The sequence below is a fragment of the Syngnathus acus genome, chromosome 15, assembly GCF_901709675.1.
Source record: "Syngnathus acus chromosome 15, fSynAcu1.2, whole genome shotgun sequence".
In the NCBI taxonomy this organism is placed as follows: Eukaryota; Metazoa; Chordata; class Actinopteri; order Syngnathiformes; family Syngnathidae; genus Syngnathus; species Syngnathus acus.
The window spans coordinates 12,354,610-12,482,388 of record NC_051100.1 but is presented as its reverse complement, the minus strand read 5'-3'; the positions used below and the strand labels follow the sequence as shown (position 1 = coordinate 12,482,388).

The following is a 127,779-nucleotide window of genomic DNA, read 5'->3' as shown; positions in this document are numbered from 1 at the left end:
CTGGTTCTCGAACAAATCGGAATTCGAACAGAAAATTCGAGATTTTTTGCTTCGGTTGTCGAACAAAATTCGGAGGTCGAACCTCGCGAAATGAGCCGGGAGGACCCGAGAAAACCCGACCGCGCGGCCCGGATGCCGACTGACTCCGTTGTTATTGTATTTTCGTTACTTTGAGGATTGTATAAACCCCTAATCATGCCTCCAAAGAAAGCAAGTGGGAGCAGTAAAGCCATCCTAAAACAGAAAGACGCTCTTAAAGCAATACGACAGTGAGCGCCCTGCGGTTGCGCGATTGGACCAAATTAAGCTCCCTGCGCACTGAGGTCCACTTAAATCTTGGAAAGTACATCAGGACTTTAAAAGTATTTTCTAAATTTTAGCGACGGCTCTGTCACAATAATGCGACCAGCGCAGTGCAGTTGCGCGGTCGTCGACGGTTTGACTGTATTTTTGCTATTCTTGTTAAAATCACACTTACATGTGAACTAGAAATGACAATAATAACAGTGAAAGCCAAATTGAGCAAATTGGCTATTTCAGAAGTCTGGGTCAAACTGGTAGCCCTTTGCCTTAATCAGTACCCAGGAAGTAGCTCTCGGTCTATCACTGGACTCTCAATTGACTAATTCTGAGATGGGAGACTGAGTTTTCGGTTCCAGAAAAGCTGATCTGAGTTAGTTCACTCAACTCTGAGTATGTTCACCTGGAGTTACGCTCGTGCACAACACCTATAAAAAGCCATTATCAATCGAGCCCCGATAACACGAGTCACCATGACAACTGCGGAAAAACAGATCACCATATTTTACTTTATTGGTCCTTATGCAGGCCTACGGCGAGCACGAACGTATATTTTGCCGCAAATCTAATACAGCTGCAGCAGCGAAGAAGAAAGAGACGTCATGGGAGGAAGTTGCTGCTCAATGCGCAAGTTTGAATGTACTATTTCATTGATTAACATCTAACCATAAAATCATAGCATAGCCTATAGTATGAATATAAGTAATATAGGAATTAAATCTTATTTTCATTTAGGTGCAATTCAACAAGAGAAAGAAATTACTTGGAAGCAGCTCAAAATAAAACATTAGTCAAAAAGGTAAGGCATGTTTAGCTAGGCTGTAATTGCACCTCACTTTGATTTTAATCTTATTATTTTAAATGGACTCACGCTATTAAACAAGGTCAGTATTAATTTAAATCGATGGATGGATGGATGGATGGATGGATGGATGGATGGATGGATGGATGGATGGATGGATGGATGGATGGATGGATGGATGGATGGACGGACGGCAGATGGATGGATACTGAAGCAATTACAGGAAAAAGAAAGGCTCACTTGGAGTTAGTTAAGCGTTTAGAACACCATTATATGGCGTCATGAATTTGCGATTAATCATCAGTTAACTATGGAAATCATGCAATTAATCGTGATTACCATTTCTAATCGACTACCACATCTCTCTCTCTGTCTCTCTGTCTCTCTCGCTCTTGTAGTCAACACAGTCTAAATAAAGACAAGCGGCTCCATCCATTGTTCCCGGCACGTCTTTGATAAGGAAATCCAAAATAACCAGTTGTCTAGGGGCCTCAGGCATGCGACACCTGTTGCAAGACCTCCCAGAGAAACACACGCACACACATGCACGTGCAAACATACTCACGCCCCTCCCCTCGATCTTGGTGACAGCACATAGGGCATGTGGTGCGATCGTGTAGGAGACAACATGCCAGGCCTTACGCTGCTCCGCCCAACAGTCCCAGTGCACATTGCCGCTGAAGATAAAGGAAGGCCCGCTGCTGCTATATTAAGTGGTGTTATGGCTCTTTGAAGGACACTCGCCTACTTGTTGTGTCCTCTTCGCTCATGTTGATGCTTCCGCTAATAAGTGCCAAGAGGGCACAAATATGACATTTGACGTGTTGTTGCCAGATGCTCGGTTTTTGCTCCATGTTAACATTTTTGCTGTCTTCTCAGATGAACTGGAAAGCTACAATTGGGTCAACACGCAAAACCGTTTTTTCCCCTTTCGTTTTCCAGTTCGTGTCTTGACCATTTTTAATCAAATTTGATGAAAATGACTCATCCGAAAGCTGTGGGTCCTCATCCGAATGCTGTGGGTCCTCATCCGAATGCTGTGGGTCCTATATTTACATACATACATACATACATACATACATACAATACATACATACATACATACCCTGCGAGCATTTTGACGTCTAATAGACGTCTATATGCTAACCAGACGTCTCGTACATACATACAAACATACTGTACAGAAATAAAATAAAGTAATTGTACTGTAATTTAAACATGCAATACATTCTCTGTTCTTCTCAGATGCACTATTCAATTTTTCCTTCTGTTGGAAAGCCTGCGGTGAAACGCTGCACAGCATGCTGCAGTTTGTTTCACTGCCCCCTCTGTCCCAAAGACATCTATAAACCAAGCCTGCCATCAAGACTTCAGCAGCATTTGGATGTGCACATAAAATGCACATCGCATTTGGAGGTAATGTCATCAAATTTTAAAGATTCAAGCACATGCATTTAATTGTGTCATATAACTAATTTGTCCTCGAATCCAAAACGTTTCTTGGCTTCCGTTTAGAGAAAAAGATCTGCCACTGCAACTAGAATTTTAGACGTGAAGGACATTTTCATTGTCCTATGTGACAAAACCTGTCACGTCTCGTCCCCAGCCGTTTTACTATGTGTCTGTTGTCATGGTTTCTGTCTGTGTGCTCGCCCCTCCCCTCCTGTGTGCCCATGATTAGTGTGATCATTCTCACCTGCCTCTTGTTACCTGTCGTGTATTTAAGTCCTGTCTGCCCCTTACTCCCCGTCGGATCATTAATGTCTTCACGTCCTTTGTTTCAAGTCCCTCTCGGTTAGTCCTCTTGTTGTTTTGTTAAGTCATGTCAGTTTGCCGAGTCTGTTAGTTTGTTTTGCTGAATAAACCCTGGTCTAAGCTGCACTTGGTTGCCCTGCTCCATCCGTTCTGTGACAAAACCATTATTAGAAAGACACATGGATGGTCACTTGAAGGCTTGTTCCATGCAAAAAAAAACAACACCCACCTCATCTACTGCGAAGCCCGCAATGACTCTGCAGCAAATTACAATATCCCCATCTTCAGCCCTGACTGTTCTTGTGCAACAACTCTGTGAATTCAAACACCTACCTGCCAATCCTCTGGAGACTCACACATACTGTTTCCGATGGAGTTTTATTCTGATACTGCCCAAGAGAATAAAGGTCAAAAAGTAACATCCTCTGTGTTGTTACTTGTTGGAAGAGAAACTTGGCCAGACACATCCACTCCACCAAATCAAAGGAACTAACAGAAAGTGATTATTTAAAACTTATCACTGTAGACCCCACAAATGGAATTTCTGCTGTCCAAAAAGGAAGACATGGCTTTTCAATTACCGTACATGTCCAAAACAAAAACTGGGGTGAAGTGCAAGATGTTCAATGTGAGTTGGAGCAGTGTTTCCCAACATTTTCTCATCCACGGCACACCTTTTCTTTGGAAAAAATCTCGAGGCACACCACCACCAAAAATGTTTTAAGTGTTACACCAGCTTCTGTATTAAAATTAGTTACGTTATGATGAAAGACGTTGTGAACGTGCTATACAGTGCCTTGCGAAAGTATTCGGCCCCCTTGAACCTTTCAACATTTCGCCACATTTCAGGCTTCAAACATAAAGATATAAAATTTAAATTTTTTGTCAAGAATCAACAAGTGGGACACAATCGTGAAATGGAACGAAATTTATTGGATAATTTAAACTTTTTTAACAAATAAAAAACTGAAAAGTGGGGCGTGCAATATTATTCGGCCCCCTTGCGCTAATACTTTGTAGCGCCACCTTTTGCTGCAATTACAGCTGCAAGTCGCTTGGGGTATGTCTCTATCAGTTTTGCACATCGAGAGACTGGAATTCTTGCCCATTCTTCCTTGCAAAACAGCTCGAGCTCAGTGAGGTTGGATGAAGAGCGTTTGTGAACAGCAGTCTTCAGCTCTTTCCACAGATTCTCGATTGGATTCAGGTCTGGACTTTGACTTGGCCATTCTAACACCTGGATAAGTCTATTTGTGAACCATTCCATTGTAGATTTGGCTTTATGTTTTGGATCATTGTCCTGTTGAAAGATAAATCTCCGTCCCAGTCTCAGGTCTTTTGCAGACTCCAACAGGTTTTCTTCCAGAATGGTCCTGTATTTGGCTCTATCCATCTTCCCATCAATTTTAGCCATCTTCCCTGTCCCTGCTGAAGAAAAGCAGGCCCAAACCATGATGCTGCCACCACCATGTTTGACAGTGGGGATGGTGTGTTCAGGGTGATGAGCTGTGTTGCTTTTACGCCAAACATATCGTTTTGCATTGTGGCCAAAAAGTTCGATTTTGGTTTCGTCTGACCAGAGCACCTTCTTCCACATGTTTGGTGTGTCTCCCAGGTGGCTTGTGGCAAACTTTAAACGAGACCTTTTATGGATATCTTTGAGAAATGGCTTTCTTCTTGCCACTCTTCCATGAAGGCCAGATTTGTGCAGTGCACGACTGATTGTTGTCCTATGGACAGACTCTCCCACCTCAGCTGTAGTTATCTGCAGTTCATCCAGAGTGATCATGGGCCTCTTGGCTGCATCTCTGATCAGTCTTCTCCTTGTTTGAGATGAAAGTTTGGAGGGACGGCCGGGTCTTGGTAGATTTGCAGTGGTCTGATACTCCTTCCATTTCAATATAATTGCTTGCACAGTGCTCCTTGAGATGTTTAAAGCTTGGGAAATCTTTTTGTATCCAAATCCGGCTTTAAACTTCTCCACAACAGTATCTCGGACCTGCCTGGTGTGTTCCTTTGTCTTCATGGTTCTCTCTGCGCTTTAAACAGAACCCTGAGACTATCAAAGAGCAGGTGCATTTATACGGAGACTTGATTACACACAGGTGCATTCTATTTATCATCAGTCATTTAGGACAACATTGGATCATTCAAAGATCCTCACTGAACTTCTGGAGTGAGTTTGCTGCACTGAAAGTAAAGGGGCCGAATAATATTGCACGCCCCACTTTTCAGTTTTTTATTTGTTAAAAAAGTTTAAATTATCCAATAAATTTCGTTCCACTTCACGATTGTGTCCCACTTGTTGATTCTTGACAAAAAATTTAAATTTTATATATCTTTATGTTTGAAGCCTGAAATGTGGCGAAATGTTGAAAGGTTCAAGGGGGCCGAATACTTTCGCAAGGCACTGTATATGTAAATAAAGTCCTATATGTAGAGAGAAAGAGTAGAATAATTAAATAAAACATTTTTTTTATTGTATTTCTTTTTTTAATAAAAGTGACAGCTATAGACAGTGTAAGTAATAAACTATTGAAAGTGACTGTGATTAAAATCCAGAATGAACATGACTGTGTTTACTGTTTTAGACTAGCTCTATACCTATCTTTACCAGCTCAGTGGCCTTGTGGTATGAGTGTCCGCCCTGAAACTGGGAGGTCGTGGGTTCGATCCCCGGCCAAGTCATACCAAAAAGACTATAAAAAATGGAACCCGATGCCTCCCTGCTTGACACTCAGCATTAAGGGTTGGATTGGGGATGCTGAGAGTCATTACTAAAATATCGTTACTAATATACTAAAATGTTTAGCTTCCACTATGGAAGCTCGTCTGAGGACGACCACTATATATAAATGTTGCGGCAAAGAACAAAGTCACGTTTAAAGATGCCCTGCTGTTCTGGCAGCAGCTGAGTGGTTATGACAGTGAAGGTGTTACGACTTGACTGTGTGCTTAGTGCTGGTGAAAAATGCACAATCCAGGTTCTTTGGTCAAACTATGTATTGGGATTTCCGTCAGTCCATAAACGCACCACGGTTATCACATTGGTTGGGTACCACTGAGTTGGAGGAATGCATTTAGTACAGAAAAATTGGATCACGAAGTAGGTTAGCATACACGCAGTGCAAACACTTGCGCTCTTTACTGATTGGTACTGATACTACTGCTAAAGAAGAAAAACTAAAAGAAGTGTTGTCTGAAATGGTGCAGTTAAAATACTTTGGCGAGTCAAAGACGGCATTGCAACCTGCTTTAAAAGGCAAAGTAATGCTCAGGCATGTCCAACTCTCATTTCAGGCACATGCGAAGTACATCTGTTTTTCAGTCCATGACCCAGATTTACATTACTACAGTCGCCTTGGAAGGTTATTTGTGTTGTATAATTCCATAGCAATCAAATGGCATTGCCCTTGGTCCAAAGCAAGGATGTGCACACAAAAAAAAACAAAAAAAGGGAAATGGTGTTTGTTTCAAAGAAACCGGGATGCTTTCAGAACTGAGAAAACCTTTTTTCTTTTACTTTTTTTCTTTATACAATTCTCTCTTTTGTATAAGACCCGGATGGAGAGCGTGGTCTGTGTGATTGCAGACATGCAGCAGAGTGGGTTGAGGCAAACAAGATCCTCTTCTCTGCCAAAGTGGACCTGCCCAATGTTCTTTGCATGGGGGAGGAGAAAGAGGCGAGAGACAATTCAGCAATATATAAGACTTTGAGTCGAAGACATGAGTGACGAAATAAAATAAGAATTTCTGAAAAGTTTCCATTTTAAATTCACAACATTCAGGACCTCACTGTATTCTGGGAGAAAGCAGTTTATAAAAACAATTATTTAACATATTGTGAGTGTCCCAGAAAATAATAAAGAAATGTAACAGTCTTTGATCATGTTACGTTTTCTATCAACTTCAGTACTGTCAAACCTCGGTTTACGAACGTCCCGGTTCTCGAACAAATCGGAATTCGAACAAAAAATTCGAGATTTTTTGCTTCAATTGCCGAACAAATATTCGGAGGTCGAACCTCGTGAGATGAGCCGAGAGGACCCGAGAAAACCCGACCGCGCGACCCGGATGCCGACTGATTCCGTTTGTTGTTATTGTATTTTCGCTACTTTGAGGATTGTATTAACCCCTAATCATGCCTCCAAAGAAAGCAAGTGGGAGCAGTAAAGCCATCCGAAAACACAAAGACGCTCTTAAAGCAATACAACAGTGAGCGCCCGGCGCGCTGCAGTTGCGCGATCGGACCAAATTAATTAATATTTTCTAAATTTCAGCGGCTCTGTCACAATAATTCGACCAGCGCGGTGCAGTTGCGCGGTGGGCGGCGCGCTACGGTTGCGCGTTCGGCGGTGCGCTGCAGTTGCGCGATCGGACAAAAATTATTTTGTTTATAAAACTATTTAACTTAAATTATGTTGATAACAAGTTATTGAAGTATGCTAGTGTTGGAATAATTGTATAGTGGAGCACTGGCCACCCTTGGCAGATACCCTCATAATTTACAAGCAGAAACCCCTTGTTCCGGCAAAATTCTCTGTCTAGCTTCAGAGAATTCCATTAACTCCCAGTTGCCACACCTGTGGCTCTTATCCGATACCTCCCTTCCTCTCATAGATTATTGTTGACAAGGCCTATCTTTCTTTATTATATGCGAGTAGTATAGCAAAACCTATCTGTTGAAGTAATTGTATGAGTTATCCCATTTTTACTCAATAGTCAAAGTCAAAAGTCAAAGTATTGTCAATTTCTTCACATGCCAAGACACACAAAGAAACCGAAATTGCGTTCCCACTATCCCACGGTGACAAGACATAGTACACAATATACATACAAGTAAACAACACAAAAAGATAAATACAAGAAGGCAAAACAATGAATAAATAAGAGTGTTGAATAAATAATACATAATATTTATTATAAATATATTAAATATTAAATATATTAATATTATTTATATTATATAATAATATTACTGTGTGTTGTGTTAGTTTGATAAGAAAAGAAACTTCGCAATAGAAAGTCTAGTTGCATTGTTCCCAGTGCCGGCTCTACGCAGGGGCAAGAGGGGGCAACGCCCCCTCCCTCAAACAGATGTCCTGCCCCCTCGAATCAAACTTTTAGAAGTGAAAAATCCGCTGATAGAAACACACGTTAATCAGCCCCCTCTCTTCTCTCATGTCGGTGCAGTGTGTGTCCTCCCTCACACAGCCTGCTGTCAGGACTCCGCGCCCCTCCGTAAACATCCAATCACTGTGAGTATGCAAATAAGGCAAGACGCAGCCAGAGAGTGTCAAGTTACAGTCAGCGCGGTAGGAGTTGGAAGAAGCAGTAAAAACTCCACCAAACTCGTCGTAATGACCCGTGATATAACTAATGATTAACGACAACTCAAATAATAGTTAATATAACATTCATATTATATGTTCCCCCCCCCCCCTGAGAGATTGCCACCTTATTGTGGTCAGGGGGTTTGCGTGCCTCAGTGACCCTAAGAGCAATACCAGCAGAAGCTTTAATCTTCAAGTGGGACACCCAAGCTGGACAGGTCTTAGTGTAGAGGCCTGACAGAGTGCAATCCACTTCTCCAGGTTGAGATCTGGACACACAGCTAACAACTGCCGTGAAGAAAACACTAACAGTGTTAAAAATGTGTAAAAAAAAAAAAAAAAAAAAGAACAGGCCCCCTTCACATTTCTGACTGCCCCCTCTCATGTGCATTCCTAGAACCGGCCCTGATTGTTCCACAGGAAAACGGCACTCAGCAGCTTCGCGATATCTCACTAACCGCGGCTTAGGAGATGTCAACCTGCGGAGGAGGAACGAGACAGGAACCAGACCCCAACTGTCGGGGACACGGATGGGGTGACACGGCCCCTGTCTGCCTGAACAACAATCCATTTATTACAGATTACAGTGATCGCAAACAACAACAAAACTATGGATTATTATTTTGTGATTACGAAGTAATTTGTTGCGTATGAAGTTGAAATAAAAAAGATTAAATGGAGAATGATTTATTTTGGATTAAACATCTGACATGATGCAACCTGGCCTGTTTACTGCAGTCGAAACACCAATATCACCCTTCTCATTAATACAACAATAACAATAATAAAACAAACTTAATACAGCTAATAAGAAAATCATTCAGCTTTCATATAATTGTTCATTTGTATTTAATGTATTATTATTTTAATCTTTAACCTTTCTGGTAGTGCTATTGACAATAGATTCTCATTTGCAATCTGCAGACAGGAAAGAATATAGTTACATATTTACAAGTTCATTTACAATGGTAATGGGTCGAGGAATGTCGGTGCGAATGGTCGGCCCCTATACATTTTCGTCTAACCAAATCTGGCCCGCTTTGCAAAAAGTTTGAACACCCTTGCCCTACATGGAAGCGCAATGTGTTGTGTTGGGTTCTTTTACAAATAAAGACTGCCGCTTTGAGTTCACGGGGAGCCAGGCTCTTTATTCACTGTACATAGCCTGCCCTCTAGCGGTAATAAATGTGATCTACAATGCTTTGGGTGACACCACACAATATAGGTTTTAAACTCGGGTCATTATTTCAAGGTCGGAGTTGAAACTAGTGTTCTGCATTCAGAATCGTTTTCTTGATGTTAGAATTGTTTTCTTAATGTTAGAAAGGTAAGTGTACTTAAACTAATTTATTGAATGTATACGTTATGCTAAGAAACGTTTTCTATGTAAAGAAACATACACAAGCAGTTATTTGTCCTTCAGAAGCGAACTGGAACTTTATTTTGAAATGCACCGGAGGTTGTGCATATCTTCGTTAAAGTGACTAGACAACTAATGAGCTTGAGAGACGTCATAACTCGCGTCATCCAGGTGAATCTTTCTCCTCTCATGCTCACGGAAGCAATGGCTGTAAATTATCATCGTTTTGTAGGATAACTTTATTACTGTTTATAAGAAGAATACTGTGGAGGAAACTAAGTGTTTTTGTTGTTTTCATTTGCAGTTTCACTCGTTGTGTTTTACACTGGAATGCGGAAATAAAGGGAGCAAGACGCTCTGAATTATGGCTCAGGTGCTTGATACATGAGTTTGGCTTGCTGATGAACTGTGATAACGTACACGAAGTACATAACGCACAGGGAGATCAGTACAACTAGCTTGCAGTTTCCGAATGCCATACGTGATGAGTGTTGTGAAAATCTGCTTTAATGATTGAAGTGCAAAAAAAAAAAAAAAAAAATGCTTACAGCACCTGGTTTTCCCAGGGGGTCTCCAGCTCAGCTTCCGAGATCGGGCGTTCACAGGGTAGTATAGCCATAATTGGTCTCAAAATTTTGCATTTTATAGACACAATCCCCCCTGAAACCCATGCCAAGCTTCAACGGTACTTGATGGCTGTTGTAAAGCTTTCAGCACCTGGTATTCCCTGACGGTCTCCCATCCATGTCACAACCAGGTCCGAAACAGGCTTTCTTCCAAGACTTTTGGTGTTTCATGGAAACATGGCTGTCATGAAAAGTTATTGACGTTTTTTTATGCGGTAGCACGAATTTGTCGTTGCGACCTGCATTTTGCTGTATCAAAGTAAATGTCATGAAAAGGGGGAAAACACTACACGGAAGCGCAATGTGTTGTGTTGGGTATACATTTTCGTCTAACCAAATCTGGCCCGCTTTGTAAAATGTTTGAACACCCTTGCCCTACATGGAAGCTTAATGTGTTGTGTTGGGTTCTTTTACAAATAAAGTCTGCTGCTTTGAGTTCACAGGGAGCCAGCCTCTTTATTTACTGGACATAGTCTGCTCTCTAGCGGTTAGAAATATGAACTACAATGCTATGGGTGACGCCACACAATATAGGTTTCAAACTCGGTGTAACTGCCGAAGTCTACATGCAATTCTATTTTTCGCCACTAAGTCCATGTAGTGATTTGTGACTCCAGATTTAGCTCTAGGAGTGGCACGTGAAAAGGTCGGCTTTTATCTTCTGATGTCATTAAAATGTGCATCTAATTTATTAAAATTGTGTTGTGTCATGTGATTAACAGCGGTTAATGGGTGAGTTGTCAAATAAGACATGTTCTTTTTCCCCTTTAACAACAAAGACTCCAAGCCTGGAGAATAGAGGAGCATCTGTATAAAAAACTGACTGAACTCCACAAGGTACAGATTGATTCTAGACTTATTCTTGATTGTTGAAGTAATCACAACTGTCTTGCGTTATATTTGGTAATTGGTGGTTTGAAGATACAGTAATCCCTCGCTACATCGCGGTACGTTTATTGCGGTTTCACTACATCGCAGATTTTTTTTCCAAATTAAAAAAAATTATAATTCAAAATAAAACTTCTAATTTGGGGAATTATGGCACGAAAGTTGCCCACACGCCATCAGAAGCCAGGGAGTGCCCACACAATTGCAGTGCGTACACTTGTACCGTTTTATAAAAAAAATTGTTATAATAATAAGAGTTTTAAAAACATATGTACAGCACCCATCTTCACTCCGGTGAACATCCAGGGATTGGACATTGAGGTAGTGGAGAACTACAAATTCCTGGTTGTTCGCCTTAACAACAAACTGGACTGGACTGATCACACCCACGCCCTATACAAAAAGGGCCAGAGTCGCCTCCACCTGCTGAGGAGACTGAGGTCCTTCGGTGTGTGTGCAGGGCTCTCCTCCGGACCTTCTATGACTCTGTGGTGGCCTCAGCCATCCTCTACGCAGTGGTCTGCTGGGGTGGGGGCAGTACTGACCCGTGAGACTGAATAAAATGGTCAGAAGAGCGAGCTCTGTCCTGGGCTGTCCCCTGGACTCCATTGAGGTTGTGGGTGAGAGGAGGATGTTGATTAAGCTTAAATCCGTCATGGACAACACCTCTCACTCCCTCCGTGAGATTGTGCGGTCCCTGAGCAGCTCCTTTAGCGGCAGACTTTTGCACCCTTGGTGTAGGAAGGAACGGTTCCGCAGGTCCTTCATTCCCTCTGCTGTCAGACTTTACAACATGCGTGGCACCTGATAAAATGAATGTGTTTCGTCTCTACTCGCGGCACTTGTGTTTGTCCTTGTCTGTTATTTACCCTTTTTTGAAATGTTGGCACTTGTTTTATTCTTGCACTCGTATTATTCTTGCACTCATATGCGCTGCTGTGACAAGTGAATTTCCCTGCTGTGGGATGAATAAAGTTCTATCATCATCAATCATCATCATCATCATCATCACCTTGTTATAAAAAGAAATTATAATAATAAAAGCTGTTCTAAAAACGTATTTACACTATGTGTTAAGAATTCTCCATGTTATGTTATTCAGTCGTGCTTTGATTTGAGGTAGGGTGTCACGACTCGTCCCCGATCGTTTCCATATTGTCATAGTTTCTGTCCGTGTGTCTGTGTGCTCGCCCCTCCTCTCCTGTGTGCCCATGATCAGTGTGATCTTCCTCACCTGCCTCTTGTTACCTGTCGCGTATTTAAGTCCTGTCCGAGTGTCACAACCTTGTCGGATTATTTCTTGTCTCTTGTCGTTCCTGTCCTTCGGTTTTTGCCTCGGTTGTTTTCTGTTTGCCATCCCTGTGGGTCAGTCAGTCCTGTTGGTGTTTTGTGATGCTGTTAAATTAGTTTGCCAGTTCCTGTCTGTTTCCTTTCACGCTTCATTCCAATTCCCTTTTCCCTCAATAAACCCTGGTCCAAGCTGCATTTGGTCGCCCTGCTCAATTCCGATCCGCGACTTAGGGTGCTGTTGCGTGTTGTGCGCGATGTCCGTTGATGAGCCAGGAAAAACCAAAATGTGGAGTATGGAGTTGGTTCTTTATTGGCAAGATCTTGGGTTGTTTAATGGCGGTCAGTACACAGGGCACAACAGCAGATGAAACAACAATTTCCTTCTACAGGTCAGCTTGTTTTATACTGTCCAGAAAAGGCGGGACTGGGTGCGTGGGTGTATGTGTTTATACAGTTCTCTGTGTTGTATTCGTGTTCTGATTGAGCAGTTATGTTTATATAAAATAATTAGAAGATTTGCACACATATGAACATTAAAACGTATATGATATTGTCGAACCCAGTACTTCTCAAATAGTGGGGCGCGCCCCCGAGCGATGCCAGGGGGGGCGTGTGACCTCGGGGAACATACTTTGTGTAATTGCACATCCACTCGCAGGGAGCTACGGTATTTTTGCACCAAACAAGAGCACACAGCACAGAGCAGGAGATGTAAAAGTTCAACGAACAAACTCTTCAGCAACACAATGGAAAAATATTTGACAGGAATGAAAAGAAAGGCGGAGAGGGACGCAGATAATGAGACAAACGTAAGTCTCCCGAAAGCCAAAACGAGGAAATATGACGAAGCGTATGTAGCGCTTGGCTTCACTGTTACTACGGTGGGAGACGAGGAAAGACCGGTATGTTTACTGTGTCTAGAAATGTTGGCAGCAGACAGCATGAAGGAGAGAAAATTAAGGCGGCACTTACAGACATTACACCCCAATCACGCTGATAAGCCGCTTGAGTTTTTTCAGTGAAAACGTGCCGAATCTTTCCAACAATCGTCCCGCTTTATCAGTGCTACTTGAGTAAACCTGCGAGGACTGTTAGCATCGTATAAAGTGGCATACCAAATTGCTCAGTGCAAAAAAACCCACACCATAGCAGAGGAGCTCATATTGCCTGCAGCATTAGACATGGTCTCTGTCATGCTGGACGACGTAAGCCCTGCAAAATTAAAAACTGTCCCTCTGTCCAATGATACAGTCGCCAGACGTATAAATGACGTTGCCAACGATCTCAAAGAACAGCTGGGAGAGAAACTCAAAGACAAACGTTTTGCCTTACAGTTTCATGAAGCAAGTGACAGCAACAAAGACTGTTTATTCATTGCTTATGTACGTTTTGACATGACAAACTCCCTGGCGAGGATCTACTTTTTTGTAAATATGTCAGGGACAGAGCCACAGCTGAAGAGCTATTCAAAATGCTGGACTGCTTTCTGGCTGAGAATGGGCTTAAGTGGGAGAACTGCATTGGTGTTTGCAGTGATGGTGCACAGACCATGGCAGGGATGAAAAAAGGACTTCGGGCACTCATCAAGAAGGCATCACCTAATGTTGAGTGGACATACTGTGTTAGACACAGAGAAGCTCTGGCATCAAGGAAACTTTCCTCTGAATTAAGTGAGGTCATGAGTGACATTGTAGGTGTTGCCAATTTTATAAAGACTAGACCACTAAAAACGAGAGTCTTCTCTGCTATCTGTGAGATGGGATCTGAACATCAAGCTGTGCTGTTTCACAGTGAAGCAAGGTGGCTGTCACGGGGAAAAGTCTTGTCCAGAGTTTTTGAGCTCAGAGAGCAGATAAGAATGTTTTTGGAACAGGAGCATGTTATATCCTTACTATTCTCCAGGTTCTTAGATAGCAAGAATAGGTCGGACAACGACGTGAAGGATAACTGCTTTATTCTTCAATCACAGTGCGTTCACAGGGCGTACTTCCACAACACAGAATGCCACTCGAAGTCCCATCCCACTTCCGGGGTTTTTCTACTACGGAACTTAAGTTAGCCCAAAATACACAACAGAGCACAAGCATGAAGTCGCAGAAAAATTTAGTGATGAGAACTTCCTTGCAAAACTGGCCTACCTGAGTGACATATTTGGAAAGCTAAATGAACTAAATCTACAGCTTCAAGGGAAAGATAAACACCTCCCTAAGGTCACAGACAAGATCAGCTCTTTCACTCGAAACCTAGCAATGTGGGGCAGGCGACTTGATGAGGAAGATACTGATTCATTCAAGAACCTGCATGAATCTATTGGCACGACTGACTATGATGCCACCTCAGTGATTCTCCATACATATTAAGGAGCATATTTCTTCACTGATGGGATTCTTTAAAAAGTATTTCCCGAAAACAGTTCCCAATATGATTGGGTGAGAGATCCATTCAACGCATCAGCTCCAACTGGTTTCAGCTCGGCAGAAGAGGACCAGTTCATTGATATGACGTCTGACTCCACATTGAGACTGAGGTTCACATCACAGACACTGAGTGAATTCTGGCTGAATGTAGAGAGGCAGTATCCACTCTTAGGCCAGAGGGCTATGGGCATTCTTCTTCCTTTTGCAACATCTTATCTTTGTGAGACTGGCTTCTCTGCTGTTGCTGCTCTAAAGAGCAAGTACAGGTCCCAGCTAAACATTCCAGCTCAAACATAATTGAGAAGCACTGGTCTAACCTAACAAAATATGTACACATAGCTGTTGCTCTCTCTTCGCTCTACATGTTGAACAGAGGCTGTGATGTACTGAAGTCAAATTCTTTGTTTGGCACGCTCAAACATGATGAATAAAAACTCTTGAATCTTCAGTGCGTTATTTTGAAGGCCGTTTTCAGGCGATACCACTTCCTGTTTCACGTTCATGTACATACATGTTACAGTGGTACAGCAGTCATTGACGATGTAAATGGGTCTCCTAACAAGAGAAATGAACGATCACATATGTCTAACCTTAAGGACAATGTAGTATTGCTCCAAATGTTGGTTTTCGAGTGTTAGCACGATCGCGAATTAGCATCTTTCCGCTAACTCGTTAGCCTGCCCAGTACTTCTACTGTTACACGCACACACGTACAATATTTACATTTTCAATATTTATACAAAGAAATCTGTATGTTATTTATACTATTAATGGGTGTCAAACACCTCATATTATATACAGTAAAAGCTACAAAACAAACTGACAAATAACTCGTTTTCAAATCAGACGAGTAAAAACTGGTCAAATATTTTAAAAAAAGATATCATTAAAAGTGAAGACCATTTGCAATTCTAGGAATGACACACGAATGTGATGCACAATTTGTCTTCGCGGGCCACATAAAATGATGTGGCGTGCCGTATCTGCCCCCCGGGCCTTGAGTTTGACACCTGGGAGTTACATGTTTGAAACAATTATTTAATGTTCAAATAATAAAATATGCACTTAAATGGTTTCATATACATTTATTGACACACAATAAATGTACAGATGAGCGAGTGACCCTTCTTCGCGGATTTCACTTATCGCGGGTGGTTTTTGGAACCAATTATCCGCGATAAACGAGGGGTTGCTGTACTTATGTATGCTTAGCTACTGTTAAAGTTAAGTTAAAGTCCCAATGATCATCACACACACATCTGGGTGTGGTGAAATTTGTCCTCTGCATTTAACCCATCCCCATGTGATTTTGATCCATCCCCTGGGGGAGAGGGGAGCAGTGAGCAGCAGCAGTGCCGCGCTCGGGAATCATTTGTTGATCTAACCCCCCAATTCCAACCCTTAATGCTGAGTGCCAAGCAGGGAGGCAATGGGTCCCATTTTTATAGTCTTTGGTATGACCCGGCCAGGGTTTGAACCCACAACCTTCCAGTCTCAGGGCGGACACTCTACCACTAGGCCACTGAGCTGGTATGCTGTCGAGCATATGCAAAAAGCGTATGTTGTAATTGCAATCTTCAATTTCTAACTTGCCTTTATGACATCCCTGCGAGCATTTTGACGTCTAATAGACGTCTATTAGACGTCTATATGCTACCCAGACGTCTCGGCTAAAACACGTCTAAAAATGGTCTAAAAGTGTAATAAATATAGACGTCTATGCGTAGACGCCTATGCGTAGACCGGTACCGGTCCGTGGGTCACTTGGTACTGGGCCGCCAAGCCGCACAGAGATTGTTTTTTTTTTTTATCGACGATCAATTAATTCAGGTCAAGACGCTCGTCCTGGTCACGTAACATGTTTCCCCAGTCGAGCCCGCAAAGCTAGCAAAAATGGGTAAAAATTTATTTTGAAAAATATAAAAAAAATTGTCGAGTCTCTCCCAATTACATCCGTCGGTTCAGGTCAAAACGCTCGTCTGGATCACGTGACATGTCACCTCAGTCGAGCCCGCGAAGCAAGCAAATATGAGCAAGAAACAGAGATGTTTGCAAAGCTTCTTCTGAAAGGGAAAAAAGCCCAATGAAGAAGAGGCTACGACTTCTAAGAAAAGGAAAGCTGCATTTAAAAGAAAATTTCTGGAGTCCTCCTTAAAATATGAATTTATCGCCACAGGTGACTCTGACCTGCCGAGCCCACTCTGCATAATATGTGGCGACATGCTAGCTAACGAGGCAATAAAGCCTTCAAAACTGCTTCGGCACATGGAGACCAAGCATCCTGCATTAAAAGACAAACCTTAACCACTTCGGCTGTCATTGTCTCCGATTACGCCTACATGGGACCGGCTAGTTTCTGAGAAACAAGCTCAGTGCTTGAGTTTTATTTTTATGTCGTTTATACTTGTTTTATGCCAGTCATATCATTTTATTTCATCGGATTTATATAAATTATAAATTCATTATTTATTTATTTAAATGTATTACCGTAATTTTCCATGTAAAATACGCCCCGTGCATAATACGCACCCTAAAAATGGCATGTCGATGCTGGAAAAAAGCATGTACCCATGTATAATACGCACCCAAATTTTGACTCTTACTTAAAGTCAAGTCAAGTCAAAGTCAAAGTCAGCTTTATTGTCAATCCCTTCATATGTCAAGACACACAAAGAAACCGAAATTCCGTTTCCTCCATCCCACGGTGACGAGACATACAAGTAGGCGACACAAAACAAAAACAAGAAGGCACAAACCATAAATAATAAATAATAAATAAAATAAAATGAGCGATGAATAAAAACAGACCAATAACCCATTGAATATGAGGGGCAAAACCGAGCCAGTGAGCATACAGCAAGAACAGGACGCTACGCTGAAAGGGGGAGCGAGTTCAGGATCCTAACAGCCTGGAGTACGAAGCTGTTGGAAAGTCTGGTGGTGCGGGAGCGCAGGCTCCTGTACCGCCTCCCAGAGGGCAGAAGTTCAAACAAAGAGTGAGCGGGGTGACTCACATCACTCACAATCTTGGTCGCCTTGCGGGTGAGATGGGAGGTGTAAATGTCCTTCAAGGAGGGGAGAGAAGCACCAATAGTCTTACTAGCCGTTTTCACAATGCGCTGCAGGGCCTTCAAGTCTTGGTCAGTGCAGCTGCCACCCCAGACAGCAATACAGCTGGAGAGGACGCTCTCAATGGTGCCGCGGTAAAAAGTAGTCATGACGGCCGGAGGTGTCCCCGCTCGCCTGAGTTTCCGAAGGAAGTACAGGCGGCGCTGGGCCTTCTTCGCCAGCGACGCGGTGTTGGTGGACCAGGAGAGATCCTCACTGATGTGCACCCCCAGGAACCTGGCGCTGCTCACTCTCTCCACCACAGCACCGTCGATGGTCAGCGGCAGGTGTTGGGCGTGACCCTTCCGGAAGTCAACGACAATCTCCTTGGTCTTGTCGACGTTCAGCAGGAGGTTGTTGTCCCTGCACCACGCGGTCAGAAGGTCAACCTCCAGCCTGTATTGAGTCTCGTCTCCCTTGGTGATGAGACCCACCAGAGTCGTGTCGTCAGCAAACTTCACTATGCGGTTGCCGCTGCAGGTGGCAGCGCAGTCATGCGTCAGGAGGGTGAAGAGCAGCGGACTGAGCACGCAGCCTTGGGGGGCCCCTGTGCTCAGCGTGATGCTGGCGGAGATCTTGTCGCCAACACGTACCACCTGTGGCCTCTGACAGAGGAAGTCCAGTAGCCAGTTGCAGAGGCCGGTACTGAGGCCCAGCTTGTCAAGTTTGCTGATGAGACGCTGCGGCACAATGGTGTTGAAGGCAGAACTGAAGTCCACAAACAGCAACCTCACATACGAGTCCTTCCCCTCCAGGTGGGTGAGGGCCGAGTGGAGGGCAGAGCAGATGGCATCCTCAGAGGACCGTTTGGCTCGGTACGCAAACTGGAAGGGGTCAATGGTGGGGGGGAGAACTGACCGGATGTGCTCCAAGACAAGCCGCTCAAAGCACTTCATGACGATGGGCGTAAGTCCGTAAACGTAAAATTATTTCAGAAAAAAGATCATCTTCGGGAACAACCGGATGTTATTCTGCCGGTCAGTATCACTGCGCATGCGCTAGCAAACTCGATAGCGAAGAAATGTTTCGGATTTGTGTAGGGTACATTGTGACAGCAAACGAGCAGGTGATCGAGCAAGCGTCTGATACGAGAGCATTGTATTCGTATGGAGCGTGTTTGAAGTGAACAGCAAAGAGGAAAGGAACAAGGCAAAGTGTTGTGAAATAAAATATTACCTTTAATACGCATTTTGTTATTTGCTGATTGAAACTGCTAATTAAACTGTGAATTGAAACTAATAGGTATAGAACTGAACTCTCGCTCTTTATATAGCTGACGTGTCTTGCGCATCCGTTCAGCGCATACTGTCATGGCGGCCTCCGTATGATATCCGGTCTGCGATGGAGATTAAAAAACAAACAATATTTGACAATAACACACCATCAAGGATTGCACCATCGCATCAAACGATGTGTCGTCAATTATGAATTTTACTGACTAAGTGTGTTGGGCAGGATGGCTGAATGCGATGCGCGATTGACAACAAACAAGAAGAAAGGTGATTTCAAGTTTTATTTCGAGGGAGATTTTCTTCAAAAAGTGTTGTACCCATGCATAATGCGCACCCCAGATTTTAGGATAATAAATTAGTTAAATTTTGCGCATTATGCATGGAAAATCACGGTATGTTATAGTTATTTGATATATTTTATTTTGTGTAGCAACTTGTATATGTTTTTATCGTTACAGTTCAGTAGTTGTTTGCTTGTTGAACTCTTGTTTTGTTAAATAAAGAGCCGTTTACCAAACCCACGTCTTTCCTGGTACTTTGTTAACGCTACAATATTGTTATATACTACGTAGATCTGTGGAATAACGACGAGGCTGACGTCAGCGGCGCACGCACGGCGTTGTTGACAAAGGACGAGGAATTTGATCGATGGATTTAATGATTTGGAGTGACAGATGGTTTGATATTGTTGTTTATATGATAGTTATTTGATATATTTTATTTTGTGTAGCAACTTGTATATGTTTTTATCGTTACAGTTCAGTAGTTGTTGGCGCGTTGAACTCTTGTTTTGTTAGATAAAGAGCCGTTTACCAAACCCACGTCTTTCCTGGTACTTTGTTAACGCTACAATATAGTTATATACTAATCTGTGGAATAACGACGAGGCTGACGTCAGCGGCGCACGCGCGGCTTTGTTGACAAAGGACGAGGAATTTGATGGATGGATTTAATGATTTGGAGTGACACAGATGGTTTGATAATACTGTTGTTTATATGATAGTTATTTGATATATACTTTATATATCGTTATATGGGTCTGTGGAATATTTTGAATATTTAGACGTCAGCGGTGCATACGCGGCATCGTTTCCATAAAGGACGATGGATGGATTCAATGAATTGGAGTGACACAGATAGTTTGATAAACGTGTTATTTATGTAATAGTTATTTGAATAACTCTGAATGTTACGTCAGGCCCGTTCTCAGCTCTTCGTTTGTGTTTATGTCATGTTAACATACCTATCGTTTAGCCTGTTGTTGCTCGTTCATGTCTGTTCTTGGTGTTGGATTTTGTCGAATAAATTTCCCCCAAAATGCGACTTAAACTGCGGTGCAACTTATGTTTTTTTCTTCTTTATTGTGCATTTTATGGCTAATGCGACGTATATTCCGGAGCGACTTTTAGTCCAAAAATACGGTACTCCTTGCGCACACTCTTCCAGTGATACCGCCACTCCCACCTACTGCAGTGGATGTCTAATTACCTTTTAATCTAGTACAACCAAAAGAAAAGCATGTTCCCTGGTGTCACACGCGCCCCCCTTGGTATCGCCCCACTATTTGAGAAGGACTGGGTTACAGAAATAACCAATTCACATGTGTGGATCAATGTGCTTGTTAAACACAAATCCAAACAACGTCTGTACATTATTTATACAACTTACAACTGGTTGAGACTTTGAAATTTCGAAATATGATCATATTTGATGTTTTTAATTTAGACGTCTATTTTAGGTCTATACCGAGACCAATTTTAGACATCTAAATTAGGTCTATACATAGACCAGACGTCTACTAGACGTATATGGCTGACAGGGATGTCATTGCCTTGACTGTCACACTCCGGAAACCGGGGCGGATGTCAAAGTGCAAAATAAAACCCAGGGTTTACCCTGTACATTTTCATCATTTGGATAACAACTTGTAGAACAAGCAATTTCATATCTACACTATTTTAAAATAACGTTATTGGATATGTACAAGGCGGCTCGGTGGCGCACTGGCTAGCACGTCCGCCTCACAGTACGGAGGGTGCGGGTTCGATTCCACCTCCGGCCCTCCCTGTGTGGAGTTTGCATGTTCTCCCCGTGTCCGCGTGGGTTTTCTCCGGGCCCTCCGGTTTCCTCCCACATCCCCAAAAACATGCTTGGTAGGCTGATTGAGCGCTCCAAATTGCCCCTAGGTGTGAGTGCATGTACGGATGGTTGTTCGTCTCTGTGTGCCCTGCGATTGGCTGGCAACTGGTTCAGGGTGTCCCCCGCCTACTGCCCGATGACAGCTGGGACTGGCTCCAGCAAGCCCGCGACCCCCGTGGGGATACAGCGGTACAGAAAATGGATGGATGGATGGATATGTACAACAGCCAAATTAAACGGCACCACATTCAAAGGCACAGACAGAATGCCATCATTTTTTTCAAACAGGCCAAAGTTGGTTGGCAAAATGGTTCATTTGAATCTTGCAGCTAACATTTGCTTCATTCTTCAACAACTAGAAAGTGAGTGTGAAATGCCCATAACAGGGAAAAGTAAGAGTTTTTCTTTTTTGTAGGCATTCGTTGTTTAAAAAGGTCGTAGCTGCAGTAATTTAAGTGGGTATTTTATTTCTATTTCTCTTTATTCTCAGAGTTTCTGAAGGTCATCGTGGAGACCAGAGGCGTAGCCAGGAATTTTTCCAGTAGGGGCGCACGCCCACAGGAAAAAAAATCGAACATCACCCACGCCGTTCGCTGATCGCTAAAACAACATCCGGGAGGCAAACGGTGAATGGATAACATCGCGCACATAGAATAGCGCAAGCACATTCGCGCAAGACCGAAAGAAAAAAACGGCATGAAAATGAAGAATCGAAAAAAGCTCGATTTTTTTTTCAACCGGGGCGCAGGGAGTCCTAACCGGGGCGCCGCCCCGGCTCGCCCCAGCTTGGCTACGCCTCTGGTGGAGACCCTCAACTCTTGTTCATAATGTGACGCAGAGGGTGGACAGTTGCCCAAGACTGATCTGGAGACCGTTGACATGATGTCCAAGGAAATAAATGAAAAACAGGATGCAAGACTAAATGACAACTAGAGTAGCAGAGGGGGCTATCAAAAGCCCACATGAGGCGCGTCTATAGCATAGCGGTCGAAAAGAGGTCCAACCCGTAGACGTCTATGGGGTAGATGAAACTTTCACTTTGAGACCTTTTTTAGCTGAGTTATAGCGTAGACGTCTGGCAGCATAAAGCGGTCTAAAAGCATTCTATTATATGAGGAAATTCTCAGTGGGTATTATAGTAATACTTGTTCATTGACTATCTGTCTGACAGTGCCCATCACAAGTATTATCCTTGTAAAATTAGAATTGTTTGTTTGGCTGTACCTAATGTAGTGTCCCGTTTGCGTCCAGCATGTTCAAGTATAAAATGAAAGCGTGACTTGGAGGCCAACGGTAACCATGGAAATCCTCCTAACGGGGGATGAAGTCATCTCATCTTCATCTTCCAGAAGGTTCCTCTGCTTTCAGCTCAAATCGAATCTTGCAGGAGGAGGACTTAAAAGGCTTCTTGCTCGTCTCTGTCCTGACGGAAGAGGGTCTGTAGAGCACTTATTTAATAATCGGCCATTAAACGTCCTACGCCCTCATAGCCCCCACCGCCTGCCCACGCTCCTGTCCACCGTGAATTAACATGGATCGATATTGGCAGGTCCAGCTTTTAAGTGGTTGGGGTTGCCATGTTGTCATAGTAACAGTGTATGGACAGCGGTAGTGGGAAGGGATGCGAAATCACAAAACGGCCTTGACAGTGGAGAGAGAGGGGGCAAGTTCCAGTGCCACTCGAATTTGTATGCCTCTCCTAATTTGAATGTATGCGCGGACCTGGCATTTAACTGCTTTTAACTAGAAATTCGTGCAAGGATGCAGGTGGATGGAAAGATGCAGAGCCAGGAAAAAGCTCAGAGCGACACAAGCTCAAGTCACCTAAATCATCCGTATTTAAGCTGGGTGCGCTGAGCGAGCGGCAACGCAAGATGGCTGCCGGTGGGTTCCTAACCACGCGCGCACGCGCAACCAGCCAGACAGCGAGCGAACGAAAAGAAGGAGAAGCAGAAGGAGGAGGAGAAACAACAACAGCAGCAGCAGTAGCTGCTTCAGTCACTCGCTTTTTGCTGTAATAGCGCAGAAAAGACAGGAAATTCACGCCTCGTCCTTCTTCGGTTCTCTTTGGAATTTTGGACTTTGGATCCACTGATAGAAAAATCACCCCAAAAAGAGAAAGCGAGCGAATCAGTCGTCGATGACATGCGACGAAAAAGGTAAAGGCAATAATCGTCAAGTCCCCCCCCCTTTCTGCGCTTCGACTTGTCGAAGTCTATTTGTTGGAGCAGAATTGGGAGACGCGCTTTCGTGTTTACAACCAATCTGGTTACCAAATATGTTTCTTCTGTTCAAGTCCCACAAGTTAGCGTGTTAAACACAGTATCTGTCCATTCTTAATGTTTGCTGGACTAATGGGCGTTTGATTTAGCAAAGAAACCACAAAGTCACTCGAAACCTCGCGCAACTTAGAGTTTCCTGGGTGTTGTTGCCAGGTGATAGACGGATCCCTACTGTTGCCGTCGGAGAAAAAAAGTTACCTTAAACTTTCCTCTTCTGAACAGCTAAAATGGTTTTCTGTCTTATATTGTAATCTCACGAAAATCTCTTTACTAGATATCATGAACACGTCAACGAACAAATTGGATGTTAATCCAGCATTTAACTCACTCCCCAGTTGTCTAATTCTTCACCCGCATTCCTCTGCTAGCTTACGTTTAGCTCAACTTTTGGTCTTCATTTTCTCCAAACACAAAGTCTTTGTCATCGACGCGATAATTAATAACATCTTCACCACGGAACTCAGGCAGTATAATATTGTGCAATGCTAGCTCGTGCGCTAACAGAAGACAATTGACAAATGATGCGTTTTTTATTGGTAAAATGTCCCAAATCGAATGGCTAAATTGGACCCGAAAGCCTATTATTAACTTTGATTTTTACACGGAAAAAAAAATTGAAGAGCATGTACCCAAACAAGAATTCAAAACAGGATAGTGTATTTCGTCATTGTTTTACCCTCAACTACTAAATTGTAATCATGAAATTTTTAAATCTAAAAAAGGCTTGTAAGGGGTTAAATAATGTGAACGGGCCTTTTTAATCTGTCTTGAGTGCCTGGTCACCCATCAAATATCAAATTGTGCCAAGTAAATCTTAAATTATCTGACCATTTGTGGAAACGTGTCTGAGCGAGCCATTAGGAATTATGCCCACCTGACAACGCAGTGGGGCGAGTTTAGACAACCAAAAGCCACACTTTGATTCTAAGACAGTGATGAGGTCAGGTAGGCTTAGACAATGTTAAAGCTAAGAGGTAAGCGGAGTTGTAGTTATGTTGGCACAGATTACCATTAGCTAACAGTGTTGCGCGCATTGGTTTCCGATTCAAAGGTTCAAAATTTTGTGGGTCTGCAGAAAGCCATTATTCTAATAATCATTTAATGCGTCAATTAGTTCTCCTGTAAATTGTTGATTGGATAAATAAACACATTTTCATTTATCATACAGGACATTATTTCAAGTTGACATAAATGGATGATGATTCTGTTACCGTAGTATTGGTCATAAAATTGCAGTCTGCTTTCTTGGCGGGAAACAGAAATTGTACAACACTTACCGTTGAGTGACTGAAAGCCCAACATGTTTATGTCCAACAAGATCTCTAAATGATGCAATGATCATCCAAATAGTTGTCCATTAATTTGATGATCATAGTTGGTTCCATGTACATTTTAGAGTCTAAGATGATTTTATTTATTTTGAAACATGACTGATGCACTGACTGGATTCTTGATCTCATCCATTGGCAGAAAAGACTAAAACAAGAGTGCCGTTTGAGAAAGGACTGCCATAATAACTCGTATTTCAAGGGCGACATACCTTGAGTTAAGGATTGCGACAGCTCCATTAAGGTCGCTTCATTCGGAGCACGACTAAGCGAGGGAATTGTCGTTGCGGCGGTGTGTCAGACAGCTGCGCATTCCATACAGAGCGTTCATACATAAGTATTTATATCGCACTCCGAAAGGAAAGAATCTCCGCGCATGAGCGCATGTGCGGTGCTACAAGCTGACTTTTATGTTGTGCCATAAGCAAGACTCGAGCTAATGAATCATTATAAAAAGGAGGCTGGGACAGACGGATAAACAGTTGCACCGTCGTTCCAGTGTGGTCACTTGCTCTCGTTCTTGACTTTAATGGATAGTTTTTGCTTTGCCAGTTGTGTTTTACTTTGCTGCCTACGTTTGGGTGATCCCAAAACTGGGCCACTGTTGCCAAGCAACACTTTACGTTTTCCATGTGCATTGCCGTAGTTTTCCCTGCATTAAGCCCTCCTCCTCCTCTTCTGTCTTTTCTACTCCTTGTCGGGGTCATTCCTGCTTCCCGTTTTCTTTGCTCTTTTTGCTGCTTCTTTTCTGGGCCGCCTTTTCTTGGAGAGCATCCAATGCCGCGGGCTGCAGGATCGCATTACTCACCAGTCTGGAGGCGCTCCGGCAAGCTGGCGTAGCAGAGGGAGGAGGAGGAGAAGGGAGATCGGGTTTCACATCTCCAGCACTCTGTCTGCTTTCTTCCCTATTTCCTCCCCCATCCCAGAGGAGCGTGGAGACAGAGTGGCTGGGCTGGGGAGGAAAACATGCCCCCCTCCTCCTCCTCCCTCAAATGGAGCATAGGGTCATGGTGGTGATCATCAGCTTCTTCATCACATTTTTTTCTGAACGTTTGAAGAAGTGCTTCTGAATTTAGGACCACAATGTGTTGCTTGAGGGTCCACAATACGCTCAGTTTGCTTGCCATGGGGAAAAAGACCAAACGAAATTTTGAGGGCCGTACCACAGACGGGAAATGTGGACGCGATTTTGTTAGAGTATTCACACTGTACCACAGAGAGAGAAAACGCAATCTATGTTCACCGTAGCAATGAAAGCGCAGAGCAAAAATGAGAGCGAGTGTGGCCAAAAGAAATTTGAAGGAACAGTTTGGAAATTGTAAACGGCAGCAAGCAAAATGAAGACAAAGTTGAAATGAGCAAGCGCGATCGCAGCAATGGTGGCAATGAACCCACCTCATTTTCCCAGCATGCTTCAATTCGGTTCCATTGAGGGGGGGGATAAATAAATAATGCGGCACGGTGAGGCACTGGTTAGCACGTCCGCCTCACAGTTCAGAGGGTGCAGGTTTGATTCGACCTTCGGACCTCCCTGTGTGGAGTTTGCATGTTCTCCCCATGCCCGCGTGGGTTTTCTCCAGGCACTCGTTTCCTCCCACATCCCAAAAACATGCTTTGTAGGCCAATTGAGCACTCCAAGATGGATGTATGGATGGATAGCTCCAAGATGTCATGTGCTAGTAGAAGTTGGGGAAACACGTACCTTTGGACTATTAGCACGACGGTGACTTCAATTTGGTTCTCTTTGAATTTGGCCCCTTTTTTTTCTGCTTGCTTTTTCCGCTTTTGTATTCAGTAGATTGATCTGATACTGAATTTAAATTTCCCTGTGTGTGTAAAAATCACTGTTGTCATTCCATTCACTTATCATGTTTGAAGGGTGCTCAAAAGGCATCCTATGTAAAAGTATTTTTCTTAGCTTCGCTTTCTTCCCGCCGCTGCGTTTGCCTTCCTTGTTGAGTGTCTCATGTGCCTTCTCCTTGCTTTGCTGCTGCGGCACATTCCGGATGGTAGCAACCAATGACTCTTCTCCGAGGCGCTTCAATGTGACCGTAATGCTCATTCAAAGGTCAAATCGTCATGCCGAGCATCTTTTAGCATGAATCCTACATTTTGTGACACGCTGCCTGCATGTTTGGCCAGGTACTTCATGTCGACTGTTAGTCTTATCGATTGGGCCTTTAAATACTCGAATGCGGTGAATAATTCAGACGCGCTCGCCACGCTGGCGGCAGTCGTGTGACCGCTGTCAGTCACATTTTATTTTTTTTTGCGTCACCTGTCTCCGTCATTCTCTTTCATTGTGACCAGAATGGAACCATTTCACCACCGGGGAGAGGACACAAATCCATTCCAGGATGTTTTCTGATCGTTATCATGCTTTCTTACAGACCTTTTTTTGCCTACATACATATATTTCCCAATTTTGTTTTGAAAAGAAATGGCGAATTGAACGCATGTAAATGCTGGCCGGCCTGATTGAGGCGTGCGCACTCCATCGGCACTTGCTCAAAACGGAAGAATCGGACTGGCTTTTATTTGCAGGGGTGCCTGATGAACTTTGCAGTGTCAATCATTGTCTGCCTGCGTTTGCTGTTCAAGCAGTTGGTCGATTTGCATTGAAGAAAAAAATTGTAGTGGAGCAGTTGATCCCTCCAGAAATAAATGAGAGGCAGCTGCTTTCTGTTTTGACTTTCATATGCACCCCCGAGTGTGAGCTCCTTTTATTCTCTTCTATAAAAACAAAACGATGGCCGCCACCCAGCTCCTCCACTTCCTCCTCCTGCCGCGTCTTCTTCACGGAAAGCAGCAAGTAACTTGATGTAATGTGTAACTTGGGAAAAAAAGCATGACTCCGTCTTTGTGTTGCTCTCGTCCTGACAGTTTGCTCTGATGTGACCTGCTTCTCCCATGGAGCCTCGCAGCATCGTGGTTCACGCACGGACACGGCGCTCAGGTAAATTGCAAATTGGTGGCTGTCTCCTCATTGGCAGTAGAATTTCTTATGGTTGTACTTTAAAGCATAAACATACCACGAAGTGTTGCCAAAATTTACTGAGTTTTTCTATTTGCCAATAACGCGCTGTAGGTTAGAAAAGAGGAATTTGCAAATGCCAAATCACAAATGCAATACACAATCCAAACACACAGTCATGTTTTCGAGTAGGCTTCACAATAGTACTTAACGTCGGCAGGATTTGGTGTGGTCACATAAAAACGTGTCAGATCAGCTCCCTCGCCACCCTCCCCCAACCCTCACCTCTCTGGCCTTTGATGAGGTGAACCCTTCACTCAGCAATGAGGCAGGGCTGGCCAATCGGTACACTTCCCGCCTTTCTAATTGCGGCCTCTTGATTGGCCCGTTGTTGGCTCGAATCCATAACTATCCAGCGGGAATCACAGACGATATCATTCACCTACTCCACATTATCAGAGAAGGGAGCGGTTATCGGTCTTGAGTGAATGAATGCCCATTGTGGTGGGGCAGCTTTTATTGAAAGAAATGTTGCGTTCTATGTGCAAATCAAATAAGTCATTGAGTGGAACTTTCGACGTTGTGACTCGAAATGCACTCAAAGACCTTCAGAGGCAGCCGTCTGCCGTCCAAATCACTCCCATATGTCTTCACCCCCCCGCACACACACACTCACATTTTCAAGTAGGGGTGATTTCAGTAGAAAAGCATGTCAGAGTTCCTTGCGAAAAGATCTTAAGCAGAAACATTGAGCTGAATCACAGGTTTCAAACTCAAGACCCGGGGGCCAGATACGGCCCACCGCATTATTTTAAGTGGCCCGCGAAGACAAATTGTGCATCAAATTCGTGTCTCATTACTAGAATTGCAAACTGTCTTCACTTTTAACGACTTTTTTTTTTTTTTATTTGACCAGTTTTTACTCGTCTGATTTGAAAATGAGTTATTTGTCAGTTTGTTTTGTAGCTTTTACTGGAAATAACATGAGGTGCTCATACATTTATTTGGGTTGACCGTCTTAATGGCCCTCCGAAAGAAGCTATGACTACAATGCGGCCCGTGAAAAAAATGAGTTTGGCACCCCTGAGCTGAATGATGGAATGCAATGGTGTAGATTTTGTCGCTGTTTACTGTTTGATGATCTTGTGCATCCCTTTTCTTTATCTCAGGCCCCATTTCAGGCCATAGAGGGCTGAATACAATTCATGAAAAAAAGAATTGCAGCGGTCCAACATCAGATGCTTGCAAGAATTGGACCCTAGGAGCACTTGCATGTTATTTGCTGTGGGTGCTAATGAAATGAAATCACACCGTCTGATGACAAACTGAACTAAACTCAAGATGAAGCTAATTAGAAATTTCGTCTTGGCACTTTGACAACTTTTGACCGTTTTTCCAGTCGCACTTGCAAATGGACCACCGTATGTCGTGTTGACCCAGAGGCTTGGCGTCAGCTTCTGAGGTGATTCGGTGGATGGAAACCATGTGGCTACTCCGCGCACGGTGTTGGAGCAAGGTTATAGTTTGCCGCATCCGGCCTCCATATTGTTGGTGTAGAGCAGCTTTGCCGAGACAGTGTCCAATGTTTCAAGAATGGCCGACGCAAAGTCACGTTCGGCTGTTGAATTCATGTCGGAGTTTTGAGGGCACACGCAGGAACTCGACAAACGTGTTTAAAATCATATCATGTGTCATACGTATGTATGTTTCATGTTTTAAATTAAAGGATGGCCACGATCAGCCACAAATGTTGTAAAACCTGTTGGTGATGTTGGAGGGATATTTTTCTGGTGCTGCCGCCGTGCGTGGTTTATGATCATATCGCTGGCTTACAGCACGCCGGCTTTGTTTGACTGCTGCACCGGACGACAAAGGCAACAGTATGACTCTGGGGCAGACCTGTTACTATGGTGGTGACTCTCATTAAAAACATCCCCAGGTCCCTCGAGCCATGTCATCAGAACACTTTTGTATTTTCTCGTCGTCCGAACACTTTTAGAATTTCTCTGGGCGACGAGATGTACGAGGTACCCCGGTGGATGCTGGCTGCTCTGTGAAGCCTGGAAGAAGGCACAAGTTGACTTTTAGAGGCCTTCCAATAGACTCCCATCACCATTCGCTACTCTCCAATTGGATCACAGCAAGATTTGGGCATAGTGCGCTATATATAGTTTAGTCATCAGTCAGATGGCAAGTAGGTTTTGAGCAATTGGACAGTTTTGAGTCTTTGGCGGGTGCGAGTGTGGTGCTCATGGCTTGATGCTTGCCTGCTTGTAAGGCTGTGCGGGTTCCTCCCAAACAACGGATGCTTTCAGTCCAACCACCGCGGCATTCGTCTTGTCTGATTTTTGGGATGCGTCTTTCAATGACCTGCTTGACTTATACTCATGGAGAAGATACCGCGCGCGCACGTGATGTCGTGCTGCTCTTTTCCGTGGGAAGCGAGCGTAGCACGGGTGCCTGGAGAAGGTCGAGCCGAAGTTACGGGAGCTGTCGCGGGCTTCTTGTTTGGCCGCACGGCCCCTCCTCAACCTGCCTCGTCTTGTCTGCACTCCTGTGTGTGTAATTTTTGCGCCACTCTGTCTTATCTGGCCGTGTTGTTGTGCATTCACAAGCCCAAACAAACACGCGGCATTTGGATGCTTGTCCAATGTTCTCCTTAAAGTGGGAAGTCTCTCTCTGTCACGTGCGCACACTCATGCAACCCACCCCCCACCCGCGGCCAAAGATGTGTGAAAAGTGGGTCACAGGTCTGACCGCTTTGTCCCGCCCTGGCAAATGGAAAGACACTGGCTGGACATTGCCACTAATTCTCTAACACGCACACACGTATGACCCCCCCCCCCAATTGCCATGCGTGGCTATTAAAGCTGCGCCTGTAATTGCACATCTTGGACAAATCATTGATTTTTCTGGGTTCTCAACATGTGTTTCCTGTTCACTGCAGTCAGACCAGCATGGAGGAACAAGAAAACCAGCATTAAGTCCACCCGCGTTTAACATACTGCATTGATGACTCAAAATAAGTTTGACTTGGCAACATGAAACACGGTTGCCATGTCTGTCTTGAACAGACCCATTTAAAAAAACGGCTCAAGAGCCATGGCCATAAGATACAGGAAGTCTGCCATTTTGATTTGGATGAAGGATTTTGTGGTTTTCAGGAAGCCAGTTTGCCTTGACAACATGAAATTTGTCCATCATGAGTTGATGATGCTGATGATGAGTCTTTATTTTGAACATATTTGAAACATAAAAGGAGGAAGAAAATAACAAAAATAAAATACAATAAATAACACTTTAAAGTGCCATATTTAAGTCGCAAAAATTAAAATAATGCTCAAAAAGGAGTAGAAGGAAGCAGAGCTTTTTAGATTCCTACCCCTTTCTCACATATTCCATTAAACTAATAAATCAATATACAGGACTGTCTCAGAAAATTAGAATATTGTGATAAAGTTCTTTATTTTCTGTAATGCAATTAAAAAAACAAAAATGTCATACATTCTGGATTCATTACAACTCAACTGAAATATTGCAAGCCTTTTATCATTTTAATATTGCTTAAGAAAACTCAAATATCCTATCTCAAAATATTAGAATATCATGAAAAGGTATTCAACGAATCACTTGAATGGTCTAATTAACTCGAAACACCTGCAAGGGTTTCCTGAGCCTTGAAAAACACTCAGCTTGGTTCAGTAAACTAAATCACAAGTATGGGGAAGACTGCTGATCTGACTGCTGTCCAGAGGACCATCATTGACACCCGCCATCAGGAGGGTAAGACACAAAAAGAAATTTCTCAAAGAGCAAGCTGTTCAACAGGAAACGCTGCACAACCAAGAGAGATGACCGCAGCCTTGACAGCATTGTGAAGAAGAGTCGCTTCCAGAATTTGGGGGAGCTTCAACGACAGTGGACTGAATCCGGGTATCAAAAGCCACTGTTCACAGACGTGTCCAGGAAATGGGCTACAATAGCCGTATTTCCATGGTCAAGCCACTTCTGAACTCAAGACAACGGAAGAAGCGTCTGACTTGGGCTATGGAAAAGAAGTACTGGACAGTTCTAGAGTGGTCCAAAGTCTTCTTTTCAGACGAAAGCAAGTTTTGTATTTCATTTGGAAGTCAAGGCACCAGAGTCTGGAGAAAGGCTGGAGAGGAGCAAAATCCAAGTTGCTTGAAATCCAGTGTGAAGTTCCCACAGTCAGCGATGGTTTGGGGAGCCATGTCAGCTGCTGGTGTTGGCCCACTGTGTTTCATCAAGTCCAGAGTAAATGCAGCTGTGTACCAAGAGATTTTAGAGCACTACATGCTTCCCGTCTGCTGAAAAGCTCTATGGAGATGATTTCATTTTCCAGCATGATCAGGCACCTGCCCACAGTGCCAAAACCACCAGTAAATGGTGTACTGACCTTGGCATTGCTGTCCTCAATTGGCCTGCCAATTTCCCTGACTTGAACCCCATAGAGAATTTGTGGGGTATTGTGAAGAAGAAGCTGAAAGACACCAGACCCAACAATGCAAATGAGCTAAAGGCTGCTATTGAAGCATCCTGGGCATCCATAACACCTCAGCAATGCCACAGGCTGATTGCCTCCATGCCACTCCGCATTGATGCAGTAATCCATGTAAAAGGATTCCCAACCAAGTACTGAGTGCATTAATGGACATGTTCAAATGTTTGATTTTTTTTTTGCTGTTATAAATCTTTTTTTTTTTTACTTGGTCTGAGGCAATATTCTAATATTTTGATAGGATATTTGAGTTTTCTTTAGCTGTAAGCCATAATCAGCAATATTAAAAAAATAAAAGGCTTGCAATATTTCAGTTGATTTGTAATGAATCCACAATGTATGGCATTTTTGTTTTTTTAATTGCATTACAGAAAATAAAGAACTTTATCACTTCCTCTGTCAGAGGCCTCAAGTAGTACGTGTTGGCGACAATATCTCAAGCAGCATCACGCTGAGCACGGGGGCTCAGTCCGCTCTTCACCCTGCTGACGCATGACTGCACTGCAACCTACAGCAACAACCGCACCGTGAAATTTGCTGACGACACGACTCTGGTGGGTCTCATCACCAAGGGCGACGAGACTTAATCCAGGTTGGACGTCGACCTTCTGACCACGTGGTGCAGGGACAACAACCTCCTGCTGAACGTCAGCAAGACCAAGGAGATTGTTGTTGACTTCCGGAAGGGTCACACCCAACACCTGCCACTGACCATCGACAGTGCTGTGGTGGAGAGAGTGAGCAGCACCAGTGAAGACCTCTCCTGGACCACCAACACTGCATCACTGGCGAAGAAAGCTCAGCGCTGCCTGTACTTCCTGCGGAAACTCAGGCGAGCAGGTGCTCCACCAGCCATCATGACCACATTCTACCGAGGCACCATTGAGAGCATCCTCTCCAGCTGTATCGCTGTGTGGGGTGGAAGCTGCACTGAATACAACAGGAAGGCCCTGCAGCGCATAGTGAACACAGCTGGAAGGATTATTGGTGCTTCACTCCCCTCCCTGAAGGACATTTACAACTCCCACCTCACCCGCAAGGTGACCACGATTGTGAGTGATGTGAGTCACCCCGCTCACACTTTGTTTGATCTACTGCCCTCTGGGAAGAGGTACAGAAGCCTGCGCTCCTGCACCACCAGACTCACCAACAGCTTCATACTCCAGGCTGTTAGGATCCTGAACTCTCTCCACCCTCGGCTGCATAACGCCCTGGCCTTTTGGGCCACGATGGCTGCCTTGCACTACTCCACTTGCACTACTCCACTTGTACTTTTGCGTTATTATACTGACTGTCTGCTGTATGCACAATTGCACCATTTCAACCAAGTTGCTCTTATTTATTCATTGTATGTGCCTTGTTATTTTTACCTTTTGTATTGTTTACTTGAATGTTTTGTTTGTCTGTGGACCAATTGGGTGTAATATTTCTTGTCTCCACCATGGGATAGTAGGAAACGCAACTTTGATCCCTTTGCATGTCTTGACGTGAAGAAATTGACAATAAAGCAGACTTTGACAATTTTCTAATTTTCTGAGACAGTCCTGTAGTTGACCCTGAAAAAGTGCACCACTCCTTAGAAGACCCAGGAAGTCAAGCATTTTGAGTTGAAGCAGCCTTCTTAGGGTCACGTGTGCCGTTTCCAAGTCGGCTATTGACAAGCTGGTTGTCTTTAGTCACCATTCCTTCCACACCTCTTGACACGCAATCTACATGTGACTGTCAGAGTCAGAGTCAGAGTCAGAGTCAGCTTTATTGTCAATTCCTTCATGCTAGGACACACAAAGAAACCGAAATACCGTTCCCCCTATCCCACGGTGACGAGACACAGCACACGATTAACACACAAGTAAAACAACGGGGAGAGAGTTCAGGACCCCAACAGCCCGGAGATCACAAACTTCGCCAGTGGCGAGCAGTGCTGGCATCCCACAACAAAGTCCCGGCACCATTCTTCACGGATGTAGACGCACAGTCCACCTCCACGCGATGTTCCCCCTCGTACAATGGCCCGGTCCGCCCGATAGCGCGCCATCCGCTCCAGACGCACAGCAGCCACGCACTGTCCGGTCCGCAGAACTCAGCAGGCATGTTGACGTCCAGCGATCGAACGTCCGCCAGAAGAATGGAAGGCACGGCCGGGCGAGCTGGGGTGGCCGCCAGCCAGGCCCGGACGCCCAACCGGGGGAAGAATAGCAGGCGAGTCCGGCGACGCTCCAGGACGGCGCAGACCGAGCGCCTTTAATGTCCCCGCTTCAAAGTGCAGATCGCCACAAAACTCGCTTTCGCCGATGTCGAGCAGAACCAGCCCGCCGCACTTGAAGCACAACCCGGTACGACGAGACGAACACACAAAACTGGCGGACAAACCCACATTAAACGACAAAACAAAACACCGTTCGGGACAGAGAGTGGCCGCAGCGTGTGCACGCGCCGCCATCTTACTTGGACTGTTGTGTGTTCCCAGCGTTCCGAGCCCAAAGAGACATCGAACCAGAGGAGCTTCTTCTCATCTTGTGAGCAAGCAAACATCTGCCAGGAAGCCCCCGGAGCCCAAAGTTGCATTGGGACCGGCGGAAGCGTCCGTCCCCCGGCCTGTTCGAGCGTCCGTGGAGTCGCGCCTCAGGATGGGAGTGCTCCTGCTGCATCTGGCCACCGCCGCGCTGCTGCTGGTCCTCGGAGCAGAAGGTATGACCAACGCACCGGGTCGGGCGTTTTCTTTACAAAAGTCGCACGAGTTACGTCAGATTCCGAAGCTTTGTTCGAGCTCCGAGGCAAAGTTTTTTCGACATTTGGTGTCAAAAGTTGCCGAGGACTGATGGGTCCCGTTCCAGGAGTTTTGTAATTTGTCTGATATTTTCTATCTGCTGCTTTGAATGCGTGGCTGATGCAATCTGCGCCTTCAGCAAACCTTCTTCTCTGACCTCAACGTATCGCCGGGCAAATTCCCTAACGTACTGAGAGCACTGAGAGCACTGTTCCCACGGCGGACATATTGTGGCTCCGGCAAACTTTCACTGGCCTTGCGCCGCCGCAGGAAGCTGTTGAACCGATTGTTGGCGCTCCGGCTTCCTCTTTGCACATGAACCATTTCCTGTATGACACAGCGCTGGCACAGAATGCTCCCAACAGTCATTGTTCTCCGGAAATATCCCTCAGTTGCTCCCTTGAAGAGAGCTCATTTCGCACTGAACAAGCCACAAATGTCCACGCCGGGCACTATATCACTCGGGCGGCTGACATCCGTATCAAGCTTTGTGCACCTCTAAGTTACATAACACTAAATAATGTGCGTCCATATTGACACACGTGCTTATGCGCAAAACAAGAATCGCTTTTATTCAAAAGAGCGCGGCCTATTGGCAAACAAAGACGAGTCCGTTTTAACTTACCAACTACATTCTGGACAACTGTCCTTTTTGAGTCGGTTCTTTATGGACCTCCTCATCAATACTATTCATTTTCTTTTCTTTTCAAAATAGAAAAAATATATTATAGAACGTATCAAAAAACATCCATCCATTTTCTGAACCGCTTAGTCCCCACGGGGGGCGCGGGAGGGCTGGAGCCTATCCCAGCCGTCATCGGGCAGTAGGCGGGGGACACCCTGAACCGGTTGGTATCCAAAAACAACTTTTTAATATTCATTTCTATCGTAGAGTTGCACGTCTTTAAGAGTCTGATTACGCAGCGTGCACTCTGCCAGACCTCACTCTCCACCCTGACTGACGTACAGACCCCCCCTGCACACACACACACACACACACACGCACACACTTCCTCAGCTTCTTTTTCGTCCTGCATGTCTTCCCTGGCTGATGCATTCAAAATTGTTGTCGTGACAAAACAACTCAACAGCGTGTGCAGTACACCTGCTAATTGGCATATTACACAGGAAAAACACATCATCTCTTCAGTCGTAGACGATATTTCAACACTTGATCCAAATGAAATTTCAAATTTCCAGGTCCCTGTAAAGGAATACAAATCATAACCTGCCCGACGCCTCGATCAAATCGACCTTCCTTTCTTTTTTGCCCCTGCTCGTTCCTCCGCTTTCTGTCTGTGACGTGTGTGCGCTAATGACCGATCGCAAGGCGCTGGAAAACCACCGCGCCGGCGGCTGTCAAGTCGCCCTTTCAAAAAAGAAAGAAATGAACAGAGGACTCCATTTTCCTCTCGCTTCCAAGCTCCCTCCCTGTCATGCATGTGAGCCCAACCCACCAAAAACAGCTCCTTGCTCCTTGGACCTTTGTTTGGTGGGGGGATGGGGCGTTTGTACTCCAGCGACTGTTCCCAGGCCGCTCAAAGCGCTTCAAGTCCAGGCACAGGCTGGAATGCGCCAAGCAGGAGGAGGAGCTGGAGGGAAGAACAGATTGGACAAGTTAGGAGATAAGCGGGCAGAAGACCAACAACTGATAAAAAACATCAAGATGCTCCTCTCCTTTCGCTTTTCTTCTTCCGTTTTTTTTGGGGGGGAATCAATGTAAACATGGATCTTTTTCCAGCCCTCTACGTTTGTTGTGTTGTTGTTGTTGGTTTTTTTAGCTACTGTTCACTACAATGTCTAAGCCCGACATATCATAGAAAATCCACTTTTTCTGCTTTTATGTTCATTTTATTGTGTACTTGGAGTCTCTAAGAATTTCTTTTTCTCCGTTCTCTATTACCTACTTTTATCTACCGTACTACTTTTCGTACTAAAAGTCGCTCCGGAGTACCGTAATTTTCGGACTATAAGTCGCACCGGAGTATAAGTCGCACCAGCCATAAAATGCCCAAAAAAGTGAAAAAAAACATATATAAGTCGCTCCGGAGTATAAGTCGCATTTTGGGGGGCAATTTATTCGACAAAATCCAACACCAAGAACAGTCATGAACGAGCAACAACAGGCTAAACGATAGCTATGCTAACGTGACATAAACACAAACTAAGAGCTGAGAACGGCCCTGACGTAAAATTCAGAGTTATTCAAAAAACTATTACATAAATAACACGTTAATAAAACCATCTGCGTCACTCCAATTCATTAAATCCATCAATCGTCCTTTGTCAACAATGCGTGCGCGCCGCTGACGGCTCTTGCACTTAAAAATATTCCACAGGCCCATATAACGATATATAAATTATATATCAAATAACTATTATATAAGCAATAATGTTATCAAACCATCTGTGCACTCTAAATCATTAAATCCATCGATCAAATTCCTCGTCCTTTGTCAACATCGCCGCGCGTGCGCCCTGACGTCAGCCTCGTCGTTATTCCACAGATCTACTATATAACTATATTGTAGCGTTAACAAAGTTCAAGGAAAGACGTGGGTTTGGTAAACGGCTCTTTATTTAACAAAACAAACTTACAGGCGTGTGGCGGCGTGGACGTCCAGCCACGAAAGGGGACGAGAGCTCCATACGATAGGACCGGGCGTGCGTAGAAGCCATGACCGAGCCCTATGCACCAATCCACGAAAGTGAAAGAAAGCTGGACGAGTCGATCTTTGTCCTTTATGTAAACAACCGTCGCGCTGCTGACGCGCGACGTCGCGTCGCGCTGCTGTCGCGCTGCTGTCGCGCTGCTGTCGCGCTGCTGTCGCGCTGCTGTCGCGCGTCACTCGTCCAGCTTACTTTCACTTTCGTGGATTGAAGTCGGGCGCCGGCGCTCGGCCGGGTGGCTGTCCAGGGACGGTGGATGGTGCTCGGACAATGCTTTTACGCACGCCCGGTCCTACTCTACCGAGCTGCCTTTCAGCTCCGTGGATGGAAGTCGAGGGCCGGCGCTCAGCCGGCTGGCTGTCCGAGGACGGTGCATAGGGCTCGGTCATGGCTTCTACGCACGCCCGGTCCTATCGTATGGAGCTCTCGTCCCCTTTCGTGGCTGGACGTCCACGCCGCCACACGCCTGTAAGTTTGTTTTGTTAAATAAAGAGCCGTTTACCAAACCCACGTCTTTCCTTGAACTTTGTTAACGCTACAATATAGTTATATAGTAGATCTGTGGAATAACGACGAGGCTGACGTCAGGGCGCACGCGCGGCGATGTTGACAAAGGACGAGGAATTTGATCGATGGATTTAATGATTTAGAGTGCACAGATGGTTTGATAACATTATTGCTTATATAATAGTTATTTGATATATAATTTATATATCGTTATATGGGCCTGTGGAATATTTTTAAGTGCAAAAGCCGTCAGCGGCGCGCACGCATTGTTGACAAAGGACGATTGATGGATTTAATGAATTGGAGTGACGCAGATGGTTTCGCGCTGCTGTCGTCACTTGAAATTCAAATTACAGTAATCCCTTGCTACATTGCGGTTCGTTTATCGCGGTTTCATTTTTTTTTTTTTTTTTTTTTTTTTTTGAAATTTTTTGAAAAAAAAAAAACACATATAAGTCGCTCCTGAGTATAAGTCGCCCCCCCACCCAAACTATGAAAAAAACCGCGACTTATAGTCCGAAAATTACGGTACAAGTCGCATCAGCCATAAAATGCACAATAAAAAGGAAAAAAACACCGCAGTTTAAGTCTCATTTTGGGGGAATTTATTTGACAATATCCAACACCAAGAACAGACATAAACCAGCAACAACAGGCTAAATCAGTGGTCCCCAACCACCGGTCCGTGGACCGGTACCGGGCCGCGGACCGGTACCGGGCCGTGGGTCACTTGGTACCGGGCCGCCAAGCCACACGAAAAAAAAAAAAAAAAAAAAAAGTTTTAATCGACAATCAATTAATTCAGGTCAAGACGCTCGTCCCGGTCACGTGACATGTTTCCCCAGTCGAGCCCGCAAAGCTAGCAAAAATGAGTAAGTATTTATTTTGAAAAATATAAACAAATTGGCGATTCTCTCCCAATTACATCCGTCGGTTCAGGTCAAGACGCTCGTCTCGGTCACGTGACATGTCACCTCAGTTGAGCCCGCAAAGCAAGCAAAAATGAGCAAGAAACAGAGATGTTTGGAAAGCTTCTTCGGAAAGGGAAAAAAGCCCAATGAGGAGACGGAAGAAGAAGAGGCTACGACTTCTAAGAAAAGGAAAGCTGCATTTAAAAGACTATGACGCGCCAAGCCCACTCTGCATAATATGTGGCGACAGGCTAGCTAACGAGGCAATGAAGCCCTCAAAACTGCTTCGGCACATGGAGACCAAGCATCCTGCATTAAAAGACAAACCTTAACCACTTCGGGTGTCATTGTCTCCGATTACGCCTAGATGGGACCGGCTCGTTTCTGAGAAACAAGCTCAGTGCTCCCACTAATTCAATGTAATGGTGAGTTTTATTTTAATGTCGTTTATACTTGTTTTTATGCCAGTCGTATCATTTTATTTCATCGTATTCATATATTTATTATAAATGTATTATTTATTTATATAAATGTATTATTTAGTTATATAAATGTATTATTTATTTATATAAAGGCCGGTCCGCGAAAATATTTCTGACACGTAACCGGTCCGTGGCGCAAAAAAGGTTGGGGATCACTGGGCTAAACGATTCGGTATGCTAATGTGACATAAACACAAACGAGGAGTTGAGAACCGGCTTGACATAACATTAACAGTTATTCAAATAACTATAACATAAATAACACTTTTATCTTATCAGCCCATCTGTGTCACTCCAAATCATTAAATCAATCAATCGAATTCGTCGTCCTTTCTGTAAACAACGCCGCGTGTGCGACGTCGGACTTGTTGTCAGTTGCAGTTCAAATTATTCCACAGGCCCATATAACAATATATAAACTATATATCAGATAACAATAATATAAACAACAATTTTATCAAACCATCCGTGTCACTCCAAATCATTTAATCCATCGGAATCTTCGTCTTGTCACTTAAAAAAATAAAAATAAATAAATACGTGCGCCGCTGACGTCAGACTAGATATATCAAATCAATGTAATATAAACAACAATTTTAACGAACCATCCGTGTCACTCCAAATCATTAAATCCATCCAACAGATCTACGTATATAACTATATCGTAGCGTTACCAAAGTACCAGCCAAGACGTGGGTTTGGTAACCGGCTCTTTATTTCACAAAACAAGAGCTCAACGTGTGTGTGCTCCAAGCAAGCGCCCTGGATCGCTCTTCCTTACAGTGCTTGTTTACAAAACGTGTTCATGAATATTGTGAGGGGATTTATTTTGTTACGTTATGTATGTATGAACAAGTCTTCTGCCGTTGACATCTTTTAATCAATCAAAAAGTTTGCGGCACAAGTAAACTCTACCTCGGCTAAAGAACTACACATACGTCGACAGGAAAGAGTGTGAAGCATCTCATTTGCATTTAAAGAGACCGCACCAAAACGACTTGCTCTGAGCCACACCTCAGAACAAGTAGAAAAGAAGGACCTGTGATGCTATCAAAACGAGGAATTCAGACAAAAGCATCGCTGTTCCACTTTATATAGACCACAACTGAATGAGTATAATGTTAGAATTTACAAACGTGATACGGAAGCTTTAAAAGGGGGGGACACATTTTGTCAAATGGACTTTTTCGTCACTCTGATGGCTCTCTCCAAAGTCCACTTAAAATCCCGATCTTGTGATTCAGCAGCAGGGAATGAGTAAACAATTCAGAACGGCGCCACATTCAGTCATTCCCTTGCTAACTCCCAAAACGCTCTTTTTTCGTGTGCTTGGACTCTTACTAGTTTTAGAGAACAAAGCAGGTGCCACCAACCTGCTCTTCCTTCACTCCGTCAACCGTCATCTTTTCTCATGGTCACAAGACACGCTTTCTACGTTTCCTCTCTCCAAGTGTGATCTTGTCTCTCTTCTTACGTCGACATTCCTGACTGTCCCGGGGAGGACGGAAACGGACAGGCCGGCTTTGCTCCCACTTGCAGTTGTTTTCCTGTTAATAACACTTTTTGTCCTGGCTTTTGCAGCGGCGGGTCAGAATCCGGACCACGTCCTCCAGGGCACTGGCGCCAAAGCGGAGGCCGGGCGCCCTGGCGAGGACTCCACTGTGGCCCCCGAGGACGCAGCTCGTTTCCTCAGCTGCTACTGCTCAGGCTACTGTCCCGAAGACGCCACCAACAACACCTGTCGGTAAGTAGACAATCGCTTGGTTCATTCGGCAGGACGCTTCGCAGCGCTGACATAACAACATGGCCGCCAACAGAAAGGTGCTGACGAACGCGTCTTCTGTCTTGCCAGCAATAGATTTGGGTACTTTACTGTCAACAGGCAGCCATCTTAGTCTTTTGGATGAGAGCGCTTGATCGTTTGGCCCACATTTTTGTCCTGTCTATAAGTGATGCTCAAAAATATATAGGTGGTGCTCAAAAAATGTTTGTATAAAAAGAAAGTGTTGGTCAGCCTTTTAGCAAGTGCATGAGCGTACATCTTCAGCCAGCTGACATTTTCTTCCACTCTCGTCCCTCCCACCAAAACACGCTTTTGTCTACTGACACGTTTAGTTTGTCATTGTCGTGAAATAAAGGGTCCACAACAAAACCCGTCATCATTTAGGACAAAAACTGAGTGAGGGTCCACATGCAAGTTGGTGCTGGCAACAAATGCTCTCAGGAGAAATCAAGAAAACCCGAGAAGGGGAGAAAGAGAGTTTTTTTTTGCTTGTGAGCTGACAAGTGTCCATCCTCAGAACCAACGGTCAGTGCTTTGCCATCATCGAGGAGGACGAGCACGGCGAACACATCCTCACGTCGGGGTGCATGAAGTATGAAGGCTCACACTTCCAGTGCAAGGTACACGTGCGTGCGCGTACACATGCACAGTTGGAAAGTGTGTAAGGCAAGAGTGCTTTGGATTGCCAGGACTCCCCCAACGCTCAGACCAGGAGGACCATCGAGTGCTGCGCGAGCGACTTCTGCAACCGAGACCTGCAGCCCACGCTGCCCCCGCAGGATCCTTCAGGTACTAGTTTGTTGTCGCGGCTTCAGGGCTGTCCGATGGCCTTCTCTGAGCGACCGCCTCATCTGCCTGCTTTCCAGAGGGCAGCCCCCACTGGTTGGCCTTCCTCATCTCCATGACGGTCTGCTGCTGCACACTCATTTGTGTCACCGTGGTTTGCTACTACAGGTACACCAAATACTCGGCGACGCAGGCAAACAATGCACGCGGCTTGCCTCACACTTTTCACATTGCTATCGTCAGCCCTTGTCACTCCAACATGGGAATCTGCTTGTTGTTTGTTTTGCTCTTCTTCGATTTTGATTAAAAGCAGAAATCTAGATATCAATCACTTCTCACTTTCAGTCACATGACCATGATGTGTGTCTGTGTGCTTGTATTGTTGGTTTACTGTGTAAATTTTTGGGCGTGTGTGCGTGCGTGTCAGGTACAAGTGGCAGAGCGAGCGTAAGCGCTACCATAAAGACGTGGAACAGGAAGGGTTCATCCCCGTGGGGGAGTCTCTCAAAGACCTCATCCACCAATCGCAGAGCTCTGGAAGCGGCTCCGGGCTCCCCCTCTTGGTAGGAGTGCGACGCTGCACCGCCGGTCCATCTTGCGACAAGTGAGCGATCGCTTCGATAGAATCGAATCAAACCTACTTCTTGTTTCCCTGTCATTTCAAACAAAAGGTTCATCGGACCATCGCCAAGCAGATCCAGATGGTGCGCCAGATCGGCAAAGGTCGCTACGGCAAGGTGTGGCTGGGCAGATGGCGAGGCGAGAAAGTGGCCGTCAAAGTGTTCTTTACCCGAGAGGAGGCCAGCTGGTTCAGGGAGACCGAAATCTACCAGACCGTCCTTGTGAGACACGACAACATTCTCGGTAGACGCAATCTCATGACTCGAGATGATGATGATTATGTCATGTCAATGCTCTGTTGTCAGGCTTCTTAAAAATTCATTCACACATGCCAGCATTGATGAGCCGTGTTTTTGCGCAGCCCTACTTTGTAGTGCCGTTTGCAATGGATGCTTATATTTTTGCAGTCCAGGGTCAAATAGTCATGGGTTTTGGGCAGGGGTCCCTTTTTTTATTTTTAGCCAGTTTCCTGTCCCAGGATTTTTTTTGTTGGTGTTGTTTTTGTGGCCGTTAAATAGACTGTCAGTCATTTGTGGATTTTTGCAATTTAATGTCAGGAATCACGGTCGGTTGATTATGGCGTGTTTATACCCTAACCCTGAATTATCTCCATTGTGTGTTTTTTTTTTTTATTCAAATCTTTTTCTTGATTCTGAAGTAAGCAATGATGATTTTGAACGATTTTCATTTTCTTTCAGAAATATCTGTTCTCTAATTTTAAAAATATTTATATTCTTTTTGATTTTAAACGATTTTCTTTTTTTTCACAACTATCTGTTCACTCATTTAAAAAAAAACAACAACTCTGATCCGTTTTTCTTCAGGGTTCATCGCAGCAGACATTGAGGGCACGGGCGCCTTCACGCGACTCTTCCTCATCAGCGACTACCACGAGAACGGCTCGCTTTACGATTTCCTGAAGACGGCTACGCTGGACACGGCCACGCTTCTGCGGCTGGCGTACTCGGCCGCCTGCGGCCTGTGCCACCTGCACACGCAGATCCACGGCACGCAGGTCAAACCCGCCATCGCCCACCGGGACCTCAAGAGCAAGAACATCCTCATCAAGAAGAATGGCACCTGCTGCATCGCCGACCTCGGTCTTGCCGTCAAGTTCAACAGGTTGGACTCAAATTTGATTAACGGCGCGCCCCAGCCTGCTCTCTAACCCGCTCTCTGGCTACTTTGCGTTACTCCAGCGACACCAATGAAGTGGACATCCCCCCAAGTACACGTATGGGCACGCGGCGCTACATGGCACCTGAAGTCCTGGACGAGAGCCTGAAGAAGAATCATTTCCAGGCCTACCTCATGGCTGACATGTACAGCTACGGATTGGTCGTGTGGGAGATGGCGCGACGCTGCGTCACCGGAGGTACGACACAATGTCTGCGCAAACGTCTTGCACTTTGTGATAAACTGACAAAAAAGGACAACTCAAACTGGTGGGGAAAAAAAAGTCAAAAACATACCTGACCAAAACGACATTATCCCTTTCTAAAACGAATGAAAACAAACTGTAAAGACAGCGAAACGACCACCCCCCACGTGGTCTGTGTCTATTAATTCCAGGCATAAGCTTTCAAAGTTCACCTTAAATGCAGTCGTTTGAGCTCAGTCCATGTTGGGACGGCACACCATGCTTGGAGGAGTATCATTTACATTGGTACCTCTACTTACAAACGCCTATACTAAAATTTCCCCACTGTGGGATGAATAAAGTTCTATCAATCAATCTATCCTTATGAACTTTTCGAGAAACGAACCGGATTCTCGTGATTTTTTTGCATCTAACTACAAACCAATTTTCGACTTCGGAACCGACGCATCAGCCACCCCCCCTCCACACACACACACACACACACACACACACACACACACACACACCCTTGCCTTGTCTCCTTTGCTATCCTACTCCCTGTTTGTCTCGATGTGTTAGCAGTGTAAGAACAAGTAGTGTCATCGCATATGTCTCCAAAGACTCAATACGAAACTCAAAAATCATAAAGAAACATGGCGAATGCATGTGTATCGTCGAACCGCGACGGCGGTTGGCCGGTGTTGAGCCAAAGTAGCTGCAGGAGCGCGTACGCATTGAGTGAAAGGCGGAAGCTGTTGCCGTGCGGCAGACAGTACCAGCTTGTTTTCAAGAAAAACATGCAGAGCACACTTTTGTGTTTGTCAATTTCCATCTTTAGAAGCTAGGTTTCTTTTCTTCTTTTAAGTTCTCACTTGCGTTCTGCGCGAGGTGCCTTCAATGACTAGTTGGAGGAGGAAGAAAGCAAAAAAGAAACAGGCCCCAATAAGGTTCCTAGAAAGTAGCTCTGGATCTTCACCCAGCCCAACCTGTTTTCACCTTGTGTGCGTGCAGGCATGGTGGAGGAGTACCAGCTACCGTATTACGACATGGTGCCGTCGGACCCGTCCTACGAAGACATGCTGGAGGTGGTGTGCGTCAAGGGCCTGCGCCCCACCGTGTCCAACAGATGGAACAGCGACGAGGTGCAACCATTGGCTGGCGCCACCTCCCGGCAACAGTCTGCGCCACCTAACTATATATGTGTGTGTGTGCCTGTCTGTCTGTGTGTTGCTCTTTTAGTGTCTGCGCGCTATGCTGAAGCTGATGTGCGAGTGCTGGTCGGCAAGTCCCGCCTCCCGCCTCACCATCTTGAGAGTGAAGAAGACACTGGCCAAGATGGGCGAGTCGCAGGACATCAAAACCTGAGGCATAAAACGTAACCGACACAATTTGGGGAAAAGGACAACACGAGCCCAAGTCATGGAGCTCATCCTCTTCTCGTCTTCCTCCAGTGACGCTTTCTGTGAAAGCAATGCAAACCACTTCCTTTCTCTGTTCGCCAACGTCCTGTCCTGTTCATACACTTGTCCTCTTCCCCCCAAAATCCTCGTTGTACTTTTTGAATTTCCTCGTTGTGTTGTTCTTGGGAAAGTATCTCGGCCGCAGGGAGACGATGGAGTCATCACCGTGGAGATGTGGACCGTCCTGTTTTTGTTGTTGTTCATTTGTTTGTAAATGGGAAGCGGAGCTGCTCGCCTCATCTCATTGGTGGAGACAAATCTCAGTGGGCGGAGCCGATAAGACTCCAACTGCATTTTAACTCTATTTATAGCAAATGCTACACCCACATGACAGACAAAGAATTTTTTAGGCAACGTTAGCAAATGTGGTCGGCTGTTATGAGAGCGAGCGTTAATATTAGAAAGAGAAAGAACTTATGAGAGCTGCCTTTGAAAATATGCCCCGAGCTTGCGCTGCTTCACTTCAAACCTTCATAAACTCAGAGCATTGTCGAAATGTGCTGTTTGCTCATTCAGAAAGCCCCAAAAAGCGTTGCCTGAGCGAGCGCACGCTTGTTAAACCGAATTGGTGCACAGTGTTAGGCAGTACCGATGAGAACAGTTAAGCAGCACTAGTGGAAAACACAGTGCTTGGATTAATCCTGCCTTTGTGGCATAAGAATAAAAATAGCTCATCAATCTCAGGGGCTGCCATGTTGAGCGTTTTCGTAGTTATCTGGGAGTGACGTCACAACTGCAGTCGCGTCCGTGCCTGCTAAAACGGCACCTTTGGGTTTGTCAAAAAAGGCTCGGTAGGTACTCCAGCACTGTCAGCATGGTTTGTCCGGCTCACTCGCTAGCCCCACACCTTGGAAAGCTGGCCAAGGATTATATCATTTGACAACATAATTAGTCATTTCTTGCCGTGCTAAATTATTGTTTCTTGTAGTTCCGTTTTAAATACTTTTACTTGATTTTAAAAGATGTGGATAGTTAAACTGTCACAAAGATTTGCCCCAAAATGTTTGTTAATCATCCTGACAAGTTCAATTGATGGCCCAGCCCCAAAACAAACCAAAGTTTACCCAAATGGTCATGTAAATCGTCCTAATTCTGTACGATTAGGAGCGAAAGGCTAACTTGTTTTCGTTTGCTAGCATAGGCAAGCGGGGGCTTTTGGCTCCTCCCACTGAGCTTTCATACGTCCAATCAGATTCTTGTACATGTTTTTGTTATTGTCTTGAACATGAGCCTTTTCTTCAGAAGGAACCTCAACGTGAAGTCTATTAGCTCAATCAAGAGTTCTCCTTAAGGCTCTCTTAGCGTAGCGGATATTTAGGTCGAATGATTAAATCCTGACTAAGCAAAATTGTCAAAATTACATCACTTGAGCAGATGGTCGATCTACAGAGTTTGTATCTGCTTGCACGTGCCAAGCTACGCTAAGCATGGCTTTGCTGGACCTATTGTTGCTGTTGTAAAATGTCAGCATATCCCTAGAAATTTGCTAAATGTGTTGTCGGAGTGACATTTTTTTAATGCAGTCAATTCTAATGTTTTTTTTTCCCCCTCTTCTAATGTAAGGATCCTTGCAAGACAGATGTTATGAGATGTTAGTTTACCAAGGAAACAAAGTGTAAACAGTCTGTCCAATGTAAAAATATTAAATAACCATATTTTTAAGACAAATGTGTTTTCTGTGTTTAACTAAAAATTAACTCAAATCATTTCATCAGTATCAAAAAATCCAGCGGGCAAATTCTCACGTTTTACACTTTGTAAATTACTTTAATTCGAATATGGTATACGTGTTTCTAATTTCCTAAAACAATTTGACAGTGTTCAACTGATCCTAATCATTTGGCCACAGCGCCTTCTGCAGGACACTTGTATACACAACAGATCTGAATCCAGTCATCTGACCCACTAATCCTCAGAATCGTTATGTAGCAATGTATTTTACTGAACCTTTTTTAGATTAGGGCTGCTGACTTTGATTCATCTTTTGACTTAATCAAAATGCACTCTTTCATTTCCTCTCTGATTCCAAAGTAAAAGCTGATAGTTGCAAAAGCTTTTTTCAGTCTGCTTTCATGAACGAGAAATGAGAATTACAGGAAGATAAGGTTTTGAAATGATGGTAATACAGGGGGAAAAAATGTAAACAGTGAAAACCTGCAAGAATTTTCAGTAAATGTTTGCACTAATGTTTTATGCACGCACTTGTGCGTCTAATGAGAAAAGAGCGAGAGACGGTTGAGGTTGAGTTTTTATTGAACGTCCGTGTGCCTACTTGTCCTCAGGCTTATTGAAGCAGTAAGTGAGGCAACACTTTCCGCAGTAATGGCGATCGAAGTGGCTGGCCATGAACACGCCGGCGCCACACTCGTCCGCAGGGCACTCACGCCGAAGACGGTGTATTTTGCCGTTCTCGTCCACCTGCCAGACAAAAACTCGAGTCAGGCTATCATCGGGGAACACGGCAGCGGTTGAGCCTGGTTACCTTGTAGTACTTGAGCACTGCCAGCTTGACCTTCTTCCTCTTGTGTTTGTTCTTCTTGGGGGTGGTGTATGACTTCTTCTTCCTCTTCTTGGCACCGCCTCGCAGCCTCAGCACCAAGTGGAGAGTCGACTCCTATAAACATGTAATCAGATTTTTGATGTTTTCGCTGACCCCTAATCAAGACACGCAAGGGCGTGGTGGAACATTTGGAGAAAATTTCAACAGGACATTACATTTCCTCATAAGGAAATCAAAGGGGTTTGCATCACCTTCTGGATGTTGTAGTCAGACAGAGTGCGTCCGTCCTCCAGCTGCTTGCCGGCGAAGATCAGCCTCTGTTGGTCAGGAGGAATTCCTGCATGCAAAATCAAATCGATGGGTGAGCAAAAGACAGTGAAAAGGTTGGATTTTAAGCCATTCTTGAACATTCTTATCAGCTGATAAGAGGCCAACAAGCGGATGAGATGGAAAGAAATGCTAGTCATGTGCAATTGTGACAACTCGCACGCAGTCAAGTTTAATCACCCCCCCACTGGCTTTTCACAATTAAAATCGCAACTCAGGTTTTCATTTTAACATATGCGTTTTGTTGAAATAATCCACCTTGCCCTAAAAAACAACAACAATCTGGACCCATGCTGTCTAATTTCAACTGCTTTGTGGTAAATTCCATCTCTTGAACTTGCATCTTCGCCTATGTACCAACATGTTATCCTTTCCTGTTCCAAGGTGTCATGTTTAGCATCTTTGAGCCACCAATCTCGGCGTTGAGACGGAAAACGCTTGAACAAACTTACCCTCCTTGTCTTGGATTTTGGCCTTGACATTTTCGATCGTGTCTGACGGCTCAACCTGTTCGAGAGCACAACAGTTAATCTAAAATATGCTTCATTGAGACCATTTATACATCGTCGTGACGCGCGTCACAAGCTTTTGCCAAGTTAAAAAGCGCAAACTTGTCATCATATTACTTTTCATTAGTCGCACGTGTTTCGAATGCTCGGCTAACAGCTAGTTACGCTTAGTCTCGGGAAACCATGCTCCGAAACTCGACTCCTGCCTGGTATTTCTGAACATCGCGAGGCGCTCAAAACTCAATGGCCAAATAGTGGTGACGCCAAGTGAGAGAGTTTAACGTCTTTAAACGTTAAAACGTGGATGCCGCCTAGCTTACCTCGAGCGTTATTGTCTTCCCCGTGAGGGTTTTGACAAAAATCTGCATCCTGGCGCTCAATCCACCTAAAAGGGAACAACACAAGAGAGATTCTTGTTCGAGTACTTGCTGTTAAATGTTGGAATTTGCGGGGAATATGCCATTAAATTGGGAGCGCCGTGTAGTTCTCGGCTCACCTCAAATGGCGGAGCAGCAGAAAAGAGGTCCTGCAGCTCCTCACGCGGGGTTTTCTAATGCACTTTACACGGGCTGGGTGCCCACTGCGGTGCCTGATTTAAAAGAAAAAACGCCTCCGTCTGAAGTTTGCGACACGTTTACATTGAGCAGATATTTCTATTAATATGTAAATTGATGTTCAAGTACTATTTATTTCATACAATAAAGTGTATATGTAGGCATAGAAACGCCGGCAGTGCAGTCCTGAAGTAAGACCCACAGTGGCAGATCTGTAACATTTTTTTAAAACTATTAAAAATAGTGTTTTGGGGTTTTTTTGGGGGTTTTTTCTCACATAAACATGAGTCAGGTAGTCCTATTGTTCATTATCCCTCTCTGCTATTGGCTAGAATCAGGGGTCACCAACCTTTCTTAAACCGAGAGCTACTTCCTGGGTACTGATTAAGGCAAAGGGCTACCAGTTTGACACACACTTCTGAAATAGCCAATTTGCTCAATTTGGCTTTCACTATGTGTGATTGTCATTTCCAGTTCACATGTGAGTGTGATTTTAACAAGAATAGCAAAAATACAGTCAAACCTTGTTTTTCGAGCACAATCCGTTCCAGAAGGCGGTTCAAGAAGCGAATCGGTCAAATTCCGAATATATTCTTCCCAAAACAAATAATGGGAAAAAATTTAATTCGTTTCAAGACAAAAAACCCCGCCTTTTTTAAAGCATTTTTTCATTTGCGCATATTTGTCTGATCGCGCAACTGCAGCACACTGCCGAACGCGCAACCGTAGCGCGTCGCCCACAGCGCAACTGCACCGCGCTGGTCGCATTATTGTGACAGAGCCGTCGCTGAAATTTAGCAAATATTTTTAAAGTCCTGATGTATTTTCCAAAATTTAAGTGGACCTAAGTGTGCAGGGAGCTTAATTTTGTCCCATCGCGCAACTGCAGCGCACCGCCGAACGCGCAACCGTATCGCGTCGCCCACCGCGCAAATGCACCGCGCTGGTCGCATTATTGTGACAGAGCCGTCGCTGAAATTTTGCAAATATTTTTTAAGTCCTGATGTGCTTTCCAAAATTTATGTGGACCAAAGTGCGCAGGGAGCTTGATTTTGTCCGATCGCGCAACTGCAGCGCACCGCCGAACGCGCAACAGTAGCGCGTCGCCGACCGCGCAACTGCACCGCGCTGGTCGCATTATTGTGACAGAGCTGTCGCTGAAATTTAGAAAATATTTTTTCAAGTCCTGATGTACTTTCCAAAATTTAAGTGGACCTCAGTGCGCAGGGAGATTAATTTGGTCCGATCGCGCAAACGCAGCACGCCGGGCGCTCTCTGTCCAGAGGCGTAGCCAGGAATTTTTCCAGTAGGGGCGCACGGCCACAGGAAAGAAAATGGAACATCACCCACGCCGTTCGCTGATCGCTAAAACAACATCCGGGTCCGGGAGGCAAACGGTGAATGGATAACATCGCGCACATAGAATAGCGCAAGCACATTCGCGCAAAACCGAAAGAAAAAAACGGCATGAAAATGAAGAATCGAAAAAGCTCGATTTTTTTCAACCGGGGCGCAGGGAGTCCTAACCGGGGCGCCGCCCCGGCTCGCCCCGGCTTGGCTACGCCTCTGTCTCTGTCCCATTGCTTTAAGTCAAAGTCTACTTTATTGTCAATCTCTCCACATGCCAAGACACACAAAGAAATCGAAATTATGTTTCCACTATCCCACGGTGACAAGACATAGTACACGACATACATACAAGCAAACAACACAAAATAAAAACAAGAAGGCACAAACAATGAATAATAAGAGTGATGAATAAATAATAAATAAACAAATAACACAATAAATAAGAGCAAAACGGAGCAAGTGTGCATACAGCAGACAGTCAGAATACAGCGCAAAAGTACAGGACGCTACGCAGAAGGGGGGAGAGAGTTCAGGAGCGTCTTTGTGTTTTAGGATGGCTTTACTGCTCCTACTTGCTTTCTTTGGAGGCATGATTAGGGGTTAATACAATCCTCAAAGTAACGAAAACGCAATAACAACGGAGTCAGTCGGCATCCGGGCCGCGCGGTCGGGTTTTCTCGGCTCATCTCGCGAGGTTCGACCTCCGAATTTTGTTCGACAACCAAAGCAAAAAATCTCGAATTTTTTGTTCGAATTCCGATTTGTTCGAGAACCGGGACGTTCGTAAACCGAGGTTTGACTGTAAAATAAATAGATGCAGCTCAGTGACAAGTGCCGCTATTTGAGCTAATTTTAGAACAGTCCTGCGGGCGACTCATGCGGTCCTCACAGGCGACCTGGTGCCCGCGGGCACCGTGTTGGTGACCCCTGAGTTAGATGAAGAACATTGTGGTGATGTGAAAGAGAACCACCCACCCACTGACTGCCGAGTAGACACGGACATTGAGCCACAACCAGTCAAACAGGCCAAGCCCCGGAACAGATATCGGTGGCAGAAAAAGTATTTCACTAGCCCCAATGCTGAATTATCTGGTCCACCTCTCACTGAAGATGTGATTTCTCTCCACACACCACTGGAGTACTTCAACCAGTTTGTTTCTAAAGAAATGATTCAGTCTCTGACGACAAACACAAATGAGTACAGCTTTCAAACAAAGGGAACGTGTGAACACCAATTCCAAGGAAATTGAGAAAATGTTGGGAATGTACCTGCAGATGGGCCTAGTACAAATGGCTGGTACCCGTATGTACTGGGAGGAAGACACACAACACCCTCCTGTTGCTGACGTGATGCCACGGAACAGATTCCAGTCTTTGTTGACAGCCTTACATTTTGTCAACAACTTGACCATACCAGAGACTGAAAAGAAGGACAAACTGTGGAAGATCAGACCTTGGCTTGATTCATTCAGAGAGAACTGCCTGCAGGTGATACCAGAAGAGCACAACTCTGTGGATGAGATGATGATTCCTTTCAAGGGGAGATTCAGTAGCATCAAACAGTACATGCGAGGCGAGCCACACCCATGGGGCTTCAAAGTATGGGTGAGAACTGGAGTCTCTGGCGTGATGTGTGACTTTGATGTCTACCAAGGAAGCAACAATGAACTGCAAGTCAAATCATAACTTGGCTTGTCTGGTGATGTTGTGACAAAGCTAGCTTCAACACTGCCAGAAGGTCACAACTACAAGGTCAGACAGACAACTTCTTCACCTCTGTTCCACTGGTAGAGAAGCTCCTTGATCGAGGAATACATTACGTCGGAACAGCCAGGCAGGTGCGCCTACCCAACTGCAACCTTGAAGGCGACAAGAGTTTGAAGAAGAAGGGGAGAGGAGCCTTTGACTACAGAGTGGAGGTGAAACACAACATCTCTGCCGTCAAATGGTATGACAACCGAGCGGTCACACTTGTGTCGTCCTTTGCTGGAACGGAGCCTGTGGAGAAGATCCAACGCTGGGACAAAGTCAACAAGACCTACATAGAAGTTGAAAGACCTCACATCGTGGGCATCTACAACAAATACATGGGAGGTGTGGATTTGCTGGATTCATTCACAGCCAAATACAAGTTCTCTGTAAAATCTCGCCTCTGGTACATGTACATCTTCTGGCACGCCATCACCCTTGCTGTGGTCAACGGCTGGCTCATCTACAAGCGGGACTGCAAGGCTCTCGGGGTCTCTCCGAAAGAGACACCGAACCTGAGACTGTTCCAGGCACAGCTAGCATCCTCTCTCATTCTGAAGGACACAGTCAATGGTAATGAGAATCCAACCAGCGTCTCACCCAAGAAAACATGTCCACACGCACCACCGGATGTGCGTAAGGACCTTCTTGGTCATTTCCCAATGAAGACGAAGAAGAGAGGGCGCTGCAGACACTGCCCTACAGCAGGGGTCCCCAACCCCCAGTCCGCGGGCCGGTACCGGTCCGTGGGTCACTTGGTACTGGGCCGCCAAGCCGCACAGAGAAAAAAAAACAACATTTTTTTTTATCGACAATCAATTAATTCAGGTCAAGACGCTCGTCCTGGTCACGTAACATGTTTCCCCAGTCGAGCCCGCATAGCTAGCAAAAATGAGTAAAATTTATTTTGAAAAATATAAAAAAATTGGCGAGTCTCTCCCAATTACATCCGTCGGTTCAGGTCAAGACGCTCGTCTCGGTCACGTGACATGTCACCTCAGTCGAGCCTGCGAAGCAAGCAAATATGAGCAATAAACAGAGATGTTTGGAAAGCTTCTTCGGAAAGGGAAAAAAGCCCAATGAGGAGACGGAAGAAGAAGAGGCCACGACTTCTAAGAAAAGGAAAGCTGCATTCAAAAGAAAATTTCTGGAGTCCAACTTAAAATATGGATTTATCGCCACAGGTGACTGATGCGCCAAGCCCACTCTGCGTAATATGTGGCGACAGGCTAGCTAACGAGGCAATGAAGCGTTCAAAACTGCTTCTGCACATGGAGACCAAGCATCCTGCATTAAAAGACAAACTCTAACCACTTTGGGTGTCATTGTCTCCGATTACGCCAAGATGGGACCGGCTCGTTTCTGAGAAACAAGCTCAGTGCTCCCACTAATTCAACGTAATGGTGAGTTTTATTTTTATGTCGTTTATACTTGTTCTTATGCCAGTCGTATCATTTTATTTCATTGTATTTTATATATTTATTATAAATGCATTATTTATTTATATAAATGTATTATTTATTTATATAAAGGCCGGTCCGCGAAAATATTTCTGACACGTAACCGGTCCGTGGCGCAAAAAAAGGTTGGGGACCACTGCCCTACAGGATACACCGACATGCAGTGCTACAAAAGTTAAAGTCCCAATTATCGTCACACACACATCTGGGTGTGGTGAAATTTGTCCTCTGCATTTAACCCATCCCCCTGTGATTTTGATCCATCCTCTGGGGGAGAGGGGAGCAGTGAGCAGCAGCGGTGCCGCGCTCAGGAATCATTTGGTGATCTAATCCCCCAATTCTAACCCTTAATGCTGAGTGCCAAGCAGGGAGGCAATAGGTCCCATTTTTATAGTCTTTGGTATGACCCGGCCAGGGTTTGAACCCAAAACCTTCCAGTCTCAGGGCGGACACTCTACCGCTAGGCCACTGAGCTGTCCGTGTGATGTCCGTCTTTGCGTCAAAGACAACAGGAACTGTTTCTGGGATTATCACTGCTAATGAAGGAGGAAGAAGATGAAGTGGCTTGATATGTAAAGTAGTGTTAGCCTTGATTCTGCATGCACCTAGTATACTGAGCGTTACTTACGAGCCAGTGTATCTAGCCTGCTTGCATTGCGCATGTAATCCTGTTTTATTTTGCTTTATAAAAAAATAAAAATACAAAAAAAATTGTTAAATGTTGTCATTATTCAGGTTACATACTGTGTTAATGAACTTAGCTGTCTAACATAGGAGCAAATAAGTTTACCTTGACTAGACAATGAGTAGGACCACATGAGGCCCACAGGAAATTCTGCTACCCATCCCACCCAACGTTGTAACGTTACAACGTGTCCATAAAACCTTCCCAAAACATGACAAGTTTGCAAACACTACATTATGGTGCCCAATGGGCTCTAACAACACACTATATGAAAGTTTTTTTTTGTTTTTTTTTACATGTTTTACTACGTCTGGGTCTTAAAAAGACACCTTTGTGCTAGATGTTTATGTTTTCCACTCAAGTCAATCTGTGTAATTTGCTCTCATGCCTTTGTTTGATTTTTGCACCCTTAATTTGTTTTGCATGGCGGTGGAGAGTGGTCACTAGTAAACAGACATATCTTTTGTCGTCAGTCAGTGTGTTTGCTTGGAGTGTACATTTCGTCCACTGTGGCGACACAAAGACTCTGTGTGTTGTCTGTTAGCTGCAGCACTATGTTGCAATTGTCCTTTTGGGTCACCTGGATGGCAAAACAGTTGAGTTTGTGTCACTAGAAACCGATGCTATCCAAGCAACTGTCTTCATCTGACTCCATCCAGTCAGACTAAACATAACTTTGTGTGTCAGCCTGCAACAACTGTCACTCATGGAACTAAACACTCGTGGGCTTCAGGTCGAGGGCAACCATATTTATATATATTGCCCACCTGTGTTCTTCTGCAATGTTGGGAACTACCCATATCAGGATTTGGACAAGATTGGAATAACCTGAACAAAAGGTCACACAGAGAGCAAAGCGAGTCACACCCAGACATCCTGTAATGGTATCTATCGCCCCCGTCCTCCCGCCGTCTCATGTTATTCAGAGTAGTCGTATGTGCTTTCACCCATGTGTGCTTCCATGCTAGAAATAGGTATGGACAGGTCGGATGACGTCTAACTTTACCTTTCAAACTGAAATTGAATGAACGTTGTCATTTTACCATTTACATTTCTTTCCAAAAGCAAGAGCAAAGTTTGAAATATCGGTCATGGCGGGAGTCGCTGATGGTGTAGGGGTGCACTTGCCTGTCTTGTGTGCTGACACCGTGAGTTTGATTCCCGCAAGTGATTTGATGAATGATAGGAACACAATTGTGTGTTTAAAATTTTGTTTACTACTTTATAGCCAGCTGGCTAGCTTTATAGCTAGCTGGCTATAAAGTAGTAAATGGTGTCAAGTAACCATTTGACACGATATACTCTTCAATCAACTCTTCGAAAACCTTTGTATCACAGGGAGGAGCTAAGTTTAGACAGGGCTGTTAGTGGAAGTTACAAAGTCTTGGCTACATATGTACAGCACGTTTGGCATGGCTCAGGAAAGCAAATAAATGTAAGCAGTCTGGCTATTGATGAGAAGAGATTTTTTTTAACACTTTGCAAAGGGGACGTAACCGCCACTTTATATCTTATTTTTCAAGCTAATCTTGAAAGATGAATTTGAAAGGGTAAAAGGTTTTGTGATCCAAATGTGACATATTTACAATTAAAAAGCAATTAACGTTGGCATCAAATACTTGCTTTCCCCCCCCCCCCCCCCAATGTTTGCGTCTGGGCTCAAGTGTTTAGTGTACATGTGAAAAAAGACATGTCATTTCTTGTAGCTACTTGAGGTATGTTATAACTATGAAGTTTATCATAAGCTAAGCTTTGTTCTCTGCCTGCCACGTCTTCTTTGCCTTATTGCAAAGCGTTGCTGGGGGAGTGGTGAACTCACTGCCGATGATGTTGTGTAACGCTTGACTAACTCAAACTTCTCCATTTACTGGCGAGTCCCCGCCCCCGATGGGCGCGGCCAGCAGTGGACCGGCCTGATTGATCATTCTGCATGTCAACAAGGTGTAATCGGACTCTGATTGGTCGGAACAAATCCTCCTCTTTGCCTCTTCAACTTGGCGCTTCCCGTCCAGACTCGGGTTTGACTGTCTGTCCGTGTGCTGAAAGAGTCCAAATCCAAACTTTGTCTGCGTCTGGCGTCCAGGGAACACTTGAGCGACAAGAGCGTCAAAATCGACCTCGCAGTTCTTGTGTAAGAAGTGGATTTTTCTGTCAGGCGCGCGCCTCTGAAACTTTACTGTTAACCCGAGTTGGACAAAGAAAGATGGCAGACAACGAGGAGCAGCAAGTGTCGTCCAGCTCGGCTCTCTTCAGCGACGAGATCCACCACTATCGGGCCGAGCCCGAACTTTACACCGGCGTGCCGCTGGATCAACAGCCCAAGCAGGACCTCTTCAACCTGGACGACATCGTGGACTTAGTCGGCGGAGCCCAGGTCGCCCTGGAGCGGCACATGGCTGAAGATGGTGAGACTCACTGGTTCACGGAAACCCCTGAAGAGGAGCCCGCCTCACTGGACCCGCAGCCGGAACCGGTGCCGCAAGTGAGGGACGAAGAAGGGGAGGAGGAGGAGGAGGATGATGATGGGGAGAAATCAATGCCAGACTCCAGCTTCCCTCGCACGCCTTCAGCTCCCGAGGCCAGTGGTGAAGCGGAGCCACAGGTTTGTCCAGAGAGCGACGCCCACCCCGCGGCGGCTCCAGCCCAGCCAGTAGCGCCATCCCCCGCACACGCAGCGCAGCCAGCGTCCCACACACAGCCAGCTCCGACATCTTGTGAGTATCCAGGCGCGTTAAAAGACGTCTCGTCATCCACCAGGTGGCGGTTTGATGGGGTTGTTTGTTTGGTTGTTTTTTTGTGCGTTTTGATGTGTTTTGGAGGGCGAGCGACCCGAGACATTATTTTGTGGGCGAAATGGACGCCAGCTCGGACAATTGATTCCGCTTTTTGACGTCTGGACAAGTCTCGCACAGCCCGCTGGGGCCGGGGCTCAGTCACATAGGTGGGCTGGTTGGGAGAACATTAACGTTTGCGCAAACATCTCTAATGAGGCTAATTTAGTGGGTTCGACGGTTGAGCTTGCTGCTTTAGCCAGTTAGCTGCTTAGCTTGCGGGTAATCGTCGGTTCGCCGTGCTTGCTTGACGACTATTTGCGGTGACAAAAAGCCGGAGTGTTGACAGCGAATGACAGTAAGCTAGGGACTTTGGGGGGGAAAAGTCAAGTTAAAGGAAAGGGAAGCATTTAACGTGTGTTTGCGGACGTCGTCCGCCCTGGGCTGATGGATTGTGACGCGGCCCGCCTGTTTGGATGCGCAGGACGTGTGCTGCATCATTGGGTAGTTTGAGGCCAAAAATCTCCCATTCTCACACTCTCCCATTCTATCTGATGCGTTTAAGTAGTAGAGAATAAACTTCATGTCCATGTTCCCGAAGACAATTTTTTTGATCTGATGAGCAGCGTCCATCTGTTTTTGCCAGCCCCCATGCTAGGGCCAACCTAGTTCCTTTGTCGGACAAGCTGAATCGCCCCTTTTCTGGCACTCCTAGCAAAACGACAGCGATATAAACGCTTAAAGCACTTGCGTACCGGGAATAGAAACATCTTCCTCGTGTTTATAAGTGAAGATGTGACCTATCCCCCAAAGCGTAAGTTGACGCAGGTGCCGGTCACTCCCAAGGAGCTTGTTGACGTTTGGCCATTAAAATGGGAGCTCATGGTTGTTCCTTCACATATCTGCTTGTTGCCATCTTGTCCTTATGCTCTTTTGACAGGTGCTGAAGGATTTTGTTACTTTGGAGTCAACGTGCAAGTCATGTCAGTTGGCTCAGACGTGAGGCTGTCTGATAAAGGAAGCCCAATGATCAGATTAGTCACAACAAAAGAATCTTCTAGGCGTCGCCACCCATTTCTTTCTGCCAGCATCCCCTCCCTGATAACACCAAGATCCTGCCCTCGTGCCTTGTGGCTACAACCAAGCTGTGTTAGCGTTCATCATCTGCCCGTGTCACAAATCACCCCTTTTAACGACCACACCGAAAACTGGTAGTTAGCAGAGAGGCTCTGTTGTGATAAGTGTGAGCGTCCGGGGGCAAAATGAATGAAGAAATGAATCTGTGTAATATGTTGGATGCAAGGCGACTTTGTACAAGAGATTAGGCAAATTGCAGGCAAAAGGTCCTGGAGGCATGGAAAAAGCCTGTCTGCCTGCTGGCCTGCCCTGCCCGCCTGCCTGCAGTGTACGAGAGAGAGAGAGAGAGGGTGGGGGCGAGTCAGGGCGGGGCCGCCTGATTTACTAAACAGCAACCTTTCTGAACAAAGACGCTGCTAGGCTTCACTTAGCATCTTTAGCTTAAATTCATTTCATTTTCTCAAATACTGTTGGTTTAAATCTTTTCATTTTATAATTGCCAGTGCCCCTTTTCTCTTTAGCAAATAACAATGACTCAATAGGTGTTGCTCTTGTCTAGACTTAAAATGTTGCCTTTGATGGGCAGTGTGAAAGGGTCTATCAAGGGCTATCAAAGCTGTAACTACTCTGTAAGACCCTGTTGCGCTGAAATCTGTTGTCCCTCTCAGACAAAATGAAATTGTTTTTATTTTTGGCGCCCTCTGTCAATGTGTTGCAAACCGAAGCATTCGTGGATCGTCCTTCGGATGTCTTGGTGAGCAGTTAGAAGCGCACCTTTCCAGAAACTTTATTCCCACGTTCTGGCCTAACGACTACAAATCCAAATTCTTGGTTTGGGTTTAGTTGCTACATTTGGACACGTAGAAGTTCCCTGTACGGCTTTCTCTACGGGAGGAAATTTTGGTTGTGCGGTTCTGACTTCCTCAAAGCTCCTTAATGCTCTAGTGTCTGATCTGCCAACTCAAGCTGTGCTTCCTGGTTGTTTCTTGTGAGTAACTTTGAATGACAGGTGCTGTAATTGACCTACATGCTTGTTTTGGGTCACTGGCAGCCATCAGAGTGTCACCCAGGCGTCGGGTCAGTTGGATTACTTGGATTGTTTGTCGTCTGCCGTGTCCTGGTCACATATGGGATTTCCCGGGTCCTGTTGGTTACCGTGCTGATATACGCAGGAGCTGACGAACAGACGGACCACCAAATGAGACCAGAACATCTTGCCTTCGGGTCCAACTTTTAACACTGTCACGGTCCGCGTATTGCTGACTCATAATGCGCTGAGTCATTGGAATTGACAATAGAGATAATGTATTGTCTATGCAGCAAAATGTTGGCCCGGCCTGGCAACTGAGCTTCACAAGGTCAGATGTTGACCAAATTTTTTTTGCGATGAAGGAGATTTGATCTCTGCCGGCGGCTTTAATATTGCCATTTTTGTTTCTCCCTCGTTGCGCATTCGTTTGTCCCCCTCTCGTCTCCGCCGAGGACACTGCTGTAAGGGGACGTCCCATTTGCGAGCTTGATGAGTCAGGAAGTGGTCTGACTCAAGCTTACGTGACAAAGACTGACACTCGGTTCACTTCTGCTGACTGATTTTGGACTCTGCCGCTTTCTGTCATTTCTCCTGCAGATGCTTCTTCTGCTCCTCCTAAGCCTCAGCCTCTGATGCAATTCCCTACAGGCAAGTTCTTTCTGCTCCTTTGTCTTCCCACCGCCTCCTCTTTGTGTTTGTCGTCACTGTACTGTCGTTGCCACTGTATTTCCGTCCAAAAAAAAAAAAAACCTTAGTGCATGCCACAAGTAGGCTTCTACTCCTGCAGCATGAGACACCCATGATGTTGTGCCATTGTTCTTGTGACTGTTAGCATTTGTCAGCAGTGAATGTAGTCTGTATGTAGCCAATGGTTCTCTTCAATGCTCTCAAAGACATTACAGCTGTTAATTTTCATGTATTGCGCTTTGAACAGAATCATTATACAAATGTTTGTCAGCCACACCTAACATGGATTAGTGGCGCCAGACCTGGGACAGACATTGAGCGACCCTTGTGTACCAACACGTATGTGTTGATGGAGCCCAGACAAATGCTGCAAAGTCTCGTCTGCGGACGGTCATCACTGGCCTCAAAAACCTTGCAAGATCACAAGCTGTAGGATTTCTCATCAGTCGTTAGGGTTACTTTCCCACTAAGGTTGAATATTAGCTATAAAGTAGTCCAATGTTTTAAGTTGTCTCAGCAAGAAACCAATGAAAAAGAAATTGGCACGATGGCGTCCACGAGCATGTCCACAAACCACAGTTGAGCTTTCAGCAGCACTTGTCTGGTCTTGAGCTCCAAAAATCTTTCAATTTGGGATCTACTGTAGACAATGGAGTTTCTTTTGATATGTGCTGTATTGCGTTCTCCCACCTCCCTTTCTTCTCAAGAACTTGGGCAGAAGGGTGATTCCCCTGCTCCCATCTCCCCTCTCCACTCCCCCGATTCCCTGGAAGAGCTCTCTTTGACCGAGAGCCCCAAGCAACCCCATCTTCCAGGATCTGCTGTACCCCAAGGCTCCTTGTCTGCTCAGGCCAAGAAAATGCCCCAGGATGATGACGACAAAGACCCTGGACCCGGGCATAGTCGGAATAGGGGTGAACAAAGTCAGTTAACTGGTCCTTACCTGAGCTTAGGTAAAGAGCCGGGGCCTCACGTTCCATGTGAAGACAGCGGCGTGTCTTTCTCCCCTGAGGAGAAGCATCCTAGTTCGCAAGCCTCCCCTGTGACCCCCCAGACAGTTGCCAAGTCTCACATTGCTTCCTCTAACCCAACAGAGCACTGGGATACACCATTCCAAGCATCGCACGACAACTCTAAGGTCTCTATGGATTCCTTTTCCAAGGAAGCCGCCACCATTGGCTCCTCCGCATACGAGCAAGAGCTGCGTTGCAACTCTTCAGATGAAGATGACGACTTGATGTTGGAAGGGAAGAAGAATAACCCGTTTGAGGGCTTTCCCCCGCTGTTAGACAGTGGCTCCTGCAACTTTAGGGAATCCAAAGCTGACACCAAGGCCACGAAAGTGTCAGAGATTCCCACTCCAGATCTTGTCCATTACAGACAACCTGAAGAACTCCAGGATAGACCGCCGTCATTCTTCGATGAGGGGAAAACATTTGAGACGGGCATGAAGACCATTGATTCCCTCATGCGGCCAGTGGACCATTTCTCGTCAGGTCTGGAAGAGGAAGATGATGAAGAAGAGGAGGAAGAGGATGGCACTCTGCCGCTGTCGCTTCCAGACATCCTGAAGTCTTCCCCACTCAACCCTGACAAACTGGACTCTGGCTCCTCTGAGGGAAGCCCAGAGGAACAGAGCCCCATTCTTGAGCGTAGGATGATGGAGTCACCCAATCCCCCAATCAACCTGTCTGCTAAAAACCCCTTTGCTCTGGAGGCTAAAGTGTCTCTGCTTAAGGAGATGGCGGATGAGATGGATGTGAAAGTGTCAGACAAAGCAAAAGATGATGACCTGAAAGGTTTTGGTGCGTTTGATTTTGTCAAAGAGGCTGAGGAAACATCCCCAGTGAAAGTAGAACAACCTATTAAAGTTGAGCAGGAAGATTGCTTCTCAAGTCACGTTTCTCCCAAGATGACGGAAATGTTTGAGCGTCTCGACTTTGAAAGCGCGAAAGCCCGCGTTGAAGATTCCGATTCGGAGTCGCCAACCGCAGATTCTCTGTCTCCAGTCCTGGACGCCATGGCCAAGAACCCTGCCGGCTTCCAGGTGGAGAAGAGCAATACCGGCATGGAGGTGGAGGAGCCCGAGGTGGCTGAAGAGGTTTCTGAGCACGAGGTGTCATCTGAAGAATTTGAGTTCATTGAGAGACCACCCAAGGGAGTCATTGATGAGTTTCTTGAGGCTCTTGAGACTTCCACGTTGGCCGTCCCCAATGCCCCAGAGATCCCCATGGATGAGGATGTGAGCTCACTTTGTGCATCTGCGCCAGTTCTTCCCGAAACGGTCGCAGGAGCTCAGAGTCCGAGCTCGTACCGACTCCTAACCCAGTCCGCTTCTCAGAAGAGCAAGACCGAGCTGGACAAACTCAGTGTTCAGGAGCTGCCAGCCCAAACCAAGCCCGTCCATTCCGCTCTTGTTAAACCGGAAGAGGCGATGCCACAGAAGAGTGCGGAGGGCAGCAAACCTTTCAAGATGCCAAGCGTGAACATCTCGGCAGGTAAACAAAATGTCTTTGGGCATGGACCACCACCACCACCATCATGCCCCGCCCCCTTCCACGTTCACTTTTCATTTGCTTCATCATCACTCGTTTGTTCTTCTTTGTTTTCTCCCTCTTTTTATGTTATTGCCATCACAATCTCCATGATGTCTCCTTCACTTTAGACCATGCACGCTTTTTGCATTTCTTTTGTTTGTTGAACCCATTCATTTTTGGCATTTTTGCTCCAACAGAACAATTGAAATGTTATTACACAAGCTACATGAGCTACAATGCTCATCTAAAAGTCAACACTCGCTCACAGGCCTGTGATAAAGAGAGCAGACCTGCCCTCCAATACTGCCTACGCATCACCTCAAAAAGGTTGTGTTTTATTTTATTCCAAACACAATTTTGAAGCGGTTAACCCGTTAGGGCCTAAGGCGTCCCAATGCATAACAGCCGAGTGTTGAAACGCAAGAAGGCGCTCCCGGCTCTAATGGGCAGCCCGGTGTAAGAGTGGTCGTCTCCTAACCCGTTGGATCTGGGTTCCATCCCCGGCCGCTGTGTCCAAGTAACAAGTTGCTCTGCTCCTCCTGCTGTGTCATCGGGAGGTGAATGAGCAAGTCAGTGCAAAGCTTTGAGAACGTCCGTAAGTGAAAGCCTGTTTAAGAAGCGTGAGCTTGTGGTGCTGTTTGTCAGAGTGTTGCGCAAAAGAATGTCGCAACGTTGGAGATTGCTGAGGAGGATTAGTAGTCAAGTGAAGACATTAGAAAGTGTCTGCCTATTTTTGGGCCAGTGTGTTCAAGAAAGAGTCATCTTGAGGGTGCAGGGGGGGGGGCTTGCTTTCATTGCTAAAGAATGAACGGAGGGCCGAGGCTCTTTTTGTTGCTGCGTCAGAGCGCTGGGGGCGGACGATCAGCTGACTGCTCACTTGACACTGCCCCTCCCCACCCGACTTCTCTTCCCTCTTCCTCGCTGCCAGTGCAGTGGCAGCGGCAGTTCATGTGGAATGTGTGCTTGTGAGCATCTGGCATGCAGACAGCACACGCAGACACGAGCAAAGCTGCTTGGAGGCAGCAGGGTATGCAGACATTGTGGTTGCTTTACTTCTTGTTTGTCTTGTCCTCGGTGCGCCGACATCTATCTTGCTTCACTTCTTGTCACAATGATGTCGACACGCCTGTCGTTGATTTACTGCACTCGTGTCGTCTTCTCGCGTCTGGATGGAGCATGCTTCTTTGCGATGCTTCGTCAAAGGGATTGTGAGTGTTCAATGACTGATTTAGTTGTCTGACTTCATCCAACGTGAACTATAGCGCCAATGTAGTAAGCAATCCAGTTAGCCAGTAGCATCTAACAAATGTGTCCTGCTTGTGCAAGTTTTCCTTCTACAGTTGTGCGTGTTTGCATGCGTTTGTGCGCTTGTGCGTGTGCGTGCGCACGCGCGAGAGCCGGGAGTTGTTGGTTACCATTGCAACATCCAGCCTGGGACCTTTGTCCGCACTTGCACTGTGTCCAAAGGTGGACGGCAGAAGGGGAGGTACGAGCCTTTCAGAGGCATGCTCGTGAACAAGAGGCATTCTCATGAACAAGAGACATTTACACGTTTGTCTGTAAAATAACTCTGAAAGGCGTCAACTATGATCGGGAGAATTTCTATGCAATTCTGTTTGGGTACTTCACCCTAACCCTTCCGTATTTGAAAAAAACAAATGTTAGGCAAAAAAAAGAAAAAACTGCAACATTAGCTGGTGTGAATGGTAGTCTGTGGCTTGTGACCTGGGCTCTTGCCCCAAGTCAACTGAGATGGGCTCCAGCAGCACAAGGTGGCACACCATACTTAATGTTTTTGATCTGAGCCTCTCTTCTCCATTCTGCTGCCCCTTGTTTTGCCAGGCCACTTGTTTAACGTCCACAAAAATGTGTCAAATGTTTCATTGCAGTGACTATCGAGTGTAATTGTATTGCCTTGCACAGAATGTTTCGATGGCTTGTGAGCTAACCAGTTGGCTGAGCTGCACATTTGGGCAACATCCAGTGGATGGTGCTATAATGGACTTGAAATCAGATGCTTTGTTCGTCTGACACAAGATGACAATTGGAGTAAAACAAAACAAATGTATGCATTTTCATTATAATTAATTGTACAGTTAAGGAAACATTGAAAATAAAACTTTTTTTAAATAGCGTAAACGCATTTAAACTCAAAGCTTGACCTCGGTATGCCGTGTTCATTTTTTATTATTATTTTTAACTCCGACGTGACCCTTGAGCACAAACGTTTGGCCATCCCCCCACCCTCTGTCGCTCTCTCCCGCCTCCTCTCTCGAAGCTTCTCATTCAAGACGCGAGAGACACAACGGCGCATGTGCGCGTCCCGTTCTCGCGTCAGACGAGCGCGCGCATCTCTTAGCGAGATGCGCCAAACCGCGCGTGCGCAGTCGTGAGGTAGTGGGCGGAGCCTCCGGGTGGCAGCTGCGTGTTTCCGCAGAGGTTTAACATGGACGCCAAGCAGGGTCAGTAAAATCGGCACGTTTGATTCAGTCTTAGGCTCGTGTATAGTCGCTGAGAGCGGTCGCTTTGCCTTTGTGTCGCCGAGGCGTGCGTGCAGGCGAATGAAGAGCGGCAGCCGGCCGGGTCAGTCAGAGCCCCGATCAACCCCCCTCTCTTGCGGAGGTCATGGCAGGACGGCAAGACGTTTTGTTAGGATAACTCGACCGCCGCCTGGTGATTGGGTCCACAAGGCGGTGGGTGGTTCGCGATGGTTTTGACCCGGACGGATGGTAACAAAATGACCCCCGGCGCGGCGCACCGACGGGATCAGCGACCGTGGCTGAGCTCGCTTATGCGGGCTCTATTTTTAGCCCGGGCTTCGGCGGTGCTAGCCCTCCCGAGACCATAAGCGGCCACATTTGGACCGCGCGGTACCGCCTCTTTTCTTCCCCCTTTCGTCATCGTTGTCCACTTGTGGGCCGCCTCCGCATTTTGAGCCGCTTTCAGCTCTGCGGATATTATTCACTCATCCTTTTCTGTGATGTCGGCATTTTGATGCCGACAGGAAGAGGAAAGTAGTTTTGCGACCGCTTGTTCCCGGGAGCGCTCTCCATGGCGTTATTGTTGTCGCGTCTTTAGAACGAAGTGGTTCGTAGTCAGGTGCCTTGGTACTAATATTGAAGTACAAATCTGCAAAAAGTGTGGATTTGCATCAACAAGGTGTCAATTATTGGCACTCGCAGTTGAAGTTTACTAAAATCCAAGAGAAAGCTGATAGCTGCACCTCGTGTTTCAAACCTTACTACCCTTGAGGCTGCATACTGCTGACAGGTTGAAAAGAAACAATGCGGCAACACATGGAACAGTACTCACTGTCATGGTGTTCATTCTCTCCATAGAATGACTAATAGTGCCGCATTGATGAGCTGCCCATTGAGAGGTCTCCCGGAACAGTCGGCTGTTGCTGAACTCCCCACTGGCACAAATAAATGTTGTCGTGACAAAAATGGTTTAATTTTTTTTAAATTATGTAATGTCAGAAACCTTTTCATAAAGTGTCGGAGTGACATTTTTCCTTGTCAAAATACACAACACGTTAGGTTGTCACTCAAGTATTGGAGTGGCATTTTCTTTGTCAAAATATACATCACAACACGTTAGGTTGTCACTCTTATTATTCTATTGATTATTCCATGAATTAATTGCCTTCAGACAAGGCTGGGACACATTAGCATTCCCTTTCATTTCGGCGCGGGAAGATGATCTAGCATTTTGACTTATGAGCATGGCCAGAAGCAAACCACTAACTGAGCACATTATTAGTTGCAGTTTTCGGTGGTTACTCCAAATGATAATGTTGACGCTGTGCTGTTTTGCTTGGTTTTGTTTTTGGGTTGGTTGGCATCTTTCCCAGTGGTGGATCTGGTGTACTGGCGCGATGTGAAGACAACGGGTGCGGTGTTCGGCGCGGCGCTGCTGCTGCTGCTGTCACTGACCGTGTGCAGCATCGTCAGTGTGTTCTCCTACATTGGCCTGGCGCTGCTCTCCGTCACAGTCTGCTTCCGCATCTACAAAGGTGTCCTTCAGGCCATCCAGAAGTCCGACGAGGGACACCCCTTCAAGTAAGTGCTGGCCGCCGCGCCGCGCCGCCCCCTGGAACACTTCTGTTCCGCGAGCAAGCTTGGGACTGCTCAATTTGTTGATTTGTCTCCATTAAAATGCCCTTAATCTGTTAAAAAAAAAAAAAAACTTTCTTCCCTTTCTTAGACCAGGGCGAGCATTGATCGATTACCTTGTTTTTAAAACAATGGGCTTTCGTAGACTGTAGGAAAGAAAAATGATGATGTGCGGACGTGGTTTTGTTTTTGATTTGAGGGTCCACGCTGAAACGGGTGCGGCTCCCTGCTTGCGTTGCCTTGTTTGGGTTTCTTTCCTTACTCTCGTAAATGTCGCTGAGTTCAAGATTTTATTTTTAACAATACAAAGAGTGTAGAATCAAAAAATGATTTTGAGGGAGAGAAAAGTGAAATGAAGTCAACGATTGCAAACGTCAACACCGAATGGGGGCCCCTTAAAGAGCGGAGCCGGCCGGCCACCCTGTTTGTGGGTCGTAGGCCCGCTTTGGCCACCCTTTCGGAAGGTGGTGCTTACGGGCGCGTCCGTTAACACGCACACACACAAATGTCATCTTGAGCAACGTCTTGACGTGGGGCCGCAGGCAGTTCCTGGAGCGCGAGGTGGCGCTGCCCGAGGACACGGTGCACAAGTACGGTGACGTCCTCCTGGAGAAAATCAACCAGACAGTCGGCGAGCTGAGGCGTCTCTTCCTGGTCGAGGACCTGGTGGACTCCATCAAGGTGCGGCTTGTTCCTCCTCTGCGTCCCTTTTCTCCCACTTTCAACGACACTTAAAGGCATTTGCGCCTCTGCAGTTTGCTGTGCTGATGTGGATCCTGACCTACGTGGGCGCTTTGTTCAACGGACTCACGCTGGTCATTCTGGGTGAGCAGAACGTCGGCGACTGACACAAGGCAACTTGGCTGAGCTTTGAGTCCCGCCGCCACAATTTGTCCACAGATGAAATCGATTCAGTGAGAGACAAATTCCTTGTGTGTACTTAATTTATATTGCCCTGCAACTGTGATTCTGATGAAAGGGACTCCCCTGAGAACCAGAGGGGACTAGCTCCAACATTGGCATTGCACAAATGAATGTTGGCCTGGATCTAGGTTTAGTCCCAGTTTGGACAGTCTGCATTCGGGGCCTGTCCTATGAAACGTACCGGGACCTTTACCTGATTCATCTGCGATTTTTGAAATCGATTTACAAGTTTGTTAAGAAACGCCCCCTCACCAAATCACACAACGTTTTATAGCAATTTCTTGGAATCTAAATTTATTTTAGGATGTCATTTAGGACTTCCTGGGAACAATTTCACATTTCCTCGATTGCTACTTTTCCCGTAATTTCACATTTACCAAAAAGAAAAAGAACGGAATTTAACAAATTCCCCGCAAACCCGTTCTGTTTTTTTTTGTTTTTTTTAAATCCAACAACTTTTTCAAGCACAAAGTCGCCTTTTCCAAGAACAAATTCCAACTGAAAAAAAACAAATCTATCCTACACGTACATGAGTGTTGTTCTTTGTGCAGTCTCGCGTTGTATGCTGACTTGTTTACGGCATTTTGTGACACTAACATTATGGACTGACAATTTTGTTGGTCTTCCTTCTACTTAGCTGTTATTGGAGCCTTCAGCTGTCCGATCATCTACGAAAAACACCAGGTAAGACTTCTGAACACACGACAACGTGCCATTGCAATTACACATCACTATAAATTTCAGGTCATTAAACAGGTGTGTGCGTCTTTTACCATCAAGTGTGCTCCCAGTTGCAATACACGAATACCAGTGCAGGGTGCTAATTTGCTGCTGATTATGCAAGCCACTATTATACAGAAAAAGAAGGTGCCCACATGCAGGCGAGATAACAGCCAATCAGGGACAATGACCTTTTACCCCTTTGCTTTCGGTTTGAGTTCCTCGAGTTTTAAATGCTAAAAGAAAAGTAGCTGAGTGGTAAATAGTACAAGCAAACATGAAGCTCTATGCGGAGCTGAGGGCAACAAAACGCATGTAGGCCATGACTTGCGTTGTCCTCAAGATGTCGCTATGGGTGGCTAAAAATGTCACGGAGCATCGGTTGTGTGTCGTCAGTTTGGCTCTCTCCAAAGTGACTTGGGGGTAACGAAGCTGATGTAAGGGACCCCCCTGAAAACCAAAGTGGGCTAGCTCCAACATCGACATTGCAGAAATGAATGCTGGCCTAGATCAAGGTTTAGTCCCAGTTTGGACAGTCTGCGTACAAGGCCCGTCCAGCTCCAGCAAAGACTGTCAACGCAACAAATCAGTTTCATCATTTCAAGAAGTAGCGGCCAGGCATGAAAAAGTCAGCCAGCAGAGTCTTGACAGCGGCCCAAAATCATCTTGACATTCTTGTCACTTGTGCATTTTGTCTCCTGCGTGCCTGCAAAAGCACGCTAGAACATAAGCCAGTTCACGTGCTACTCAATATGTTTTACCTTTGATTTGGAAAAAATAGTCATATGTTCAGCCCTACACGCCTAACCTTTGCTTGTCCACCTTTTCTTCTTTGTGTTTCTTTTAACCTTATTTTTATTTTTGTAACAGGCTAAGATTGATCACTACCTGGCGCTCGTCAACAACCAAATCAAAGGCATCGTTGGAAAGTAAGTCGACTTTGGTTCTGCCAAACATAAAACAAATAATACTAGTAATTTCTGAAAAATAAGTCTTTCCTGTTGGGGAAGAAAATGTCTTTTTAAAAAAGAAAACGTGTATATAAACATAATGCTCAATAGATTGGCATTTTTTGTTATATGCAGAAAAGCAATATGAAAATCCAGTAAAATCAAATTGACAGAATAGTCACAATAATAAAAAGGTGACTGAAACTAAAAGAACTGTTTACCAAAGTTGAAAGAAATATGCCATAAATAAAAAAAATTGGCAAAACAGACTATTTCTTTTCTTTCTTAACATGACAGTGAAACAGTTTGAAATTTGAATTTATTTACTTGTTTTCCAGGATCCAGGCCAAAGTTCCTGGGATGAAACGTAAAGCTGAGTGACAGGAAGGAGAAGCAGGAAAGTGCGGAGAGGAGGCTGCTGGATGGGTGGCAGGACAGAAAATCGAAGGAAAGGGGGGCCTTAGTTCCACTATGGGGTGGGGTTTAGGGAGAAGGTGTCGTTTCCAAGTTTTGTCAAATCATGAAACTTTTTTTTCCCACGTATAAATTTTTGGGGCGTTTCTGGAAGAAGAGAAAAGGTCTGCCTGATATGTGTGAGTCCCCGCCCCCCCCCCCCCCCCCCCCCCCCCACCCCCACCCCCCCCCCCCCCCCCCCGTGCTTCCCTGGGGCATGTCACACACTCCCCAGGTTGTTGTTTTTGTGGCTGCCGATTGACACTTATTTAAAACAAAGTTGATGAAGATGCCAGATTTTTTTTTCCTCTCCAGCTGACTTCTTTCTCCTCTGGGTGGAGGATGTTTGCATTGCAAAGGATAGCGAATGGTGGGCGGGGCCTCGAGCATTTGCCAACACGTCATCAATTTCATCACAGTCATCTTCATGGCTTGAGTAACTCGCTAGGCTCACCTTTCTAGAAAACGTTTGGCAGCTGTGGTTTTGGTGTCATGGCGGCTGTGTAGTGATGGAAGGAACATGTTCAGAAGAAATTGTTTCCATTCAATATGACATGAAAAACAAGCAAGGCATAAAATGGCATAATATATGTGGAGCTCAACACTTTCTAAACGTCCAGCGTTTGTTTGAATGGTGTGATTCATATTTCATTTTGTGACCAGAAAATGTTTGTGGAATGCGTTGTGAGATGTAAACATTATCCACCAATAAAGCTTCTAGAATAACCGACGAACAACAAGCCGCTATCGCCGCCTCATTTTGTCATCAAGCCTGATCTTGGCATCCAGACATGTGCAACCCAAGTAGTGCTCAAGCATTGGTTGGTGAAAAGAAAAAAAGCACCCAATTTTGCCCGTATTTTCAAAAATGTTATGTTTGGCACATTCCAATAAAGGTGAGAACAAGCAAAGAAATGCCACCAGCACAATCATTGCTGTTGCACGGAATCCCCCGACACAACACGCAGTTCTTAAAGGAAAGCCGCCAACAAAAGAACATTTGTGAATAATGTTGGGGCCGTGATTGGAATTCGGCTTTGAGCAGGCGTAGAAAAGTGAATTGCCTGCCTCGAATCAGAACGAATGTTGGCACCCATCACAGGTGTCGTAATTGCAACATGCTTCGCCTCTCAAAGCATCCACTGTTACCTGGAAGTTCTCACGCTGCTGTACTTAAGACCGTGTCAGAATCCTCTCTGGGTTATTTCTGGCTGAAGTCGGAGACTTTTGAATGCAGATTTCTGAATTGTCACATTGAGACAAAACGATCCGATCGGAGAGTGGCGAGACAGGAGCCGCGGCCAGTCAGTTGCGGCCTCGCTGGCAGTTGCTTAAAGTTTTCGCCTGAGTTATTTCACTCCGGTTAGCAGCAATGAATAAAGAAGGGACCGGAGAGCTCTCGACTTGATGCCATGGCACAGACCTGCGGTTTTTGAGGCACATATGGAACCACGTCAACGTGACTGTTGGTTTTGGCTCGTCGGGTAAGTTGATTGTTTGCTTGTACGTTCCAAGAAAGCGTAATGTTTGGCAGTACACGTTCCCCTTTGTGAAAAAATTACGCTAGGGAATAGAGGCCTCGCGAAGCGGTCTGGCACGTTGGGCAAACAGTTGGGTGGAAATAGGCAGTAGCATAAGACTCGGAAGTGAGGGGGCTCTTGGAATCGGCCGCGCCATGAAGCTGATGGGCAATGGCCTCCATGGTCTTGTATTGGAGGGGGTAAGGAGGTCGTCTTAGAAGTGCAGGTCTGTTTCTCTGCCTGATGTCTTGGAGGGTGAGGCCACGGGTTAGTATATCGTCTGCCACGTTGTCTTGTGATGGCACGTACCTCCATGTGCCAGCATATGTTAACTCTTGTATTTCTGCGTATTTCACGTGTGCCCACAAAGACCTCGTATCTGCATGAGTCTGTGCTCAACCAGGTTAGCACAGTAGCGGAGTCTGACCAGACGGTACAGCTGCGGATGCAGGGGTAACTCTGTGCAGATGACCTTGTAGAGTTGTGCACCTGTCAGGGCAGCACACAACTCGAGCCAGGGAATAAACTGTTGCTTTTTGGGGCCAACTCGTAATCGGGCTGCGAGGAATGCAACTTCTATTTCCTCCTCCGGAATGTCCGTTCTCAAATAAGTTACTGAGCCATATGCCTGCTCAGAGGCATCACAGAACACATCAACACAGACTCTTAGAGTTGGATTGATCCACTACTGTAGCACCTGGGCAGGGTTATCTGGACAGGTGTAATAGGTTCTGTCTCCCCATTCATGCCACCTCTTCATCAGCTCCTGTGGAAGCTGTGGGTCATCCCATTCTCTATTCTTCTCCCACAGGTGGCGTACGATGACTTTGGCTCGGGTGGTATAAGGCACAATGTAGCCAAGAGGGCCATATTGTCTGGGTAAAACTTCATAGATGTTTCTCATTGTAACCACCGAGCAGTCAACGTGTCTGTGTCCATAGGTGAGTGTGTCAGACTTATAGTTTCATTGTAGTCCAAGTGCCGGCTCTTGTAAATCAGGTTGACCTTGGCTGAGCCACAGTTTCCAACCTGAGGGTGGGTGGCAGATGGTCAATAACACTGGGAATATTGCTTTCCCACTGCCTCAGCTCGAATCCACTATCGGCCAGCAGATGGCGCAGAGCAAGACTCCTGGACAAGTGAGACTCAGTAGACCACAGGTGTCAAACTCAAGGCCCGGGGGCCAGATACGGCCTACCACATCATTTTATGTGGCCCGCGAAGACAAATTGTGCATCAAATTCGTGTGTCATTACTAGAATGGCAAATTGTCTTCACTTTTAATAATATCTTTTTTTTTAAAAATACTTCACCATTTTTTTCTAGTCTGATTTGAAAACGAGTTATTTGTCAGTTTGTTTTGTAGCTTTTACTGTATATAGACAGTTATAATGGCCCTCCGAAAGAAGCTATGACTACAATGCGGCCCGCGAAACAAACAAGTTTGACACCCCTGCTGTAGACAGTTATCCACATAAAAGGATTTGTTGATGGCGTACACTGGGATTACCTTCTGCTTGGCTGTGGTCAGTGATGTGCTTCTGTAGCGCGAACGTTGCACAGCAGGGGCTGCAAGTCGCTCCAAAGGGAAGCACCTGCCACTCATACACATCAGGTGGTCGGTCCCTCGGCATGTCCCTCCATAAGAATCGCAGTAGTGGTCGGTCTGCTGGTATGAGCCTCACCTGATGAAACATGCTGCGGATATCACTGCTAAAGGCAAGTTCTCTAAAGCGTAGTAGCACAGCTAGCAAGGGGGGGTGGAGCGAGAGTGGGACCAGGTAGTAGGAGCTGGTTGAGGTTGTGACCCTGGTGCTGAAATGAGCAGTTTTACACCACCCGATTCTTTCCATTATGTTGGACCAGATGGTACGGTATATACAAACCAGGCTTCTGCGCTGCTCTCTACTTGATAGGCATCCAACCACACAACATAGCCAGTATCTACAAGCTTCTTCATCTCTTCTTGGTAGGCAGCTGCTTGTTCTGGAGATTTGGCTAAGCGCTTCCTCCTTTGGCTAAACCTGCCAGATGTTTATACTTCTGCTGAAGCGAAGCAACCGGATGGGAATGCTCTGCTAAACCCAGTTGCTCTGCAGTGAAGGCATTCTGAATCTTGTCAGGGTTGTGAGCTGGATAAATCATGAAGGACACGACCGCCCCATGTACTACCTTGTCCTTTCCTTGTCGGACGGTGGAGAGAGGCAACACCTCTTTACTTCCTTTGAGGCACAACTGTTTGGCAACAGACTGGAGCAGTATCGTCCGCTCAGAACCGTCGTCTAAAATAGCATACAGTATGTCTCCAAGGACTTGTCACCGTTCCTCAGGAAGACTTTGCTGATCTTCAACAGCACCTTGCAGTTGTAGACTGGCCGGTCCACATAGAGGACTTTGTTAGTGGTGCTCACGAGGCAGCTTTCTGCCAACAGCAAGGCTGTTGCTCAGGAGGATAGTAGCAGACTTACTTGAAGACTTAGTACGCATGTTATCGCGCTCCCTGTTGGATGACTCCTCTCTCTTGGGGAGCGTGACGCTGTCTTCCTAGACTTCTAACTCGTATTCTAGCCAATCATGGGCCACTAGTGTTTGGGTATTGGTGGCTTCCAACATGACCGCTGTTGTATGGGCCTGGAGGTGGTGGAGGAGCAAGCTGTAAGGCAGTCATTGGGCTCTGGAACTGTTTGTGGAGTTCAGCATTCTCTTGATGCAGCTCTTTGAGGGCAGCATTGAACTCAACAAGAGGGTTGATCTCCTGTCTCCTGATGGCTTGCGTCATGACTTGTCTGGACTCCTGTTCTTGCGCAACATCCTCCATGGTCTCCATGGCAGGTCCTTGGCTAATCAGCGGTGATGGGGATCTACTGGTTGGGCGCTCTGTGGCTGCGTGCTCCGCTTTTGTTACCCTTGCAAGAACTGGTCGTTGGAAACTACTGAAACACCCTGGCCCGCTGAGGTCATAATCAGACATGTAAGAAGGCACTGATGATGATTTCCTGGGTCTTGTCCCACTTGCTGGTAACTCTGGGTTCTGCATCTTCAACAGGTATCTGCCATCCGGCTCGAAGAACCATTGAAAAATATTGTTGGCTTATGCGCTGGTGGGGTAATGCAGAACGCTGTGGTGAGTCCGGTTAGGAGATCCAAAAAAGAGAGGTGGTCTTGGGGTTTTTTATGTTTAATGAGATTGGCAGCCTCAGTACAACTGTGTGTGTGTGTGTATATGTGTGTGTAAAACAAATAATAATGGGTGTTAATCTCTGAATCATGTAAATATCACAATATATACATGAGATAGCGCAACTCAAAGTTGTACACTCGGACACAAAACCACGATGATAGCTCTCTTAAACATGCTCAAGGACATTCTGTATCACTATACTGGCAGTCAAAGAGGCTGGTAGTTATACAACAATAAACGTGTGGAACTTACTTTCTTTACACACACTCTGAAGTGGGGTAAACTGTACTCGGCTGAACTATCTTAAACTATGTGAAATCCGAATTCATAAACTATCGCCCTTTTCTCTTCCGCCTTTCTAACACAGCGTGGGCTCTTAGCTCTCTAAGTCGCCTTTTCTATTTAAATGCACAACACGTGACAGCTTTGTGAATATTAATGCATTGTTGTGAATATTCATATTTCTACCAAGAGTAGTTCACAATGTTTCATCATGACAATCACTTCAAGAATACAATGACATTCCTATTCATAATTATTCAAATTTGACATGTGAATGGAGCATATTTTTTAGTCAATTAGAACGTAAATAAAACTACATACATAGCACATTAACATGTATTAATTTGTATTATATCATTTGTACCATTGGTTGATCCATCGCATGATGAAACAAAAATACATTATCATTTTAAAGCAATTTGACCATGTTACATTTTTTTTTTTTTACAGTGGTGAATCTTATTGACTATATTTTACCCTATCTAATTGTGATTTATTTTTTATTCTGTTATGTGCACGGTAGGCCGATTGAGCACTCCACAAATTGCCCATAAATGTCATTGCAAGCGTGAATGTCAATCTCAATGCTTGTCAACGTGTGCCTGCGATTGGCTGGCAACTGGTTCAGGGTGTCTGTTCCCTGCCAATCTGCCCAAAAACCGCTGAGGTAGGCTCCAGCGCGCCCACGACCCTCGTGGGGACAAGCAGATTTGAAAAATAAAAAACAACCATTGCAGTAATACAAAGCAATGGGTGTTTTTAAGATGTATATACAGTCGCATGCAAAAGTTTGGGCACCCCTGATCTTTTTCAAGATTTTCCTTTATAAATCATTGGTTATTCTGATCAGCTATTTCAGTTAAATATATCATATAGCAGATAAAACCAGTGATATTTGAGAAGTGAAATGAAGTTTATAGGATTTACAGAAAGTGTGCAATCATTAAGCGTCTTTGGGTTTTTGAAAAGCGCTATACAAATTTAATGAATTATTATTATTATTATTATTACCTAAACAAATGTAGGCAGGTGCATAAATTTGGACACCCCAACACAAAAATTCAGGAGCTCCTCCTTTTGCAGAAATAACAGCCTCTAAACACTTCCTATAGCTTCCAATGAGAGTCTGGATTCTGGTTAAAGGTATTTTTTACCATTCTTCTTGACAAAATATCTCCAATTCAGTCAGGTTTGATGGTTTCCGAGCACGGACAGCCTGCTTTAAATCACACTGCAGATTTTTAATAATATTCAGGTCTGGGGACTGAGATGGCCATCCCAGAACGTTGTACTTGTTCCTCTTACTAGAATTTGAGCAGTGTTTGGGGTCGTTGTCTTGTTGAGGTATCCAGCCCCTGCGCAACTTCCACTTTGTCACTGATTCTTGAACATTGTTTGCAAAAATCTGCTGAATAAATGCGACCTTCAACTTTAACAAGATTGCCAGTACCTGCACTGGCCCCACAGCCCCACAGCATGATGGAACCACCACCAAATTTGACTGTGGGTAGCAAGTGTCTGTCCTGGAATGCTGTGTTCTTCTTCCTCCATGCATACCGCCCCTTGCTATGTCCAAATAACAAAATTTTAGTTTCATCAGTCCACACCACCTTATTCCAAAATGAAGATGGCTTGTCCAAATGTGCTTTAGCATACCTCAAGCGACTCTGTTTGTGGCATGTGCGCAGAAAAGGCTCCTGCCGCATTATTCTCCCATACAGCATCTCCTTGTACAAAGTGAGCAATAGTTGAACAATGCACAGTGTCACCATCTGCATGAAGATTGGGTTGTAGGTCTTTGGAAATGCTCTGTGGTTTGACTTTGACTATTCTCACCATCCTTCGCCTCTGCTTATCTGAGATTTTTCTTGGTCTGCCACTCCGGGCCTTAACTATAACTGTGCCTGTGGTCTTCCATTTCCTCACTATATGTTCCTCACAGTGCAAACTGACAGCTAAAATCTCTGCGCTAGCTTTTTGTATCCTTCCCCTAAACTTTGACGTTGAACAATCTTTGTTTTCAGGTCATTTGTTTTGAGGCTCCTATGTTGCCACTCTTCAGAGAAGATGCAAAGAGGAGAACAACTTGCAACTGGCCACCTTAAATACCCGTAACTGAGATGTTTTTGTAAAGAAGAATGGTCAAAATACCTTCAACCAGAATCCAGACTCTCATTGGAAGCTATAGGAAGCGTATTTAGAGACTGTTATTTCTGCATAAGGAGGGTTTTTCTTTTGGGGTGCCCAAATTTATGCACCTGCCTACATTTGTTTAGGTGATGGTTGTACACGTTCTGTAAATCCTATAAACTTCATTTCATTTCTCAAATATCACTGTGTTTGTCTGCTGTACGATATATTTAACTGAAGTTGCTGATCCGAACAACCAATGATCCGAACAACCAATGATTTTTCTTTATAAATCATGAAAATGACCAGGGGTGCCCAAACCTTTGCATACGACTGTATAAAAAAAGAAGACCTTGTGTTGCGATGATGAAGAGGGCCCCCTCCTGACGCCGTTAGGCCTCGTATCCGGCTGAGCGGCGCCGCTGGTTCCAAATGTCGTCCCGGTGTTCGGGTCGACAAAAGAGACGGGATGAACGCACCAGACGCTCGCGCTGCTCGCGCTGCTCGCGCGGCTCGCGCAGCTCGCTCAACGGCCTCTGCACGGGCACGTTGCCGTGGACACCGCACGACAGCTGACATCCAGCTGACCTGGGGAACAACAGTAAAACGAGGGATCAAAAACTCGGCACAAAAACATTTTCGGTTTAAAAAAGACAAAACAAAACATTCCCTCTACATAGCTGACACCTACACTGCTGATTGTTAGGTTTGACAAATTATTGTGATCGGATGATGATGTTGGAATGTTGACTGGGATCATTAACTTTGTTAAAACCTTCCACCTTTTCTTGAGTTTTTGAAACTTTCCAGATTCCCTTGAGTTGTTGAAACTTTCCAAGGTTGTGCAAATCTTCTTGCTTAGCTTGTTGTGTAAAGATGCTCCACTAGTATCTGTTTCCACAACCTTGTAAAACAAACCGCTAAGACCCTCGGCACTGATTAACCAGTTTGCAGAGGTGACCCCCGAAACGTGTTCACTCTCACCCCCAGCCTGCTTTCTCTCAATAATAATTCTCTTGAAAGAAGCAAAAGTCAGACTGCTTTCAAGCACCTCTGTACCACACAGGGTACTGATGGCTTTCTCCGCATGCAAGCGTAAAATAGCCCAACTGGTTCTTGCAAAACTCTATCAGAGATGCTGTCAAGATGTATTTGGGCTCTGTTGCAAAAGAAACATGTTCATGTGTTATCATGAAATGTGACATGTACATATTGTCAAAGCTGACTTTGACTTTGTAATTATGACAAATGTGTGGCTCTGCTTAAAAGAATGTTTGTGCAGTCCCACTGTGGGAACAATTAAGTGTTTTTATTTTTATTTATTTATTTTTTAAGTTTTTGTTGGTGCGGTGGTGTGGCAACCTGCTCTTGGTGATCCTGCAAGGTTTGTCTCGGTTTGGTGGCCGGTGTCTGCCGCCGCTGAAGAGGGAAGACGTACGTGAGACCGACAAGGAGGGCAGGAAAGGGTTAGGCCTGCGCCACGCGTGCGTGTGTTGTGCACCTGGTAGTCCTCCAGGAGGGTCTCGGCCAGCGCGATGCGTCGGAGCAGATTCTCGATGAATGACTGGATTCGGACCTTACCGCTGGTCTCCTGGCGTGCGGCCGTTTCCAGAAACTCGTGGATGCTCAGCACCTGCCTGTCAGCACCAGCGGCACGTTAGCCCAGTCGCCAGATGTCGTGCGGCCGTTTTGGCAAAATGGCTTCCAAACATTTTGGGTCTTGTATCTCAATTAAACAATTAAAATCAAAGATAAACATAAATTAATTAATGTTAAATAATTACAATTAAATTGACTGAAAGAATACAACGAAAAATGCGAATTAGCCTTTCATCCATTTTCAATGTGATGATTTTTTTACAGATACACTTAACAATTTTACAATTTGGTCATTATTGCTGAATTAATTGCTAAATTGTCATGAAATTTGTTATACAAATCTACGAGCCCAATGGTGATTATCTCAGGATTCCATCCCCGCCCCGACCTTTCACGTCGCTCCAGCTCGTTTTCGGAAGCGTTGATTTGCTCCTTGAGGGCAGCGATCACCATGACTGCCATGTCCACCTGCCGGCTCAGCGACCGCTCCTTCTCCGCCACTTCCTGCCTCTCGCGAGACAGATGCTGTGTGTGGGCGCGCTCGCACAGCAGCCGCGTGTGCGCCTGCGCCAGCTCCGTCCTGACGCGAGCCAGCCGCCGCTGTGGGGACCCCCCAGTGCCAATGCCATCAATGGTGCTGGCGGCCAGGCCTCCGTGCGGCGCCGCGAGCAAGCACCAGGTGGTGTCTGGGCCCGAACAACAGCCCTGTCCTGTGGGGAAAGGACAGACGGCCATGAGAAAGGGCTCTTTGACAGTGCCGTGGGGAGTGGAAATTGGGTCTTGGATGATCTCGTAAACTGAGGAAAAAGGGGACAAGTTCTCGAGTATTTAGAGAGGGGCCTTTGATGTGTCCTGGATAGTGCAAAATGTGTCCTTGCTGATGTCTTGAGCAGTGAAAAACGCAGTCTTTGACGTCATGAGTATTTGGAAAGGGATCTTAAATTATATGTGCAGTCACTGCAGTGTGCCATGTTTTGTGTAATAGGGGCCATTGATACCATGTGGTGTGGCAAATGATTACGCACGTATTGGAAATGCAAGTCTTTGATGTCGCATGATCAGAGAGAATGTAATAGAAAAGTGGGAACGGGTCTTTGATGATCTCACCGAGCGCCTCTGCATTCCAGTCTGGGCCGACGTCCACGCCGAGATCCTGTCCCAAATGAAAACCCCTGTAATGATCTGGCGACCTGTCCGAGGTCCCAATCTTCTCTCTCTCGCTGTCTCTGGCAAGCAGTTCCTCATGCTCGTCCTGGTGCTTAAGCTCGTCCTGGTGCGCACGCGTGCCCACGCTTCTCGTCCTCCTCCTGGAGATCAGGAATTGGGAGGTGTCCCTGCCGTCGCTGAGTGAGCGCCGCATGCCGCGAGCTGCCGTGAGACCACCATTCTTCGGCGGGAGCTTTCCGGTGATGCTGAAGCCGCGGTACTCATACGGGTACTCCCTTTGGGCGTACAGGCTGTGGAGGCCTGACGAGCGCTCCCCATCGTGAAAAGAACCGGAACCTTCAGAGCAAAGCTTTTGCTGCATGGCTGGCGGCCACTGGAGGATTGAAGACGTACAGTGGGGCAAAAAAGTATTTAGTCAACCACCAATTGTGCAAGTTCTCCCACCTGAAAGATGAGAGATGGCTGTAATTTTCATCAGCGGTATACTTCAACTATGAGACACAATTTTTTTTTAAAAATCCAGAAAATCACATTGTCTGCTTTTTAAAGAATTTATTTGCAAATTATGGTAGAAAATAAGTATCTGGTCAATAATGGCCTCGATCTGGGGCTCCACGTAAGATCTCACCCCGTGGGATCAAACTGATCACAAGAACGGTGAACAAAAATCCCAGAAAAACACAGAGGGACAGAGTGAATGAGAGAGCCAGGACTAAAGTAACAAAGACTACCATCAGTAACGCACTACGTCGCCAGGGACTCAAATCCTGCAGTGCCAGATGTGTCCCCCTGCGTAAGCCAGTACATGTCAGTTTGACATAACATAAGACATTCTCCCAATCCTCTTCTGGATCATCCAAATGCTCTCTAGCAAACTTCAGATGGGCCTGGATGTGTACTGGTTTAAGCAGGGGGACACGTCTGGCACTGCAGGATTTGAGTCCCTGGTGACATCGTGTGTTACTGATGGTTGTCTTTGTTACGTTGGTCCCAACTCTCTGCAGGTCATTCACTCGGGCCCGCCGTGTTTTTCTGGGATTTTTGTTCACCGTTCTTGTGATCATTTTGTCCCCACGGGGTGAGATCTTGCGTGGAGCCCCAGATCGAGGCCATTATTGATCAAATAGTTCTTTTCCACCATAATTTGCAAATAAATTATTTAAAAAGCAGACAATGTGATTTTCTGGATCTTTTTTTTATTTTGTCTCTCATAGATGAAGTGTACCTACGATGAAAATTACAGCCATCTCTCATCTTTCAAGTGGGAGAATTTGCACAATTGGTGGCTGACTAAATACTTTTTTGCCCCACTGTAGATGCATAGACTTGAGGCCACTTGAGCAAATGCAACACAGGCTGACATTTAAAGTGAAGTATTGCCAATGTTTGTAATGAACAGAAACATATTTACAGTTCCAAAATCCCATCTGCGCCACTGAATTTATCCAATCTTGTTAAAAATGCGATGGATGGATGGATGGACGGATGGATGGATGGATGGATGGATGGATGATGGATCCTCCACATGTAACATGCAGCTGATCTACAAATACTGTATTACAATGATTCTGTTTGCAGCGTGTCTAAGAAAATAAGACTACCTGTCAATAAATAGATTACGTCACCTAGCAACGCGCGTAACAGGTCGTTAGTAGCCATCCCTTAGCTAGCTAAGTAGTTAGCTATGAGAGGTATCTGCCGCCGATAAAGCGATCGATCAATTGGTATTTGCAAATGTCAAATAAAAGAAAAGATAGAACAGAAATGGTCCCGCTTACCTTCCGCGCGCGCGCGCGCACGCTCGCCGGCGGCGCGCGCGTGCGAAGATGACCGACACCGAACGTGAACGTGCCCGAGTCCCGCCGTAGCTTGCGAGACGTCACAGTCGGATCTCAGCAAAGCCAGCTGATTGTACGCGGCATCACGCTTCCGTGGTGGTCTTTCAAAGCAAAGCACTTTCGGTGCAGTTCGGTAGAAACTTGAATAATCCTCATCGGGAAATTAACAGCCACTATTGCTGTTATACTGTTTTGTGTTATTCGGGCCAATAAATGCAATTGCTATACAGACACCATGTCATTTGCGTCATAACATATTACACAAATGACCCCCCCCCCCCCACAATACCCAAATAAAATGCCCCCCCCCCTCCCCCCAAAAAAGCAGTCCTCTTTTTCAGAAACCCATATCTGGTCAGCCTACTACAACATCACAACAATGTTGTACTATTACTGTATTGGCCCAAATATAAGACGATGTTATTTGCATTGAAATAAGACTGAAAAAGTGGGGATCGTTTTACATTCGGGGTCTAGACAATATAACCATTCACAACACTAGATGGCGCCAGATACCTTTAAAGGGAAGTTACGTCACCGCGCCTTACGTCTCGCGTGAGTTACCTCAGCTTATCGCGATTGTTGGAGCTTGTGTGCAGCGGTAAGTTAAAATTAGAATGTTGTGATAAAGTTCTTTATTTTCTGTAATGCAATTAAAAAACAAAATGTCATACATTCTGGATTCATTACAAATCAACTGAAATATTGCAAGCCTTTTATTATTTTAATATTGCTGATTATGGCTTACAGCTTAAAAAAAAACTTAAAAATCCTATCTCAAACAATTAGAATATTTCCTCAGACCATGTAAAAAAAAAAGATTTATAACGGCAAAACAAAATCAACCATTTGAAAATGTCCATTGATGCACTCAGTACTTGGTTGGGAATCCTTTTGCACGGATTACTGCATCAATGTGGCGTGGAATGGAGGCAATCAGGCTGTGGCATTGCTGAGGTGTTATGGATGCCTGGGATGCTTCAATAGCAGCCTTTAGCTCATTTGCATTTTTGGGTCTGGTGTCTTTCAGCTTCTTCTTCACAATACCCCACAAATTCTCTATGGGGTTCAGGTCAGGGGAATTGGCAGGCCAATCGAGGACAGTAATGCCATGGTCAGTACACCATTTACTGGTGGTTTTGGCACTGTGGGCAGGTGCCAGATCATGCTGGAAAATGAAATCATCATCTCAATAGAGCTTTTCAGCAGACGGAAGCATGTAGTGCTCTAAAATCTCTTGGTACACAGCTGCATTTACTCTGGACTTGATGAAACACAGTGGACCAACACCAGCAGCTGACATGGCTCCCCAAACCATCGCTGACTGTGGGAACTTCACACTGGATTTCAAGCAACTTGGATTTTGCTCCTCTCCAGCCTTTCTCCAGACTCTGGTGCCTTGACTTCCAAATGAAATACAAAACTTGCTTTCGTCTGAAAAGAGGACTTTGGACCACTCTAGAACTGTCCAGTGCTTCTTTTCCATAGCCCAAGTCAGACACTTCTTCCGTTGTCTTGAGTTCAAAAGTGGCTTGACCATGGAAATACGGCTATTGTAGCCCATTTCCTGGACACGTCTGTGAACAGTGGCTTTTGATACCCGGACTCCAGCTTCAGTCCACTGTCTTTGAAGCTCCCCCAAATTCTGGAAGCGACTCTTCTCCACTATGCTGTTAAGGCTGCGGTCATCTCTCTTGGTTGTGCAGCGTTTCCTGCCACATTTCCCCCTTCCAACAGACTTTTTGTGGATGTGCTTTGAAACTGCACTCTGTGAACAGCTTGCTCTTTGGGAAATTTCTTTTTGTGTCTTACCCTCCTGATGGAGGGTGTCAATGATGGTCCTCTGGACAGCAATCAGCTCAGCAGTCTTCCCCATACTTGTCATTTAGTTTACTGAAACCCAGCTGAGTGTTTTTCAAGGCTCAGGAAACCCTTGCAGGTGTTTCGAGGCCTACTAGTATATTTTTTCATGATATTCTAATATTTTAAGATAGGATATTTGAGTTTTCTTAAGCTGTATGCCATAATCAGCAATATTAAAATAATACAAGTCTTGCAATATTTCAATTGAGTTGTAATGAATCCAGAATGTATGACATTTTTGTTTTTTTAATTGCTTTACAGAAAATAAAGAACTTTATCACAATATTCTAATTTTCGTAATCGTGTTTGACACAAAGTGAGTATATACATTTCATTGTTACTGCTGTCCACTGTTGTGCCGTTTCTCCGATCGCGGTTTGCTTCGTGTGCGCGCCGTTTGATTGACAGCTCCGGCGCGCTCCTTAAGTTTGCCTCGCTTCGTACGAGTAGCCGTTACATCGCGGCACAGCGACTAACAGTCGCCAGCAGAGGCGTAGCCAGGAATTTTTCCAGTAGGGGCGCACGCCCACAGGAAAAAAAATCGAACATCACCCACGCCGTTCGCTGATCGCTAAAACAACATCCGGGTCCGGGAGGCAAACGGTGAATGGATAACATCGCGCACATAGAATAGCGCAAGCACATTCGCGCAAGACCGAAAGAAAAAAACGGCATGAAAATGAAGAATCGAAAAAGCTCGATTTTTTTCAACCGGGGCGCGGGGAGTCCTAACCGGGGCACCGCCCCGGCTCGCCCCGGCTTGGCTACGCCTCTGGTCGCCAGCAAATGTATTTTGTTGTAACGATCGATGACTTATGTTTGGTGTGTTGCCGAGAGTATTTCATTTATGTATTTTTATTTTTTTTGCCAATAATTCAGTAAAGCAATCAAAACTGAACCACGTCTTCCCTCCTGTGTTCTGACCGACACCCGGGGGGCGAAAAGAGCATAACCATCCGAGCCAAATCCCTATACCAGGGATGGGTAAACCTTTTGACTGGCGGGCCGAATTGGGTTCTAAATTTTGACCCGGGGGCCGAACCAGGAGCAGATGGACGTCAAGCGCTTTGTGTGGCGGGCTCCATCTACTGTGGGAACTGAGAAGTGCTCAAGCTGTTGTGCGGGCCACATTCAATTATGTTTTCAGAATTTGCAGTTGGCCCGCGGGCCGTAGTTTGGACACCCCTACTTTAGATGAACAAAACGGCTATGAAAAGAGACTTTACGGAGGAAACAATAAAAAGGTTCTCCAGCCTTATGGCAGGGGGTGCGAGTGATCCCGGGATGCTTCATGCGCCCACCTGTAGAATAGGTGATCTCCAGTTCAAATTTACAGTGAACAACTGAGGAGCAGTCGTCCATCTATTTTGTTTTACATTCGTTTTTTTTTTTTTTTCCCCGTTTTTACATTTCGTTTTACAATGGAGAATTACATATCCAAACGATTTTCAACAATGGATTTTCGGTCGAAGCAGGAGGTCATCAGTAAAGGAAGACCAACTCCGGAGTTAAAAGTGTCATGTCTCGTCCCCAGCCGTTCCACTATGTGTCTGTTGTCATGGTTTCTGTCGTGTGCTCGCCCCTCCCCTCCCCTCCTGTGTGCCCATGATGAGTTTGATTATTCTCACCTGCCTCTTGGTACCTGTCGTGTATTTAAGTCCTGTCTGCCCCTCACTCCTTGTCGGATCATTGTTGTTGTCTTTTGGTTCCTAATGTCGTAATGTTGTTGTTGTCACACTTCATGTCTTTTTGTTTCACGTCTTTGTCGGTCAGTCCTGTTGTTGGTTTTGTTAGTAAGTTTTGTCAGTCTGCCGAGTCTGTTAGTTGTTCCCTCCAATAACCCTGGTCCAAGCTGCACTTGGTCGCCCTGCTCCATTCTGATCCGAGACAAAAAGGTTTGATTCGGACAACGGGACGTCGGAGCATGTCTTTTCAAATGGAGTGGTACGCACGATCGAAAACAAGCAGGGCTGTGGACTCGGTCGGATTTTTGCACCGAGTCCGAGTCCGGCTGTCCATTTTTTTCTGTTAATTCATGTGACTGCTTAGTCTTTATTCAAGGCTAATTTAGATCAAAATCAAAATAATTACAACAGCTTTGTGATGGCTTTGTCTTTATTAAACATATAAACGAATACAATAAACAGATACTTTCAAGTTTTAATCATTAATTACACCATTGTAGCTCCCTCTTGTCAATCAGGCGTACAAGCAGTTCTTCAAAACGGGCATTTATTCAACTCCTTCTCCACACACATGCCGTGAGAACTCATTGCCGCATTTGCTCGAGGGAGAAAACGAAGAAAAACGTAAATCTTGACAATACAGGTCTTCAAAACTCTGGTTTCACCAATAAACAAAAATGCTATCAGAAAAGAAACAAAATAAGCATTCCTTGCATTCTTCATCACTTGCTTATGCAAACGGAAAACGTTGCCACCCCGTGGCTCAAAATCAGACACACTCGCCCTTGTGTAACTCTCATAAAGGAACCGCTAACACAAAAACTAAAATTGGTTCCCACTTGGAAACAGAGCTTAGCTCAAAACGTACCATATCAGTGCATTTTCTTATGGCAGCTACACTCCCACCAAATCACTTGTGATTTTCTTCAACTATCTGAGATGAGTAGGACTAAGAGAAAAAGGGTAAGTATAACTGAGGTAAGTATAATTAAGGTAACTATAACTAAGGATTAGGTCATAAGCTAGCTGGCGCTAGGGAGGGGAGCTCTGGAGAGGGTAGACTGGAGGCTCTCATTCTGCTTCAAGCAAGGTCACAGTCTTATGTATAGGTCTCTCCAGGTAGGTTTGCTTGTTGACTCGTTTTCCAGTGTCATTTAGTTCTGAGTCGCTGATCAATAACTGTATCTTCCTCACATGACCATCTTCACTTGGGTACACTTGTGTGACCTTAGCCAGCTTCCATTCATTTCTTGGTGTATTTTCATCCTTTATAATCACTATGTCATTGATCTTTGCATTTCTGCTTCTTTTCTTTCTTCGAGACTCGTGGCTTCATTGATTCTTTCTGTCAGACCCTTGAGCTCTTTGACACGTCGTTTGAGTCTAGCGATGGCTTTGACTAACATCATCCAGCTGGAGAACTTCTGGAAGCGATCAAGCAGTGAGTCTTCCGTCGTCAAGGTCTTGCCCACGAAGGCCTTTCGAACTTCAGTGTCTTCTGCTAACATCTCTCCCACCTTGATGTCTCCGCTGGGAAGTTCTTCACGCCAGAGAAATTCGGGGCCAGTAAACCAGTTAGACTCGATGAGCTCTTTTGCCCTGAGACCCCTTGATGCGTGGTCTGCAGGGTTTTCTTCTGAAGCCACATATCTCCATTGACTGGGCTTGGTACTGTTCTTGATTCGCTGAATGCGGTTGGCCACGAATACATGAAATCTTCTGGCGTCGTTGTTGATATATCCAAGCACGACCTTTGAGTCTGTCCAAAAGATTTCCTGAGCATCTTCTATTTCCAACTCCCTTTTCAGCAGGTCGCTAGTCCGCACAGCAACAACAGCTGCGGACAGCTCAAGTCTTGGCACTGTAGTTACCTTCGTGGGGGCAACTCTTGCCTTGGCCATGACCAAGGAACAGTGGATTTGTCCGGATGTGTCTATTGCTCTCAGGTAAGAACACTCTCCGTAGCCTGTGACACTTGCATCTGAGAAATGATGAAGTTCATATCTTTGGACCTCTTTGAAACTGTCTGGTAGGTAGCATCGTTGAATCTTGATGTCAGCGAGGTTCTGTAGGTCTAGGAACCAAGATTCCCATTGTGGCCGTAAATCATCAGGTAAAGGCTCATCCCATCCGATCTTGTCACGGCACATCTGCTGTAGTATTTGTTTTCCAACGAGAATGAAAGGTGCTACAAACCCGAGTGGGTCAAAAATAGAGGCTACCATCGACAACACTCCTCTTCTAGAGAGCGGACGCTCCTTGACCACTACTCTGAATTGGAACTGGTCGGAGGCAACACACCACTCGACACCCAGAGCCCTCTCAATCTGCGGCTCGCCTTTGGCTAAGTCTTGATTAAGTACTATTTCAGCACACTCTTCTTTGGGAATCGATGCAAGTACTTTCTGGCGATTGGAGATGAACTTGTGAATTCGCAGCTTGCCATTACTGCAGATTTCTCTTGCTTCAGCGACTAACTGTATTGCTTCTTCTTCAGTTGTCACACTTGTTAGTCCATCATCCACATAGAAGTTTCTTTCTATGAATCTAATGGATGTTTCTTTGAAGTGACCTTGTCCTTGTGCAGCGATGTGTTTGAGGCCATAGTTTGCGCAGCCGGGTGATGAGGCCGCCCCAAACAGGTGTACTTTCATGCGGTAGACCGCTGGTTCTGACTGTAGGTCGCCGTCTTCCCACCACAGAAACCTCAAATGGTCTCTGTCCTCTGGTCTGACATGAAACTGATGGAACATGCGTTCCACATCACATATGATCGCTACTGGACCCTTGCGAAAGCGACAGAGCACGCCTACCAAGGTGTTTGTCAGTTCCGGTCCGGTAAGCAGGTGGTCATTCAGTGACATGCCTTGGAACTTGGCTGAGCAGTCGAACACGACCCGTATCTTCCCAGGTTTATGAGGGTGATACACCCCGTGATGAGGAATGTACCAGGACGGGCTTTTGTCAAGTTGTTCTTCTGTGAATTTCTCTGCATCTCTGCGTGCAATCATCTCACTCATGAAGGTCTTGTAGTCCTTCCGATATTGCTCGTCCCTCTCCAATCTCTTTCTGAGACACTTGAGACGGTGATCTGCACAGATTCTGTTCTGTGGCAGGCTTGGCCTTTCTTCTTTAAATGGGAGAGGCATTTCGCAACGTCCGTCTGGCTTCGCTTTGATTCCTTCCTCCATTATGGATAGAAAACGTAGATCTTCCTGTGAGATATGAGCATCTTCGGCTACTCTTTCGTTGAAGTCTGATTCGAGTGCCTTAATGACTTCTGGTGGTGTGATGACTTCCTTGATTTGTGTTCGATATATGTATCGTACTTCACTTGGTTGATAAGCCTGTGACTCAATGTGTGGAGTCACTTGTTTCACAACGATCCTGTGGCTGCTTCCAATTGCATCTCCATAATCGACGCAGGGATCTGCACAGCCAACTATACTCCAGCCCAAGTCTGTTCGTTGAGCGAAAGGCTCATTATCTTTTCCTGACACCACTTCTCTGGGCAACAGGGCCTGAGAACAGTTGTAGCCTATGAGCAGGCCAATCTCACAGTCACATAAAGGAGTGATCTCTCCAGCAAGGTGCTCTAGGTGAGGCCATGATCTTGCTGTCTCAGGTATGGGGACATGACTTAGGTTTGCAGGAATAAATTCTCTTGTGTAGGTTACTGGGAGAGATATTTTCCTTGTCTCATTATAACCTCTGACCTGCAGTCCAGTTAACTTCTGACTCTGGATGACGGTATCTTTGGATGACATCGTGGAGAGCTTTAATTCCACAGGCTGTTTCTTTGTAACTAACACTTCTGCCGTTTCTTGCAGGATAAAGGTGGTGTCGCTTTGGTTGTCCAATAGAGCGTATACGAGCACTTCCTGCTCTGGATTACTTGCTGTGGACAGCCATACAGGAACAACTGTGGAGGAATAGGTGCTCCTCTTGTCTTGCACCACTCTGTTAGCTGTTGCCTCTACTGGTGTCTCTTCTTTCTCTTCAGACTCTGATAAGTCTTCCTTCTCCTTTGTGCGCTCCTTTTTCTTAAAGCGTCTCCCACTCTCCTTTCCTTCGCCATCCTCTTGTTCTTTCCTATCGTCTTCCCTTGGACGATTTTCATGTAGACATGTTGGATGCTTCCCTTTGCATGTCTCACAAATGCTTCTCTTCTCACAGTTCTTGGACTGATGTCCTGATTTCAAACATCCAAAGCAGAGCTTGTTTGTTTTCACAAACTTGACTCGTTCTGCAGTTGTCTCTTTCAAGAACTTTCGACATGTCTGTAAGCCATGGTTTGACTTCTCACAGAATACACATCCTTTAGCATCTGTTTTCTCTTCAGAGCTACTTGCTAGCACCTTAGCACCAACACTTCGTGTTTTTTGTGGCTTCTCCTTTCCACCATCTCCAGACTTCAGAGCGTGAAGGGAGGTAATCGGATTACAAGCTATATCGGCTTCCTCTGTGACGAATTCCACGAACTGATCGAAGCTGGGGAAAGTCTCATTTTCCTTTTCCATCCTGGTCACCCTTCGGTTCCATCTTGCTGTAAGCCAGTCGGGGAGCTTGGAGAGCATTCGTTGGTTTTCACCACAGTCGTTAAGGACCTCCAGGCTCTTTATTTGCGACATGGCTGCTTGACAGCCTTGAAGGAAGTCTGAGAACTCTCGTAGCTGAAGGCTTTCCTTGGGTCCTATCTTTGGCCATGAGGCCAGCTTATCTCTGAAAGCCTTAGCAACCATAAAGGAGCTTCCATATCTTTTTTCCAGGACATCGAGCGCTGTCTGATAGGCTGCATCTGTTCCCAGAAGGAAGTATCCCTCAATGGCTTTCCTTGCTGGTCCGCCAACATATTTTTGTAGGTAGTAGATTTTTTCGTTCGCTGGTATATTCTTTCTGCCTATCAGCGTTTGAAAGGACATTTTCCAGCCCTTGTACTTTAGTGGATCTCCACTGAAAACAGCAGGCTCTGGTGCTGGGAGACGGCTTACACTGAAGGACTCTGCTAGTACCTTGGCGAAATCAGTTGTGCTATCCTCTTTGGGAGTAGTTATAGAAGATTGCATCCTTGTGATTAGTTGTGGCGTGACAGCAGGTTTTGAGTCGAATGTAAGCCTTTCTCGTTTGGGCTTATAATCCTTGAATAGATCCAGCAAGTCTGAGGTTGAGCCTTGTTCTTGTTTATACACTTCTAGTTTGGCCTTGGCGGCATTCATCTTTTTTATGGTCTCTAAGCGTTCTATCTTTCTGCGCTTTTCTTCCAAGACCTGTTTATTTGCAGCACATTCTTCTTCTTGTTGTGCAAGCCTTTGTCTACATTGCTCTTCTTCTTGTGCACGTTCCTTTTTTTGTCGCACAAGCCTTTGTCTGTACTCAGCTTCTAGGTTTCTGAGTTCACGTTCCTCACGCTCCACTTGCTCTTGGACTTCCAAAGTGGCTTCATTTGCTGCTAATTCTGCTGCAGCTTCACTTATTTTTGAAGATTTACATGAGGATTTACTTGAGAGTGATGATCTTGAGCTTGCACTGCATGCTTCTGATACTTCTAATGAGAACACAGAGCCAGTCTCAAACCACTCTATTTCTTGCTCGTTATCTTTGTCTTGGAGATGATTCCAAGCATGCTCTAATATCTGCCTTGAGACAGTGTCGCAGGTGTCTGTTCGACAGCGTGTCTCTTTATCAGGGATTATGCATTTGCGCAGGTCTTCGTACGCCTGCTGTACATCATTTGATGCTCCCTTTATCTTGTTGATGAGAGTTTGTAGGTTCTCTTGAGAAGAGGCTCCCTCTATCTCCTTCCTTGATTTCTTAGCAAGAATCTTCCACTTGTCATAGGTACGTGAGAAACGATGTTGGAGACCTTTGAGTTTAGTCTCTTCGAGTTCTTGTCCCTTCTCAGTGAGCTTTCTCGATCTTTCACTTCTTCTTATTTCATCTTCTGGGGCAGGTTGTTTGCCTTCACTTATTTCAGTCTCCCCCTTAAGAGTTTTATCTGCTTGCTCACTATCAGCATCCTCAATGCCTTCTAAGATTGGAGTTATCCCTTCTATCTTGGACACATCCATTTTTAGGAAGTCTCATGAACTCAGTATTTATTAAGATTATTAATTTATCTATTATTTTTTATTACGATTTTGCATGAAATTTAAGCTATATGAACTGATTTTCTTTAAACTCAAGTATAAATCTGATTTACTAATGTAATGATGTTATAGTTTTATCACTTGACTACAGTAGGCTATCTTGAATTACTACTGACTCCTGTAATTTACTTTATCAACCAACCTGTCTAATATATTGACTAAATGTACAATAAACTTAATTTTCATTGCAATGACTTAATCACTTAAATGTTGTTCTACACCAGGGATGGGCAAACTACGGCCCGCGGGCCACATCCGGCCCACGGGACCGTTTAATCCGGCCCGCCAACCCTGAATTAATTGTATTATTAAACTTTTTTTGTTGTCATTTTGCCTGCAATGACTGCATTTCCCCAGTAGATGGGGAACCGCTCGCCTGCGCATTTACTACCGGAAGCCGTGTCAGAAAGCTCGGTGCGCACTCACAAGTGCGTGTACGTACTCAGTAGTACGGACATGGCGCACTCGCGCTCGATTTGTATCAGTCCCGAATTTAGAGCGTGGGCTGTGACGACAGCATTCTTGTAATTCGCGCGCTGAGCTTTCAGATACAGTTTTACGCTAAAGCCACCCACAAACCTTCCCCTGGAATCCTTCTATTAAAATGAGTCGCCCAAGGAAAAGCAAGGTGGACACTGTGCCGAGTGTTTAAAAAAAGAGTGGCCAATTTGGCTCGACGTAGGCGACGTGACGTTCAGCCACATGAACGTCAACATCAACCCGTCACAGATCGAGGTAAACGGACCAACACCTCGGATCTCTCCTAAGAATTGCCACAACAAATTTTACTCCAGACTATGACGCACTAGCAAAAAAGGGAGACCAACAACACTGTTCCCACTGAAAATGAAGGGGAGGCTCTCAAGTTTGTTGTAAAAAAATGCATTTTGAATATGATTTGTACACATAGCAGGGATTGAAACTAGCGACCATTCTCATTTTCAAACAATGCAGGATGCTCAAGGACATTGATGCACCACCTGTTTGCGACTAATCTTAACCTGTAAAGTTCTTAAGGCTTACTTTAAGGAAGTGTTTCCCGTTTCCTCACCTCTGTTATCAGGTGTTTGTGAGTTAAAACTGCTCTGATTTTCAGATACCCCTCCCCGTGTTGCCGTTTTGATTACTTTATTTGGATGTATGCTTTCACCGATTCTTCAAGATGATATATTTGGTCAGAATGTTTACCGTTTGATGTGATCTCATAAGATAAACATCTTTCATTAATCTGACCTGCAGGCACTGAAGTGATGGAGACTGTTATTCATAATAACAGTGTCGTATTTTATGAGAATCACTGATAACAGTTTTTCAGTGAATTTTTTTTTTTTTTAATGCTGTTAATAAATGCATTTGTTTTCAAAAAACTTGTTTGGAATATCCATGCTTTACTACCTACTAAAGGCCAAAATCTTTTATGCAATGACCTTTACAGGTCGCTTATATTACTTCACACAAACATTACGTCCATCTGCTCCTGGTTCGGCCCTCCGGTCCAAATTTAGAACCCAGTTCGGCCCGCGAGTCAAAAAGTTTGCCCACCCCTGTTCTACACCTTTAAATGTTCGCAAATGAACTTGTTTTCAAATGCTATGAATGGTCGTTCACACCTCAATCAGACATTACTAGGTGCAAATAAGCAAGCACTTAAACCAGTGGTTCCCAAACTTTTGCAGGCTGGCGCCCCCTTTGGCTCCCCAGTGAATTCCTAGCGCCCCCCCCCCCCAAGGCACATATGGAAACAAACACCTCTTTCTTGATATTTGGTTTGCTGCAATTTGAAAAGAGAAAGGTTAAACACAAATGTGTATTTCACAAATAAAACCCAATTTAGTATTTAGTAAACCAATTTATTTTTTAGCAGTTTTAACTGTTTCAGCAACATAGAATCGTAAATAAACATTCCACCAGTAACCTTCATTGTCTCACACGTAATATTAATGGGATGGATGTGCTTGGTGCAGGGACATAAGCTTCTCAACATCAGGCTGGAACTCACTAAGAAGAAGTCGTAGATCCCCGCGGTCAGTAATTTTCAGTCGGTTTCTTTGCTTGGAAAGAAGCAAGGTGACTGCACTGAAGCCCCGTTCTACTAAATATGATGTTGGGAAGGCAATGAAGTACATCTTGACCTTGTTCCACAGCACTTGATAGCAGTCAGAGATTTTTTTTTGTAACCAAAAACTGGCTGGGCCAGAGCGGCGTGTTGTGTACAAATCGACTGCCGCCCCCCTACCGCCCCTTTCTTCCTCACCGCCCCCCCCAGATCTTTCCACCGCCCCCAGGGGGGCGGTACCGCCCACTTTGGGAACCACTGACTTAAACCTTACAACATGCACACATCACCATAACATTGCACAATTTAGCACTTGTAGGTCCCTTTACATTTAACTTGTTCAAATGTTTACTTATTGTTGACTGGCACCCAAAGCTCTCTGGACTCAGGTAGCTACTTGTGTAGCCAGGTGAATGTACAGTCTCTTATCTGTCCGATGGAAGAGGTGAGTGAAGTGACTTGCTTGTAGCTCTGCCGAACACCGTCTTGTTCTGGCGCCGGGCTGGTTGAGTTCTCACTGTAGCTCCCTCTTGTCAATCAGGCGTACAAGCAGTTCTTCAAAACGGGCATTTATTCAACTCCTTCTCCACACACATGCCGTGAGAACTCCTTGCCGCATTTGCTCGAGGGAGAAAACGAAGAAAAACGTAAATCTTGACAATACAGGTCTTCAAAACTCTGGTTTCACCAATAAACAAAAATGCTATCAGAAAAGAAACAAAATAAGCATTCCTTGCATTCTTCATCACTTGCTTATGCAAACGGAAAACGTTGCCACCCCGTGGCTCAAAATCAGACACACTCGCCCTTGTGTAACTCTCAAAAAGGAACCGCTAACACAAAAACTAAAATTGGTTCCCACTTGGAAACAGAGCTTAGCTCAAAACGTTCCATATCAGTGCATTTTCTTATGGCAGCTACAACCATTATAGCTCAGACATTTATCTAAACACAAATAATTAGTGACGACCCCACAACTATCGAAACACATCAATGATATAAGCTGGGTGACATAATCGTCCTTGACATTGGTACATAATGTAAACATTAGCCTAAGTGCAACTCAACGTGGCCGCATTGATCGTAACTTACGCTCCGTTTCCCCCCCAAATCTAGAGGCAAAACATTGTTCTCTCGCTACTCCCGGGTTCTTCCATCTTGGCTGCGCGCGGGGCATTGTGGGTCTTGTACGTGCAAGCACGCAGGCAGGCAGGCGCGGGCGCGCACGCAACAACTAAATTTGTCTTCATAACAAGCAAGCAGGGCTGTGGACAGTATTCCTACGCGCATTCTCAGCAGCATGATGAAAATAAAATTCAATAACGTCACTGAGGCATATTTTAACGAACTCCACTTCATTGTATGGCTTTTTAGCCTGTGCAATGTTCCAAGTCAGTTGAAACAATGCAAGTGTGACAGTCTCTGAGTGCTTCGTAATTTTTTTGAAAAACTGTACCTATTATTCTGCCTGACTTTTCAAAGTCTCCAAACTTGTGCTTGCGAAATTCAGTCCCTTTTGCAAAGTCCTTATCGATATTGGCATGAAGTGAGCTGAAGTGGCGCTGACCATTTGAAGCTTTTAAATACGCCAATGATGTCCGACATATCAGGCAGAATGGCTTGCCATAGCGTTCAACAAAAAACAACTTTAACTCTGTTAAAAACGTCCTGTGTTCATCGTCATATATTCGTTTAGCTGTGCATTTTTTCCTTGCCATTTTGGCAAGCGTCTTGTCAGCTTTTCTGGACCTAATGGGCCCCCGTAGTCACAGTCGCCATTCATTAAAAATCCAGCAAAACCAATCGCTCTGTTTGTCCCTCATCCTTTGCGGGATTTCCCCTCACGCGCATGCGCGTTTGACCAAAAACCATATTGAACTCAAGCGAAGCAAATACGCACGAAAAATAAACACAAATGTTGATATAAACGTATTTTTTTTATTGTCGGACTCGGTGAACTCGGTCAAAATCAGCACCGAGTCCGAGTCTGAGTCCGGCAAAAATGACCGAGTCCGAGTCCCCGAGTCCGAGTCCACAGCCCTGAAAACAAGTTTTTGATTCCATGTGCTTTATTGAGTGTCTTTATGTGTGAAGACTGCTGATATGAGATTTTAGTGAAAATAGTTCAAATTAAATAATGAATAAGCCACTCTAGAGCAGCGTTCCCCAACCTTTTTTTGTGACACGCTTAGGTGTTGGACAAATCTTACCGAAGGGGGGGGGGTGACGTCAGTGCCTCCCCAGTCATGAACCTCACCGCACGTCACTGGTAGGGAGGCTACCCTCTCGTTCACCGGGATGAACCCCAATGTGCAGGCGCCCAGCCGGGGGTCAAGTATGCCCACACCTGCTCAACGCCTCTCACCATGGGCAACTCCAGAGTGGAAGAGAGTCCATTAGCAAATCCTTACTGGATCAAGTTTGCGGCGACTGGAAATGCTGCCGCAGGTCACCCACCTGGGAAAGCAAAAGGGTTTTCAAAGCCATGCCAAATGTCTACTCAAAAAGACAGACAAATACAATTAGTCTCGAATCTGCCCTTGAGGAATTCAACTACAAGGGGGACTTGACACACCCAACTTCAAACATTACTGTTTAGATAATCAAATCAGGATCTCACAACCCGCATCACATGCTTGTACGAACATGAAGAACAAGTTTATCAGCACAATCGTCATGTTTCCAGCCCAAATAGAAGCACGTGATGATTCCATTGCCCTCTTTGTCTGCTTGCTGGAAAGTTAAAAGGCCACATAATCTCGGGGAGCCCCAGCGACACGAGTTTCGTGCCCGTCCGGCATAATCCTGATTTGGAGACTAGCAAAATGGCCCCTGACTTCAGCATGTAGCAACAAAGTGGAATGAGCACACGCGGTGCAAAACAAATGGATCAGGACGTGAATATTTCTTCCAAGAGAAAAGAGTTTCCAAACAGTTGACCGACCGCTTTTGCAAATTGGGGAGGGGGGCCAACACGCCACCTGCATGTAGAAAAATAATTGTCAAACGATTGTTCTTAACCTCGTTGGAGGTACAGAACAATTTTGAATTCAATTTTTTCAATATCAAATTCAAGACATCGATGTTTTTTACTGGTGCACAAAATGAGCCGTGCATGAACATCACCTTGTTCAAAGAACAAAACCAACACAATGCATGAACTCACAACAAATTACACACCTGCAAATCAGTGTGACTTCTGCTTTTGCCTTTGCGAGACCAGTTCAGATATGCATCATCACAAATTTACACCATAAATTAGCTATGTTCGGACCCTTGAGACCGACTCACCGAACCCCTAGGGTTCGTTCGAACCCAGGTTCAGAACCACTGTTGTAAATAGACATTTCTCCGCACGGCTGTTGTGCCTTTCTTGGAAAGAAAGCATGTGGACAAGCGCTACGGGAGGACTTTGAACGGTTGGAATGATGGAGCTGCTTTGCGGATGGCTCCACCCACTCCAAAGCAAGTCCAACGTCATCGTTGTCGTGTTGTGGTGATCCGGCTCACCTGGCTGCCTGAGCACTTGCTTGTTTGACACTCGGTAAGTGACGACTCTTTGTTACCGATCCTTTCAGACAAAGCAAAAATGGCCTCGTGAGAAATGACCAGTTTGGAGAATCCTCATCATTTGCTAGTTTTGCTGCGCTTGGAACTTGTACAACGAGTCTGACTCAAGCGGTTCTTCACACACATTTGTCATTTTCACCATGACTAATGTTTTTTTCCTTTTGACTTCTTCTTGTGATTGTGCGTGTGAATGGTTGTATGTCGTATGTCTGCCCTGTGATTGGCTGGCTTGCTGCTTTTCAAAAACAAGCAAACATTGCAAACAAAGAAAAAAAAATGTAGGCAAAACGCTTCACAAAACACTGTGTGTGTGTGTGTGTGTGTGTGTGTGTGTGTGTGTGTGTGTGTGTGTGTGTGTGTGTGTGTGTGTGTGCGTGTGTGCGCATTTGTTAGCCCAGCTATCTCCTGGCCAACCTGAGTGATTGACTTTTAAAATGTTAATCAACGTAGCATTTGCGTGTGGGTTGTTCCTGCCTGGCTGACTTTATGAACTTGATGTTTGCTAACCGACGCCTGCTGTCCTGGCGCACAGCCGTGCCTCCGCTCGCGCCGTTTGCTCGCTGCCCTCCGTCTTCCTTCCAATGGAATGCCACCGACGCCTCGGGAAGTGGCCGAGTGGTTTGGCCTCGCTGGTGGGTTTGACGGCCGCCGTGACCTTGGTGCTGCGCTGTGCCTTCTGGGTGGCGCCTCGTCCGCTAGCTGGCTGCCGTGCAGAGTCGCCGCTGTTGGGTGAGAGGCACATCAAAACCCCATCTGCTGTTGGAAGGCTCGTGTCCCACCGTTTGCTTTGCCCTGAGCAGTTGGGCCAAGGCCCGTCAATCTCTCCTCGTCACCTCCCACTTTGGAGGAGATTGGAAAGAGGAGCGCGTCGGTGCTGCCGGGCGGACTCTACCACCCCCCGGACTGCGAAGCTCAGCACCGTGTCGCCATCGTGGTGCCGTACCGGAAGCGAGCGATGCACCTCCGCGCTCTCCTGTGTCACCTGCACCCTTTCCTGCAGAGGCAGCAGATCCACTACAGGATCTACGTCGTGGAGCAGGTGAGAACAGCCTGCGCTCAAGTCCGACCGAGCTCAAAAACAAAAGCCGCTTTGCCCCGTCCCCAGCAAGGACTCCAATCGCCAGACTTGCATCTTGTGTCTCACAAAAAAATCATTATGCGGGAGGGGTGCGAAGACGGCTGTGATTTGTGCTGTCTTTCAGTGGGGTGACGGCACCTTCAACAAAGGCAAACTGCTCAACGCTGGCGTCCGGGAAGTTCTCCGGGATGAAGACTGGAGCTGCATCGTCATCCACGATGTGGACCTGTTGGCCGAGAACGACCGCAATCTGTACACCTGCGACAAGTGCAATCCCACACACCTGGCCGTGGCCATCGACAAGTTTCATTACAGGTAGGCGCCTTGAGTCTGCTGCGTGCAGTAATGCCCCGTTAAGTAGGCAAACCGCCGGACAATCCAAGTCTGCTGCGTGGTCACCACTTGCCTCTACGATGAGCGTTGGGGAAGGCTCAGGCACCGTCGTCTGTTCGCGTCGCATCACGCTAGTGATCGTCCCCACAGATGCATCCCACGTGGCAGCCTTTCCATGTCCGGAAGGACGTATGCGACATTTCCGAGACGCATCGGCGTCATACAGCTCAGCTGGCGCACCACTCAAGCTATAGGTCTATTTTTCCCAAGCGTTTTCCCGCAGCGCTGCTGCAGGATTACTGAAAGGGCCTTGGTCAAGGTACAACCTTCAAAGAGCTCTTGATGACTTCAAATTGGAGGCCCTAAAAGGAAAGGCAGTCGGGAGAGAAGTCAGCACATTTCCTCGGAGTGCGATGCCAATGTCAATAAGAGCGATCTGTAGTTGGTGTTTGTGTGTGTGTGCATGTTGAAGGGCTTGGCCCTCAGGTCACGAGTGGGCCGTGTCCCCGTCGCAGGCTTCCTTACCGGCACTATTTTGGTGGCGTTGTCGCAGTGACTCCAGACCAGTACAGGAAGATGAACGGCTTCTCCAACCAGTATTGGGGCTGGGGGAGAGAGGACGACGATTTGTGGCAAAGGTAAAATGATCTCATGGTCGCAGCGCCCACCGTTGAAACTTTAATATGACAGGGGTTCGCCACCTTTTGGAAGCTTGGGCCCTCCCAAAGCTGGCAGTTGCCCCGCCCCCCCTTCCCGACCTCACCCCCACTACACCACCTTGCAAAGAGATAAATTCGCTATCATTTTTGTCGGCCCACACTATTATTACTATTATTATTATTATTATTACTTTCTACGTTTGTTTCCCTCCATCCGGTGGCCTTCTCGCCCCCAATCCCACTGGTTGAGAACCACTGCACTACGGCAAGCTATTTGCGTTCTTTTTATGTTTGTTTTATGTATGTATGCTTTTTTCCACTGCAGAGTGGCTCTGGCGGGCATGAAGGTGATGCGCCCCCCACTGGCCATTGCTCGTTACAAAATGATCAAGCATCACAGAGACAGAGGGAATGAGGAAAACCCGTATAAGTGAGTAGCCCTTGTCACGAAATATGCTGCTCATTTCATTGATTGACAAAACTGATTTGAACTCTACAGCTTTGTACTGCGGAATAGAACTGCGCTGGCCTGGTACGTGGACGGCCTCAACTCTCTGACATACAAACTCCTCTCCAAAGAGCAGGAGCCTCTCTACACTCGCCTCGCCATCAACGTCGGAGAAAAGCCCCGCCCCTGGGTTCAGGAGGAAATGACAACAGACAAAACAGCCACTTCACGTGATTGACTGATGACTTGATTATTAACACAGGCGAGTAGAACCCACTCTGGTGCACAGGATCCTGCAATTTTGTTTTATTTTGATGAATATTCACTCTCAAAACAAACAAATAGTGAAGGGTACTTTGTTCCCATTGCAATAGAAATACAATTAAGTCGGGGAAAAAAGCAGGAATGAGCGTTTTAAAGATTACGTATCACAGTAATAAATTCTTCTGTTTCACATTTTACTCATTCAGTTGTGGTCTACATAAAGTGGAACTGCGATGCTTTTGTCTGAATTCCTCATTTTGATACCATCACAGGTCCCCTTTTCTACTTGTTCAGAGGTGCGGCTCAGAGCAAGCTGTTTTGGTGCGGTATCTTTAAATGCAAATGAGATACTTCACACCGCAATTCCTCCAGGCTAAAAGATGTGCGCCTCCCTTTCCGGTCGACGTATTTGTAGTTTTTCGGTTGAGGCAGCGTTTACTTGTGTCACAAACTTATTGATTTATTAAAAGATGTCAACGCAGAAGACTTGTCCATATAACCATAGATAACACGTAACAAAACAAAACCCCTCACAATATTTATGAACACGTCTTGTAAACAAGCACTGCAGTCAAGTAAACCAGTAAGCTAATGCTAGCGTCAGCGAGAAGCTAACGGATGCATTTAACACAATATTGTGTTCCCCAAGAATAATGCAGCACCTTTGATGCAATTCATCTGATACAACCACTCAAAATACAACCACAAGAAGTAGAAACAGTGCACAGCTCTAAAATCAGCAGTAAGATTGAGGCTAATGTTATGAAAATTAGTGCACAGACACACAAAATTATTAAAGTGAAATACAGTTTAATATTGTGTGTCATCTCAAGCTTACTGCTTTTCTGTGGCCGTCTTTTCCATAGATAGAAGGAACTGAACCATCAATGAAACAAAGTCTTTTGGCAAATCCTTCTCTATGGTGACAAAAAATGTCTGAAACACCGTTTCACGACTTTGCCCACAGACGTGGGAACACTGCTTGAAAAATTTAATTTGACCGGGCACTTCTTTGAGGTGCTGATGCTGGGGCACAGTGCAATGAGTTGTGTGGATTGATGCATCCAACAATGGAACTTCGGTATCCTTGAGTTGTTTGGACTACAAAAGTCTCTCAGAGTAATAAAAATGGTGGACTTGCGAAACCGTTTGGCCACACCCTTACCTTGTTTGGTAGTCCCACCCCAACAGATGATGTAGATAAAAGTAGGTAATAGAAAACAAAGAAAACAGAAGAGAGTAAAAAATAGCCCCCAAATAGATCATAAAAGTATCTCTGCAGCACCTGGAGGGATAAATTACACTTTTCTACAATCTTGAAGACTCCAAGTACACAATAAAATGAAAAGCTGAAAAAAAGTGGATTTTCCATTATATGTCTCGTCCTTTGTCTTTGTGATGTCAGTCACAATGTGGAATGTGGCTCCTGTGTCAACCACAAGACTTCTCCTCTTGGTTGTGCTGACAGAGTCTCCGTCCACCTGGCCCACCTTGAATGCAAACGTGTGGTCAGTCTCACACCCCCACCAGATCTTTCTCTCACTCTCGTGACGCTGTCCTCCTTTGTGGACACAGTCCTGAACTTCTCGGTGCGCTCATAGCTCCGCAGCTTTGTCTTGAAACTCAGCAAAGGTCAACTTTTCATCACTCTTGGACACATGAAGGGAAAAGGGCTAAAAAGTATCTGGTATAGCGATCAGCAGATCATCACTTAACGTCTCTCCTGCATTCCTAAGTACGGTATCTGCCGTCTCTGGCCGTACGATACAATACAATACATATATCACACGGGGCTTCCACTTGCCAGCATAGTGATCTCTCAGAATCTGCAGTGCTTTCCTGCCATCATAGGCTGCGTCCCGCATCACAAAAGACAAGCTCTTGTCGTCCAACAGCTGGATTAACTCTGCATATGCCTTTTCATTTCTCTCGGCACCTTGCTCTGCACCCTCTTCATCCTCGTCTGGCTCATGGAAGATGGTTGTCTTCGGTCCAAGCAAACATAGGTGTACGAGGAACTTGGTTTCCCACAACTCATAATTCCTCTCATCCGCATCAAAATACAAATGGTTCCAAACGGCTTCCATTCGCTTTTGTGGGCCCATAAAGTGGGTCATCATAAAGAGCTGGAATACCGTGCAGAGAGAGACGACACACGAGTTGTTTAACTGTGGAGAACTGGCACAAAGGCAGGCCACCAGTCATTGATTTGATTGGCTTCACCTGGTGCACTGGTGTCAGTGTGAGGGTACATTCAAGATCAGGAGCAGACATTTTGTATCAGTGTCACAGCCTGGCTTTGGAATCGTCGGCAACGGGGAAGGGAATGCTCATCAGGATAGGATGTTCTTTTGTCAAGAGCCAGCAAGTCGGCATCACAAGGGCGGATGGACGGCAGAGCGCAAGTCGGCCGCTGCGTCTTACGAAACACTCGGCCGCGTCGTCCATGAGGCCCAGCGTCTCTGCTTGCCCTGGAAGGTCTTGGCGAGGGCGCTGCGGAGCGCGTATGAGGGCAGCACCGTCTCGCTGATGGACTGGAAGTGAGCTAAGATGCTCTGGAGATAAAGAAGAAGAAGAAGGAGGAGACACGGTCATGTTGGAAACGCCAGTGGTCCCGATTGTGGGTGGGAGGGGTCTTCACCTTCAGATGCACGTGTCCTCCATGCACTTGTGAGATGTCAGCTTTCTGAAGATATCCAAGTGCCACAGTACCTGAAGCACACAGAATGTCTCATCGTTTGCAGCAGCCAATGAAATGGCTGTTTCACGTGGTGGTTTGCAGTCCCTCCGTGAACTGTGCCCAGACTGTTTGTGTCCGACAACAAACACGTTGCCATCTCTCCTCCTCATGCTGGACGTGACAAGCTGAGATTCACTTTCGTCTTTCTCTTCTTTTTAAAAGTGATGCCGGTCTCAAAAGGTGATACAACACCACCATCTCCAGCTCAGTGGCCTAGTGGTAGAGTGTCCGCCCTGAGACTGGAAGGTTGTGGGTTCAAACCCCGGCCGGGTCATACCAAAGACTATAAAAATGGGACCCATTGCCTCCCTGCTTGGCACTCAGCATTAAGGGTTGGAATTGGGGGGTTAGATCACCAAATGATTCCTGAGCGCGGCACCGCTGCTGCTCACTGCTCCCCTCTCCCCCAGGGGATGGATTAAAATCACATGGGGATGGGTTAAATGCAGAGGACAAATTTCACCACACCCAGATGTGTGTGTGACAATCATTGGGACTTTAATCTTTAATCTTTAAACCATCTACAGGGATCTGTCTGTCATTACAGTGGTTTGCAAACAAACGCGGGCTGTGCGAGATGTCTGCGCGAGCCTGTTGAAGACGTTACTTTTAGTCACGACACGTCAATGGCGGTGAATGACTTTATTATGTTTTCTGTGCGTGTGTGTGTGTGTGTGTGTGTGTGTGTGTGTGTGTGTGTGCGTGCATACCTGAAGGGCACGGTTGACGAAGCAGCTGTTCTGTCCCGGCTCGTTGCTCAGTCTTATACTGGCCACAATGGAGATCATGGTGTGAGTGGTCAGCACGCCCGTACCACTCACGCCGCTGCCACCTCCTCCGGGCCTCGCCACGGCGCCCATCCCAAATTAGTTGCTCTTCCAGGACATGACAGAATGCACGCGTTTCACTCAATTTTGAACGGCACCCGTGACCCGACTATGGGAAATTACAGACTTGTGAGAAACCCCCAGGACAAGAACATCATTTACGTCTGGTTGCGAGTGTTCAGGGATTGATGATGATTGGGGGACACCAAAAAGATGGGAATGATTGTAATGGTGAAGATACAACTTGAAGTTGTTGTAGGTCTACAATTGGACATAAAAAGTGGGGGTCATCTTACATTCGGGGTCTAGACATTATACCCATTCACATTATACGCCAGATATCTTTAAAGCGAATGCTGAATTTATTATACGCCAGATATCTTTAAAGCGAATGCTGAACTTAACTCCCCAGGCCAAAACGAACCGCTGTCACAAACAAGACAAAAATAGCTGTTAGAAAGGTTCCTATGTTGATGTTAAAATGTTGGGAAGTTACGTCTCGCGCGAGTTACCTCAGCTTATCGCGATTGTTGGAGCTTGTGCGCAGCGGTAAGTTAAAGGTTGCTGGTATCGACTGAGTATGTTGCTGTGATCGTGTGTGTCTTTGACACAAAATGAGTATATACATTTCATTGTTACTATTGTCTACTGTTGTGCCGTTTGTCTAATCGCGGTTTGTTTCGTGTGTGCGCCGTTTGATTGATAGCTTTGGGGCGCTCCTTTAAGTTTGCCTTGCATCGTACGAGTAGCCGTTACGCAGCGGAATGGCAACTTATGGTCGCCAGCAAATGTATTTTGTTGTCTCAATTGATGACTTATGTTTGGTGTGTTGCCGAGAGTATTTCATTTATGGTTATTTATTATAGCGGAACCGTTACGCGCAGTTAGTTATGTACCGTAATTTTCGGACCAAAAGTCTCTCCGGAATATAGGTCGCATTAGCCATAAAATGCGTGAAAAAAAACATATATAAGTCGCTCCGGAGTATAAGTCGCATTTTGGGGGGAAATTTATTCGACAAAATCCAACACCAAGAACAGACATGAACGAGCAACAACAGGCTAAACGATAGGTATGCTAACGTGACATAAACACAAACGAAGAGCTGAGAACGGGCCTGACATAACATTCAGAGTTATTAAAAAAAACTATTACATAAATAACACGTTTATAAAACCATCTGTGTCACTCCAATTCATTAAATCCATCGATCGTCCTTTGTCAACAATGGGTGCACGCCGCTGACGGCGCTTGCACTTCAAAATATTCCATAGGCCCATATAACGATATATAAATTATATATCAAATAACTATTATATAAGCAATAATATTATCAAACAATATGTGCACTCTAAATCATTAAATCCATCGATCAAATTCCTCGTCCTTTGTCAACAACGCCGCGCATGCGCCCTGACGTCAGCCTCGTCGTTATTCCACAGATCTAGTATATAACTATATTGTAGCGTTAACAAAGTACAAGGAAAGATGTGGGTTTGGTAAACGGCTCTTTATTTAACAAAACAAACTTCCGGGCGTGTGGCGGCGTGGACTTCCAGCCACGGAGGTGGAAGAGAGATCCATAGAATAGGACCGGGCGTGCGTATAAGCCATGACCGAGCCCCATCCACCGTCCCCGGACAGCCACCCGGCCGAGCGCCGGCCCCCGACTTCTATCCACGGAGGTGAAAGAGAGCTCCGTAGAGTAGGACCGGGCGTGCGTAAAAGCCATAATAGTTTTTCAAACCTTCTGTGTCACTCCAAATCCTTAAATCCTTCAAACTCTTCGTCCTCCGTGTCACTTAGAAACAAAGCCGCTAATGATGCCGGTAGTACGTGGGGCCCTTCGTCATCTTTGTCATCCCGTGATCAATCTTTGTCCTTTTTGTAAACAACCGCCGCACCACGCCGCGCTGTGCTGCTGACGTCACTTGAAATTCAAATTACAGTAATCCCTTGCTACATCGCGGTTCGTTTATCGCGGTTTCACTTTTGTTTGTTTTTTTTTTTTTTTTAAATTCACATATAAGTCGCTCCTCATTATAAGTCGCCCCCCCACCCAAACTATGAAAAAAAACGCGACTTATAGTCCGAAAATTACGGTAATGTGTGCTGTCTACTAGTGTTGTGTGACGTCAGAAGTTGAGCGTTGACTTACGTACTGTATTTTTGTCTGTTGCAGAACCCCCCACCCCACACACACCCTTCACACTCTTCATACAATAATCACACACACAAGAATCACATTCACACACCCAAAGACTCACCCATGTATACTACACACTCACGCTCTCACATCCTTACGACCAAACATGCGCCTATACCAGGGGTGGGCAAACTACGGCCCGCGGGCCACATCCGGCCCACGGGGCCGTTTAATCCGGCCCGCCAACCCTGAATTAATTGTATTAAACTTTTTTTTGTTGTCATTTTGCCTGCAATGACTGCGTTTCCCCAGTAGATGGGGAACCGCTCGCCTGCGCATTTACTACCGGAAGCCGTGTCAGAAAGCTCGGTGCACACTCAAGTGCGTGTACGTACGTACTCAGTAGTACGGACATGGCGCACTCGCGCTCTATTTGTATCAGTCCCGAATTTAGAGCGTGGGCTGTGACGACAGCATTCTTGTAATTCGCTCGCTGAGCTTTCAGATACAGTTTGACGCTAAAGCCACCCACAAACCTTCCCCTGGAATCCTTCCATTAAAATGAGTGGCCCGAAGAAAAGAAGTGAGTGCCGAATGTTAAAAGAGTGGCCAATTTGGCTCGACGTACGCGACGTGACGTTCAGCCACATCAACCCGTCACAGATCGAGGTAAACGGATCTCTCCTAAGAGTTTGATGTGATCTCATAAGATAAACATTTTTCATTAATCTGACCTGCAGGCACTGTGATGGAGACTGTTATTCATAATAATAGTGTCGTATTTTATGAGAATCACTGATAGCAGTTTTTTAGTGATTTTTTTTTTTTAATGCTGTTAATAAATGCATTTGTTTTCAAAAAACTTGTTTGGAATATCCATGCTTTACTACCTACTAAAGGCCAAAATCTTTTATGCAATGACCTTTACAGGTCGCTTATATTACTTCACACAAACACTACGTCCATCTGCTCCTGGTTCGGCCCTCCGGTCCAAATTTAGAACCCAGTTCGGCCCGCGAGTCAAAAAGTTTGCCCACCCCTGGCCTATACCCTTTTGCCAGTTATCCTGTATGCCCCTATGAGCCACAGTGCCTGTTACTTTTATGCCAATAATTCAGTAAAGCACTCAAAACTGAACCACGTCTCCTCTCCTGTGTTCTGACCGACACCCGGGGGTGAAAAGAGCATAACCATCCGAGCCAACCTCCTATACAGTGTTCAGGCTTCCCAACAATAGCGGTAGAAGTTTGCAATATTTTATTGCAATGTTTTTCCTTATTCAGATTTGTTTTAAGACTTCAGTTACAGTGCGACTTCACTTTGATGGTTAATGCAGTTATTGCAATTTTGTTGTTTTATCACAGTAGATTGGTTTATTTACATTTCAAAAACCAGAAGCCATTCATTTACAAATGTGATTGCACTTTATTTTTTTCATATTTAAATGTTCAGATATTAAGATGTGATAGACAGTTTTTGCATGATTTGAATGAGGCAAAAGAACATGCTTTTTCTCTCAAATATATTGTTATAATCATTTGTTTCAGATGTACTGTAATTATTTTCTGTATAAAAATTAAATTTGGTGTTCAAAAAATCTTTTTTCAAACTTGAGTTTTGAAAAAGAGGGGGCTGTCTTATAATCAGGGTCGTCTTATATTTGGGCCAATACGGTATATTTTCATCCATCCATCCATCCATCCGTCCGTCCATCCATCCATCCATCCATCCATCCATCCATCCATCCATCCATCTTCTTCCGGTTATCCGGGATCGGGTCGTGGGGGCAGCAGCTTTAGGAGGGACTCCCAGACTTCCCTCTCCCCAGCCACTTCATCCAGCTCATCCCGGGGGATCCCGACGTTCCCAGGCCAGCGAGAGACATAGTCTCTCCAGCGTGTCCTAGGTCGTCCACGGGGTCTCCTACCGGTGGGACATGCCCGGAACACCTCCCCAGGGAGGCGTCCAGGAGGCATCCTGAGCCACCTCATCTGGCTCCTCTCAACGTGGAGGAGCAGCGGCTCTACTCTGAGTCCCTCCCGGATGACTGAGCTTCTCACCTTATCTCTAAGGGAGAGTCCTGCCCTCACTCATGAACAAGACCCCAAGATACCGTATTTTTCAGACTATAAGTCGCACCGGAGTATAAGTCGCATCAGCCATACAATGCACAATAAAGTGGGAAAAAAAAAACATATATAAGTCGCACCGGAGTATAAATTGCACATTTGGGGCAAATTTACTTGACAAAATCCAACACCAAGAACAGACATGAACGAGCAACAACAGGCTAAACGATACGGTATGCTAATGTAACAAACACAAACGAGGAGCTGAGAACGGGCCTGATGTAACATTAACAGTTATCCAAATAACTATAACATAAATAACACCTTCATCAAACCGTCTGTGTCAATCCTAATCATTAAATCCATCGATCATCCTTTATGTAAACAATGCCGCGTGTGCGCCGCGCCGCCGGACTTGTCGTCAGTTGCAGTTCAAATTATTCCACAGGCCCATATAACGATATATAAATTATATATCAAATAACTATTATACAAACAACAATATTATCAAACCATCTGTGTCACTGCAAATCATTAAATCCATCGATCGTCCTTTATGTAAACAACGCAGCGTGTGCGCCGCGCCGCTGACATCGGACTCGTCATCATTTGCAGTTCAAATTATTCCACAGGCCCATATAACGATATATAAATTATCAAATAACTATTATACAAACAACAATATTATCAAACCATCTGTGTCACTGCAAATCAAAGTCAAAGTCTGCTTTATTATCAATTTCTTCACGTCAAGACATACAAAGAGATCGAAATTGCGTTTCCTACTATCCGACGGTGACAAGACATATTACACCCAATTGGTCCACAGACAAACAGAACATTCAGGTATACAATACAAAAAGTAAAAATAACAAGGCACATACAATGAATAAATAAGAGCAATGAATAAATAAGAGCAACTTGGTTGAAATGGTGCAATTGTGCATACAGCAGACAGTCAGTATAATAGCGCAAAAGTACAGGAGGAGTAGTGCAAGTGGAGTAGTGCAAGGCAGCCATTGTGTTTACAATTACGAGAATATTGACGTCACAGCCTACACTCGAAATTCGGCACTGATAGATGAAATTACTACGTACTACTGAGTACGCACACGCACTTGTGAGTGTTTTTTGACACGGCTCCTGGGAGTAAATGCGCGGGCGGGCGCTTCCCCATCTACTGGGGAAACATAGTAATTGCAGGGAAAATGACCCCAAAAAAAATTAATACAATTTATTCAGGTTTGGCGGGCCGGATTAAACTGCCCCGTGGGCCGGATGTGGCCCGCGGGCCGTAGTTTGCCCATGTCTGCTCTAGACCCCATAGTGGACAGACGGAATGGGGGGGATAGTGAGGGTAATAGTAGATGCAGACCTTAGAGACCGGGTGGGAATGTTAATGTGGAGGAGGTCAGTCAGGTATGGAGGGGCGAGGTTATGGATGGCCTTAAATGTATAGAGGAGGATTTTATAGTTAATGCGGTGTTTTATGGGAAGCCAGTGAAGTTGGTGCAGAACAGGAGTGATGTGATGATGGACAGGGGTTCTGGTGATGATGCGAGCAGCAGCATTTTGAACCACTTGCAGTTTATGAAGGAGTTTGTGGGGGAGGCCAACAAGGATGGAGTTGCAATAATCCAGACGGGAGGTAACGAGAGAGTGGACCAGGATAGCAGTGCTGTTCGGAGTGAGTGATGGACGGAGGCGGTTGATGTTGCGGATGTGGAAATAGGAGGAACGGATGATGTTGTTGATGTGGGTGCTAAATGATAGGGTGCTGTCGAGGACGACACCCAGGCTCTTAGCCTGAGGAGAGGGGGGAACCGAGGAGTTGTCAATGGTGAGCATAAGTGGGCTGTTTGTTGAGGGATGATTTGGAACCAATGAGGACTACCTCAGATTTGCTAATACGCCGTGATTGACCTTCCTTTTGGTGTTTTTCAGTGGATGGCGGTGAGTGGAGAACCAGATGGTGTTTATGGAAGTAGAGTCATCGATGTGGTAGTTGCGTCCAGCGCCACGGTGGATGTATCTGCGGTGGTGAAGTCGAGCGATGTCCGGGAAGCACTGCAGTACAGGTGGGGGAGCAAACCGGCAGTGCTGGAGTTGGAGAAGCTCCGCCTTCGTGTACTGGATTGTGGATGATGCTGGATGAATCATGGCGGACAGGATAGTCCACCAGAGCATAGAGCTCACAGCAAGGTTGTTGGAAGCTTGATGCACGGGCTCAGGTAGGAAAACGTTCATCGGGACCGGTGAAACAACGGCCAGGTGTGAAGCAACACACTAGCACACAGATCGCAGCTGGGCGGTCAAGACTCGCTACAAGCAAACAGGTCCGCTAGAGAGTTGACCCAGAGTAAAGTCAAGCCAAGTTTAGTGACCAGCTGCAGACTTTGCAGGAAATCCAAGCAAAATGCTAAAAATCCGGAGAACAGCGGCAGCAATTCGCGCCAACGTTCACTCAGTTGAGAGTTCCGCCCCTCTCTTCACCTGAGTGTCCAAAACATGCGGCCGCAAATCCGATGACACGACTACAAAGTCGATCATCAAACTTCGGCCTAGGGCAGGGGTGTCCAAACTTTTTGCAAGGAGGGCCAGATTTGATAAAGTGAAGGGGCCCGGGGGCCAATAGTTTTTTCGGACATTTTTTAACTACAAAAATGTCATGCAAATACACACTGTTATAAAACAAATTTCATTGTCACAATTGTCTTTATTTTTCAAATGACAAAATAACCAAATATGAGTCACTCAGGCAGATGTGAACAACTCTAAAAACACAAATTCTGCCTTTCATTCATATCTGAAGAGTCAGATAACATTGAACAAACTGTATGAAATACCTTAAATTTACATGAGTTTAAAATTACTTTTGCCTCATGAACATTTTAAACGGGAGTTATAAGTAATGCAAAGTTGTCTGTTATTATTAAAACTTAAAACTAGTGAGTTTTGCTCTTGTCATTTACATTATCTTTCAGAAAATAATAGTTTGTGTCAGGTCTACAGGTCCATAACATCAACAGTCTTAACATGGCCACTTCGTAGCTTGCTTTCGTAATATTTATTTTTGACTCACAGTCCCGTGTGAAGAATCGCTGTTGTGATGCCAGTTTAGCTTGGAGCTGCTTCACTTTATCAGCGCGGTCACTCCCTGTTAGCTGGTCGTTTGTGTTCGCATGTTTAGTCTGATAGTGTCTCTTTAAGTTGAAATCCTTATACAAGGCAACCGTCTCTTTACAAACTAACCTTTAGGACAATGTAGTATTGCTCCAAATGTTCGTTTAATTTCCTTTAGAGGTCCGTTTGCGCGTGTTAGCACGATCGCGAATTAGCATATTTCCGCTAACTCGTTAGCCTGCCCAGTACTTCTTCTTTGCTGCGGGCCAATAAAAACTGGACCGCGGGCCAACTAGTTTGGACACCCCTAGGCTGTCCTGGTGCCAAGTGCACACATGGACACCCTTATGTTTGAACATCGTGTTCATTATTGACAATTCGTGTCGAGCACAGAAGTCCAATAAAAGAACACCGCTTGGGTTCAGATCGGGGGGAACGTTCCTCCCAATCATGCCCTTCGAGGTCTCACTGTCATTGCCCACGTGAGCATTGAAGTCATCCAGTAGAACAATAGAGTCCCCAGGAGCGCTATCCAGCACTTCTTCTAAGGACCCCAAAAAGGGTGGGTACTCTTGAGTTGCTGTTCGGTGCATAGGCACAAACAACAGTCAGGACCCGTCCCCCCACCCGAAGGCGGAGGGAGGCTACCCTCTCGTTCACCGGTGCCCACACCTGCTCGACGCCTCTCACCGTGGGCAACTCCAGAGTGGAAGACAGTGTGTGTGGAGGCAAGTCCGACTATGTCTAGTCGGAAGTTTTCTGCCTCACACACCAGCTCGGGCTTCTTTCCAGCCAGAGAGGTGACATTCCATGTCCCAAGAGCCAGCTTCTGCAGCCGGGGATCAGACCACCAAGGTCCCTGCCTTTGGCCGCCGCCCAGCTCGCTTTTCACCCGACCCCTTAGGCCCCTCCTACAGGTGGTGAGCCCATGGGAAGGAGGACCCATGTTTTCTTTTTGGGCTGTGCCCGGCCGGGCCCCATGGGCGAAGGCCCGGCCACCAGGCGCTCGCCTTTGAGCCCCACCTCCGGGCCTGGCTCCAGAGGGGGGCCCCCGGTGACCCGCGTCCGGGCGATGGAAAACTAGGTCCATATATTTTATTCATCATAAGGGGTCTTCTGAGCCGTGCTTTGTCTGGCCCCTCACCGAGGACCCTTTTGCCATGGGTGGCCCTACCAGGGGCATGAAGCCCCAGACAACATGGCTCCTAGGATCATAGGGGCACGCAAACCCCTCCACCACGATAAGGTGAAGACTCACGGAGGGGTATATTTCTTCTTTTTAATCATGTTCTGAATAAGAATAATTTAGACCTGCATATTTTCATATGATATGGCAATTTACAGGGGGGGGGTCGAATGAATGGTCTTTCACTTCAATGGGGAAAGATGATTTGAGTCATGACCATGGTGTGACGTCATCAATTTGCCTTGCAAGTTGAGGCGCCCCACATGTGCCTGGCTTGGGAAACAAACACATTTCCAGTCTGACTCCATTAATGAATGAATGGATGAATTCATTCGGTCATTCTTGTAGCACTTGCACATTAGAAGAACATTCGTGCCACGAAGTAATACTTAATACCGGAATTGCGTAGAAGACGGGCCAAACGGGCCATAGTGCGCAGCTATTCTCCTCTTTTTCCAAATGTGTCACACTTTCAAAATCGATTCTCCTCCTCACTCCCAATCCAACACCAATGGCCAGCAAAGAAGTCAAACCACAGCTCAATCCAATCAGGAAGAGGGACAATATTTGCATTCGCCCCAAATAAAGAGCAGGGCGAGATGCTTTTCATCTCTTGCCTACTCCTCGAGTTCACGTGCGGGAGGCGACCACTTTAACAGGCGAGTCAGGCGCCGGTGTTGTGCTCGATTTGGTTCCCCCGTGAGATTTTGTTCCCCCTGCCCCTGCTGCGCGGCCACGCCAGCGAGCATGCCGAGAACACTGTGTGGGCGTGTATACTTTTGTTATTTGAAGCGAAATTGTAAAAATTGTGCTTCTCTTTCAAGGGCTTGTTATTTTTTCACTAGTGAAAAAAGTATAGTTTTTACTTGAGACGTCGGCATGTTTTTGTTTTGCAATTTGTGTTTATTTTATCGGTTTATTTACATCATTTGTTGTGACAGACTGTTAAAACAAAGAATTGAAAGGAAACAAAGGTCATGCAAGCTAATGTTTTACCCTTAAGCCTATGAGTTTAGCAGTGGATCTGGTCAAGTGAGTGCCCACGGTACAAACCGGATTCGGTTGAAGTTGGGAAATTGGGTAAAATGTAAATAAAAACAAAATACAACGATTTGAAAATCCTTCTTGACCCATATTCAATTGAATACACTACAAAGACAACATATTTAATTTTCGAACTGATAAACTTAAGCTGAGAAAAGCTCATCAAACACCTATTTGGAACATCCCACATGTGATCAGGCTAATTGGGAACAGGTGGGTACCATGATTGGGTATAAAAGGAGCCTCCCCAAACATGCTCAGTCATTCACAAGCAAGGATTGGGCGAGGTTCACCACTTTGTCCACAACTGCGTGAGAAAATAGTTGAACAGTTTAAGAATGACATTTCTCAAAGCAAAATTGCAAGGAATTTAGGGATTTCAACATCTACGGTCCATAATATCATCAAAAGGTTCCAGAGAATCTGGTGAAATCACTGCACGTAAGCGCCACGGCCGAAACCAAGACTGAATGACCGCGACCTTCGATCCCTCAGACGGCACTGCCTTAAAAACTGACATGAGTGTGTAAAGGATATCACCAAATGGGCTCAGGAAAACTTCAGAAAACCGCTGTCAGTAAATACAGATCGTCACTACATCAGTAAGTGCGGGTCAAAACTCTATCATGCAAAGCAAAAGCCGTTTATGAACAACATCCAGAAACGCCGTCGGGTTCTCTGGGCCCGAGCTCATGTAAAATGGACTGATGCACAATGGAAAAGTGTTTTGTGGTCTGATGAGTCCACTTTTCAAATTGTTTTTGGAAACACTGGACGTCGTTTCCTCCGGACCAAAGAGGAAGCGGACCATCCGTACTGTTATCAAGGCAAAGTTCAAAAGCCAGTATCTGTGATGGCATGGGTGACTTACACTTCTGTGAAGGCAACATAAATGCTGAAAAGTACATACAGATTTTGGAGCAACATATGCTCCCGTCCAAGCGACATCTTTTTCATGGATGCCACTGCTTATTTCAGCAAAATAATGCCAAGTCACATTCTGCACGTGTTACAACAGTGTGGCTTCGATGTAAAAGAGTCCAGGTTCTCCCCTGGCCCGCTTGCAGTCCAGACCTGTCTCCCATTGAAAATGTGTGGCGCATTATAAAGCGTAAAATACGACAGGGAAGACCCCAGACTGTTGATCAACTTAAGCGGTTCATCAAGCAAGAATTCCACATGAGAAGCTAAGAGAATTAGTCTCCTCTCTTCCAAAACGTTTATTGAGTGCTATTAAAAGGAAAGGTGATGTAACGAAGTGGTAAACATGCCTTTTCCCAACCTCTACTGCACGTGTTGCAGCCATGAAATTCTAAGTTCATTATTTGAAAAATAAAATAAAGTTTATGAGTATGAGCATTAAATATGTTGTCTTTGTACTGTATTCAATTGAATATAGGTTGAAAAGGATTTTCAAATCATTGTATTTTGTTTTTATTTACATTTTACACAATTTCCCGACTTCAACCGAATCCGGTTTGTATATTTAGCAACCAAATGTAGCAAAACAACGACCCGCCACTGCTTTGATGTCTTCTATTGTCACCTTCTTCACTTGCTTTCCCGGCAAAAACCAGAATTGTCTGGCGGCATTCTTCTCGTCTACTCAAAGTCCGCCAGAACGGGGTCATGTGCGGTGTCCTTGAGGAAGCGTAGTAGGTCTTGGGGCCTCATCCCCATGGTGGCACTGTTGGTCATGGGGTGGAAGTAGACCATGTTGTGGTCTTCTTCCAGCAGGTCTCGGAATCGTCTGGTGGCGTTCTTCTCATCTATTCAAAGTCCATCAGAACGGGGTCGTGTCCGGTGTCCTTGAGGAAGCGCAGCAGGTCTTGGGGCCTCATCCCCATGGTGGCGCTGTTGGTCATGGGGTGGAAGTAGACCATGTTGTGGTCCCCTTCCAGCAGGTCTCGGTCCAAGACCAAGGTGACGCTGCGGTCCTTGTCGAAGAGCAAAGCCAGAGCCGTGGCGCATCCCTGACCCACCTGAACCACACGCGTCAACATGACATCTTCAAGTTGAGTCTGGAGAAGGGGCCGCCACCACTCGATATTTTTTCAATGGATTATTCTATTCGTTATTAAACAAATCATTGAAAACCGAAAAATAACAATATAGCAATAAGGAACGATGTATTTGACAACATGTTTGAAACCGAAAGTTAACTACTTCCTTAGCTTCTGATTTCCTCTGTAATCAATGAACGAAATTTTAAATGGTGGCTCAACTTGTGACAAGTGTCAACTCACTGGCCAAAGCTCACACAAGTGCACATTATGTAATGTGTCATTGAACAGGGGGGATTGAATGTTCACAGCACAGAATGTAGCACTCCACAGCGTTGACGATTTTTCTTGACTGTTCATGATTATCCACGCAATTATGGACTTTTGTAATAGTTAATTTGTGTGTGTGTGTTGTCTCATAGAAATCTACCAGGGCACTGAATTTTTAAGGGCGTATGACACTTCTGGCATTCTTTTGTAACAATATTTAAGGTATTAGCTCGTTGCGTCACCTTGAGTTTGTCCAGCATGGTGGCCTCGTCCGCAAAGCGAAGGTTGCCGCTGCCCACCGACAGCTTCTTGGCCAGCACGTTCAGGTTCACCTGCACGAGGGCAGAGAGGATCATGAGTTGGTCCCTCTTGCGTAATTCCTGCTACCTGTACACAGGTTTATTTTCTAGCTGACTCCACACAGGAATCCACTCCACATCTCTGTAATAATAACTAGGGCATAGGGAATGAGAAAATGACGTTCATGGCTGGAAATCGATTAATGTTCCAGGGCTCACCTGTCGGTCGTGACGCGTCGACACCAACCACAAATTTTTCTTCTTCTTGTCTTTGAGGAAGAGGTTCTTGGTGACGGCGCCACTCACATCTTGGAGGTGGGGCATCATTTCCTCCACCGTGAAAACCTCACAAGAAAACCAAGAAAACAAACATCAACAAAAAACTACTACTGGATTAGAATGCTTGATAAAGGGATGTTTTAAAGCTCATTTGAACAGAGCTAGCTCTCAGCAAGTCTGCCAGACAGTTCCAAATTCAAATGTCCTGCATGTGTCGACCGCATGTTATCCAATCGCTTGCGTCCACTCACATTGTAAAATGGTGCTGTGGCACCCCGTACGGGTGACTGCAAGCCACGAGCAGAAAGCCTGCCCAGAAGTTAAGTCGCGTAAAACGCCGGTGAAAACCTCGCAAAACGTTTGGAAAAATCATCACAAATGCGTTGGTCTTGAATGTTGGCCGTTCTGTGAATCAAAAGCCAGATTCCTTCGGAAAACGAAACATTTTATGCTTTGCATTTCATGAACAAGGCAGACTAACTTCGGAATTTGACCTCATCAATAAGATCGTCGTAAGTGTTCCCCAGAACATTTTCGTTTTCTTTAAAGAGTGCCAGCGTGGCGTGTCTCCCTGGAAAGAGGAGGAATGAGCAAAAGGTGACATTATTAGGCAAACAAATGCACCTAAATAAAACTTCGAAATTCCCGAATTAACCTTGGGCGTTCCCACTGATGCATCACTTGCCACATAAGTGTGACAGTTAGGAATTTGATTTGAGCTGATAGTAAGCAGGCAGCACAGTGATTTTGTTTTAGTAGTTCCACTGTTTAGTTCTCCCCATCTACATGCGTTTGTTGATTTCCTCAACAATGCCAAACGCATACGTGTAATTCCTCATTTGATTTTCGTTTCACTTTTGCAGTTCTCTAAACACAGATTTTACGGGTTTTCTTATTGTTGTTGTTGTTGTTGTTTTCTCTCCATGTTGTGTGCTCTGTTACCGGCGGGTGATCCACGAAGCTCGTCTGAATGTTTAAAGCCTCCAAATGTTTCTCCAGTTCTGCTCGCAGCTCCCCGGACATCTTTAATAGATATTTTTATTCCAATAAATGTGCTATCACCGTGAGACAACGTGCAGTAAACAGCTGCTGCCTTCCTTTTTCTTCGTTGCTGTCTGTTTTTTTTTTTTTTTTTTTTTTTTTCATGCGGCCACCGCAGTGCTCTTTATCATATACTGCCACCTACTGGAAAATTCCTGAAACCCCGTGGTTGCTGCCTGAAAGTCACGGGACCAAACGGGGTAAGGCTGTTCTCAGAAAATTAGAATATTGTGATAAAGTTCTTTATTTTCTGTAATGCAATTAAAAAAACAAAAATGTTATACATTCTGGATTTATTACAAATAGCCTGAAATATTGCAAGCCTTTTATTATTTTAATATTGCTGATTATGGCTTACTGTTTTGTGTTATTCGGGCCAATAAATGCAATTGCTATACAGACACCATGTCATTTGTGTCATAACATATTACACAAATGACCCCCCAAAAATACCCAAATAAAATGCCCCTCCCAAAAAAAAAAGCTGTCCTCTTTTTCAGAAACCCATATCTGGTCAGCCTACTACAACATCACAACAATGTTGTACTATTACTGTATTGGCCCAAATATAAGACGATGTTATTTGCATTGAAATAAGACTGAAAAAGTGGGGGTCGTTTTACATTCGGGGTCTAGACAATATAACCATTCACAACACTAGATGGCGCCAGATACCTTTAAAGCGAAGTTACGTCACCGCGCCTTACGTCTCGCGTGAGTTACCTCAGCTTATCGCGATTGTTGGAGCTTGTGTGCAGCGGTAAGTTAAAATTAGAATGTTGTGATAAAGTTCTTTATTTTCTGTAATGCAATTAAAAAAGCAAAATGTCATACATTCTGGATTCATTACAAATCAACTGAAATATTGCAAGCCTTTTATTATTTTAATATTGCTGATTATGGCTTACAGCTTAAGAAAACTAAAAAATCCTATCTCAAAAAATTAGAACATTTCCTCAGACCATGTAAGAAAAAAAGATTTATAACGGCAAAACAAAATCAACCATTTGAAAATGTCCATTGATGCACTCAGTACTTGGTTGGGAATCCTTTTGCACGGATTACTGCATCAATGTGGCATGGAATGGAGGCAATCAGCCTGTGGCATTGCTGAGGTGGATGCCTGGGATGCAGCCTTTAGCTCATTTGCCAAGCAGGGAGGCAATGGGTCCCATTTTTATAGTCTTTGGTATGGTCTTAACTAGGCTGGATGTATTTTTTTTGTTGGCGTTGATTTCTCCGACTGCCCGTAAAGGCACCACCGCGATCAGTTAGGTTAAAATGAAAAGAGAGGAAAGTGACGTGCGGACATGTGAAAAAGGCGGCTCTGTATGGGAGAGAAGTTGAAGAGGAATAAAAACACCCTTGGAAACCAAAACTTGCCCCTCGTCGTGACTCGGAGCCGCAACAAATGTTTCGGATTTGTGTAGGCTACATTGTGACAGCAAACGAGCAGGTGATCGAGCAAGGGTCTGATACGAGAGCATTGCGTTCGTATGGAGCGTGTTTGAAGTGAACAGCAGAGACGAAAGGAACAAGGCAAAGTGTTGTGAAATAAAATATTACCTGTAATACGTATTTTGTTATTTGCTGATTGTATGTATTAAACTATCACATTCATTGTCAGTCAAGAAGAGAAGAGGACTATTCGAATCGGATCCATAGTGCGCATGCGCAGTGATACTGCCTCCGTATGACATCCAGTCCGCGATGGAGATTAAAAAACAAATAATATTTAACAATAACACAGGTTTCTGTTCCTGTCTTTGGTAATGTCCCCCTGTCTTTTTGTTCCACGTCTTTGTCGGTCAGTCCTGTTGTTGGTTTTGTTAGAGAGTTATGTTAGTTTACCAAGTCTGTGTTTTGAGTTCCTCCAATGAACCCTGGTTCAAGCTGCACTTGGTCGCCCTCTTCCTTTCCACACTCCATCCGTGACAAGATTTTCTTCAAAAATTGTTGTACCATGATTTTCTTCAAAAAAAAAAAAGAATTTTTTTTTTTTTAAATTTTAAAAAAATTGTACCCATGTATAATGCGCACCCCGGATTTTAGGACAATAAATTAGTTAAATTTTGCGCATTATACATGGAAAAAAACGGTAATTCAGGGTTGGCGGGCCGGATTAAACGGTCCCGTGGGCCGGATGTGGCCCGCGGGCCGTAGTTTGCCCACACCTGGTCTTGTGATTGTGGGAAAGAGACTCAGGCTATGCATTAAATTTAAAAAATCATCAATATTTCGTTACTTATTTGGATTTAATATATCAATGTTATAATCCCCGCAAATACAAATATTTGTGTTGCCTTTTTGTATTATCACACTTTCTATTCACTCTGTGAATGTCTCAATGCTAGAACCAGGGGCTCTATAGACACAGCTTATAATAATGTCTTCTTTCTTTTCAACACAAATCTGTATCGTGAGACATTCAAGAAGATTGTCCACTACCTGCGTCATAGCCTCTACAATCTTGAATTTCATATTCAAATCAACAGATTGCAACACCACCGCCACCCTTACTCTGTCTGTTATTATGTATGAATTCATACCCTTCCATCTCAAAGTGCATTCCCTTCTCAGTCGTAATCCAGGTCTCAGAAATAGTAATTATATTAAATGGTTGGTTGAATGTGTTGAAGTAATCCCGAATGCTACTAACATTTTTATACAGACTCCGGCTATTGAAATGGATAATAGATAGCTTATCTTTTGTTAAGATGTCCGTATTGTACTGATCATTGCTGTAATAATAACATGTGTTGTTTGTGGTGGAGAAGAAATTATTGCCTGGGTCGATGTCCTGATCTATGTCCAGAGTGCTGCTTTCACTGTAATCAAACGTTAGTTGGAGTTGTTCATGTTCTTGCATCCACTGTGTTACATGTCCATTGTTGCTTGATGTAGGTTGAGTAGTGTCCCTGAGCATTGTTTGTGTTTTGTGTTGTTACCTCCATTTAGTTCCAAGTCCACTCCAGTTGATTTTCTATTGAGGATACTTATTCGAGCTTTTCCAGTTCCTCAATACTCCTCACCATCAGTATCTTGGCCTCTTCTGGTGATCCATTAAGCTTGATGTATATCTTGCAATTTCTGGTCCATGTACTCTGTATTTTTTTCTCAAGTGACGTTCTTTCTTTGCAATATCCGCATTGGTCTTTGTCAAATGTTCATTTATGTAGATGTCTGTACCTTTAAACAACTTACCCTGCTTTAGTAGTGCAATTTTGTGCTTCCTGTTGACAAATTTCAGAATGACTGCTGGCTTGTCATTACTGTTTCTTCTGGGCAGTAAATGACATGCTTCAACCTGGTTGTTATTCCTTTAGTTTGTAGAAACGCAGCTACCTGTTGCTCGGCTGAGCTTGCATCTTGCTCACAGCCATCACTACCTGCCGTCACTGCCCTTGCATAAGATATAGGTTTAATTGCTATTCCCGTGATGACAATGTCATTTATTCTTGTATATTGCTCAATGTCTGCGACCCGACTTTCAAGGTAGGCAAGCCGCTGGTCCTTCTCAGCATTGAGCATAAGGAGCGTCTTTACCTCTTCCACCAGTGCCAAGATGTTTTTCTTCCTGCATCCTTACAGCAGAAACTTCTTCCGAAAGGAAGTCAAGTGACCTTTTCATGTCCTCGACCTCCTCCGTGGACATGGTTAGGTTTTTTTTCGGCCCCATATTGCTCACGTTGGTCCCAGCGACCTCTGACAGCTCAATTAGCTGTTCCCCGGTAAATCAGCTGTTAGCTGTCTGCTAACAAACTCGCGGGTTCACGATCTGCTTAGATCGGTTGAGTTTTCTTGTATTTCCTTTCACTAAACAGCACAGGGATGGTTCGTCTGTGGCAACAAATTAACAACAGAAACTGCACAGGAATGGACCGTCTGTGGCAACAAAGTTACAACAAAAAACTGCACAGGAATGGACCGTCTGTGGCAAAAAAGTGACGGCAAAAATTGCACAGGAATGGATCATCTGTGGTAACAAAGTAACGAAAAAACTGCACAGGAATGGATCATCTGTGGCAACAAAGTAACAGCAAAAACTGGAAAAAAGGATCACAACTTGCTGCTGAGTGGCGAGCGTTTAGCGTGTTCACCATATTTCTGCATGAGTACTGCTCCAAGTCCACATTGTGATGCATCTGATGAGATTTTAATGGGTCTCGCAGGGTCATAGAACTTCAGAATGGGCTCTTCTGTGAGCAACGTCTTCAGTTCGCACCACGATTTCTCATGTTCATGATTCCACTCCCATTCTATTTTCTTTTCAGTCAGCTGTCTCAATGGCGCCATCTTCTCAGAAAGGTTGGTTATACATTTTCCCATGTAGTTAATCATGCCATTAAACCTCTGCACATCCTTCTTACATTGTGGCCTTGGCATATTTTCAATTGCTGACACTTTTCTGGGATCCAGTCTGACGCCTTCATTGCTCAGGATGTCCCCTACAAATGTCAGTTCCTTCACTCCGAGCAGACATTTCTCTCTATTCAGCTTCAGATTTGCTTTTCTGGTTGCTTCAAGCACATTTCCCAGTCTCCTGTCGTGTTCTGTTTTTGTAGTTCCCCACACAATGATGTCATCCATTGATGTGTCCACTCCTTGTAGGTGCTCATAGATCATGTGTATTGTTTTGTGATACACCTCTGGTGCTGAAGCAACGCCAAGGGGCAGTCGCCAAAATCTATATCTACCAAATAGACGATTGAATGTGCATAGTTTTGAACTAGCATCGTTTAGCTTCAATTGCCAAAATCCTGATGATGCATCCAGTTTGCTAAAGTATTTTGCATTTGCAAACTGACATTATTTCTTCTCTCGTAGGGACTTTGAAATGTTCTCTCTGTATAGTTCTGTTTAGATCTCTTGGATCCATGCATACTCTTGGCTGTCCATTCCTTTTCTCAACAATGACAAGAGAACTCACCCACTCTGTAGGTTTATCGATTCTCTCAATCACTTCCAGTCTCTCCATCCGGTCCAGCTCATCCTTCAGCGGCTTTTGAAGAGCAAATGGTACTTTGCAGCATGGATGAATCACTTGTGGCACATTGTCATCCACTCGGATTTTGTGTTCTCCCAAAAGGCCTCCAAGTCCTTGGAACAAATCGCTGTATTCTTCCATCAAAATGTTATAATCCATCTAACAATCCATTGTCAGTTTCCACAGCAAGACTAGGTTCAGTCTTTCACAGGCTTCCAAACCAATTATGGTCTGCACATTCTTTGGCACCACAAGGAATACTAGTGTATCTTCCTTGTCCTTGTGTATTACTTTAACAATGCATTTTCCTTTCACAGGTATATTTGCTCCTGAGTATCCACTTACTTTTGCTTTAGTTGCATGTATTTTGGGTCTGGGTCTGATTCTCTTAAATTCCCTCTCTGATATGACGTTTGCCTGGGCACCTGTATCCAGTTTAACCTCTATGTGCTTGTCATTCACTTTAAGTGTCATCATCCAATCTTGTCTTTCCACCTTGTTTTCTGTCACAGTGTCCACATAAAATTCATCAGTCATCTTCATTCACTGCATGGACTTTGTTTTGTTTTGGGGTCTGATTTCTGCAGCACCGAGCATAATGTTTTTTTTTTTATAACAATTGTTTCACGTTTTACCATAAGCCAGACATCTTTTAGGAGGATGTTGTGTTCCACAACGACCACAAGTTTTTTCTTTAGTATCTGTATTATCTGGTGACTTCGATTTCAGTTTAGTCTCGGAGGTCGCATTCTTTTTATTGCCTCTATATGTGCTCCTATTCACAGCATCTATGTTGCAGCTGTCACTGATGAGTTCTTTTGCTTGGACTTTTACAGTCTCAGCCACTCTGCAAAGCTTCAATGCTTTTTCCAGGTCAAGATCTTCCTCTCTTAGTAACCTCTCACTAGGACCATTATCAGGAATCCCGCACATAAGTCTGTGTTTAATTAACAAGTCTGTTAGCCCTCCAAATTCACACGTATTACTTCTGTTCCGTAGCTCGGTTACATATTGATCAATTGTCTCTCCTGTCTTCTGAGTGTATATAAAAAATCTGTGCCTCTCAAATGTCACATTTCTCTTCGGTATACAGTAAGCTTCAAAATACTCCATTATCTTATCTAGCTTCATTGCATCTCCATCAGGAAACGTAAAGTTATTATAAACCTCCAGTGCGTCCTCACCCACCACGTGTAAAAACACTGCAGCTTGCTTTTTGTCACTTGCCTCGTCAAGTCCCATTGCCGATAAGTACAAAGCAAAGCGCTGCTTAAATCTCCTCCAATTCTGAGCCACGTTCCCAGTAAGATGAAGGGCAGGCGGTGGATGTAAGCCGTCCATGTTGTTGTTGCTCTTTTTCACACAGCGGGTTAGCAACACAACGCCCACTGCCAAGCTGATGCGTCGATATCATTAGCGGGGTGGCTAGTGGTTAGCTTGCCTGGTGACTCGTCCTCGTAGTCAACACTTGCATCCGTCACTCTTCCCCAATACCATCTTCTGACACCATGTGTTGTTTTTTCCTTGTGGGTCCGTAATAACCAAACCGTATATTGAGGAAGAAGAAACTTTACTTTCGTTCAACACGCTTCATCACAAACAGTCTACAGCCCGGAACATTTACATCTCTGTTGTCATCTTCATTTTCTCCATCCTCCAAGCACAGACTGCAACGGACAATCAAGACTGCAGAAAAGATACTGTATTTTTTGGACTATAAGTCGCAGGTTTTTTCATAGTTTGGGGGGGGGCGACTTATACTCAGGAGCGACTTATATGTAAAATTATTCACAAATTTTAAAAATTCAAAAATCCGCGATGTAGTGAAACAGCGATAAACGAACCGCGATGTAGCAAGGGATTACTGTAAATTGAACTGCAATTGACATCAGCGGCACGGCGCACACGCGGCGTTGTTTACATAAAGGACAAAGGATTCGATCACAGGATTTAAAGACTTGGCGTGACAGAGGTTATTTGATAAAATTGTTGTTTATAATTATATGGGCCTGTGGAATAATTTGAACTGCAACTGACGACGAGTCCGGCGTCAGCGGCGCGGCGCACACGCGACATTGTTTACATAAAGGACGATTGATGGATTTAATGACTTGCAGTGACACAGATGGTTTGATAATATTGTTGTTTATATAATAGTTATTTTATATATACCGTAGTGGCCCGAAAATAAGACGGCCCCGATTATAAGACGACCCCCTCTTTTTCAAGACTCAAGTTTGACAAAAAAAACCTTTTGAACACCAAATTTAATTTTTATACAGAAAATAATTACATCTGAAACAAATGATTATAACAATATATTCGAGAGAAATAGCATGTTATTTTTCCTCATTCAAATCATGCGAAAACTGACTATAAATTCTTAATATCTGAACATTTAAATACGTAAACTAAAGTGCAATCACATTTGAAAATGAATGGCTTCTGGTTTTTGAAATGTAAATAAACCAATCTACTGTGATAAAACAACATTTCAATAACTGCATTTACCATTAAAGTGAAGTCTAACTGTAACTGTAGTCTTGAAACAAATCTGAATAAGGCAAAACATTGCAATAAAATAATGCAAACTGCTACCGCTATTGTTGGGGAGCCTGAGGACTGTATAGGGGGTTGGCTCGGATAGTTATGCTCTTTTCGCCCCCGGGTGTCGGTCAGAACACAGGAGGGAAGACGTGGTTCAGTTTTGAGTGCTTTACGTTAAAGTCCCAATGATCGTCACACACATCTGGGTGTGGTGAAATTTGTCCTCTGCATTTAAGCCATCCCCGTGTGATTTTGATCCATCCCCTCGGGGAGAGGGGAGCAGTGAGCAGCAGCGGTGCCGCGCTCGGGAGTCATTTGGTGATCTAACCCCCCAATTCCAACCCTTAATGCTGAGTGCCAAGCTGGGAGGCAATGGGTCCCATTTTTATAGTCTTTGGTATGACCCAGTCTCAGGGGGGACACTCTACCACTAGGCCGCTGAGCTAGTATACTGGTTTACTGAATTATTGGCAAAAAATAATAATAAATAACCATAAATGAAATACACTCGGCTCCACACCAAACATAAGTCATCGATCGAGACAACAAAATACATTTGCTGGCGACCGTAAGTCGCCGTGCCGCTGCGTAACGGCCACCCGTACGATGCGAGGCAAACTCAAAGGAGCGCGCCGGAGCTGTCAATCAAACGGCGCGCACACGAAGTAAACCGCAATCGGACAACACGATCACATCAACATACTCAGTCGATACCAGCAACCTTTAATTTACCGCTGCGCACAAGTGAAAATGGGTATAATGTCTAGACCCCGAATATAAGACGACCCCCACTTTTTCAGTCTTATTTCAATGCAAAAAAACTCGTCTTATACGGCCAATACGGTTTCGTTTCGTTTCATTTATTTCAAACATGTGAAAAAAGAATAAGATTATTGCACACAATGAAAAGACATGACAAAATACATGCATATACATATATACACATACCGACATACATACATATACACATATATATATACATATAAAAATATACATATACATATATATACATATACACATGCCTACAAGCGTAGCAATAAAGATATAACCGCAAAAGAACCATAAGTCACATTCACATGTCTGAAAAGGAGTAGGAAGAAGTATAATTTATTTAACCCCACCCCCTTTTAATAATCCCTAAATACCCAGCCATAAATCATTTTGCCTCAGTTATCCCAACAAAATACTAAATTACTAAATTATCTCCCACCTGCTGCTCGCTTAACACTAAACATGTACCTACACACTATTAATACATACGTATATTTCACACACAGACACTTAACGTACATACACACCTCAAATACAACACAAAGATACCTGAATGGTAGAAATAAACAAAATAAAACAACAAATAAAAAACAGCCTGAACAAAACAATGACAAACAGACAACAAAACCAACAAAGAAACGTAAATCAATAATTACTAAGCACCCCATGATACTCATACACCCTCATTTCTGTACCTTGTAAAAATAATTTCTTCTTTATATCTTTTTTTAAACTGATTGTGCGTGCCTTCCTTATCCTGTAATTAAATGTCCCCCTTAAATTATAACCCCCTTCCCTCCCAGTGAAAAGATTCTGAATATTAGTTGGCAACAGATTATTTTTTGCTTTGTAAAGTATTTGTGCTGTCCGGAATTCCACTATATCTCTGAGTTTGATGAGTTTTGACTCTAAGAATAATGAATTTGTATGATCCCTGTATCCTGCCCCATGAATGATCCGTATTGCTTTTTTTTGTAAAATAATAAGTGGATATATTGTGCTTATGTAATTATTACCCCAGATTTCTACACAATACATGAAATATGGAAGAACTAGTGTATTATAAAGGATGCGAAGTGTTGTATGATCCAGAGCCTGTTTTGCTCTATTTAATACTGTGATGCACCTTGAGATTTTAGTTTGTACATGTTTAACTTGTGATTTCCAACTGATCTTATCATCTATTGTCACCCCTAAAAATTTAATCTCATTCACTCTTTCAATAATAACCCCATCCAGCTTTATCTCTAGTTTCAAATTAGTTCTGTGATTACCAAAAAGTATTACTCTTGTTTTGCTTAGGTTTAAGGATAATTTATTGCTGTCCAACCATACCTTTAATTTACTTAATTCATTATTTATTAGTGTTGTTAAGGTGTGTAAATCACTACCAGAACAAAAAATATTTGTGTCATCTGCAAACAAAACCATCTTCAAAATATGTGATACCTTGCATATATCATTTATATATAATATAAAAAGTTTAGGGCCCAACACTGACCCCTGAGAGACGCCACAACTAATGTCCAACCACGTTGAACAAGTGTCACCCAACTTCACAAACTGCTTCCTTTTTGTGAAATAGCTCTTGATCCATTCTAACGGTTTCCCCCTGATGCCATACCGATGTAATTTATTGAATAATATTTCATGATTTATTGTGTCAAATGCCTTTCTTAGATCAATGAATATCCCAACTGTATATTGTTTTAGGTCTATTGCGTTAGTAATTTCCTCCACTGAGTCAATTAGTGCCAGTGATGTTGCTCTGTTGGATCTAAATCCATATTGACTTTCAGTGAGTATTTTATATTTATCTATAAATTTGTCCAGTCGTTTATTGAAAAGTTTTTCCAGTATTTTAGAAAATTGTGATAGTAATGATACAGGTCTGTAGTTTGTGAAGTGGTGTTTGTTCCCGGTTTTATACAAAGGTATGATTTTTGCTATTTTCATTTTATCTGGAAATATACCGGTCTGAAATGATAGGTTACAGATGTATGTTAATGGTTTAGAGATCCCCTCAATCACTCGTTTTACGGTAATCATATCAATGTCATCACAGTCTTTGGATGTCTTGTTTGTGCATTGGGAGACTATCTTTATAATTTCTTTCTCATCCGCTGCTTTGAGGAACATTGAGCTCAGATTCCTATCTATTAAACTATTACACTGCTCCTCAGTTGTTACTGAATCTGGTATTTGTTTGGCCAGATCAGGTCCCGTATTTACAAAGAATGTATTGAAGTTATCAGCCACTTCTTGCATATCATACTTCTCAGTATTCCCGATAATAAAATATTTAGGATAATAAATTTTTTTAGAGCCATTTTTTATTACAGTATTCATTATATTCCATATTTCTTTGGTGTTATTTTTATTATCATTTAATATTTTACTATAGTATTCTTTTCTAGCAGCTCTTTTAATATTAGTTAGTTTATTCTTATATTGTTTATATTTATTTTCTGACTCTTTAGTTCTCTGTCTTATAAATTCTCTGTAAAGTGTATTTTTCTTTTTACAGGCA

General features: G+C 44.9%; 7 protein-coding genes and 2 long non-coding RNA genes across 19 annotated transcripts; 3 read left to right on the top strand and 6 right to left on the bottom strand.

The window, feature by feature from the left end:
- The first annotated feature begins 23,176 nt into the window (after positions 1 to 23,176).
- LOC119134901 (bone morphogenetic protein receptor type-1A-like) lies at positions 23,177 to 47,754 on the top strand. Of its 2 annotated transcripts, none has more exons than XM_037272133.1 (13): positions 23,177 to 23,409; positions 27,744 to 27,816; positions 34,821 to 35,041; positions 41,272 to 41,434; positions 41,991 to 42,093; positions 42,163 to 42,262; positions 42,343 to 42,427; positions 42,687 to 42,822; positions 42,931 to 43,123; positions 43,705 to 44,002; positions 44,080 to 44,255; positions 45,252 to 45,382; positions 45,480 to 47,754. In XM_037272133.1, exons 1-13 carry the CDS (start codon positions 23,391 to 23,393, stop codon positions 45,603 to 45,605), a joined length of 1,824 nt encoding a protein of 607 aa, XP_037128028.1. In that variant the 5' UTR covers positions 23,177 to 23,390; the 3' UTR covers positions 45,606 to 47,754. The 2 variants fall into 2 exon arrangements, with proteins under 2 accessions (XP_037128028.1, XP_037128027.1); XM_037272132.1 differs by having other exon boundaries at positions 23,178 to 23,409; positions 42,340 to 42,427.
- A 176-nt stretch (positions 47,755 to 47,930) lies between these two features.
- Positions 47,931 to 49,626, bottom strand: rps27a (ribosomal protein S27a). The gene is made up of 6 exons (XM_037272231.1): positions 49,533 to 49,626; positions 49,357 to 49,421; positions 48,980 to 49,034; positions 48,452 to 48,537; positions 48,183 to 48,314; positions 47,931 to 48,118 (listed from the first exon to the last, which is right to left on the bottom strand). The coding sequence occupies exons 2-6, from the start codon at positions 49,402 to 49,404 to the stop codon at positions 47,969 to 47,971; spliced, it is 471 nt and encodes a 156-aa protein (XP_037128126.1). The 5' UTR covers positions 49,405 to 49,421; positions 49,533 to 49,626; the 3' UTR covers positions 47,931 to 47,968.
- Positions 49,627 to 56,810: 7,184 nt separating this feature from the next.
- rtn4a (reticulon 4a) lies at positions 56,811 to 70,088 on the top strand. Of its 8 annotated transcripts, none has more exons than XM_037272083.1 (9): positions 56,811 to 57,548; positions 60,310 to 60,360; positions 61,107 to 62,897; positions 66,790 to 66,997; positions 67,594 to 67,732; positions 67,807 to 67,876; positions 68,613 to 68,659; positions 69,566 to 69,624; positions 69,984 to 70,088. In XM_037272083.1, exons 1-9 carry the CDS (start codon positions 57,038 to 57,040, stop codon positions 70,024 to 70,026), a joined length of 2,919 nt encoding a protein of 972 aa, XP_037127978.1. In that variant the 5' UTR covers positions 56,811 to 57,037; the 3' UTR covers positions 70,027 to 70,088. The 8 variants fall into 8 exon arrangements, with proteins under 8 accessions (XP_037127978.1, XP_037127979.1, XP_037127980.1 ...); XM_037272084.1 differs by having other exon boundaries at positions 56,812 to 57,548; positions 61,494 to 62,897; XM_037272085.1 differs by lacking the exon at positions 61,107 to 62,897 and having other exon boundaries at positions 56,824 to 57,548.
- Positions 70,089 to 70,340: 252 nt separating this feature from the next.
- On the bottom strand, positions 70,341 to 73,295 carry LOC119135001. The gene is made up of 2 exons (XR_005100478.1): positions 73,129 to 73,295; positions 70,341 to 72,647 (listed from the first exon to the last, which is right to left on the bottom strand). It is a non-coding gene; the product is annotated as an uncharacterized LOC119135001 (long non-coding RNA).
- A 4,308-nt stretch (positions 73,296 to 77,603) lies between these two features.
- On the bottom strand, positions 77,604 to 81,878 carry znf365 (zinc finger protein 365). The gene is given in 7 exon segments (XM_037272244.1): positions 77,604 to 77,717; positions 77,719 to 77,799; positions 78,574 to 78,630; positions 78,713 to 78,848; positions 79,199 to 79,520; positions 79,918 to 80,350; positions 81,756 to 81,878. Coding segments are annotated over 6 exon segments (1,131 nt in total). The 5' UTR covers positions 80,339 to 80,350; positions 81,756 to 81,878.
- A 3,603-nt stretch (positions 81,879 to 85,481) lies between these two features.
- LOC119134647 lies at positions 85,482 to 91,008 on the bottom strand. The gene is made up of 5 exons (XM_037271482.1): positions 90,725 to 91,008; positions 88,735 to 90,670; positions 87,936 to 88,659; positions 86,718 to 86,903; positions 85,482 to 85,555 (listed from the first exon to the last, which is right to left on the bottom strand). Exons 2-5 carry the CDS (start codon positions 90,577 to 90,579, stop codon positions 85,482 to 85,484), a joined length of 2,829 nt encoding a protein of 942 aa, XP_037127377.1. The 5' UTR covers positions 90,580 to 90,670; positions 90,725 to 91,008.
- Positions 91,009 to 93,920: 2,912 nt separating this feature from the next.
- Positions 93,921 to 105,751, bottom strand: LOC119134993. Its single transcript, XR_005100469.1, has 3 exons — positions 105,740 to 105,751; positions 97,092 to 97,094; positions 93,921 to 94,268 (listed from the first exon to the last, which is right to left on the bottom strand). It is a non-coding gene; the product is annotated as an uncharacterized LOC119134993 (long non-coding RNA).
- Positions 96,862 to 100,151, top strand: LOC119134926 (beta-1,4-galactosyltransferase 3-like). The gene is made up of 7 exons (XM_037272184.1): positions 96,862 to 97,109; positions 97,668 to 97,864; positions 97,936 to 98,174; positions 98,338 to 98,528; positions 99,062 to 99,184; positions 99,531 to 99,635; positions 99,705 to 100,151. Exons 2-7 carry the CDS (start codon positions 97,717 to 97,719, stop codon positions 99,889 to 99,891), a joined length of 993 nt encoding a protein of 330 aa, XP_037128079.1. The 5' UTR covers positions 96,862 to 97,109; positions 97,668 to 97,716; the 3' UTR covers positions 99,892 to 100,151.
- Positions 105,752 to 114,459: 8,708 nt separating the features above from the next.
- Positions 114,460 to 117,064, bottom strand: LOC119134945 (prolyl-tRNA synthetase associated domain-containing protein 1-like). 3 transcript variants are annotated; one of them, XM_037272220.1, is made up of 4 exons: positions 116,966 to 117,064; positions 115,844 to 115,969; positions 115,568 to 115,657; positions 114,460 to 115,034 (listed from the first exon to the last, which is right to left on the bottom strand). In XM_037272220.1, the coding sequence occupies exons 1-4, from the start codon at positions 117,047 to 117,049 to the stop codon at positions 114,822 to 114,824; spliced, it is 513 nt and encodes a 170-aa protein (XP_037128115.1). In that variant the 5' UTR covers positions 117,050 to 117,064; the 3' UTR covers positions 114,460 to 114,821. The 3 variants fall into 3 exon arrangements, with proteins under 3 accessions (XP_037128115.1, XP_037128117.1, XP_037128116.1); XM_037272222.1 differs by having other exon boundaries at positions 115,844 to 116,007; positions 116,846 to 117,006; XM_037272221.1 differs by having other exon boundaries at positions 114,822 to 115,034; positions 116,846 to 117,028.
- Positions 117,065 to 127,779: the final 10,715 nt, after the last annotated feature.

Coding starts and splice junctions, on each gene's coding strand:
- LOC119134901 (XM_037272132.1), top strand. Junction 35,042..41,271: donor GCTGGTCCTCGGAGCAGAAG/GTATGACCAACG, acceptor TGGCTTTTGCAG/CGGCGGGTCAGAATCCGGAC. Junction 42,428..42,686: donor ACCGTGGTTTGCTACTACAG/GTACACCAAATA, acceptor CGTGCGTGTCAG/GTACAAGTGGCAGAGCGAGC.
- rps27a (XM_037272231.1), bottom strand. CDS start 49,404: ATGCAGATTTTTGTCAAAACCCTCACGGGGAAGACAATAACGCTCGAG. Junction 49,035..49,356: donor GGAAGACAATAACGCTCGAG/GTAAGCTAGGCG, acceptor GCTCTCGAACAG/GTTGAGCCGTCAGACACGAT. Junction 48,119..48,182: donor CAGTGCTCAAGTACTACAAG/GTAACCAGGCTC, acceptor TTTGTCTGGCAG/GTGGACGAGAACGGCAAAAT.
- rtn4a (XM_037272083.1), top strand. CDS start 57,038: ATGGCAGACAACGAGGAGCAGCAAGTGTCGTCCAGCTCGGCTCTCTTC. Junction 57,549..60,309: donor ACAGCCAGCTCCGACATCTT/GTGAGTATCCAG, acceptor TTTCTCCTGCAG/ATGCTTCTTCTGCTCCTCCT. Junction 60,361..61,106: donor TCTGATGCAATTCCCTACAG/GCAAGTTCTTTC, acceptor TTTCTTCTCAAG/AACTTGGGCAGAAGGGTGAT.
- LOC119134647 (XM_037271482.1), bottom strand. CDS start 90,579: ATGAATGCCGCCAAGGCCAAACTAGAAGTGTATAAACAAGAACAAGGC. Junction 88,660..88,734: donor ACAGGATCGTTGTGAAACAA/GTGACTCCACAC, acceptor CAAATCAAGGAA/GTCATCACACCACCAGAAGT. Junction 85,556..86,717: donor ACGTGTCAAAGAGCTCAAGG/GTCTGACAGAAA, acceptor GTCTCGGATCAG/AATGGAGCAGGGCGACCAAG.
- LOC119134926 (XM_037272184.1), top strand. CDS start 97,717: ATGGAATGCCACCGACGCCTCGGGAAGTGGCCGAGTGGTTTGGCCTCG. Junction 98,175..98,337: donor GGATCTACGTCGTGGAGCAG/GTGAGAACAGCC, acceptor GCTGTCTTTCAG/TGGGGTGACGGCACCTTCAA. Junction 99,636..99,704: donor AATGAGGAAAACCCGTATAA/GTGAGTAGCCCT, acceptor TGAACTCTACAG/CTTTGTACTGCGGAATAGAA.
- LOC119134945 (XM_037272220.1), bottom strand. CDS start 117,049: ATGAAAAAAAAAAAAAAAAAAAAAAAAACAGACAGCAACGAAGAAAAA. Junction 115,658..115,843: donor CGACGCGTCACGACCGACAG/GTGAGCCCTGGA, acceptor GCCCTCGTGCAG/GTGAACCTGAACGTGCTGGC. Junction 115,035..115,567: donor CCATGCTGGACAAACTCAAG/GTGACGCAACGA, acceptor CGTGTGGTTCAG/GTGGGTCAGGGATGCGCCAC.